Here is a 144,179-nt window from a genome sequence, read left to right as displayed (position 1 = left end):
GTTTCAGCCATAGACCTGGGCAGCTTTTCATGGAGGACAATGGTAATCATACCTCTGACACCGAGGGAATGCCTATCCCAGGCTAAATATTAATATTACTGCAAAAAGGTCCTAAGATTGATTTCATATAATTGAAAGAACATATTTTCCCTACCCTTATTTTCAGAAATACCTGAAGAGTTTTAGCTGAAACTTCTGTACTCTGCTGAAGCTAGCTATGTGGGATGAAAAACTGATGGTCCACATATGTTGCTAAAGCCATAGAAAGCTGACTTCATGTTCTTGAAATGGAAAGTCTGAGTTGACTTTAGTTGCAAGTTGCAGGTACCCGGACCACGTTCAAAATCATCTGAGTATAATACTCAAATGTATTTGGGCACTAAATTAGGAATGGGAACATCATTGAACTGATGTATTGATTAAAGGTTAAACCAAATATTTTTAAAACAATCCTATACAGGGATATTCTAATTTATCCCATATTCAAAGGCCACACTGATCATTTTCTCAGTTAAGTGAAAGGTGGTTAACAGCTTCCATTATGTCCACTGGATACCAAGGTGGTTTGTGTGGCTGTCTGGCTCCTTGTTGGGTGGCTGGGACTTGCCTGTGCAGCGCCTGCTTCTACACTGGTGTCGAAGCGTGGGCGGTGCAGACTGAGGTGTTCCTCACTCTGATTCATTGTTTTCCTTGAGCTGCTCCATGAGGATTTTATGGGCTGATTAAGTGGTGTACATGTCAATCTCTGGTGTGTCTTGTCTATCCTAATCCACTCAGATTATCTGAGCATGTTTCTGGGACTTTAAAGGGACTGTGTTTTCTTCTGTCATAATAAATCAAGCGTCATCATACAGGCAAGGCCACCAGTCTGATAAGCTGGAAATCAGGGTGGGAACTCTTAAATATTTTGATCATACATATAAAATAACTTTATTAGATTTCATTATTTATTTTTTCAATTCCTTAGAGCTGTTCTGCAGAGACCACATTGCTTTGATTAGTTTCTATGTTAATATAGTGACAGCAATGATATTCCCTCTGCAGGTATTATTAAAGCTATTGATTTTCTTATTGAAAGTCTTTCTTAAATTAATATGGATTTACAAACAAGAGGGTTATATTAAGTATTTTAGCAACCAATATCTTTATGGCTGTGTATGCAGTGATTACTACATTAATACAAATTGATTTTAAATTCTGGTTGCAGATTGCAGTGTGAAATGCAGGAGGCTAAGATAGCTAGTGGAGCAGAAACAATTTAACTGTGGCAGTGTAGTCCTAAATAATGTCCAATTTATACTTTTTATCAAGTAAATTATGAATAAGCACTTCATTTACCCCAATGATTTAAAAATGTATTTAATTAAGTGGGCACATGGTCATGTGGAGACTGGGGATTTCTCACTGGGTGTCTTACTGTCCCAGTAATACATTGTAGAATACTCTTTTATATTTTGTACTTTTTTGAGATTAAATGTGGTTCTAAGGTGTCTGTCTTAGATTTAATTAAATCATGAATATAACTTATATGTATCTCTACGAATTGGAATTGTCACAGCTCTTAGAATATTAATGACATAAGTTTCCATCTTTTGAGGTAAAGAAACTGAAACACCCAAAGGTCATGACATATGTCCCCTCTCACAGATAAAACTGAAACACTAATATGATGTCATGAGTCCTCCAGAAAAAGAATCTCAAAATTAAGAGCTTGAGGAAAAATACAGAACATTTCTAAAGCATATGTAAAAATGCCGTTTGAGATACCGGTAAATATCTGAAACATAATGGAGTTTCCAGGAATTTCACAATTAAACAAATTACAAATTTGTTTCCAGCTGTTCTCATGCTTTCAGAAAGCTTGTTTTAGGGACGCTTTTCACCTGTAGTGGGACAGTAACAAGCGAAATACAAATGTTTGAGCTGCTGAGGCTCTTTTGTTATGGCTATGTCCTCTCATTACTAAATAATTAATCTTTATATCATAGCTGTATTGTGATACAAAGTAATCCCAGGTATCTGACACTGAAAAATGCTGAAGTAAGGCTTTAGAAACAAAGTTCTCCATCAATATACATTTTTGCCATGTAGTTGTTTAAAGTAGGATTCCAACATCTTCTGGATTTTGATAAAGAACTGTTCGGAGAAAATAAATTTTCCTCCTTTTCTTTATCAGACAGAAAACTCTACGGAATACTCCATGAAATGAGTTACCAGGGGAATATTGTTATTGTTCACATTGAGGGTGGCTGCTCCATTTACCCATAGAGAATATATTTAGGTACCAGCAAGTCTTGGGTTCTATCCAAGGCATTGTGGAATTACTTTACGGTGTCTAATTTACTTTAAAGCTTCTTGTTATTGCCATTTAGAAACAAAATTTATCCTGCACACATCCTGTTTAAAACAAAAATTTGTCCTCTGCTGAAGAAAGATAAAGAGTATTAGAATATGTTTTTGTGGCTAAAGGTTGTGTTCGAATTAACTGGAAAGGTGAACCACTATTTGTGAATTCATGGACCTGAATTGTTTGATACAATACAAATCCTGGTTTCAAATGCACAGATTAGTATCACTGGAGAACAGCTAAGGAAGAGTCAGGTTATGTAGTCTTGATTTTTGTTTTATGCTTTTATTAATTTAATGAAAAGTATCACTTCTAAAAGTTATTGTGAGCTAGACTACATGCATTTTCTTGATTACATGCATATTCTTTCTATATATAAATGTATGATAATTTTGCTTGTGCAAAATCAACAGTGAAGACAGTGAATCATTTCCATGAGCAAGGTGAAGCAGATTTGTCATCAGAAGAATGCAATGTGTATGAATTTTTCGTTAGTTTGAATTGGGTGTGATGATTGAAAGTGTAATATTGAAAAAATACTCACTACTATTGACATAAGAACCTTGAGTCACAGCATACTGGGCTTGCTCTAAAAAGAATGGACTTAATTTACCAATGATTTGGAATTACAGGTTAAACCTGTAGAGAGGTTTATGCATGGAAAACTTGCTAGAATTTGTCAAGATACAAATGCTGTTGCTTCTATTCTCAGACAGAATTATCAAAGTTATTTCACTACAAATATTATTAGAGAGTAGAATGAGAAGACCCTGTACAAACCTGAGGCAAAAAAAGATCTATTTGCTATTCCTGAAGAAATCAAAGTAATGTCTCTGGGAATAACCCACTGTTTTGTACCTACTCTTATATAGTCTGGAAATCCCCCAAGGAAATGTGAAAAATAACAAGGCTGTTATTTTGCCGCTGTAAATTTAAATGCCTGAAAAAGATCATCTCCTTCAACCATTTCTTAGCATCCTGCAAGGAGTCTCAGAGAGACAGGGGATGTTTCATCCATGAGAAGAGTCTGATTTCCAATTACAGCACCTAAAGCATGCTTTAGGTGCTAACTTCCCAGCAAGTGTAGCATCACCTGTACTATGAATCATTACTGTGGGGGAGAGCTACCTCAATCAAGATGAGTTTGTACTGAGTGGTTGGCATATTTAGGTAAGTAAGCTTAGGTAATCACTTGTCTGTTCAGTATAATCTTTTCTGTAGTCATTTACAGTCTGTTCTGGTTGGAAGAGGCAGAAAACTAGGCTTTGTCTTTCAAAACTTACAAAAAAAATTCAGTTGTATTTAATGCCAGGTCAGGCAATTTTCCAAAACAGCCTGTTACTCAGTGAAACACTTTCTTTAGAAACTTGAGAGCCTTGACAAGATGGCAAGTAAAAGATCTAAATAAAATTTGCTTCAAGGAGATCAAACTCAGAGCACCACTTCTAAGAAATGAAAACACTTGGTTTGAAAATCCTGTGTCCTGTCTTGACCCTGAGTGACAAATCTGAGGTTACTACTTCATCATTTTTCATGGTGACATACCCAGTAACACTGATCCAAGTTAAATTACTATTTTTTGGATTTATTCCAGTTTTGCTCTGACAGTAGTGTTCATGGGGCTGTAACTGGAGTAACTTGACCGCCTTGGGTTTGTATCAGTACTAGGAGCTTTTTGTGGCTCATGGTGGACATGCAAATGCCTAACACTTCAAGTGGTCTGAGGGGTAGCTTTCAGCCTATTGGTGTTTACTAAATTGCTAGAGGAGCAGCTAAGTGCTGTTGAGGATTTGGGTCTATGCAACACTTACCTCTGGTGATAGTACCAGTGTAGCTAGACGGCAGCATCTTATAACTTTTCTGGAGTGAAAACTGCTGTCACAAATTTGGCTTCATGCTTTGCTCATCTTAAATGTGTGGAGCAGAATTCGCAACTCATCTATTATATTTTTTCATAACAATAAAAAAATCAAATATACACAATGCAGTCTGAATGACTGCTTTCCCTCAGCAAGCTTCATGCTGAGAATGCAGTTAGGTTGATGTGAACAGCCATGCTGCCTGCCTTCAGGGGAAGTCTTGCCAGGGAACATGACCACTAGATGACCAAGAAAGTATAAATAACACTCTACAACAATTTGTAGCAGCATACTCTGAATTTCTATAAATGAAGATTATGATTTAGATTAGATTTTATGATTATGATTTATGACTAGATTTCTTTGAAAAAAAATTGTGATGGGTTGTGTGTAATCTATGTTTAGAAGCAGAGAGTATTTTTAGGTAATTCTCAAGTTTTAGCAGAATTTGAAAAATCTGATGTAACAGATATCTGAAACTTTTTTTAGGCCTAAATTGGCCATGAATATTCTTTCATTGCTAACAACCTTAAAATGCTTCTGCCAGTCAGGATGAGGTATCTAGATTGACTTGGAATACCTAAAGTAATTCAGAATGACTACTTAGAATAGTTCAGTCAGTATGGGCTAACTGCTGTAGAGAAGCCACCTGCAGCAGTAACAGAACTTAGCATGTTCGGGCTTGTTCTGTTGCCTGACAACCTTGACATAATTGTGCTATTTCCTCTATTTGTGTAACAGTCCCTGGCTACAACACACAAGATTGTTCACTTGGGTAAGATTTTTCATTTTATTGTTCCCAAATGGCCTTCATATAATTTGCTGTGCACACACGACTGGTGTATTGCAGAAATAACTACCCAAATCCTAAACTTCAGCAGGACAGTTATCTACCCCATGTTATCCAGAATCCATTTGTTTATTATATTTTATTTTGAATTCATGCTAATAATGTAGCTTTTGACTTTACACTGCTAAGAATTTATTTTACATGCGAGAACTATTGGCTGCTTTTAGTCTCCTTTGGTTGTGATCAGCCAAGGGCAAGCGTGGCTGGAAGTGCACATAAGATTAGAATTTTCCCTGAAATGAAATATTAGAAATTCACGGGATTCCTTCTGCAGTGTAATCTAAACTGTTTCCCACCTCCGCAACCTGGAAACCAAGCAGTCTCCTCTTCCTCAGGGAAAGATTTGTTTTCTTCATTGCTGTGTTTCCTGTATTACTCACTTTGCCATTCAATACCTTCAGAACATGTTGCCGGCTGCACTTGGTAGTGACAAATGCGTTCATTTTGCTTTTAAACAAGTTTAGTGCTCATCACTGTAACTGTGGTGCTGCCATTACGAACACTGCTTTTTGGGTTAAAGTCTGAAGCATGATGTGGATGATCTGTAAGAATAATATATATATTTCATAATGTTATTAGATAACATTTTTAGCATTCCAGTTTTTTTTCAGTCAATGCGAATGTTTTTGAATTTTACTGATGTTAAAGGTCTGAAAGAAAAGCCAACAGACTTTTCTTATGATCTCCTATCACACATAAAATTGTATTCCTGTTTCATAGAGAGAAGTTTAACAAATGGCCTTTGTAAGCAAATATGTGTTGTGTTATGTACTAGTCTTTTCAGATGCTTTTTCAGACTTTCTGTTGATTTTTATTCGTAATTTAGAGAATCTTTACTTTTGTAAAGATTATAACTGTACATCTCAAAACAGGAGCAGAATTTTTAAATATTTTAAATATTTTTTAAATAGCCAGGTGGCAGTAAGATTACCTTTAACTTTGAATTGACATTACCAATAAGGTCATAGCATATCCCTGTCTTTTGGAAGTTTGTAATCATTCTGGTGTGCTATGTTCTCATCTGCAGCCTGAGAAATATTCTCTCAAGGTTTACAATATATTTTAATTGATGGATTCTGTGACCCAAATACCTTCCAAATGATGTTATATGTCTCTAAACTTGAGGGTCTGACACCATTTGAGATGTCCTAGAGGTATTCAAGACAATAACACAAGGCTGGCAGATATCACACAGGACCTGTTGAAGACCTTCATCCTTGTGGAGCAGCATGTTGGCCGGAGTATGCAATTGGTCATGCAACATAATTTGTCATAGATATGAAGTGTTCCTCGGTTAAAACCTGGGAGTGAATGTCAGTGTCTGAGCTAGATAAAGCCCAGTTTCTCATGTTACCTCTTCCTTTGTCTCAAGTGTTATGTGTAATTACCCCAGTTTGTAGATTTCCTGGAAACACTCCAAGATTCCTTTTATGCCAAGTGATGAATAACAATAAGTGTTGTGATGTCCTGTATAAACAAACCATCTAAACTAGACTTTTCATGCTTCCTAAATTAGAACTAGAGTAATATCCAGGAATTACAGATATTTTCCAGTATCTGTAACCTCCATGAGTTCTCATGACTTACTTTAAAGCAAGAGAAACTAACTGATTTCCAAAGTTTGCCCCTGTTATCCTTGATAACAGGAAGACAAACAGTGTCAGTTTTAACCATGAGTATCTCAGCCTGGAAAGCTCCTTTGTCAAACAAGTTTTCCCTCCTCTTACAGCAGGAGCAAGGAGACCATCCTCTGAAACACTGCACTGTTATTATAGCATCTTAAATACAAAGCGCTGAGAAAACACAACTAATGGAAAAAAATAACAGTAGTCAAGAACTGAGGAGAGAAATGATCCAAGTGGGAAGGTAATTAGATATATCTGCATTAGGCCTTTAAATCAGTAGTTTTTTATTGCTAGGTTTAGTTAAAATTTTCAAAACTGTTGTTATGCAATCTCCAGTTTTCTAAAAATAATGGTTTTGGAACTGGTGGAAACCAATGGTGGAAAAATCTAAAATCTGAGGTAACTCAGTGAGAATAAACATGGCATTCTGTTTCGCAACCTGGGAACAAAAAAGGACAAGCCTAGTGGTTTTCTCAAAGGAAAGCCTGACCTGGAAGGTCAAATCATTTGACCTAATGTTGATAGTCAGAAAGATATTAAACCAAACAGTTATCATTACAAGCAGTGAGAGGATAGAGAAACTAAAAGAAAACAAACAGATTTTTCAAGAACAAATTTTGTCAATTCACCACAATTTCCTGTTTTAGCAGAGTAAGTGTTTGAGTGTTTAAGGGAGAGGAACTATATGTAGCTTGATGATAGTAAAACTTGTAATGCTGTTATATATTACTTTCTCCTAAACTGAGGAGATGTGGTCCAGGTTAAATCACAATTAAGAATAGTTATCAGTGTCTTCACCTATAAACGGAAAAGTTCTTTCAGATGGAATCCTTATACAGATCCATTTCTTTACTTTTTACTTTTAATAATGAGTCAGATGCATAGACTCTACTTATAAAAGTTTTGGATTTTGTTAACCTGGTAGGGCTGCAAACATTATAAATTATAAGATTAGAAGCTAAAATTATCCTGGTAATTTGGAGAAATAGCCTGATATCAACAAGAAGAAATTCAATTAAGGAAAGCACAAATATAAATAAAAGAATAACTGACTTTATGCATGCTGTTAAAAAAGAGAAGGGAGAGAATCTTAAGTGAACCAAGCCACTTATCCAACAGAATACTTTGGTTATGAATGATTCAGTCAGAACAGCTTGAATAGTTGCTGTTCCTCAGTGGGGAATTACTGCAGGTCAGCTGAGGCATAACAACTGACTGCAGTTACATTCCCAGTCCCCTGCAGTGTAAAATAAAATACATTACCTTAATCTCTTTCTTTTTTCATCACATTCCTAATGATCTGAGTCAACAAAGCAGCTGTGCAAAAAAGCAAAAGTCATCTTGGCAAGCATGAATAAGAACATGTGTCACATCCAAGAGTTAATTGTTTCACTATAAGAAGTAGCTATGAGATCTCTAAGTACTGCATCTATGTTTGTACATCACACTTGAAGAAAGGTAGAGATAAGCTAAGGGTGGGGACAGAGATTTGAAAACATGATGTGTGAGTAGAGAGTGATGGCTCAATTTCTGCTCACAAATGAAAGGATGGTGATCAACTGTTCTCTTTGGTCATAAGGCAAAATTATTTGTCTCAACTTATTTTCCCCCTAATATAAATAAAGTACCATTAGTGTTTTCAATGTAAATGGAATTGTTCTAGATGTAAGCAATTGCTTTCACAATATAAGGCATGGTAAATGTGATCAAATACTATTTCAGAGATTGTCGCGACATGCATTTTGGTATTTTTCTTTATCAACAAAATGGCATGTTCTCAAAATGTGTTAACAGGATACAGTATGATAGTAGGGCTGCTCCCTTGTTTCTTGACTTGGATCTCAACTTTTAGGGAATGATGGAACAGACCTCAGGAAAAGAACTGAACTAGGTACAACAATTAAATACCACAGGGAGTTCCTATCTGTTGGATCCTCAGAGCATTCCTCTCACCTAGCTGTACAGTAAACGACTCCAGCACCTCTCTTTTCACTTCCTCCTGTAGATTAATCACAGGTACTCAGCCCCCTTAGACATCTTCCCCATTTCATCCATCAGTAACCTTCAGTAACCTCACATACTCTTCCCCATCCTGAGAACATCTGTGCAGGAGCAGGCACCTACTCTTGGCAGTGGTAGAGAATGCACTGTGTCATTCATGAGATGATGTGGATTTTGTGGAAATTAGTTTATTAAATAGTTCACATAGTATTTCACAGGGAGCACCACATGCTGCTGAATAACCATTCATCAGTTCCAGCATACATGCTCTGTATGACTCCATGTTATAACTTGCAGGAATATTTTCATATTAATATTTTCATTAACATGAAGAGTCATGCATGCAGGGCCACATCTTGTCCTTAGAGTGTACCTGAACTCACTGATCTCTGTAATATGTGGTCAGAAAGTTAGTCATCTATTGCATGGTTGTTTCTGCAAATTTAAAGTGAAATTTTTCTAAAGCAAAAATCAGACTCTGAATTTATATTTGATGTCGTACAGCATGGGAAATTGTCAGAACAAAATTGTCTTGGATTTTGTATTTTTACTCATATGACATGACTAACTGTTTTAAGATTATCAGTCTCCTGTAGCGAGTTCCTTACTAGCAAAGTGCTAGCTGTTGAACAGAGAAGGGCATGTCCTTATAATCATAGAATCATTTAGCTGGAAAAGACCTTTTATATCGAGACCAACTATTAACCCAGCACTACCAGATCTGCCACTAAACCATGTCCCTGAGTGCCACATCTAAACATCTTTTAAATACCTCTACATATGGTGACTCAACCTGGGCAACCTGATCCAATGCTTGACAACCCCTTCTGTGAAGAATTTTTTCCTAATATCCAGTCCAAGCCTCCTCTGGCACAACTTGAGACTGTGTCCTCTTGTCTTGTCACTTGTCACCTGAGAGATCAACCCCTACCTGGCTACAACCTCCTTTCAGGTAGTTGTAGGGAGCAATAAGGTCTCCCCTGAGCCTCCTTTTATCCAGGCAAAACCACCTCAGCTCCCTCAGCCACTCCTCATAAGATTTGTGCTCCAGACCCTTCACCAGCTCCACTGCCCTTCTCTGGACATGCTTCAGCACCTCAGTGTCTTTCTTCTTGTGAAGGGCCCAAAACTGAACACAGGATTAGAGGTGCGGCCTCAGGAGTGCCAGATATAGGAGTACTGCAGTAGCAGTTCTTTTTCAAGAAAAATAATAAGTGAATTGCAGTGAAAAATATCATAGCCCTAGAACTCTTTTCTACTGCTGATAAAACCTGCTCATTGCGGATGCTTTTCTTGACTTTACCCCCATGCATCTGTGAATTTTTTCATAGTCATGCCTTCTGAATAGGTTGAGAAACAGAGATGACATGGTAAGTCATTCAAGTTAATATCTATTAGAGCCAGAGACACTGACCTTGTCTGATGCACTCTAGCCATGAATCATAATTATTGCTGCGTTGTTGAATGTTCAGGCAGCAATCAGGGGAAATGAAATGACTGTGTATTATTTTGTGACGTGAGAAATGAATTATGGAAAAGCTGGACTTGGACTGTGTAAACTCTTCTCAAGTCTTCAAGCTAATTGTATTGCCATGAACATGGTTAATCCTAAAAACACACACACACCTGATAACCTACATGCACCTCAGACTAGGAAAGAGGATCTCACTTATTTGGTGAGAAAATAGAAGAAAATGTTATTGGCTTGCCTAAAGGTTTACTGGTTGTTTTCACAACTGAAAGCTTTGTAATTGTTGATTTTAAGCTTTCAGATGGCCAGGTTATCATGTTATGCTCCTAGTTGCCAATTTTAACTTACACACATTGCAGTAGGGAGCAAATCTCTAAATCAAACACAGTAGCTGAATCATATTAGAAAAAACCCAACAATATAAACAAGGAATTGACATAGACAATCACAATGGAATATTTAAGTCTTCAGGCAATGTAAGTTAGGAGTTTCTTAAGAGTAACACAAACATTTCAGATTGGATTAATTTAGTTGTTCTCATCATAAATACATTTGCAAAAAAACTAATATTATAATGTAAAGTTTTACTTAATGCAGATTTCTTTAGCTGGAAACTGGACTTTATAATACTTGACCACTTCTTTCATTTACAAAATAAAAATATTTTCTGATTTTTTTCTTAATTGTTTTATTAAAAAAAACCCCCAGCATTAAACTTTTCTGAAAATTACATTTTGAATTTTTTTTCATAATTCATGAATAACAGACTTCTTGATATTTCCTGTTGCAAAGATTCAACCTTCAGGTTAAAGCTTATTAATAAGAAACCTGAAAATAAAGTTCCTATTAATTTTAAAATACTCTAAGCTGCATTTATGGCATATATATGTAGAAATGATTTTGTTTGATTTGTGTTTCTCAAAAAATGAGAAACACATACTTGGACTCTTCAAAGTAAGACATTAAATTGACACAAATAGGCTAACAACTGCCAGTCAGTTTTGAAAACTTTGGTTTTTGTGTAACTGTTCTCACATGGACATACACATCACTACAACAGCTTATCTTTAAAGACCTTTATAATGCTTATGGAAGTGAGATGCTGAATTTAACAAAATCAGTGTTGTATTGTTTGAAATAGAGTAAATGCAAATGCTCGTCTTGTAGTATACCTTCATTTATTTTCTTTTATCTCTACAGCCAACTTTCTGTAATGTTTTTCACTTGGAGAGTGGCCACCTATGGTGGCTGTTTATCCCAATGTGTATGCCCATGGGTAGGCAGCTTCGTCTGTAATCCAAACAGAAATTTTCATTTAAACAAACCCAAGTCTGCTGATCCTATCTCAGCAGGTGTAAATTAAGAAACTTGTGAAATTGATGGTAGCTTAGGGGCTTGCAAACTCCAGAGCTAAAATACTTGGCAAAATTGCATTAGGAGACTATTCTAATTAACAAAGGACAAGCTAATCCAGAATAAGAGTGCAATTGCTGACAAATATATTTAACTGGTTTAAAAACATGTTCCAAGGTAACATATAAAATAGCATGCCCCAAATACAGCAAATAGAAAATCTATAATCACTGTAGGACCTTAGTAGAACTGTTACTTTTACCTTAAGGGATGAGGAAGTTTGTGCAGAAAATGAGCAGGGCCAGTGGGAGGGGGGACAATCAAAAAGCCTATTAGTTTGGCATGTATGGATCAAATATCATGGTTCTCAGGTTTCTAAAGTTTGTCTTCCATCTCTGCCATAGTATTCTTGTATTCATAGACCTCCCAGGTTAAAATCAGAAGTTAAGTTAGTGTTGAACAACTCTTAAGAAGATACATTTTCACAATGCCGCAGCATTTTTTAAATAGATATATAAATTAAATTGGTGTTACTAGCAAAGGTCCAAAATAGAAAGTTAAATAAAGTAATCCTTCTACAAATAAAATACACTTCTGTGAGAAGTTAACAAGTGGGATAGTGCAGAAAAATGCAGAAGGGAAAACCATTTTCTTTTTGTTTCATTCTTGATATCTTGTCTCTGTACATGCAAATTTTGGCAGATTTTGGGACTGAGGGCTATAAACCATAAAATGCTGAAGTCAGACTAGGTATGTTTATCTTACATGTCTGGGAAGACAGAAAAATTGCCAGGGACAGAAAGCCAGGAATTTTCTCAAAATGTACATCCTATCTTGCTTTTCTGTGCTTTGTCTGCAGTGTGTATCCTTTTTGGTAAAATAGTTTATATGTTGTAGATAATAAATGGAAATGCTGTAATGCAGATGAACAGTTATTTTGTGTAGTGGCAATTATTTTTACTGACACACATACTTCCATCCCATTTGCAGACATACATATAAACATAGACATTTATATTTTCTTTCTGTGTTTTGCAAGCCCCTTCCCCAAATACTAGACTGGCATCTGTCTTTAATAAGATAACAGTATAAAACAGTGTTATTGTGTTCAAAATGGGATTTTTTTCAGTAAGTTAACTACTCTGGGTTGTATCTTTAGTGGGATCTTTTCCTTTGTCTTTGCATTCAGCACAGTTGTTAAGCAAGTTTGACCCTTCTGCTTTACTGCAAAGCGCTGTATACAGCAGGAATTTTTCTGGAGACTTGCTAACTGAGGCCTTCAAAGTCAAATTGTGTGCCCAAATAAAGACCTTCAATACAATGGAAGGCTGATGTGAAAGAGAAGGAGCAAATGTGCTATTGGAGCATATTTGGGTCCTCCATACTGTTCTGATGGGTTGTGGGGAAACCCCATCTCCCAGTTGAGCTGGTGTTTGAGGCTATGGGTGATGTAGATTTGCAAGTATTGAGCTGGGTAGCTCATGTGTCATTTTAGGTCCAAAGTAGGACTTGCTGCTGCCCCACATCTTTTTGTTGGGAGCAAGAGAAGGTTTCCACTGCATAATTTGCGTGATACTTACATTGGACTTTGTGGGCCTCAGTGGAAACCCTGTTCCTGATTACTATCTAAATGATGTAGCTCATGGAGTTAAGTAAAATCTTGGCACAGTAGCTCCATGTGGTCTAATGTCACCCATTTCTCTCTGCTGCTGTTCTTGACTCAAGATCATTCCTTCAGACTTAGGTCCCACATCAACAAGCTATTTTGTATGCACAAGGAGAAACAGTTCTTTATCTTCGGAATCACCCGGTCTTATCAGGATATAAGTGTGGTACTACATACCCTGTGCCTCTTGCCTCCTGGAGCCTGCTGATGTGCTATGGAAAGGGAGGAGCTGAAGACCTTCAGTTTATGGCTGCTTTGGTGACAATTCTACCATGCCATGCATTTGCATTGAGTTAGATGGAAAATAAAAAATGAGTAGTTTTTAATGATGAAAAAGTGGTACTGAATAGAATAATAATTTCATTCAATTACATTATTAATAATAATAAAATGAGGTGGGATTGACATCACTTGCTGACTAGGTAAATATGGTTTTTAAAAGCATGTTGTAAACATGGAAACACATGTGGGTGTTTGCAGGGCTGGGGTGGAAGGGGGAAGCTTGAACAAACCCAGATTCTTCATTTCCTGGCATAACTTCTTGTGAAAAGATCTGTGGGAAACAAGGAATTTGCTACCCATCTTTACCCAGGTGGAAGAACTGTTTCTGAAGAAAGTTTTTCCACTCAATGTTGACCTATTCTGCTACAGAGCTAGGGTGTTTTTAGCACTAATAAAACATGGTACACATTCAGATTCCCTTCAATTTAATTTAGCACAAAATGCTGAAAAAGTTTAGTTTTCAGGCTGCTGCTGGGCCACCTGTCTTAGTTTCCTAGCCTTCTGGCCTCTGTCTGCCCTGTAGATGACAGATTAGCTGTGAACATCCTCTATAAAAGGAAATAGTGTTCTATAAAATTCACACCAGGGTTTCCAATTTAGTATCAGAGTCAGGACATCCTAAAATAAAATTTGTTTCAAAAATAGGTTGGGGGGGGTTGTCAGGGTTAAAAGCAAACAATCTACTGATGTCAGTTTATTCTGTGAGAAAACTTGCATGGAAAAGGGGTTTAGTGTCTTGTTCAGGTGCAGTAGCTTTTTGCTGATGGGGAGTAAAGCAAAGCAAAACAATAATAGCATGTTCCGTGAATCGAGTGTGATAAAGAAGAGTTCCTATATAGCAAAACAGGAAGTTTAAAAAAGGCCAAACAATTGATCTTTGAGGACAGGAACGATATTTATATTTTAACCTTTTTGTTTTGGCTTTAATTTAGAATTTACAAAGTGATGCAAATGATTACAAATAAATAGTGTTTTAGTGCATTCGATGCACAGATGTTCATATACATGTGAATGAACATGATATGAAAATATTTTAGATATTTAATTTTCTTTCTGCAAATGAAATGCTGAGAGTTTTAGCTGCTTGAGGTGTGTGAATCAGGATGTTTGTTTGCTTACACTGCTCGTTATCTTCCTAATATTTTTTTTTCTCTGAGTCATACTGTAAAACTTTTATCTAAGCTTTCCCAAGAATTTTATTCTAAGGACATTTTTCCCTTCCATTATTAAAATTTATTGCTTGAAAGTATTATTTTCCAGATATCAGCTATAGTTGAGAATGGTTTTTTTCGGAAGTCTATGCAAAAACAATTAACTGTCTGACATTGTTAGTAGTCTTTGGTCAAAGTTGAACTGTACCTTGACAGGCAGCTAATCCAGGCATTTGCATCCTGAATCCATTTATTTTTACATTATTATTACCATTTGTCTATTTTAATAAAGTAGGACAGCTTTATGTAATTCATAATTAGATGAATCTGATGCTGTTAATATAATTATAATTTTAAAACTGTGTCTGGTAGTGAAAATTACAGTAACATTTTATTGAATAATATATGATGTAATATATTAGTACATCAATTAAAAAATATATATTGCTTCAATATTCAACATTCAAAATAAACCTAGAGTCTTAGATATTTACTCTTCGATATTGGAAAAAATGAGTTTAACCAACAGGTAAGTACTGACACTTTTAAAATTTATCTTTTCTCTTCTGAATATTTGGCTTAAGCTTTCTGCCATTGGATCTTGTTATATCTTTTCTGCTAGCTTGAAGAATGTTGTAGTGCCACTGTTCTCCATCTGGATACTTAAAGAACGTGATCAAATCATTGCTTCAGCTTTTCTCTGTTAAGCTGAAAAGATTGAGTCTCTGTCCTGCACCATCAAACCTCTGAGTCACTCCAGTACACATTCTTGATATCTTTTTAGTTGATCAATGTTCTTTATAATATATTGGCTTGAAAACAGGTTATGCTTTGTTTAAAAAGAAGATGCAGCGCTGCCAAACACAGAAATAATGGAACTACTGTGATCTTATTTTGTACTCCTGCTTCAAATTTTAAACATCTCAGAATCACAGAATTCTCAAAGACTCCATGTTAATTTGATGATTCTTTTCAGTGTTTCCAGTTAGTAGAGCACAAGTAGAGCTCTTGTCTTTGTTCCTATGCATGAGTTTCATTTGCTTATCTTAAAATGGGTTGGGATTGCTTATGTCCATGTTACCATGTGATCTTGATGGCTCTGCATCAGTGAAAACTACACTTTCTGTCATTTGCTTTTTTCCTAGCCTTCACATCTCCTCTAATGATGTTGTTTTCTTCCAGAAGTGTAAAGTTGGAGGAGATAAGAACCAATCCTATGAATTCCCATTAAAAATACAGTTTATGTCCAGATACTGTGTAGTTATGTTAGTCTAGTGCTGAGCATATCCTGCTTATAAGCACATGCCAATGCTTTTGGATGGAAATTATACAACCAGCCTGGCTTTTGGCTGGCCATCACAGTATGAATGATGAGAGTAGGGGTGGAGTAAGTATGAAAGTGCTTTAATTTGATGACCTGAATATGCTGGACTGACACTATTTGTTACTATCAGCTGTACTTGTAATGACATAAAAAAAAATCTATCAAACTAGTTCCCATGATCTAATGTAAACACATAAGTTACCATATAATTACCATTTTTTATTGATTGAGTGCTGCTGCAGGCACTATTTTATTTTATCCAGGATTTTTAAGAGTTAACAGGCCCTATAATATTGAAGATATCTCAATTACATTTGCTATTAATGACACAGACTAACTTTTTTTCAGTGTCCTGAATATTTCATGGCATTCTGTGACCTGAAAATTATGAAGCATTCTTCAGAGTTCCTCTGCCGTTTGTTTTTCTCACTCATGGTCCCAATCTGTTGACCAAATAATATCCAACTTGTAAGCTTTGTACAGAAGCCTCCTTCAATACCACTGAAATAAAATAGAATTTCATCATCCTTATGGTATGACTGTGTCTGATTAGTCATGCATAAAACAGGTTAGTGAACTAATCATTGTACATTCCTGCTGTACCCACATTGTCACTGAGAATTTATAATAATACCATTACATTGTCTTTATTCTTAGTTTACTTAAAAACAATTCTCAATCTTTTATCGTCACATTTCTTTTATGATACTGTTATGATTTTTTATGATGGTTTTTATAACTAGTTTTCTTCTATGTAATTTTATTTACTTTTTGGAATATTTGTCTCTCAGATTGTGGCTTCCTGAGGAAGCCACATTTCCAAATTATTATGCCTTTTAAAAAGTATTTTCTTGCAGCTAGTGTCATGAAACTATGTTTAGCTTTGTGAAACTGGCCCTTTAAAATAGTTGATACAGATATAAACCTCTATACGCATATGCATGCACATGTGTACATATATATATGGAGGAGTCTTCTGCGGGGCCTTTGGCAACACAAAATATGAGGTTTCCAACAGGCTTTATCTAAGCCTTTGGTTTGGTCTTTAATTTCTGAACATAAATTTTAAAACACTGAGCCCTGTTTATGCTTGTTATCACTAGAGACAGTGTAATAAGTATAATTTTTTTTATGCAAAAAAAAGGTCAAACTTTTGTTATCAAGATCTAGGAACCATAAAGCTCACATTATGGCTCAGTTCTCATTATTGGTCCTGCTAATACATTTAAGATTTCTGGATGCTCCCACAAGACTTTGAAACCCATCTTTTTTTTAACTTCGGTTAGCAATTTCACAACCCTCTTGATGATGTGTAGGTTTTAGAGGAGGGTAAATAACATCACAGGAAACCTGCAGCCTCTCCGTTTGCACCTTGATTTGCTCCAAAGCTCAGGCAATACCTCAGTGAAAAATATGATCCCCCTCTCTGCTGGGGGTCTCAGAGAAAGCTACATAATAAAAAGAGTAGTTTAGCCTTGAAAGAACTAAATGAACTTCAGTAAATAACATTTCCTCTTTCTTTGGATGAGTAGATAACACCCTGTAGTTTGATACAGAGCTGTACGCTGCTAAAAGCCTTTTCCATGTCTTATTGAGATGCAGATTCAGCAGCAAGCAGTATCGCCGCCCTTCCCGTGCCCCAGGCACAGCACCGTCGCTCATCTATCCCGGGAGCGAAGGAAAACAGCCCTCCCTCCAGCCGGATCTGGGACTGAAAAGCCTTCAGCGCTTAGCCTGGCATCCAGTCTGAATCTGCTTGAGGGCATGGGCATCTGGCAATTGCCCAGGTGGTTTAGGATCACAGAATACATGATATTCTGATTTAGCCAGCCACCTGAGCTAGGCAAAAAACACAAAGAGGGAAATTTCTCTACTTGCTTGATTAGGATTGAAAGGCAGTAGACCCGTAGTATTTCCATTTCAAGTAACGCAAATTTTTTGTAAAAGCACAAATAAAGAGACCTTATAGAAACAGGGGAATATTGCGAAAGTAGAACAGCTCCTCCTTGGCCACAAGTGCTTGACCTCTTTGTGTCCCTTTAATCAGATGGCTGCGTTTTCACCTTTATTTACTTACTGCTCTTAGACAAGAACAAGGGCACCTTGATGCTGCGGGTTTTTTTGGGCCATTGTGTCCTTCTCAGACATTTGTTGCATCTGTTTCCTGTTAAGGAAACTTAGTGCTGCCTTTTGTCCAGCAGGTGGAAGACTTGCTGCAGTATGTCTAGCTCAGCAGCCAGGCTAAATATAAACATTTTTAAAAGAATACAGAGGGTTTAAGCCATCATGGAAAGAAAATGTTATTAAATAGACAGCTGTCAATTAATATGGGTTTTTTTGCTATTACTTTGTTACTCAAGGAAATTTAGTGATAGAGTAAAAACAAATGCAATATCTGCACCAAAGTTTAAAAACCTGAATTCAGTAATGAAACCCAGGATATGTCACTAGGGTAAATCCCAGCACTATAAATAGCTATGCAAGGTCTGCTGGGCTTTGTTCTATATTCATACTGTCATCACAGCTGTAGAATGTAACTCTTCTTGAGTTCAAGAAATACGCTTTCCCAAAGCACTTGCATTTGGTGGAATTTAGAAAGAGTTGCTTGAAGTTCAGTGGGACGGTACTATCAACATTTGTCTTTTTTTGATCAGGGGAAACACATTTGAAAAATATTGGAGGTATGTCTGTCCAGGGCACGTAGAGAAGGCTGCAGGACTTACTTAAGACACCTACTCCGACTTATGAGAAACTGAGCAGACAAGATACTGCTTCTGAACCTGTGAATATTACCCAACCTGTTGTGTCATGTTGATCATCTTAGAAATACTCTAGAATGTGTCTAGAGATGTCTGATACAAGCAGAAAGAGATGTTTACAGTTGCTTTTAAGAAATAATTGATCTGTGTGAAGAAATTTGTTTGTACGAAGTGGCAAAGAGTTACTTTAAATAATTTGTAATATCTGTTAGACATATTAAAATGAAGGAATGTATGAAGAGATGAAATAAGGTCTGTAGTGATATTTTTGGCTATGAACCTGTTAAATGTCTTATGTGATTGGTATGAACTAAAGGAAAAGATTGTAAAGGGATGTTTAATGGATATAATGATGTTAAAATTCTCTGTTTTAGCTATATGGTTATTTTGACAAATTAAACCTTAGCAGTTATACAAACAAGACTAACAAAACAGGTTAGTCTTCACAATGTACAACCAGTGAAAAAAAGAAACTTAGTACATTTCTGAATTGAGGAAAGAATCATTTGTTAGTAGGATTGTCCTGTGCCTTCAAAGAGCTTGAACAAGTTGATGAATGTAGTTCTGGGACAGTCACAGAGTATTCTTTTCAACCTTCCCTTTTCATTGAAGGACTCAAGAGTTCCTTGTTCTTCTACCTCCATCAGACTACTATTTCTAAACATGGTTATTTTTTCAGTTTTTAATCCCACAACCCTAAATACCAGCTGTCTTCATGCCTCTGGCTATTGAAAAGCAGATCTTCCTTGCTATCTTTCATTTGCCTTTGGAGTGGTCAAGCACCAAGTGGTCTCTTCATCCCAGAGAAGCCCTTGGTGTTGTGCAGAGTACTGGAATGAGAAATAAGAAAGAATGGAGTCAACAGACTTAATAATGTACATATACCTTGAGTACCAGTAATATGCTAAAAGTTGTGATCTTTGATTTCAGAGCTCAATGACTTTCAATATTTCAATGACCCAGTGACTTAGAATTAATAATTAGAGACAGCAACATCTTTTTCATACAACAGAGTGAAGTTATTTGGGAGATGAGGATGGTTGCACTGATTTCAAGTTGATTAACAAATAGTACAGTAAAACAGGATTTGAGGTAACAACAACATGTTGAGCGTCTTGAAAGGCCCTTTTTGAGAAAGGGAATGACAAAGATGATTTATATCTGTTAGACTGATGAGCTTGGCTGAAATTGTAGAATTAGGTTTGGCAAAGGGTAGGGTGTGAAGTTCTGTCGTGGCTCAAGCAAATATACTTGTTTGCCAAACCTGACTGTTTTTATCAAAGGTCTGCAGATATTACTCCTGAGGAAATTCAATGTAAGATGAAAGAGTTTCCCTTGCAGCCATGCTGAATGTCATGGCTGCAAGCTAGGTACTTTTTAATCTTCTTCTAGTTGTACAGAAGTGTGAACTAACTTTTCAGTGGTTTTGTGCATAAGACTATGATTACTCTTATGCTACTGTTTGCTTACCAAAAAATTAATATTTTGATCCTTTAGAATTTGTTGTCCTGGGGTAACAAAAATGCTGAAACTGTATGTGTAATAGGAAGGGAAACACATTAAGAATAGACTACTAAAAAGATATTCGCAGCACTTGCTGCAGTTCGTGACGTAAATTTTGGGTCTGTGGTAAATACGTAATGTTCTTCATTCAGGTGAATTATTGCTCATTTTACACGTAGTTTCTCTTTGACCTGAAAAACTACTTCTTTGTTAGTCACTCCTTGTAATGTGATGATATTCTATGGCTGAGCAGGCTGTTGTGCTTGAGCAGTCCCACTGCTACCTGGGTCTTGAGCGCACAAGACGGCTCACTCAGGATTAGAGTGGTGCCTCTGCGTCTTTTGGAATTAAAAATGCCTAATGAAAGGCATTAATGGATGAAACCTTCTGCTTGCTACATCTGATGGAAGTAATTCAAATGTGAGTTGCATGATTTGTAATGTTTGTATACAGACAGAAGCGTGCAACCATTGCAGATAACTGTGCTGAAGTGATAGGTATGCTTTTCTTCTTTTAAGAACAAAATATTGCGAAACACTTAGCAATTTCATTTAACTTATTACAGATGAACTGTTCTGTGAGGTGGAAAACACTGTACAGGCAAAACCCAAAACCTTTGTGGTACTTGCTTGTGGGAGTACTGTGGACTTATCTACAGTCATGGAAGATGATGTTTGTTTCAGAGAAAATGTTTCTCTTCAGTGGCAATGAGCTAGGAGCCCAGCTCTGCCCTTTCTAAGATGAACAAGCCTGGTCTTGTGCTGTACTCATGAAAATCATTTAGTAGGATTCTAGAGCAGGAACATATTTTTTTCCTTTGCTTGCCATGGCATGAAGCTTTAAGGATGTGAGATTGATATCTGTGATACGGATTTCTTCTGGAGAGGAAGAAGAAAGCATTCAGATCAGCATTTTTGTCCAGATACATATATTCTCTGAAGCAAAGAATGATTTATGAAGGAGAAGCACTTATGACACCATGGATGTCCTTTCTTAAACATTGGTAATATAGTTGTGTCTTGTTCCCCCAACAGTTAAGTCAGATGCTTTCTCTGTGCCTGCTCTATTCTTCTGCTGTTGGTTGGATTGAGGGATGGCATCAACAGAGTTATAAGGAATTCTGTGTTGTTTTAAGCACTGTGTTCCATTGTGGCACCAAGTCAAGCATCCTGATGGAGTTTAGTGTCTTCCAGACTATTTGACCTGTTTTAAAAATTGATGTAGGTGGATACAAAAGCCCTAATTTAGGGAGGAGTGGAGTGTTTGGCAGCAGATTCATCTGAGTTCAGTGTTCTGCCTTCTCTCTTAGCTGTTCTTCAACTACTCCAGTACACTCTGCTGCTTATATCATCAATATATCACCAATAAGGAGACAGAATTGGAACATTTGAGATTCACTGTTTCAAAATGTGTTGCTTATGTTTGTTTTGTTGCTGGCTGTGTACCTGTAAATGGAAGTTCATGCAGCATCTTATTGATCTGACTACTTGCTCAAAAAAAAGGTGGTATGTAGGATCTTTATTATTTAGAGCACAGAAAACTCGGCATATCATAAGGACAATGCTGATATTAATTTTAAAGTCTTTATAAATCTGCACATAACTTTTCAGTGACAAAGGAGCAACATTCTAACGTCGTATAAAATGTGTATGATTTAATGCAACTTGAAATCATGAATCTAAATATTTTTGGTTTGGATGTAATTCTCTTTTAGAAATTGATTTTCTTCACTGTTCTAGGAGTCTGTGCCGTATGGACCTGTCTTAATTTTTCTCTTCTTTATACTTTTATTGCGGTGTAGCAGAACCTTCAGAGCATAATTAACACATTTATTTTTGGTAGGGTACTTTTACAGGACTGTAGAAACAGTCTGTCCTGTATAGCTGCCTACACTACAGAGTGAACCAGAAAACTTCTTAAACAAACAAAAAACAACTGTACAGTTTAGCAGGGTGTATCTAAAGATTAACCATCATTGTTAACCATCAAATAGCCATCAAATAGCCTTCCTTCTCCTGTTACTTTGTTTTCATCTTTCTCACATTTGAAATACTTGCAGTGGCAGAGATTTGAGGTATAGCATCTGACAGGCAATAACGTCACTGTGCTTGTGTACTTCTATGTTGGCTTTTATGGGAATTACACAACTGAGACTATTATGCCATTCATTGATTTTACGTAGAGAAACTGTACCGTAGCTCTCTCTCTCAGTAGATTGAACAAATTGTCTGTTTAAATGCTTATGAATATCAGGGCGTGGCACAGGCGGGTGGCTCTCTGAGGCCCTGGCATCTGGAGCTGCTGGGGGACACCAGGGCAGCCCCAGGCATCAGGCGTCTCCCTGGGGATGGAGACCAGCCCTGCTACAGCTGCACTGGAGCAGAGTCTGACAACTGAGATCAGATTCTGAGACCTGCGCAGAGTGTGGGTCTTGGGTGAAGCTGGTCAGGGCCAATGAGCCCTGTTAGTGCCATAAAATCATGCCCCAGCGTTGAATAGCTCAGCAGGACTTGATTCTTCATGTTTTTGAGTTTTCTGCTCTTGCAGTTCTCAGGATAGACTCTGCTAAAAAGGCATGCGAAGAATTCAAAGCCATCTGTCAGTTTGGGAATATGGAAAAACACTATAATTTTGGTAAAAAGCACAGGTTTCTTCTGGAGGAAAACAGCTGCTATATGAGACTTATATCCTGGTTGCAAGAGATAATTTGAAAGGTGTTAAAAGTGCCACTGATTTTTTTATCTTCTGTCGCTTTGTAATTCACTCCTGCAAACAGGTATGACTTTATTTACTGGAGTGTGGGATGCTCTCTATATTAATTGCTAAATGGGAAGTGCTTGAGGGCCAAAGCCTAGCAGGGGAATGAGAAACTCCATTTATGTAAACCCTTGAATTTTTAGTGGTTAAACTGGTGCAGCTGTGCTTGAAAATATTTTCTTTTCTTGAAATTAAAAAATACAAACCCAGCATATTTGTTTCTAATATCAGTTGACTCTAATTGGAACCAGCAGACATCAATGCTTTCAGAATATACTTTTTGCACGGCCTCACTAGAAGTTCATAGAAAAATAACTGAAGGAATATTTTTGTTAATTTGGTTTATTGAAATAGAAACATTCTCTACGATAATGAAATTTCAGTGACAGTCTGGCAAAAGAGTATTTGCATCAGGTGTTTGCCCATATATACATTCACACTGAGCATAATCTGTTTACAGATTTTGAACCCAGTTTCTCATGCCTCCACAGTATTCAGGGTTTGAACACACTCTGCCCTCTGCTAAGTAGGAGTTGTCTCTTGGCAGAGTATATTAACTTGATGCATCAGACTTTCAAATAACTCCTCTTTTACCTTAACACCAAATTTTATATTTTCATTGTATTTTTTTTTACTTTCGTTCACATTTTTTCATTGCACTGTGTTGATAATGGGAAGGAACAATTTGTTTTCTGGCAACATGGATTATTTTTTTCCTTTTTTCCTTTCAGTTATTTTTATTTTATTTCATATTTTCTTATGACTTTTTCTATGTACTACTCTAAGATGTGCTTGCTACATGATAAGTCCATATATGGAGGCCACAAGGGATATTTTTTGAAATGAACATGCCACCACACTGTGCTATATGGCACAGGTGGCATGACAAAGATTGCTGCTGCTTTGAGTTTTTGTTGGAAACAGACTTTGATGAGGTGGTCAGTGCAGGTACTTTGTTATAGGTACTGAACACAGACTTTTCTTTGGTAATGCAGTCCCACACAGAGGTAGAACACTTCAGACTTCACTTTTGTTAGGGCATGTATAATTGCACTATGCATAGAATATGTTCTCAAGGGGTTCTGCATTTTCCTGAAAAGAATGCATGGTCACCCCTGGCAGAGTTTATCTGCTTGCAGATAGAGTACTATATCCATTTTTAGGACCCCAGTAAAATAAAGGCAGTGAACTGGGGTGTCTTCAGTGAAGGGCCGGTAAGGTAGCCAGGAAGGCAGTGACTTCGTTGGGACAGCATGCTTAAGGAGGAAAGGTCTGAATACTGATTTTGCTACAGCACAGAAGAAAAGCACAGCCCTCTGACAGACCAAAGAGATTTGTTTCCTGGTGCAACAGAATGAACCACGTGATTCTGCCCTTACTGCAGCGTTGGGACTCAAGGACGAGAAACTGCACTCTACATTTAGGATAGGACTTGGCTCAGTGAAGATTGCACTCCTCCCCTCACACGCTGGTGATCGCTCTGCAGGACCATTTCCATGACAGGTCTCTCAGACCATTACGAGATTTTTGCATTTATGGAATCATTATAGCTATTGTAAAAGCTAAATTATACAGCTGAGCCCTGATGCCATGGGAGATGCGAGAGTCTCTTTCACCTCCAGATGGCACTGTTTAAAAAAGCTTCTGTTTGCTTTAAGGCTCTTTGTAGAAACTGTCCATCACTCATTTCGCAACTACAGTACTTTGCATCATCATGCACAACAGATAAACTGGTTAGTAAGGAAAGCAGAGCCTTCTTGTGAAAACTGCTGATCACAAACCACAGATACAGAGAAAGCTCCAGGGTTTTGTCACTTTGTACCTATTTTCCATATTCTACAATTTCAGATTGCTGTTTTTCTGAACACATTAGTATTCTGATTGTTTTTCTGTATGCTACTTGACAAAGATTTTACTACAGGTTTTACATGCCCTGTTTATACGAAGTCATACTTACCTGGTGAGGGGGAATCAGAACAGAAATACGATTCTGATCATTTACCTATTCCAGACAGATACTGTGATATATGATCTTACATATATCAAATATTATACCCTTCCACTATCAGGGAAAGTCTAGAGCTGACATCTCTAAGCTTCTTAAAAGTCAAAATTCAGCATCTGAAAACCATGATATTAGAAAGAAGGATTTCTGGTTTTCAATTTGTTTGCATCCGGGTTGTCAGTTGTCAGGGCACTTCTGCATTAATCTCTTCAGAACTGTCCCTATGACGACAATGAGTGGAGTTGTAATTGTTTTTAATGAAAGCTGAAACTCTCACTTACCGTGGTATTTTTAAGGAAGACAACATGGGCTATGAAGGCCACAAGAAAACTGAGACAACTGGTTGTGTTGCCTAGACACAGGTTGTACACACAGTCACCTATTATACCTTTGCTTCTGTGATCCCATCTCAACAGCGGGTGCTCTATTTAAGTGGGAGAAAAATTTAGTTCAGATGCAGAGCTATGGTGTTACTTAGATTCTACTGTCATTTACTTAGTTTGGGGAGAGGCCACCTTATTTCTGCATTTGAAATAATCTGTTACTGGTCCACTGATGGAATACAGAGGTAGGATGTGGGAGGAGCTCTGAAGAGGATCAGACACTCAGTGGGGGAAGGAGGAATTCTTGCTCCATCTAAAAATAAAATCTTATGAGCTGAGCCTGCTAGCTATAATACTACTTATTTATTTTAATGGTAGATCACTGTTAATTTTGGAACTCTTAAAAAAAAATAGTTTTAATTTACTTCATGCTTCTCTGAAGTTTTCCTTGTCTTCTGGTGCTGGGAAGAAAACCTGTAAAGAATATTGAAAAGAGAAGAAAAAATACCTCTGGTTTTGGCCAGGATATATGCTTTGGTGTTTTGCTCTTCAAAACCAGACTCTACTTCAGACAAAAAGTTATTAATCTACACACTGAAATATGAATATGTTGTGTGGTGTATTTTAGGCATTATATTATACCCCAATTCACCAGCATGTTCCTCCGTTTTCATGTAATTGCAGCAATTTAAATGAAACAATATTCTAAACTACAATGCTTCTTAGTAATACATTATCACATCTGTCATGTAATTCAAAATGAGTAATATAGCTTTTTTGTTACATAATTTGGTAATTTGCATGGGCTGTTTGGCCTAAGTGTAGGACTTGGAACTACTCCTAAGCTCTCCTAAATCTGATCTTGGATTTCCACAGTTACTGAACCTTCAACAAGTCATATATTCTTGAAACAGCTAAGCCCTTTAACTGATATCTAACTTAAGCAAATAAAATCTGTACCATTATGGACAGGGGAATATGACTTTTCTCTCAGTCTCTGTACCCTCAAATACTTTATTTCTCTGGTGCCTATATCTCTGATTTTTCCATATTTAATACATCTAATACAGTTTTGCACGAAAATGTTAATAAACTAAACATGTTTGTGCAATGTTTTGGATGCTGTCTTTGCTAGTGTAATTCATCTATCTCATTAATAGGTAAAGTCAGATTCTAAGAGATACCAAACTTTTTATGATACCCATAAGCTGTTATGAGTACTGGAGATGTAGAATAAGATCTTAAATAAACCATGTTTTTAAAAGCTTAAATTAGATATTTCTCTACAGTGTTGAACTATATTGTGAAAGAAAATGTTTGTAAAAGGCAAAGTTTACAGCACAGAAGATAAATGTTACAGAGTATCAGTCATTTGCACACCATTCAAAGATTAAAAACTGAAACTATGATAAGGGAATAATCAGTCTGTTGCTTAAGTATTCAATATGTGTTTGCTGTTGCTATAGGTAGTATAGAAAATGATACTAAACTAACATCAACATTTGTTTTCAGCTAGGGCAAAAGCATTTGGAACACACTGTGGCTGGAACATGTGTGAACAGAAAGAAGCAGTATCCGCTACTTAAATACTGTCTATGTGACTTTAATTTTTCTCTCACATGTTATAACACTTCGAACACCTTGGTGGCTAGCAACTTGCTTTCCAGAGCATCAGGTAGTACTTCTTCTTTTACTTTTTTCCTGATTGTTCTTTGCATAGAGTAGTAATATATCAGAATGAATTTATATTCTGATTACACTGCAGCATATTATATTTGTGGTTGTTTGGCATTTTTAAGAGATTGTACAAAATATTTGCTTTTAATATTTTGACAAATGTTAATTTTTTAATGTATTCATTGTTCTACCTGACATTTTTTCTGTCAACATTAGAAAATATGTGTACCAGTACTTTTAAACTGGGCTAGGAAAGTTAATCACATTACCTCGTGTATGGTTTTCTTACTGATTTATTCCATCTCCACACGATCAGAGGCCTAGCAGTTTTCTTTGACTTCAGTAACAGTCTCTTTTTTCTGAAAAAGAGATTATTTTTATTTAGATGCTTAACCTTAGGTGCCTATATTTGAAAGATTTTGTGTCAGTGATTATGAATACACCTTCAAAATAGATCAGACTAAGAGAAACCACTTAAAAAAGTTATAGGGCATGTTTCAGATCAGCACGTTCTGTTAGAGCATAAGGTTGAGGAAAATATATAAATGAGAAAGAACAGCTCATATTTTACTCTGTAATTGTCAACTGCAATCTTACCTACCCTTCCTTTGCATTTTTAGTCAAGATGAAATACTTTACCCCTTTGAAAACTATTTTTTCAGAGTTGTTACAACTTCACCACTTGTACAACTCAAATGAAATAAAAGGTTTAATTCACAAAAATTTTGGCAACATTTTTTAAGAATCCTATCATTTCAGATATAGGCAAACCAAAACCATTGACTTAGTATCTTATTTGGTAAATTTTCTCTCATGTTTAACTGAGTTCATGAAAAAGATAGATTCTTATAATTGTGGATGCCAGCAGTGAGCCTGAGCATACTAATTGTCTATTTTGTCCTCTTTTTTCCTGCCACATAGTGTTATTGCCTCTTGGCTGAATGTGGGATTTACATTACCAAGAAGTGGTAGCTATCTGTCAGTGCTGTTGTACGTTTATAGTATTATAAATTCAAGTTCATGGATTTTTCCAGCCTGGCAAAATATATTAAGAGTATTCTGTCCAAAATACATGAGAACAACATTGCTGAGTGGCCAGATACATCTTAAAAATATTGCTTGCAGCATCAGATAAAAAGAAGCACCAAAGCCTCTGCTTTCTTTCCAGAAAAAAACCCTGGCTGAAAGATTTGCAGCAAAATACTCCATCTTTGAGTGTCACAAGCTCGTATTCTGGGAGACTGCACCTATGGCTTTGTACCTCCTCTAGGAATAGGAGTGACAAAATACACAAGCTGTGGCTTTGTGTGATTATTGGAGGAAAAAAACTTGAAAAACCTCTTGAGATGCCAGATATTTGCTTTAGAAGCTTCTTAATTCAGATATTGTGATACACATGCTGTATTAGTTGGCCTTTACTACTGGTTTCCAGTGTTCTGCTTGAAGTGTTCTGTACTGGGCAGCAACAGTTATATTCTTTTCATTGGAATTTATTAATTATTTTTTTTTAAATTACACAATTCTTTCTTTACCAGCTGTTCACAGCTTTCACACAGCACATGCTGATGCAGACCATTCTTGTCTATACATGAAAATGTAGTGTTATAACAGTATAAACAGTAACATGCAACATGCAGTTGTACAGCAAAGCCTACCTACTATTATGAAATTCGGGTCTTACCGTGTATGAACAACTTGTTTAACAAGGATTTTGTCTCAGCACCCACAGTCTGAATATAGAGAGGCAAAGTGTGATGAGGGGATAGAAGCTTTTTACCTGCCATACCCTCTAGATCCTATTTTTCAGTACAAGTGACATGGTTTAGGAATGTTAAAACATGAAGAACCATAAGGATTAAGGCTGTAAAGCAGACTAGGAGATCATCTAACTGGTGGAACCTCTTTGGCCAGGTTCTTTATTTTTGTTTTGTAGTGCATGAAGTCTGTTTACCATAAATCAATGCAGTATCAATTTATGGCTAACATATATAGTGGTTTAATAAGATGAAAGATGTTTGATTGAAGGAACTGCTCTGTGTAAAGAGGGAAATGTGTTGATTTTAGTATGACTGAATTGTTGTAATAAGTTCTTGTATACAAGCCTACAAAGTGCTAGGCTGGGAAAACTGTGCCTTTCCTTACATTAGGATTTTTGTCCTGATAATTCTTATGTAGAGATATTTGTATTTTGTTGTCCCCATTGCCACAGAACAAAGATGAAAGAGCATATTTGGATGACACTGTCGCTGAACTAACTTTTGGAGCCAGTAAATAAAAATGGAAACAATTCCATGAAAGATCTTAACTTTTTATATTGCTTTTGAGTGACAGAGACCTGACTTGGGGTTTGATTGAAAGTCAAACTGAAATTTTGTTTTTAGAAAATATGAAATTTGTACCAAGTAGTACAAAATCCAATAAGAAAAGCCATTAATCACTCCAGACTAGGCAGTAGAGAATGCATTTTGCAGGGATGTGAGCTGGTATGGACCTGCCTTATTGCAGAATTGAATTCAGCGGTACAATTTTATTTTGATTTTGCTCCAGCTATGTTATGCAGAGATTGATTTGGAGCTGACATACCTCTCAAAACTGAGTGTACAAATACAGCAAGTTTGTGTTTGCCTTTAAAGACAAACAGTTCTGGAGACTCCAAATGAAGTTCCTAGATACCTACTGTGAGACTGCAGACACAGTGGCTAGGAGGATTTAACTCCTATTGATACGCTTAAGAGGAAAATATATTCTACTTCTGTTGATTGTGCCTGAAGATGATTGCTAATACTAAGGGGAATGACATAGACCTGTTCATGCTTAAAGTGCTGAAGTTATCTTAACTAACCTAATGGTAGAAAAACACACAGTCTCAGCTTTTATTACCTTCTTTTCTGTGATACAAGCAATTTTATTTGCACATCAGAAAGCAAGTAGCTTATTTGTCCAGACATAATCCTTTAAAAATGTCCTAATGAGCCCCTCCTTTTTGAAGTGAATGTTCTGTTTGTGCCATGGCAACACAGGCTTTTGGTTTCTTTGTACGTATTCTACTGCCTTGGTATCACTTCTGTCAGCACCACATGCAAAATAAATAGTATCCTTAGAAACTGTAAACTAAACATGGGAACACCGTTGATGCCATATAGCTTGTGATTGCATTTTGTGTTCTGATATGTGATAAAGATCACCTGGGAATGACTTGTCGAGTCATAGTAGTACAATATTCAGTGACACAAATTGCCATCCATGAGATTTTACCTGAATCACAGCGCAGAAGACGTATTTGTTGCTGTGCAAGGAACAAATTATTTGTAATAGAACTATGACTAAAAATAGGTGATATCAAAACTGTAAGATTGCGCTCTGTTTTTCTTGTTTTCGTAATGAAATGCTTCAAATGAGTAAATAGTTGTAGAATTTCATCCTGTTTCTAACATGCACATGTTGTGTACACAGTTCAAACAGATAATGCAAAATAAACAGGACAAAATTTGAGGACATGTGAAAGAAGTATCTGCTGATGCTTTAAAAACAGTTGGTAAAATAGAATATGTTTCCCAAGAAACTGAAGGTGTGCACTGCAGCTTTATTGTAGTTGCTTAAATTATGGTATAACATTTTAAAAAAAAAATTAACTCTCATAATACTCTTTTCTGTGTCTGTCCTGCTCTCCTGAGTTATGATGGCCATAATCCTCTAGATTTCATGAAAGTCACTACATTCAGTTGCATATTTCAGGAATTCTTTTCTGGTCCATTTAATCTCTCACTGATCTTACTGAGTGAGCAGCTCACTTGGTTGCTGGCTGGGGTTAAAGCATGAAAGTGGTACATTCTTCACTATGCTGAAGAATAATAGGTGGTCTGTTCAGTTCTTAAAGCTAACTTGATCTGTGTTGTGCTGGTTCAGTAGACAAAAAGGAATAACCAAAAGGAATGAGCAAGAAAAGTAAAATAAAAAAAAGTAAACCAGGAATTATATTGAGAATTAATTACCACATCTCATAACTAGGCCAATGTAACTTTCAAGCAGCAAATTTGAAAGGAAAAGGTTGGGTTTTCTTCCCACAGAACTTGAAATTGTAAAAATCTTTGCCATAGCTGTCATGGATGCTCAAAAGTATAAACAGATAAAGGAAGAAATAAGGAAAAACTAATGGAGAATATGTTCATCAACAATTGTTGAACTTTATGGTCGACACCACTCAGTATTTGGAATTTGGCAAGTTAGATGGGCCAGAGAAAGTATCTGTAGGTGCTATTTTTATGGCCTTCCTCCCTAAGACTCTGCTGGCAATGGTCAGAGCTTCTCGCTAAGGGGTTTTTTGGTCTGGCTTAACCCCAGGGATCTTAAGTTCAAAAATTTTTTCTTCATAAAGATGAAAACCTTGGTTTTGCCATCCTGGTAAAGGAGGATAGTAGCACATAAACTGGGTATTGTTGCTGTGAATGCCCAGCTCAGTCATGGTGTTTTATTACAGTGACTTAAAGCCAACGCTCTTTCCTCCACCCCCAGGTTTTGTTGCTGACAGATGACCCAACAGGATCATTTTATTCGATCTGGATACCTAACATCTCTGCTGCTGAAGGACTTCTGAAGACTACACGTCAAGGTAGAGCTGTCTACAAGTTCCCTTCTACCACACATTATTGGAGTGAGTTCTTTGAAACGTAACACATTAGCACTAACCTTTCAGAGTAACATTCTGTTAAAGCAGCATATGCCATATAATTTCTGTTCTGTACATGCCTCTTCTGCCCCTTTGCCAAAGCACACTCTGCTGTGCTGTGTTTCATGTCATCATTGCTCATTATGATACATTCCTTTAGTAGACTGCAGGTAACTCAGTCCTTATATTTCAATGCCATAAAGATGTCATGAATATCATCTGTGCCTCAATAAGAACATAATCATCAGGAGTACAAAAAAATAATAGAAAAGAGTCAAACTGAAAAGACCAAAGAAAATGCAACAACATAAAAAAAATACATTCCTTCCACAGCTTCTATACCTACTACCTGCAGTTGAGAACAGCAAATCTGTGATACAGATTTTTTTCCAGTGATTTACATTTGCGAAGCAGTAAAAATGTTTTACTTTTCCTAACTGTTTGAATATACAGACCCACTAATCTTAAAAATAATTCAGCTTTGAGTTTGTCTTTTCGTACTTTTGACAACTCTCTTACAAAGCAGTGTTCTCAGTATGAGAATGCTTTGATCCTGTTCTAAATGAGTATTTACTCTGCATCTTTTTTAGTCTCTTCAGTCAGCAAAGGTCCTGTTGTTACGTACCGATCTAGGTCCCCAGATTCAGAGAGAAAATTTTGACAAATTCAGAACAAAATTATGTTTTGTTTTAGTACAAGAGTCAGTGTAATATATTCAATGTTATGTTTGCACTTCATTCTAAAATATATTTTGACCTCAGGTCTCTGCAGGAAAGTGCTGAGGGTTTTATTCAAAAAATATACTTCATTGTTCAAATCAGGAAGCTAAATTTCTATAAAATGCCAATATTTAGAGAAAGGAAAGGTAGAAGCAAGAACTAAGAGTTAAACCTTCATAATTTTACAAACCTTTAGAAATGGATTTCCTCATTCTGATCAGCGTAAATTGCAATTCTTTTCTAAAGAACAGTTCTATCAGCTTCTCAGAATCCCTCAAGGGATTCTCTTGTGCATTGTACAATTTTAGATAAAAGCATTTTATAATTTTTGAATAATTTAAGATTTTGTACTTTTAGAGCTACTATCCATGTGGTACTTTAGTAAACAGAATATGCAGTATGCTAACTGTGTAATTTTCTCCCACTTAACAACTTCATGTCTGGTTTAAGAAACTTGTTTAATCAGTTTGTTATATACAATTAATTAGATCAGAAATGTAGATATTTCTCCTTATTTTATCTTTCTGCATAATATTAACTGTTGTTTACCAGCTCTGGTTGTTTAACATTTACATAATTTTGTGTTTGAATTTTGAAAATGTTTATGAATTTGTATTTTGGCATTTTTATAAAAATAGTTAATGAAATAATAGAAATAATGAAATAATAGAAATAATAGAAATAATGTAGAGCTTAATTTATTATTTTTTCTGTGATTAGAAAACATTCAAACGCTGCTATGGATAAAAGATGAAGGCATGTTTTACAGGAAGCCTGAACAGCGTAACATCTCTAAAAGTTTGGGCAGGGGACAAAGAATGTTGTTGAGAGCTGCTACACTAGTCAGCTCATGCTAAGTTTGATAGTAGCTGAAGATGTTCAACATTGCATGTGATCTGCCTGACTTAAACTTAGGCTTTGATCTTGTTAATCACTTGAGAGTTTGCCTCCCTTTAATTTTGTCCTCAGGTAGGCCAGGCTACAAACATACAGCCATCAGATATTTAAGTCCTTTATTCCACTGGGTCTTTCTGTTAGATAAATTTGTTGACTATTATAATAGAAGTTGAACTATTTAGATAGTAGGAGCTCTTATATCATCACTGGGCGTAATTTTACATGTTTTGGTCATTTACAGCTCTACATTTATTATCATATTGCCTCAGAGGATTAAGTGGTATTAGTTTGTAGATAATATCCCAGGTAAGCAAAGCTGAAGCAGGGCAAGATGGATGTGATACTGGTGAACACGAGATACTGAGAAGCTCTTGCCCACGATGCAGTCGTCTTTGAGTGAAAGGTGCACATTCATCTTTAGCTTTGTATTTGAGGACTTCTGTATTCCTTGCTGATTCTATATTTCTTCTGTCTTGGTGAACTGTTGGTCTGTCTGTAGGTATGAGATAAACCTAGACATCATTGCTTGGGAAAGTTGCATGCTGCTGAGATCTCCTCAACAGCAGCATGTATTTTGAATGTGCCAGCTTGCCTTCTGTCAGCTTCCCATAGAGTTTTCAATCAAGTTATGTAAGAGACGCTTGATGGCCTGGTCACAGACCATCTTAAATACAGATTAAAGCAATAATGTCCTTCATATGGAAAAAGGATCTCTCTAACAAAATGGTTTAAATTGTGGGGGAAATCACAATTTTTTAGACTTAGTTCAAATATGTGAATAGAACAGCTTTTACCTTTCTCACTTTTCATCTTCTGAGGACTAGTTTCAGTAGAAAAGATACAGGTTTTCATGAGAAGAAAGCTTGTTTTTCCAATCTAGAATTTAGTAACAATTTGTAGTGTTGCATATAAAATAAAAACCTGTTTTAAAGCTTGTTATTAAGCAAGAGTCTGCATCATGCATACTTCTGCCTTTGGGAAATAAAAAACAACAGGTGACACAGGAAAATCAAAGTATTCATTGCAATATTGAGGGATGTACATACACTGTCATCACAAGTACATCTTCATAACTTTGATATGATGGACAAATATGCACATAGCAATTACATTTTGGACTGAAGGAAATTTAAGGCATTTGGTCAGTCTTGATTATCTTACTCAGACACAGCAAATTCCAGTTTTTGTAATAACTGAGTGGAAACTTAATGGAAGATGTTTGTCTGCATAATTTTTTTGCACATAACATGACTGTCAGTGTTGTACTTCTGTAGAAATCCCAGAACATTAGATTTACTTTATCACATCCTACTCTTGATGAATGAGAAATGCAAAGTATATTTCCAGCCTCACTTTTAGATAGACATGAGGTTTTGCTTGAAGTATGTCTTATCAACTAATAGGCAAACTTTAGACAAATCAAAATATATTTTGTGGTTTGGGTTGTGACGTTAAACTAGTGGCCTCTTTACCATGGCAAAACGTAAACAAATACAACTGTGGCCATTTCATAACAAGGGAGACCCGGATGGCTTGCTTGTGTTCCAATAAAAATTTTTTTCAAAGAAGTACACTCATAACAGTTTAGATGGTGCATACTCTTCACTTTCCAATTAGTCTTTCCAAAACTAACAGATCCAAGATTTGAATGGTCATTAACCCTGTTACTCGAGCTGCTCAGACACCAGCCTTTAAGGGCTGGGACTGCAGTTATGTCAGTGAGAAATGAGAATCAAAGTGTTGTGAGAATTGCCTGCAGACTGTTTAATAGTGGTTTCCAAATAACAAGAATAGAGGAAAAATAATTAACTAATTTATTCAGATTCTGACACAGCTTCTGTGGTCACAGGCTTGTTGCTGTTCTCAGACTAAGCTCTGTGGTCCTTAAATTCCAACAACTGTTCTACAAACCTATATCCCATGACAAATACAGAAAATTCCACTGGAACATAAGAAAAAATTTTCTTATTCTGAGGGGGGTGAAACAATGGCACAAGTTGCTCAGAGACAGCGGTTTCTCATCCTTGGAAATATTCAAAAGCCATCTGGACATGGTTCCAGGCAACCTGTTCTGCCTGACCATGCTCAGATGTGGGTTGGATTAGGTGATCTCTAGAGGCACTTTCTAACATCAACTACTCTATGATTCCAAGTCAAACCCCTTATGTCTTAGTAGTCTGTTTATAATGATCCGAATGGACCCTAATATTTCCTTGTTTATATGTCTCAAGTGGCACTTGTAATAAATGAATTTTTGATGGACAAGTAATTTAGTCTAGACATTAAATTATTATTAAGGTACTTTCTTTATTGTAAAAGGAAACAATATTCTTTATTCCATATTCATAATTCAGTGCATTTAACTTCATGTTCTAACTTAATTTTACATCTGTTTTGGAGTAATGTAAGACTATAACTGCCTTTTTAAAGCAAGAATTTGCACAGCATTCATAATAGTTGAGAAAGGCGTCTGCACTGGAATCTTGGGTCCTAGAGAGCTGGAATATTTCCAGAAGCATGTGAGATCCATATTTGTGTTATGATGTTCAGAAGCAGAGTCTTAAATATATTTACTGCTTTACAACAGGAGTTTCTAAGGTTGTCATCTAAAGTTTAGCTATCAATAATTAATTTGAACACATGGAAAAAGTTTATTTTTTTTTTCGTTATTGCCTGGTTTAAAAAACACTATGATCATTCATGTGAAATAAGTAAATGAATGTTTGTATTTATATGTAGTTAAAGAATATTGCTACCAATCACTTCTGAAAATTGAGCTGAAGTTCTATGTTTGTGTCACAGTAGTATTAATTGTCTTGAAGCTAACAGCTTCCTTTACAGACTGAGTCAGAGTAAAAACCTTATGAAAAATGTTGAAGTTTGCAAGTGAATACATAGGGAAGTGATTTATCTCAGCAGGGAGGGAGCTAATCTTTTTCCAGTTTTTGTCTGAAAATTGATGGGTTTGTTTCATAGATAAGGCTCTGGCATCAAAGGCAAACTGAAAAGAGGCGCTGCAAAAGGCTTATGGGTGGGGACAGTATTAGTCAGTTCTAGCACAGGAGCAAATTTTGTCATCAGTTATAAATATTTTGATGAAGTTAAGTGATATGAATAATTTTATATGAAATTTCAAAAGTATCCCTTTTTAGTGTTCTGTCAGTTTGATAGCAAAAATATGACTAAATACAGAACCAAAAATGACTGTGAAATAACACTTATTAGATTTATATGTTTTGAGATGTGTCTTTACCAGAGGTGGGGGCTGAGAGAGAAAATATGTCTGAGTATTGTACAACCCAGAGCATTTTGCAACAGAATGCATTCCAGAAATATTGCAAACTTTATGCTTTAACAAGTCAGCCTCATTCTTAGATATTAACAGAGAACTCTTGAAAGCACTAGGTCAAATTCATTGTTGGTATAATTTATTTCACTCAAATCTCTCCTTTTAGAAAGAAACAGCAGAGGATTGGAGGAGAAGCCAAATGAGATTCTTTTCCTTATATGGATTTTGCATCAGCATTTCTGTTTGCTGAAAATAACTTACTTTAGCTTTGCCTCCCTAGAATGGACAGGATTGCTCCCTCATGTTGCAGATCTCTTAGGGTTTTTTTCTGTCCCTATGAGGCAGCTTGTTTAGATACAACCCTTTCTTTTGTGAATATTTAGTTATGCTATAGGAGTTTCTACTTTAGGACATTAATAACAAAACAAAAGCCCAGCTAATGCAATGCTACTACTTCATCATAAACTCTAGGACAAAAATTTTTTTTCTCTGTATTTGTCCATTGACTTCACATTAGGATTCTGAACTGAACAGAATGTTGTGGCTAAATTTGATCCTTAGATGGATAAATATTTGCTCTGCAGTGACTTCATGGGAACTTACACTTGATTTTCTTTAAATAGAAAAAATTGCCTTTTTAAATTGAAGTATATTGGCTACCTACTGATGTTGTGAAGAGGAAAAGATTGAGGCAGTGATTTGACATGTTCTTTGTTTGTATAAAAGAGGCATTACTGTTTATCAGCATAAAAATATTAACCCTTCTTTTGACAATGTGCGGTAATCATTTTGAAGAAGTACTTTTAATCCTGATTTTTTGTTAGCTTTCTTTTAAACATTTCTGTTACTACACGTACACAATTCTAAAGTAATGTTTTAATTTTTCATGCATCAGTAATACTGAGTTACTTGTAGACATTAATTGAATGGCATGGTTGTCACAGAAAGATCCACTTAATCTTCCATTGTAATTTGCTCCAAGTCCCTGGGAATTAGGATGGTAGTGCCAGCTTATGTCAGCTGCCATGTGGCAGGCTCCCAGTTGTGCAATTTTTATTTTCTAATTTTAAATGTTAGGAAAAACAGCTAATCATGGCCTTTTCCCATCATACAAGCATTTTTGAGATTTCAATTTTTTTTTCTCATTTTAAGTGAAACCAGGGTTAAAATCTCAAAAAAGGAAAAAAAAGGGAAACTGGACACCAAAAAGCCCTGATAATTTCAAAATATTCCATTTAAATGATTTGATATGTTATTTTGATTATGATCTTTTCTTATTTTACCATTTTACCCATATGGTAAGTTTCTAAAATAAAAGTGCCTTCAAACAAAAGGACTGAAATTTCACTTAGAAAATAACAGAATATGGTATTTGACAGCTTCAATTTTTTTTTCTTTTGAGAAATTTTTTCTTTTCTTTCAAGTCTTGAAATGCATTGAACTGAACTTCCTCTGAACTGTTTCACCTTAGACAACTTTGAGTCCAAACCCCTTGGTTACAGTATTAGTTTCATTTACTTGAGTGAGATTACTTGGCCAAAGGACAGTCTGTGTTAGTGTGTGGACTTGTTGTCTGAAATCCTCCAGTACCAAATGAAATATTGCTGTGACTAGAGATTTACTATTATAAAAGTGAGGGTTTTAGCTCTGAATCCTTTGAAGATAACTAAAGCAAAAAGTATTTTCAGCCTCATTTGTCTCTTATCTGCATCTGCTGCCACCAGGCATTGTGTTTAAAAAAGGAATATTTATGAGACAGTAATTCTCACGAACACAGCTAGATGACTTGCACAAGTGAGGAGATGCAGTTTCTGAATTCAGGGATCTGTGTTTCTCCTGGGGAGTGGCAGCAGGTTAGCCACTGCTAAGAGCCAAACACCTACTCGGCTGCTCACCGACTCCCCCTGAAGGGACAGGGGAAAAAATAGAATGAGAAAACTGATCGGTTGAGATAAAGTCAGAGAAATTGCTTAAGAGTTACTGTTCTGAGTAAAACAGCTCTGACTTGAGGAAAAATTAATTTAGTGTATTGCCAATGAAAATAGATTCAGGCAGCGAGAAATAAAGACAAACAATGAAACATCTTTCCTCTCCCTCTTTCAGGATCAACTTCACTCCAGATCCTGACAACCACCTCCAAAGCAGTGCAGGGATGGTGGGGGGTATAGTCAGTCCCCAGCAGGTCCTCTCAGTCTCTCCTTCCATTTGATACTTTTCCTCTGCTCCAATGTGGGTCCTACCATGAGCTGCAGTCCTACAGGAAAAACCTGCTCTGGCACGAGGTCTTCCCAGGCCCCCTTTCAGGTCTCTGCTCCAGTCTGTGCTGTTCTAGGGATTGCAGGGGAGTTTCTGCTGCAGCACCTTCTCTCCTGCTTCTTCTCTCACATGGATATTTACACTGCTGTTTCTCACTCCCTTTTTTTTGTTTCCTCCCCTGTCTGTCCATCATTTTTGACCGTTCTTAAATATGTTATTACAGATGTGCCACACGATGGGTTCAGCTACGACCTGTCTTAGGTCTGTTGGAGATGATTGGAAACAGCTGTGTCCAGCACAGGGCAGCCTCAGCCTCCTCCCATTCCTCCCTGTATCCCCCCCTGCTACCAAAACCTTGACATGGACAACCAATGCATGACCTTGTTTGTTTGCAACCGTGACAATACTTTTAAAAAATAAGTCAAGGGATATACCTTTGTTATACAACATAAAAGGTAACATGGTCTAAGACTGTCGAGGAAGTAACAAACTTTGAACTTGACAGCATAAAAAAGCCTTCCATTATCTAATAACAGTTATCTGTCTATCTATCTATCTATCTATCTATCTATCTATTTATCTATCTGTCTGTCTGTCTGTCTGTCTGTCTATTCTATTTGGTCCCTTTAAAAGTTATTGTTACTAGCTGTTAAACATGCTTTTTGAAAGCAGATCAATTATGAGTCATTATTACTACACTTTCCCTGATCCTGTTCTCCAAATTTGAGATTTGTACTTCTGTTCTCGCTTGGACTGATCACAGAAACATTTGTATCATAATATGTCTTGCATATTCATATAGTACCTGTAATGTGATTGGGAGCATATGCAATACAGAATAAAATTGAATTATTGATAATAGATAAAAGATAAATAAAAATGTATCTGAACTGATACAAAACTCTGATGTATTTCAAATTAAGAAAATGCACAACTGCATTGGGGAAGGGTAAATAAAAGTGGTAAAATTCAAGCAAAACTAAGGGAATTAAGGGCCTAAACGCACAGATGAAGAATAAGACTAGGAGAGTTTTAAAGTTAAACCATATCTCTTTTTGAAAAAGTGTGTGGGGGAAAATCTTCCTTTCTTCCTTCCAAAGAAATATTTTGAATTTCTCACTTGATCTTCAAAGTTTACAAACATTGATCCAAAAATAGGGTGACCTTACAGACCCTCAATTTTCAACTAGCATACAAATACACCATTGCCACAGGTATTTCTGACCACTGTAGGTAGCATAGAGATCTATATTTGTGCAGCATTTGTGCTAGACCTATGTGTAATGGTTCTTCTGAACAATGAAGGATTTACTTATTTGATGAATCTCCTAAGTTAATAGTATACAGGTAATATTTGGAAAGGCAACAAAGACAAATTTCCAATGACTGTGAGAAGAACTTTGTAACTGAGCTGCATTCACATTAACTCGGTCTCTCAGAGAAATACATCACGAGGATCACTTGAACACAGTCTAAAGAAAATTATCTGGATTCTGCTGTAAGAAATATTTGTGATGTGACTAAGAGATGCATCAGTCTCAAGAATAATGCTTTTTACTTCTACCTTGCAGGAATATACTTCCAACTGTACTTTTTTCATGCAAGGATTTGTCCATTTGTTGAGGGGACTCAGTTATGGTTCTTGTTTAACACATTAATTTGCAAGCAGATAGAAATGGTTCTCACAAAAAAAAAAAAAAAAAGAGCCTATTTTGAATCAACTCCTTTTGTAGTATACAAATATAATGTTTTTAATTAGCACTCTTGTCTTACCTTCTTGCAGCAGCTATTTTAGATTACATCTTCAAAGGGAGCTTTTTTCAGTAAATAACAAGTTTATTATTTATTGCAAGATAAACAATTCCAAGTATGTTAGGAATTATCTCTCAATTTATATTTTTACTCTGAGAAAATTCTAGGAAAATTTTGTAATTTAAGGAATAGCAATAGCAATAAAAAGAAAGTATCTAAATGAAAATTTGTATTTTAGCCTTTAAATGGGGGGTCACACAAAAATTACTTTTCACCTCCATTCCTTTCAGTGTTTCTGAAAGGAGATAAAAGTTAAGGATTAGTATCCAGAAAACTCTCTGAACAAAGCCTACTACATTTTCTTTTTCTCCATAGTTCAAAAAGGTAAAAGAGTAGCTCAGTTCAGGTTGAGGTTATAGATTTCACAAAAATGATGCAATGACTACAGTAGCCTCTGATACCATCATAAGTGCACGGATGATGTGGCGTAACATGTACTGTGTTTTCCAAGGAGGAAGTCTTATTTCCATAAGCAAAATAAGCCTGAAATAGCATTAAAGCAATAAGACAGTCTAATTGCTTAGAGTCAGTTCGCGTGACCAGATTATAGTATGTCACTTCTTTTTAGATCAGTCTCTTCTAAGTAAACAGACATCCTTCAGCATCTGAGTATTTCCCTGTGGCAGTCTTCTAAGAAAAACACGAGAAGAGACCTATCTGACATCGCTCTTTCCGCTAGCTGTTCCCCGTGATTTATTTGAAGTCACAAGAATTGCTTATCTGCCGAGATAGAGCTGCAGAGCCCGCGCCTGCCCGCTTTGCTCCGTGTGGAGGGTCTATTGTTCTGTCACAGCACCCGGAGAGATTGCCGTAGGTTGACCTTGGCTAGTGACCTTATCAGAGGTGATTTTGCAAATACTGGGGTTTTTTTCAGTAACATTCAAATAACTTTTTGCAAGTTGCTTTTTTCTTTACGTGTTCCAAGCCAAAGCCATGAGGATTGTGATTCCAAGTAGAGGTTGCTCTGGAGAGGGGTTTTGTATTTCTGCAAATTTTTTTTCATTCTCCAAGGCCTTGTGCTGTCTTCTGACGCTCTGAAGACAGAGATGGCTGTGCCTGCAAAAAGAGAATGTCAGCTGCTGCTTTTCTGAAGAAAAGTATAACTGCATAATTTGCCTTTAGAATCTTATAGAGGCATGGCCAATATTTGATTATAAATCATACCTTCTTTGTCACTATAATAAAAACCTTTATGTCATCATTACCAAAAGATTTCAAGAGTTCACCTGAATATATCTCTTCAATTTAGCATCCCTTTAGACAGTACTAGATCTCTATAAGAATATTATTTTCCTTCAGTATGGTCTGGAATTCTAAACATTTTTTCTTGATCAGTGTTTGAAATTGTCAAGAAATAAAGGTACAATAACACAAAAATTAAATAATTAAAACTTGTAATTTTTTAACTTAGAAAATAAATTGAAAATAGATACTGTTCAATATTCAGTATAGCGAAGATAAGTGAAGATAAGAGCATGAATGCACTTCACAGAATAACACAATATAATGCAGCTGTATCCTGAAGGGGAGTGGAGCATCTGAACATACCTCCTTTTGAGATGCAGTCACATTCACAGAATCACAGAATCACAGAATGGTTCAGGGTGGAAGGGACCACAGTGGGTCATCTGGTCCAACCTCCCTGCTCAGGCAGGTTTATCCTAGAGCACACTGCACAGGATTGTGTCTAGACACTTCTTGAATATCTCCAGTGAGAGCGACTCCACACCCTTTCTGGGCAATCTGTTCCAGTGCTTGGTCACCTGCACAGTAAATAAGTTCTTCCTCATATTCAGGCAGAAATTCCTGTGCCTCAGTTTCTGCCTGTTGCTTCTTGCCCTACTGCTTGGCACAACTGAGAAGAGCCTAACTCAAAAACTAGTAGCTGATGGGAGAAAAAGAATTTTTTGTTTGTCTTAAGGGAGGGATAATAGTAGTAAGAGGGTGGAAGTTTGAAAATGCATCAACTTTCTGCCGCAGTGGAGCAGCAGAAGCAGAAACATTATAAATTTTTATTGACAGTCAGGCCTTTTCATCACTGACCTCTCCTTAGTTTTTAATAGTAGATGATATGTTGTCTTGTAAGTTGACTCGTCTGCTCTTTCTTGGCTTTGTATTGTTATTTCCCCGGAGAAAGACCACAAGGATCAGTGTGTGGGGTTCAGTCTGAATAAGTGAGGAAATGAACAGATCTTTTCCATTACAAGTTATGTGTATTGGATTTTATCTGTCTTAAGCACAAAGTAAATAATTTGATTTAATGTGCTTAAGAGATAGAAAAAAATACTAGGGGGTCTCTTATTCTTTAGCCTTGCCGATGTATGCTTTTAATTTTTTTTTAATTTAAATTTTAATATTTTATCTAGTCTAATTTCAGTATCTCACATAATGAAACTTTGAATTACTTTCTCTTATTTTACTGAGAGGACTTCTTGAAAACAGCAGCAATACTTTTTACCATTCTGTTTGATCATGTATTCATCTCACAGACTTCCTACTTACAAATATTTTTATGGCTTTTGCTAATTTAATTATAACTTAATTAAAAATTAATAACATAAATATGAAAAGTATTTTATTAAATTAACACCTCCCCCCCAAATCTTACTATTGAACATTTAATTAAAAGGAAGTAGTAAGTACCATTTTGTTCATACATAGTTTTTAGTCAGTATTACTGTGTGTAGAAAAATCTGTGTTGGCAATATCTGAGTCTTCATTTAGATAGAGAAAAAGACTGACATATGGAAATTTGCTGGTGATAACAGCTAATACAGTTTGATTATTTTTGAAGGAGGTGGACATTGCCTTTCTATTTTTTATTGATCATATGTCAAAAAATCTTTATTCATCTAATGATACCTTTTAGCACTAATTGAGATTAGAAACTGGCACTATGACAAAAGTACAGTACAGAAATACAGGCTGAATGTCTTCATAAAAAAAAATAATTCGTGCATCTAATTGGTTCAAAATTCAATATAAGTGTAAAATACCAGTTCTGCGTGTGAGGGAGTTTAGAGGAATGTACTTCCAAACAAAAATAAAATGAAAGGGAAACAACAGGCCTGGGAATATACAAGCAAGACACTGGAAAATGACAATTTAATCCAAAGGATATAAAAGTAGCTACAGATATTTGAGTAGAGTTCCTCTGTGTGTGTGTGTGTGTGTTTGTGTATGTACATATACTTAAATATAAACATACATATGCAGAAATAGCTACTTTTAATGTTTGTATATAAGTGTAAGTGAGAGTAAATGCAGAAAGGGCAAAACCAAGTATCCTGGAGAACTACAATAACAGAAGTGGTGACTGTCTTCAGGTTTAAAACTCATTGTGGGAACCCTGGGTTGATTGTAGGAACACACATTCAGCTCAGTTTTTCACATGTAGTTTTCCAAGCATGACAGTCAAATATAATTCAGTAGTATATATGTTTTCCCAGATCTTCTTGCTTCTCCCTACATTTAACATAACTGAGTGAGCTAGACTTTTCCTGGGGATTCAGGCACAGTGATAGAGCACTGGAGGTGGTCAGGTTGTTTCCTCTGGGCACCCTCAGGTCTGAGTTAGGTATTTTGTCCCCTGAATCCCGGGCAGATAAAAAGCCTTTAGGTCAGGTCTGTATTTGATACTATTTTCATGTCTGTCAAAGCAATGGGTATCTAAACCCAGGCTTAAAACTAGGAGTGTCTTGCCACTGGGCATTTTGAAATCTGTTGTGGAATTTAGATGTTCTACACTAGTCAGTCTTTCCTTATACAGAACCTAGACAGGAGGAGGAGTATTGAGCTAGTTCACCATTGAAGGTTAAGATATATGGACTCAAATCCTTGCTCTAAATCAGGCAGCGAACTGGATCTCTGGAGCAGTAAGAGAGCTCTTTAACTACTAGACAGTTATGAAGGACAGCAGCAGCTGGCTGCCTGGGCTGTAAAAGGGGTTGGTCAGGTTTCTTCAGGCAAGATCTGCAAAGCAGTGATGAGCTGTGCATTGCACCAAAGCTAAGACATTAAGCAGCTTAGTGTTGTCAGAGCTGGAGTAGTTGTACACGTGCCCAACAGCAAAGCTGTGCTATTAGCAATTTGGGAGCCTCAGGAGCCTGGGCTGCACAGGAGTGGGCAGCAGATCAGAACAGGGGTTTGAAGATGTAAATTTTTACTTTAAATTGTTTGTAGGAGGCAGAAGTGTACAATACATTTAAGCCTAGCTTTTTTATCTTTTTGGCCTCACTTTATGAACTCACTCACTCTAAGAATAACCTCTGAACTCCATCAAGGAAATAAGCAAAAGATTTCATTATGTCCTCCAGAAGGAATCAAAAGATATGTCCCTCATAGTCACTTAAGCTGCTGGAGCTTCAGGAGGCTTCTTCAGCTTATGCTTCACAATGTCTCTATGAAATAGGAAATTGCACGCGAGGCCATTGCGTGCAATTCCAGCTAGACAAACTGAGGCACATGTGGTAAAATTTCAAGGTAAGCTGATAACATCTTGACCAGGAAACTCATGTGCTGCCTTCTTAAGCCTTTTCTTTGACCATGCTCTTTGGGAAATGTAAAGAATAATAGTTATAAATTAACAGATTGGTAAGAAATACAAGGAAGTTAAAAGATCATAAAAAAACCCCCGAGAATGTGTGACAACCCTAGATGTCTTAATGAGTGAAATTTTCAGTAAAACATTAAGGTTCACATAGGAGTTTTCTAACCAATACAGGAAGAAGTCAATCTTAAGTATGCTGACAGAACCAATTAGATGTGCAGTTACTTGTAGCAATGTTTTTAAAAATCGTGATGTGTTAAGGTCAGTACACAGGTGACTGCATTTGATGAAAGGACTGGGAGGGTCAGGAAGGCAAATTCAAGGGAGAAAATGAATTTTTGAAATGTTGTAGAAGAAGAAAACTAGGGATATGGAAAAATTTCTAGTCACTCTTTTGCTAGTTTAAAGAATTTGAGGTGCTCTGTAAGCATCCACATATCACTGCAGGAGATTATGTAGATATAATACAAACAAATAAAAATGTACTCTAGGATGGCTCTTTTTTCAGATGCCCATACTCAGAAAAAATGAGAACGTGGTTGACCATTCTCTTTAGTTAGTATATATTACAGAACAGAAGGTAAGTGTAGATGGTTAAATACATCTGAGGCAAGAAAACAAGAAAAACTAATCTGAAAATGGTTATACCTTTAAATTTGAGATAGGCTGTACACTCCAGAATTAAATTCTAACCCACTTAAAGGTGATGGGTCAATTCATACTTCTGCAAGGCCAGAGAATTTTCATAGGAATCTGTCTTCTGAAGATAGTTTAGTGTTTAGATTTGAGTTAAATTTAGCGGTGGTCAAAAACCAGATCAGCTCAATGAGGAGTCTTGCAGTTCAGTTAACCATCCAGGCAGAGCTCTCTTGAAAGCAGAGCCCTGGTTTGGTTTGGTTTTGTTTCCCTCCTGAGAGGCATCCTTTTTTTTTTTCTCATTCTGCATCCTCAGCTATTGGTTATCAAATCTCTGTCAGAGAATTTAATGAATAAAAGTCTATGGGGATTAACTTGATAAGAAGTTCACGTATATCAAACAGTAAAATGCTGTTGTAATGCAATGGTCCAAAACCTTATCAGTGGTAACATATTAACAGTGGCACATTTTTTGGAAGGCTTTGCTGGAAAGGATGTAAACAGGCTGGGCACACTGAAGGGAACTTGACCCAGCCCCCTGCTTCTAATGTGATAATTTCCTTTTTAGCTTGATAGCAATTTCCTAGTTCTGTACCTTACTGAGCAAGTTCATTAAAAAATAAAACCCTTCCAAAATATAAGAGGTTGAAGGGACCTGGAAATATAAAGCACGTTATCAGCATTTTCTCGGGCCATAAGATAAACAGTAGTAGTTTAACTGGTGTAGCAACTGCCCTTTCTAAAAGAGTGACTCACACTTGAATGATAAAAATACTCAAGTGTTAACTGCTGCTCCATATGGCTCTGACTTAAACAAAGGATGTCATTCAAGGGCCATAGGATCGCTAGGCAGGGAAGGCCACATCACACAGAGCTCTGGCCCTGCTCAGACTTAGGATAATGCTGCAGAAAAGGTTTTTTATGTTTCTCAACCTGAGATGGTGGTTATCTACTAAGGAAAAAAGGATTTGTCAACAAACAAGCTAATGTAATTGCTAACAATTTTTTTCAGTTTCCTTGATATGATGGTCTTGAAAAACACTGAAGACTTGTAGATGGAGGTGGAAAGCGTTAGGTTATATTTAGGTACTTGTAGCATTTAATCAGTTCAGTTACTAAAGCGAAGTCCATAGAAAAGGAAGAATAATTAATCAAAATCAGAAAGAGTTGTGATTAAAATATTTTTTACAATTATTTTGATGCTGTACTTTTCTGGTCTTATACAATGAATTTTGGAGTCAGTTAGAAAATTTTAACTTTGAAAAGTTCCACTTGAGCTTTGGTTCAGCCCGGGGTCTGCAGGCCAGGTGTGCTCAGGGTGCTGGACTTAGACCTTTTGCCTCATAGAATTGAATTGCAGGTTAACTTCAGGCACTGGACCTTCAGCTGTCCATCACTGTGCCACTCTCTTCTAGAGGAATCGAAAGGAAAAGTTCCAGTGATGCCTGTGGTCATTAGAGTAGATCCTTTGTACTTATCTGATGCTGTGTTCACAAAGATCCAAATGTGAGCTTTCCTATTTCTTTTTTTCACTGAGAGGTAAGAACCAAAGTTAGTGACAGTCTCACAGTGATATGGTCATAATTTCAGTCATTGACCAGTCAATAACCCTTACAAAAAAAACAAGACTAAGAAGGATACTGAGTACAGATCAAGTGCTATATTTAGTATCAGAACTTAGAATTGAAGATGTGAGAGATAGACAGGCTTGTAATTTAAATATGAGAGTGACAGCAAATCAGAAAAATTGTAAATTTGTTTACAGTTACAATTTTAATTACTACTATGTTTCTCATGTGGCCTGTTTTTTCTTGCTTAAATTTTCTGAACTAGTTTTATATTACTCAATCTGTATTTGTGAATGGTTTATATATAAATAAAACTGCTCTCTAAATATTGGAGCTAAATTCTTATCACATCATTTACATAATTCCACAGGCATCAGTCAAACTGGCCACATGAATGGGTGAAAAGTGTTTTTGTGTCGGTAATGATTGTTATGGGACAATTAAAATTTTTTGTGGCTTAATTCAGGACTGAATTAAGCCTGAATTAAGCATAATTCTATTGAGGCTATTTTTACTATAAAGTTGATTTCTCCTATCTTTTCAGAATATGTGGAGTGTTTGCAGTACAAGAATGAGTGTAGTGGAGCTTTAAAGTTACATATGTCTGGACAGAACTTTGTAAGCCTTTTGAAGTCTTAGAGAAAGAAGGAGCATTCACATTATCAAATGGTGACACTTGATTATAATCTTCACCAGGTTCCAGAAGTATTATCTTTTGGGTCTCAAATTCTAGTGATACACAGAAGCTACTGATGGATTAGCTGGTTATTGAAAGTGGCTTTGCATGCCCTGGAAAGCTAATGAGGGTAGCAATGATATTTTAAATCCTGCAATATAAATTCATATTACTAATGGTTAAGTTATAAGACACCAGAATATAATTAGCACTTGTTCATCTTCTGAACAAGTGTAAACAACAAAATACTGACTGTAGTACATTAGCTAAGATAACTTAAGAGCCTAAATAATAATATTAATATATTATTAAAAAATCATATTTTTAACAAAATATCTGTGCAAGATTATCATTTAATGTTTTTATCTATGCATCTTATGAAAGTGGAACTGAAGTGGTATTTTAAAACTTCTATAAATTTTGCATTCTCCTCCAAGGAAACTCGTTACTGCATGCAATGGTGGCGTCTGCTGAGCAGTGTTTTTGTTACTCTTCTACACAGCTAGTTTTGAGAGCTTGATGTAATCCTGATTAAGCAAAGAAGCTCCAAATCAGATTATACATCTGGTAGCAATTAGATGGAACAGTTACCATCTGGGAACATAGTATTTCCACTGGAAAAAAGAAAAAATACCCCACAAAACCCCCACAGTCAGTGGTATAGTTAAAATATAGTTAAATGTAATCCTCCTGTCTCTTCATAAACTGTATTCACATGCATTTACAATCTTTGCCCTTTTTCCAACATGTTGAAATAAAGAGTGCCTCATGGATGACGAAACTCCTTCAGACTGTCATGTTTTACTGAATGTTGGGAAAGAAACTGTGGAACTATTTTCATTTTGACATCTGATTATAGACAATATATGAGAATCTTTTAGCACAAGGAGGATCAGTTTGATGAAATGAACGAACAAAAGCAAGAATTAATGCTAGCTAATAAGTAGAGAAAATTAATAAATAGTCTCAGAAGGTGAGTTATATTGTGTTATATCTTAACATATTAAAAATTCATATCACTAAAGGATTTAGTTTTGGAGGATAACCCTACTCTGACAAGAAGATGGATTAGGTGACCTACATTCCCCCCCCATTTTTATTTTATGTGTTTCTATGCATCTCTTGAGCAATTTAAGTAAACAGAAAATTATATAAATGAGATATTTAGAAGGTAAATAGAGTTTCAAAACCATATGAGAGGACTTGCTGAATGAGAAGTTGGACATTCTGCTCTGAACAATGGCTGCCTGAGATGAACCTGATCTGGTGATTCACATTAGCTGAGATTAAGCAAATGGATTATGATGTTTTTTCTAGCTGAGCATACTTAGAATAAGACTAAGGATGTTGTTTCATATGGTATAGACAACTACATGTACAATTCATAAATCTCTGAAAACAAGCTATACTCTCTTTTATTTACGTACGACTGTGGGTGAGTATGATAAAATTATATGCAATGCTTACCAGCTCTATGGCATTAGGCGTATTCTTATGTATTTAGAACAAAGTGCTCCACTTTATGTCTTTATAAAATTTGGCATCTTTATGCATAAGCTTTGAATGAGTGGTTTCGTTTATGAGAACACAGGGACAGGGATTAAATTCTGATTTCTGTTTTGTTTTTTTTGAGAATAAATTTCTTAGCAATATAGTTGTCAAAATATCTTAATAGACATTCTGTATTATGTAATATCAGCTATTTTTAATTTTATAATAATATCATTTAAGTATGAAAATCATTAGTATGTTTAAGATGAAATGAAGCTATTACAGTGTGATGACCTGTAGTACGAAAAAGTAACTTCTACACTACCTTAAAGAACAGTTGTTCATTGTCCATAGGTTGAACAATTGTTCATTGTTGAAATGTTTTCTATTTGTAGGATGCAATTATAAGGTATCTGAAAGATGTATAAGCAATTTCCACTATTGATATGTGTATTCTCTCTTTGTTTGTTTTGGATTTCAGTACTTTCACAGTGTCAAGACTAAGTTTAACAATTATCTTTATGTAAAATATATTTATTTCTCTTCCAAATGTTGATGCTTATGTAGCTGAATGTTTTACACAATTACAAATATCCAGATCAGCTTCTGAGAAGCTAATTCAAAAGTGATTAATATCAGTAGTCTCATGACAAAATCCACCTATTTTATCTCTGGTAAGAGTGAGTAATCAAATCATACAGTTAGATGAAATTCCACTCCATTTTCATAAAGGGTGAGAAATACAGTATAGAGTAGCTGAGAAACTATATTTATTTCTGTCTCTGGCCATTGTTGATGATAACACTTTTGTCCTCAGAGATCCTGAACTGCACTCTAAAGCTCAAGTCTCCTTGGCCAGTTAAAATGGAGCAACATTATGTTCAGTTCACTCAAGAACTTTACCACATTGCTGCTTTCATTGTAGAAGAACATCTGCTCTTCAAAGAGAGTAGGAAAGTTTGTGTTGCAGCAAGCAACAAAAATGCAAAAATGACCCTATATATTTCCTCTAGGAATATCAGTCTAAATGGAATGACGCATGAAGCATAAAATGACTGCTTCAAATTGGGTCCCTAGTCTTAACTCACCTGTCAATCTCTCAGTTTAGAAGTGCAGTGAAAATTTAGGCAGCTAATGAATAGATGTGTCAAAAAAGATGAACAGCTATAGCTCTCAGTGATTTCAGTTGGAGTGGAGTTCCTCCCTACTACACTAAAAGTAAACCATTTCACTAGATATGATGGACTGGGTTGTATAAGTTGCTGTAGCCAAACTTCAAAATTTCTTCTTGCATATTCCTTAAGTAAATAATTACTTTTTAAAAAATTTTTTAAAAAAATTATTTATTTTAAGTGGAATTGTGATTACCTAAATCAATCTTGGAGAACACAGTTCTAGTGGAGACCTGTTTGGTTATTTTTTCATTTTAGCACTTAGAATGAGTACAATTTACAGCATAAATAATGTCTTAAAAGGAGACATTTCTTCCTATGTTCTGATCATTGTTCAAAATAAAAATAATTTTAAAAGTTATTGACTCCTAGTAAAGGTAATGCACCTGTTCTGAAGCAGTGCATTATTGGAAAAGCTGTAAGAACAGAGTAAGGTAAAATCTTATCAAATCTGACTGTTTGAACCTTGACTATCTTGAAAAATAACAACTTTTTCTTATCAGTTTCAGAACTGATGTATGTAGTAGTAAAATAGTCAAAATACTGTTTTCCATAGCTTGATTAAGAAAAATATATAGTAGCCAGAGGAGATTGTTCCATTGGTCGATATGTCCACTATATCAAGGTAACATCATCAAATAATTTAATTTATATCATTTTGCTGACAAACATGTTTCCTGAGACTGCTATGTAGCTTTTCAGTAAAACTCCACTAAAACTCTTTCCTTGACACTGATTAGTTGACTAGCCATTTCTACCCTGTGTTAAGTTAGCCATTTAAAGAGTTGTCATTACAGAATCTATATATAGATTGGACTTTTCTTGTACTTAAGATGTCTTATTTGGTCAGTGTTTTTTTTCCTCAGTATAAATGCAAATATTGTAGTGGATATGTCTGGATATGATCTGTCAATTTATGATGCAATTTCACTCTACAGCGTGTTTTTTTGTGACAAGTGTAAGTAAATCAAGAGACTTTTCTCTGAATCCAGTGGATTTGCTTTGGTATGAAACTAGCACGTAAGATCAGAATGAATTGCATTGTCTTTCATTTTTGTTGTTTTGGACTGAAAAAGGCTCATGCCAATGCATGAGCAAATTGCTCCCTCCTAATAAGGAATTTTCTGATATCTGAAATATGAAAAGTTGTCATTAGTTGTCTTCATCCTCAAGAAAGGATGGACTGTCAAAGCACCTTCTTCTAAGGACAGGTCTCTTGTTACAAAATGATAAGAGATTTGAAATTACACTGGAGAGTTTTGGGAATATTTGCAAGCAGGGCTATGCTAACTTAATCTGATAGTATTGGAGTCTTTGTGGAATTTAAAGATAACAGCTTGGATTCATTTAAATGCAATGATTTTTGGCACAACTTTCTGCTGTTGGTTTCTTATAAATCTTCTTTCTACACCTTTCAAAATAAAGACTGTATTATTACTAGTTATAGGAAAGGTTTTACACCCATCCCCTCTTTCTTGCAGATTGCTGTCAAAATGAGCGAAACACCTTCAACTAGTTACTCAGTGAATCAGCCAAACTCCTCTGATAGTGAACAGAGTTTATCCACGCGCCATTTCAATGTTACTGAACCTGTTGTGGCAAAACGGATTTGCTTCTATAAGAGTGGAGATCCCCAGTTTAATGGGATCAAAATGGTCGTTAATAGCCGGTCTTACAAAACGTTTGATTCCTTGCTGGATAGTTTATCCAAACGGGTCCCATTACCTTTTGGAGTGAGGAACATTAGTACACCAAGAGGGAGACACAGCATCACCAATTTGGAGGATCTCGAAGATGGAAAATCTTATATTTGTTCCCATCAGAGAAAAATGAAGCCCATCAACTTGGAACAGGCCAGCAAAAAGCCACTGCCCTGGCAGATCAGCAGGCCTGTCAGTGCTCGTCGTCGAGCTGTGCAATTAGCAAGGGGGAATGAAGATGGATTTGGCCATCGAGAAAGAAAAATAATAACTCCCAAAAAGATGCTTGTTTTCAAAAATGGAGACGTAAGACTTAGGCGCACCATAGTTTTGGGAAAGAAAAATACCCAAACGTTTGAGGCCTTTCTGGATCATATGAGTGAGTTAATGCAATATCCAGTTGCAAAACTATATACTACTGATGGCAAAAAGGTAAGAATAAAGATGAGTACTGACAATTTTTTTATGATTGCTTCTAGATTATTTTAAATTAAAGAGATGATTTTATCCATTATAAGCTTTGAACATAGGCCTGGTGTAAAATCTGATGTGCTGAATTTCATGTTTCCTTTCTGTACCTTTTCCCCCTTCAGAAGACCTACTAGCTTGAAGGAAATATACTGGAATCTTGCAGTCAGAGAGGGTATTTTATTTTAAGCAAAAAGAAAAAACATTGTTTTTCTCTTATTTAGGCCTCTTTCAGGCATGGTCTTGATTTTATACTTTTACCCGTTCACACAGAAACTTCCTTTAGGCTTAGTGCTGTTTATCTGTGGTTTTTAATCTTTTAGAAATGTGAACAGTAGCATCTAATAGCCAGGTATATTTTTATCATTGCACAAACGCAGAGCGGTTTGCCATTAATGACTTGGAACTCTGACACCTGATTGCCTATCATAGTTTTCAAAACATGGACCAGGTTTTATACCACTAAACTCAGACAATGCAGCACTAATAATGCAGATTTTAATCTCACATAGTACTTTATATAATTTTATCTCATTTAGTGTTTTTTCTGAGTGTTGTTAAATCACAGAATAACATTTATGATTACACTTAGCCAACATTTAGCAAGAGAATTCCATGCAGAGCTCCAAGAGTTCAAGGGCAATCTCCTGTTTATCCTCCATTTGGTGAAATTGTGTATTAGGTTGGAAAACTGTTCATATTACCTACAAGTTAGTGAAGTGCAGTTTGTAAGGATTATCTTGCAATATATTTTGGAACATAAATTCAAACCAATTAGACAATGCTCTGAGCACCTTGATCCAGTCAGACCTGCTTTGAGTAAAGAGTTAGACTATATGACCTTCAGAAGTCTTTTCCAATGTATATTGTTCTGTGTCCTATCCAATGGTGGAAGTATGTGTTGACTGCTTGCGGTGTATTCTGAATTTTTTCCTCCAAATATGTCTTCATATGTTTACCTACCTCCAAATACATATTTGTATTTCATGGCTATGAACAGTCACTGTGCAACAATGAAACAAAATTACACGTACAAATACTTAAATTATAAGAAAATTCTGATCTGGATTCAAGTTACTTCTTGAAGTCATTTTCCAATATATTTATATAACAAGATATGCCCCCACAGATATAGGAATTGCTTTATAGGAATTGAAAAATCAATTCCGTGCAATGATATATATTTAATAGTCTGCTGCAAATGAATGTAGAGACTAAGAAGTGAAGATATTAAAGTTTGAAATGGATAAATCTCTTACATTATTTTTTTGTTACTACCCAGGCAGAAAATTTAATGTTACTTTTTTTTCCCCAGGTTCCTAATCTTCAGGCCCTGATATTGTGCTCTGGAGCTGTAGTCGCAGCAGGAAGAGAACCTTTTAAGCCAAGCAATTATGAAACTCTTGGGTATTTACGGCCTGCTAAATTACTTGGAATTGGAAATCGTGTGTACCCAAAAGCCAATGCCAAGTCAGAAAGTGAAAAGAGTAAGTACTTTGAAACTAATTTGCATTTTATTAATTTGTTTATCTCTCTTGGCATAAGACATAAACAGTGACAATCTTACTAGGATCAAGAATGTTCAAAAAGGCCAGTTGAAACTGCTTATATCTGGTATGACTCCTCTATAAGCTTAAGATCAAACTGTTAATTTTCTTTTGAAAATGTAAGTTTCTGCAAAGTACTTGACTAGTATGAATATTTTGTTTCTGACAGACTTACTTGGAACATGGATGCAAATCTATCTTTTATTTTAATTCACTTGACTGTTATTGTTATTAATTTTTTGGTATCACGGTTAATAATGACACTGGTAGGAGAGAAACCACAGGCTACTTCAGGCTCTTAACTGACTGAATTTCTTGACCAAGCATTTTTTCAGTTTTCAGAACTTACCTTAACAAATGGAGTTTTGGCTTGTCATGACTTACACTTCTTCTCTTGTTCCATGTTACACATAGACAGGAAAACCTGTCTCTTAAAGCATCCACTCATAAATTAATCATGTTTTTGAAGCTGCTTTTGTCTAAACAGTGTGTCATCTGTTTCTATATCCTCATGGCTACGATGTATGTTTTTTGGATAAGTTTGGGAAAAGATACACAAATATGTACTTTTCCTTTGATTAATCACAGAGTTGTGCCACTGATAAGGTCAGTATGCTAACACATATTCGGGCCATATTCAAAATTCACTGAAGTCTGGAAGTATTCTCATTGGCTTTGCTGAGTTTTGCACCATTGTCTGCAGTACTTATGCATAAATGTGTTTCAGAATGTCATAATTTAAGATCAGATTTTATAAGGAGTTCAAGAACTTCAATGTTTACTTCTTTGTAGAAGGTCAGGACAGGGGACTGGATCTGAACCCTTTATTCATGTGATAGTACACAGGGTAGTTAATCATATACTGTAGATTGTTGGGTTAAGCCAAGGAGAGATATATTCACCTTGACTGACATGTTTTAGTACAACCATAAGAACTAATAGGAAATGATATATTAATGGTCGCTAAAGCATGAAGAGGAAGCAAAGCCGGTAGCTCGAAGTCCAAAGAAGTGAGGGCCTGTGAATGCCTTAGGCTTTGGAGCTTCAAATAAGACTAGAGTTCTCTCATTAGAAAGAACCCACTGTAAAATAAAATTAAGTGAAGTATTTAAATGCTTAATTATTTATGAAAAATTTCTTATATTTCTCTCTCCAAACAATTTCTTAAATGAACAGCAAGATTAATCATGTTTTCCTCTGTACCTGCTAATGCAAAATAAATAAAAAAGTATCTAAAATAAACACATTTCATTAGCAACTTTGGTACTAATTTTTCTCCTTTCTTCTTTTCTCTTTCTTTGTTGCCTGTCTGCTGTCTCATCATCTGGATCCTTATCCATGATATTTGTCTGCTCTGCTTTCCAACTACTGAATGAATTTGTGTTCTTTCAATATAATTATTGGTAGTGAGAGGTGAAATGGACTCTAGCTCAAGATCTCAGATATTCTCGGTTTCTTCCGATAAAGGATCCAGCAACAATAACAATTCCAATGATAACAACTCAGATTCTTCATTTGTTCTTGACAGTCATAATGGGATAGAAGGAAATCAGTCAGTTACTGGTGAAGACTTATCTGTGGCACAGTATCAAGATGACATTGAGAAGTCCGTTCACCTTAATCAAGATGGCAGTGTCACAGTGGAAATGAAAGTTCGATTCAAAATTAAAGAGCAAGAAACCATTAAATGGACAACCACTGTAAGTCGTGCTGGCCTTTCTGATGACAAAAATATCTCAATTTGCAATTCTGCAATGAATGCGGAAGACTGTTTATCCAATGTAAATGCATCAGAATGTACAAATCCACAAGACACTCCGTTTTTGAACAGCTACAATAAAGAAGAGGAAGACTCATTGCAGCAATCCAATGCAGAAGTGTCAGACAAAGAATCAGACTCTGATTTAAAAACTGCTGATTGTAACGTCTCTGATCAGAACAATTCCGCAGATCTAGACACAAGCAATGTATCTGAGGAAAATATCAGGCCTCGCTTTTACAGGCCTCCCACCCCTGGACCAAGGCGTGTTAGACAAAAGAAAGCAGTAGTTGAAAGTGTCACCTTGGTATCTGAGAAAGAGGTTCAAGAGAAGACAATAGGACAGTTTTCCTACAGTGAAGAAATAGAGAATGGAGAAAAAACATCTGAGTATTGCATGGTAGCTCATTCAAGCAGAAAAAAATCAAGTGTCAGTAACCCAAAGTTTAGTGACATGAATGGCAATGGTTTATTAAAGCTTTCTTCAGAGAATATAAAAGAAGAAATGCTTTTTAAAATAAGCCATAAAAGCAGTGATTTAATAGAAACCACAAATAGGAAGACATTAGAAGTGCCTGACGAGGAGGAATTGGTACAGAATATATTGGAGAAATCAGTTGTGGGACAAGGTGCATATAGTAGCTTAGTATCAACCTCCAAAGCTAACATCAGTGGTTTCATACCAGCATCAAAAATTTGCCAGACAGCTAGACCAGGTTCAGCAGATCACATCCATAAGTCATGTGATATTAAACAAATAAAAAGATCACTGAGTTCTTTCATTACATATTCAGAGTTACGTCAGTCAAAAGAAGAAATAAACTGCAAAACTGCTGATTTTATACCTATTTCTCAAGATTCAGTGCATTCATCCTGTCCTGGACATAGCCAGATGAAGGTGACAGTACCTCCATGTAATAAGGGTCCTACTGAGAAAATAAATCCTACAACTGAATTCTTTCCTACTGTTACTGAAAGTGAGAATCAAATCAGTGTCCGGACTGAATCTGTGATGACAACACAGCTCGTTGATAACAGCCAATCTGCATCATCCCTCACTAAAAAGAAGAAGAAGAGAAAATCATCTGGTTTTTTAGAGCAAGGTGCATATGAAAATCAAAAAGATCAAGAAATTTCAGGGATAACTAGAAGTGAGGGAATGCATATCACAAGAAAAACCACACGGGATTCTGCAACAGAGGCTATGGATAATTATTCTGAAGTACCTCAGAAAAAAGAATCTGAATTTTTACTGAAAACCAATGATGGATCTGTCAATTCAGACAAAAACATATGTCCTGAAGATGAGTTGTATCATCAGCATCCAGTGGAACAAAATGGATCATCATCAAATAAAAAAAAAAGAAGTAATAACAAGAAGTTGACCAAGGTAAAATCGAAGTCAGGCAAAAAAAGTAGTATCATTTCGTCTGAAAAGAGTGAAGATGGTCTAATGACAGTTAATTCAAACAATGAATCTGAGCACAGTCAGGACACATTGAATACTGAGAAAGAAGGAACATATCTTATAACCAAATCTTTCAAACAGACACCTAACACATTAGTGACTTTAAAGCCATTGTCAGAAGTGCCAAAGAATCTTAGCTTTGAAAAAGAAAAGAATAATTTGGAAAATTCGCCATCAAAGAAAGAGAAAAAGCAAAAGGCAACCAAGAAAAATCTAAGTAAAAGTGCAAAGAAGTTATATATGTCAGAGAGTGCCATTACACTAGAGGACAGTTTTCAAGAGGAGACTGGTGAACATTCACTAGAAAACTATGTCCAATCTTGGCTGAAAAAATCATTATCAAATTCTGTCTTACCCCCTATAAAGAAAAAAGAAGGGATCGTTGAGAATAGCAATGCGTGTTTTTTTCCTGAAGAAAATATCAATACTTCTATAGATAAAGAAACAAGATTTATCACAAATGAAGTGCATATGACTGGAAAAAACCATCTGATTGAACATAACCTAACCAAAAAAACTTTAAAGCCTATTGGTGAATTGAGAACTTCAGAAGAATCAGCAAAAAATTCAGGTGAAACACAAACTGCACCTTTAATTCATGCTAATACAACTATAGTAGAAGCAGCCGAGTACTCACTAAAGTCAGAATTTCATCAGGACAGTAAGCTACACTTGTTTCGTGAAACACACGACAATGATGAAAAGATGGCAGAAGCTGATATTCAAGATACCAACCTATGTCAAAGAAAAAAATCTGAAGTTGCTGTTCAAGTTAATAGCACAATTGTTAATGAGAAAATTGGAACTGATGTTCAGAATAATTGCATGTCTAGCATGCTGCTGAATGAACTACAGTCAACTTTACTTGGTGTCCAGAAAGAGCATAGTGGATGTATAGGAAAAGCTTGCAGCCTTTCAAGTCTTTCTCCTTCAGGTTTTGGTTCTTCCTCCAACATGCTCCTAGCTTGGCTACTGGTACTGAATCTGAGAGAGAGTTTGATTGGGACAATCACAGATGATATGCAAAAAACTGCCTGTAGCTGTTCTGAAATATTTACACAGTTACAACATCTGAAACAAACTACAGTTACAGAAAAAGCTGATGAGCTGAAGGCTGTCTTCTCGCATTTTCAACAATCAACAGAAAATAAGTTATTACACTTCAAGAGGGAACTTGACAAGGAGGACTCCCCACATTACCATGAGAATATACCCATATCTGAAATTCATAGTTGTATACATCTGCATGAACATGAAGAATCAGATGAGCCTTGTGTTCCAATGGACAGTGTCAATTCTGGAGAAGCTCTAAAATTATCTGGGGAATTAGAAAACTGTTTTGATATACAGAATGATCTTTGCAGAGAAACAGAAATCTTAGACTTGACTGCTCCCAAAACACAGCTAGATGGTCAATATCCCAATCCTGATTCAAATACCTGTAGCCTTGCATCAGCTTTAGAGACTCATGAAAGAAATGAAGAAATACTGTATAGCCTATATGAAAAACCACAAGTTAAACCCACTGATGCATCATTTACTAATGAAGAGTCAGAAACTTCAGTAGAACCTAACTCGACAGTTCATAGTGTAACTTCTAATGATAAAAATTGTATTTTAGATCAGGATATTTCTGAATTAGAAGGTGAAAAAGATATTCTACATGTTTCTACTGATAAAAGTGAAGATGAGGATGTTGATCTGAAGTCATCAGGTGATGACAAAACCTCCAAAAAACAACCTCAACTTGCAGCCGACACCTCTGTAGAATATAATAATGAGGATTATTCTGTACAGGATGAAAAGGAAGATGCAGAAACTTCTGAGGAAAGCTCAGAGAGATTATCTACAGTCTCTCCGTTATCATTTCGTTATGAATCAAAGCAAATTACAGAATGTGACACGAGCGAAGGAGAACAGAAATTGCAAGTAGAAGAACTGGGGAACAAAATGTGTTCAGACACTTCTCAATTAAAAAAATGCTTTAAAAGTCCTGCTACGTCAGACTGGTCAGATTACAGACCAGATACTGAAGAGAGTGAATATAACTGTCAAGCATCCAGTGACTTGACCAATGAAAGTGGGGAGGAAGCAGCACTTGAAAAACAATATAATACTGGCTATGTGAAAAGAACTATTGAACGGCTTTACGGCAAAACAGAAGCTTCATTTAAGCCTGACTATCACAAAGGATTTCCTTATATGTCAAAAGTATTTAAAACAGATACGGAAGGATTCCACTCTGCAGTGGGAGAAAAAATAGTTTATTTTTCTCAAGAATCTATGTCTTGTTCTGCAGAGAAATCATCACATTCTTCGCTACCATTACAAGAATATCCAGCAAACACAAACAAAGATGACAGTATATCGAGAAGAGAAAATACTTTACCAACATCACAATCTACTTTTAACAGAGAAGAGATAAATTATGCTAATGACTGTGTAAGGGAATCTCCAAAGCAACACTGTCAACCTGGCATACAAGCTAGTGAAGATGAAGGAATATTGATAGATAAAGGCAAATGGCTTCTCAAAGAAAATCACTTGATAAGAAGATCACCACCTGAGCGGATTGGAATGTATGGTAATTTGGATACAACCTCAAATGACACTAACAGTGATGAAGTTCCATACTCTCACTTTGGAAATCTGAATCACTACCCAGCCCTTGATGAAATCTCTTCTTCAGAACTTGAAGACATGGTTAAACCCCCTGAAAATCTTTGCAACTACTTCAATATGCCTCATAATAGTGATTCAGACCCATTACAGGATGAGTTAAATACAAAAAGCAAGCCTAGCCGGAATGGTAAGATCCTTCCTGCAGAAAACAAAGAAAAGGTCAAATCGTCAGTCATGGCAGCTTCTACTTCCACACAGCTTGATACCAATTTTCCAGCTTTTTCATCTGTAGAATTTAGAATGCCTGATAACAAAGTGCATCCATTGGAAAAGCCTTTAAATGCTGAACCTGTACAGTCTCAGCCAACTGATGTTAGTAATGCTAATAGAAGTGCTCTTCAGGAAGAAGACTCTCTGGATAGACTCCATGCTATATGTGGCCAACATTGTCCAATACTGATGGTAACAGTAATACCAATTAATGAGGAACAGAGAGGATATGCCTACCAAAAGGCATCTGATATTGAAAACCAGCTGGGTCCAAATTTGCTGGCCAAAAAGAGCAAACATTTAGAATGGTCAGGTGAAGATTTAACAGACAAAATTAATCTTGTGACTTTGAAGAATAACTCTATCAATAAGATTGCCAATAACATTTTTAATAGGTTTTACGCTGATAACACCTTAGATTTTATTAGTAACTTCGGAATACTTACATCTGCAACTCTGAAAGACACAAGTAATTTAGGGAAGTTACATACTACAGAGGATATCAATGTAAAATCCATGGAATTCAGAAATTGTCAAAATTATGTATCCAAACACATACCCAGTGATCTTGTAATAAGCACAGCTGAGCTACCCAATGGAAAGAAAACAATGCATCAAACCTTAAGAATAAGTCTAATTCCTATTGTTGGAGAAAAAGTTTCTCCCGTGTTGGCAGATCCAGCAGCAGCCTGTCATTCTGAAACATTTCTGAAGTGTGATGCTTCCTTAAATAGCATTGAACATAAAGCCTCTGAAGATAAGAAAAATGAAAATGCCTTTCCTACAAAAGAAAAAGAAGAAGAAGAGGAAGAAGACAAAGAAGAAGTTTGCTTTTGTACGATAAACAATGGAAACAGTAAAGATGAGAAAGACTTGTAATGAAGATCTTGGAATTTCTATAACATTAGATTAGTGAAAGCATCTTCAGAAAAAAAATCACATAATAAACTGCTGAATGCCACACCCAATAAGACTCCCAATATGAATCCCTAGATAAATATAAATCACAATTGTATATCATTGCTGAAATACAAATATTACTTAAAATTTTATGGGAACCAACATAAGAAGAAAAGCTGTTCTAAGACAATGATTTCTTGGTTAATAGACAGTTTTCCTCTGAAATATTACATGTTAAGAGATAGTTACATACTAATAATCTAATTTTAGAGAAATAACTACTGCTTGTTAGAACAGAGGACTGTGATTTGAAATACCTACCTACCTGACTTTTAAGATAAGATTTCTATATTTCATGATATTTGAGAAGGAGTTTGAAAATTGTCTTTCAGTAGAAATGCTTTCCCTGGAAGAAATCAACTGATATGTTTAATTTCAAATGAAAAGTAGGAAATACTATTCAAATGCTGTAATACAATAGCAAGTAGGAAACAGAAGTCATGTTAATTTTACATAGATGTACATTATTAAATTGCTATTTGAGTTTTTAAGGGCCAACTGCAGAATAATTATGGGAGTAAAGAAATTTTTCAGTCTGTGTCTAGGATCATCCAGACACCAAATGAAATTTGCCTCTTTTACCCAGAGGGCACTAGAAAAGGGGCGTATTTAGGAACTGAGAAGAGAGACTGTTTGTCAATGGACTTCCTGGCTCCTCTTGCCATATTTCCTTCTGAGGCAGCACCACTTACTTAAAATTGTTCTAAATACATTACAAGTTTTAGTTGTGCATTCGTCTGTAACCTCTGTACTTTAAACACAGTCCATGTGTTTTTAGCTTTTGTTTTGTTTTGTTTTGTTTGTAAATATGTTGTATTGTGAGAATCAGGGTATATGCAATATGTTCCAGGATCTTTCCATCTGTTATTAGAATTATTTTGGATACCTGTTTACAGAATTTTTTTAACATTACATGTGCATCGTAAGCACTCATATATGGTTTACAATTTTCAGTAAATGACTTTAAATATAAAATTGGAAAATATTAAATGTATATTGTGATTAGGCAGAATGTTTCAGTTTTTCAGTTAGATTTTAATTCCTAATACTGCATGGTACCTTGCTTCAATGTCAATGAAGTCAGAGATGTACCTGAAGAAAAGTGTTACTTTTCAGCTAGACGATGAGAATTTGGCCATTCTGTACTCTTGGAGGCTGTGTCTAGAATAACTGGCACATACATGCTGTGATAAGCCGTGGGTCATGATCCTTTGATTATCCAGATTGGGGACCTAATAAAAGGCTGATGCAAATTCCTTTGGCCCAGAGGCTTTGGACTGTCTCCATGTGGGACAGAAAGCACGTGGAGGAAAGAAGTTGGAATTGAAGCAAAAGGTGTTTGCAGTACAGGTAGGAAACCTAGAAGCATTCTTTTTAGGAGTTCTTTTTAGGAGTCCAATGGCCCATATACTTCCCCATAAAAAACTGTTATGTTTCTGCTGTTTGAAGCAGTGTATTCCATGTAATAAACTGATGTTGCAACCCTAAAGCAAGATACATTGTCTAATACATTTCATACCAAATAGCTGTGTGTTATTCTGTATGCTGGCCTTGGTTCTGATGTTCTTCTGTTCATCTCCAATTTTTTTGGCATCCTCCTGCTCCAAGTGAAGAATCTCAATGCTATTTTTTATCCTTTTACATGTTGATACAGAAATAAAATATATGTTTGGAAAATGAATCTCAAAATTACTAGAATCCAACTGAATGTCATATAGCATTCTGAGTACCAAGTTTCTATGCTGTAAATAATATCTAAATGTGTAGACAGACAAATTAACAGGTATGTCTCCATCACTCACAGTCTTTCTGATTCACAGTACCCTGTACTGCATTCACGGCACCTTAACTTTATCAGATCAAGATTTAAGAACCTTTAATCAGATGCTTATTACTGAGTTACTGAGAGTTACTGAGCAAACTAAGCACTCAAAAGGTGAGATGTGAGGTACTCCCTGAGGTTACAATTACCAGACCACAGCAAGCAGTGAAAAGATTGTTATACTGACTGAGGGACTTATATAGAGTATGCCATTCTTTGAGAAGAAATTCAGTTTTTGTCTTGCCATTGTTAAAAAAAACCCAGCCAACATAACATAGATCACAGTCCCAGGAAGTTTCAGTTATAGTTTAGCGCCTTGCTAGGAAGAAATCACACAATTAGGTAAGTAAATACATATAATTACAAAGTCTCATTTTAAAACTTTTTCTCTATAGTCACTACAGGTTCCACTAGAGGGATGTTCTAGAGCTTGAATCCTTTTTTTGATATCTGTCTTAACTGTTTTCTAGTTTCCATCCTGTAGGGTAAAAGACACGCAGGTATTCTTGCCAAGAATTGCAAGGCAGTGGAATTAATAAAAAAAGGTTTATTTCAGATGCAAGGACTCCAGCCGAAAAAGGCAATACCTCTCCTTCTCCAAGGCTTTTTGTATCTTCTCTCTCTCCTTCCCCACCCTCTCTGGCCCGAGGAGGCCTTGTACATGTCTGCAAACATGTTATCTCTGTGCATACCAGGGACAGAGAGAGCTTGCTCACAGCTTCTCCGTGCAACTTTCTCTGAAATGCAGAAGGAAGAAAAAAAATATCTAACCCATTTGAGAAGGCATTTTACAGTCTTTCTGAGTGAAATCGAGTTCTAGTTTTCCACCACAAATTCTTCTGAAATTATACCTATCCCTATACATCCTCAGCCTAGTTAATTTATGTATACATATCCCAAAGTCATTATTGAAAGCCATACTTAGATATGCCTTTTCCTCCTTGATATCTGTCAACAAAATCAGACATTCTCTTAGCTTTTTGTCCTACATAAATATTTTATCCATTTCCTCTAATCATCATGGTTGTAATTTCTGAAATGCATAAGACATATTTTTCTTACTTGGAAGGATGTCAGAGGAAAGGAAGACTGTTTAATTGTTTAATGTATCTCTATTAAACAAGGAACTTGTCTTTTATAGCCCTAGTGATATCAAATATCATTAGTCTAATCACCATGTTAATCCACAGTAAGAATTATGAGGAATATTTAACGCAATTTTCTTACCTTATGTCATGGATTGAACCCCAGCTGGCAACTAAGACCCACTCAGCCACTTGCTTACTTCCCCCCACCAGTGGGATGGGGGAGAGAACTGGAAGAGTAAAACTGAGAAAATTCATGGGTTGAGATAAAGACAATTTAATAGGGAAAGCAAAAGTCACACACACAGGCAAAGCAAAACAAGGAATTAAATCATGACTTCCCATGGGCAGGCAGGTGTTCAGCGATCACCAGGAAAGTCAGGCTTCATCAGGCATAGCAGTGACTTGGGAAGACAAACGCCACCACTCCAAACATCCCCCCTTCCTCTTTCTTCTTCTTCCAGCTCTATATGCTGAGTGTGATGCCATATGGTATGGAATATCCATTTAGTCAATTGGGGGGGGCTGTCCCAGCTGTGTCCCCTTGAAGCTCCTAGCCTCCTTGCTGGCAGGGCAGTACGAGAACAACAAAAAGCCTTGATGCTGTGCAAGTGCTGCTCAGCAATACCAAAACCATCCTGTATTATTAACCCTTTTTTTCAGAATAACCCTGGTTTTCAGAATAAATCCAAAACCTAGCCCCATACTAGCTACTATAAAGACATTTAAGTGTACCCCACCAAAAACCAGCATACCTTAATGAACTAAATTAAGACAAGAGGTTAGGTACACCCACCTAGAGTAACTTAAATGTTTTATACTTATGTTTACCTATACGTATGCTTACTTATATTTTATACTTATGCTTATACTTATTTTTTCAGTTTAATGTGTTCAAGCTACAACAATTCCTGTAATGACCAAGTTTAACTTGTTGATAAAAGTGTCCCTCAGTGATACCATTTGCCTTAATTCCATCCAATTAATACGCAGCTTCCACAGGGTGAATGGTTTGGGTTGGAAGGGGCCTTAAAGACCAGCTAGTTCCAACCCCCAGGCCATAGGCAGGAATGTCTTTCACTAGAACAGGTTATTCAGAACTCCATCCAACCTGGTCTTAAACTCTTCCAGGGACAGAGCATCCACAGCTTCTCTGGGCAACCTGTTCTGGTGCCTCACTACCCTCATAGTGAACAATTTTTCCCTAATATATTTTCTAAACATGCCCTCTTTCAGTATGAAACCATTACCCCTTGTCCTGTCACTACATGCTCTTGTAAATATTCTTTCTCCATCTTGCTCGTAGGCTCCCTGCAGGTACTAAAGAGCCACAATTAGGTCACCTTGAAGCCTTCACTTTTCCAGGCTGAACAAACTTGATTCTATAAGCCTTTCCTCATAGGAGAGGTGCTCCATCCCTCTAATCAGCTTGCTGGCCCCCCTCTGGACTTGCTCCAACAGATCAACGTCCTTCGTGTGCTGGTAAACTTCAGTGGATTCCAAACAAGTTGTTACATCTACGCAGCCAATCACACCTTTGCAGAGATACAGACCCTTTCTTGGAGGTCTTTTTTAGCAGAGCTAATTTGCTTTGAGACCCTAATGTTTGATGTGAGTAGTGTCAAGGCTGTCATTACACAGCACTGCACTGAGAAGAGGTGATAGATCCTAAGTAAACAGAAAGCCATATTTAATACAATTTAATAAAAAATTTCAAAACTGCGTTTGAAAAGTGATCTACAATCATGCAAATCTGACATAGTCATATAGGACACATGGAGTAAAAGATGTGAATGCAACCTGACATTTCTTGACGTGCCCAGCACAGCAAACAATATTTGCCTGGTGTAATTTTGTGAAACACATATTTCTGTATTCATTGGCATGATATTATTTAGAATTTTGATTACTGAAATGCATTTTGTTTGAGAATCTTGAGTTTAAGTAATTCAGCGAATCTTTTTTATCTTTTGGTAGCTAGGAAATGGAATGTGTCAGTCCTCACCAGTGATATGCCATCTGCAGGAACAAGTTCAAAGGTTTATATTACATTGTATGGGGATCAAGGCAGTTCAGGTCCTATTTTTCTTGATGGAGACAAGGGAAAATTATTTCAGAGAGGCAATGAAGACATCTTCACAGTAAGTAATATATATTCGTTGTATTGCCCTCTTGCATTCTGCCAGATCATATGACATTTCAAAATCTATGTGATGAAAAGACAGCTTTTTGCATGGTACACATATCTAGAAAAGGTAAATGGGACTTAAATGTAGAGCTAAATTTAGTATCCTTTCTCACTCACTCATCCAAATCTGATTTGATCCAACATATTTATTATCTGTTTAAGAAGAACTACTGTTTAATTTACATAGTGCCCCAAAAAAATACCAAGAAATATAACACAACAGATAATTGTTTAGTTTAGAAATTTGAAACAGGGCTACAATATTAAAAATTAAATAAGGAATTGAAGAATTAGGATTTGGAGCAAATTTTTAATTTTGTTAAATACCTGCTGCTTTATTGAAGTAATACCAAATTTTATACCTGTAATAAATCTACTATCTGCAGCTGCTTCTGCCCCCAGTGCCACAAACAAATTCCTTCCTCATCAGTCTTGTGGCATAGTGATTTAAGTGATCCAGAATAGGTCCCTCATCACAATCTGCATAGCTTGAGTGTATATATGGAATCGTCAGGGATTGTCTCTGGCAGGTGTCCACTATGGGGCCATATGACAAACAATTGCTTCCATTATTAGTATCCAGCATAGCAAATCCCCTCTCTGAGAAAAGGTGTTTAATGGCAGCATTGATTAAGAGCTCACCTTTTCCACAATAGCCTCATGGATGTTTGGGATGCAGAAAATGCAATTCTTTACCCTCTTCAGCCTGATGGAGTTCCTCAGAAGAAGCACTCCTGATAAAGTATGTCATTGTCCATCTGTGATATCAAAAAATCCCAGGTTGAAAGAAGTAGACAAAACAAGTAACCAGTTCTCTGACAGATAAAAAGACCCTCTTCACAACAGATATCGTTGGCTCTTTACTGTTGTAATTATTGCAATTAATTTTACCTCCAATGACTTTTAAATGCAAAATATGTAGGCAGTCATATTGTTTGGGATTTAGGATTCCCCTCTCAGGCAAGTATGCATAGCACTGAACACAGTTAAAGAGAGCCTACTCTGAAATGTATAGAAAGAGAAAAGTCTCTCCGAGTGCGCTGTATACTAGATCTCAGCTGTGGTCTGTCCTCCCTGCTCTGTCTCTTTACTGTTTATAACACTGAGTTCAGGGAAGTACATGATACAGGGAACTCAGTTCACACCCATCTATACACTGTCAATGAAAACATGAAAATGAGTTGTACAGAAAACAACAGAAGGACAGAAAATCAAGCCTACATTATAATGAAATAAATTATACAGTGAGGAGGGAAGACACTCATGGCGTGCTTCCAGTTCCTTGAAGATAAGCTTTCTATTTCTACACTTAGGTTTATACTAGTAGTTTAATAACCTTCACACAAAATTATTCCCTCAGCACCCTGCTATCTGCACTGGACACACTCATCCTGCCTGCCCTAGAGCTAGTCTTTCAAATACAGCTTTTAAAGTTGGTTTGATTGAAATGATTTGTAAAAGGAAATATCAAAGCTGAACACAATTGTTTCCAAATTGTAAGGTATACACTCCTGGAGGGGTAGGGAAAAATTCAGAGATAGGTGGGTGGCAAAAATTATTTTGTAGAAGGTCAGTGGTATAAATGCTAAACTGAGCCAGGTTTTAGGGTCAAGACAGTTCTGCTTTTTAGTCATACATACAGAGTATATTCATCTCCCACTGAGGCTAATATTCAGTGGGGAACAGCTACAGTAGCATTCATTTAAATGGAATTGTCAGGCCAATGGGTTTTTTGAGGGTTGTCCTTTAGAAGGCTCAAGGTTCTAATGATTTTTTGAAGCAAAATAGTTTGGAAGCACTTGTTTAAATATCAGAATATTTAATTCCTCCAAACAAAAGTCTCAGTTACTAAGTGAATTTCTGTTGCATGTCTTTTCTGTTTGAAAAATGTTTTGTGTTTCATTAGTTGTATTTCTTTTACAGATTAATACTAGAAATATAGGAGATCTCTACAAAATACGCATAGGACATACAAATGCAGGAAATTCCCCTGCCTGGCACTGTGAAGAGGTAAAAGCAGTGAGAAAGAAGTTTATCTTTCCAAAGGCAGTCACTAGGACAGTGGAGTCAAAACATGAGTAAGAAAAAATCCCTGGGATAAGTATATTAGCATCATCAAATGCTTGCACCTTCATTTAAGGGATTATTTATGAAGGAGTGTTTTTGTGTGGAACTAAAGGCAGCTTATGATGATATGTATTGGGTGGCTGTTTACAATTTAGTGACAGCTGTACATTACGTTTCTTTAAAAATGTGTGGCTGGGCAGCAAGGAATACTGCTTAAGTTAGCTGCAGTTTCTACAGTCTTTCTGTGCTACAGAGTGCCTAGAGTTTGTTGAAACCCAGAAAGTCATTGAATCCAGTCTGGCTAAGTCATCTCCAAACCCATGGCTGATGCTGTGTCCTTATGCACAGCATAAATACCTCAGAGCTACATTGCAAATGTTTCTAATTCTGCGTCTCTGAGGACAAAAAGACAATAACAGGTTCTTCTCTTTCCTTATGCAGAAATTATACCTTGATGCAGGTATAGCAAATATAATAAAGCAAAGAGAATCAGCTAGTTCTGTTTCAAGCCTCAGTAGTGAAGCATAATATATGTTTTCGGACTGGAAATTAAAGTAGGTGACTTTTATCCTTAGAGTCCATGATGTACTATGTATGCCAATTCTATGCCAAGAGTTTCTTATCTTTCAGTTAAGAGGCAGCAGTTTATGAAGAGCTTTAGAAACAGCTGGTAAACTCAATGTTAAAATTATATTTCAAGTTATATGTATATCTATGTAATGTAAAGTGTCCACTGGAGTAAAATATTCATTGATCGGTGCTCAAACTCTCTGGCTATTTGATGCTTGTTTTTATCTGAGACTGCATCTCAGAAAGAAGACTAAGATCTGGACGATGTTAACTGAAGGTAACATCAGGCTGTGAGTTCATACCTCTAGCCAGTGGCTGTCTATTCTGAAATATCGTGTCACTGGTAGTATCCCTCTAAGAGCTTTCATGATAGAATTCTGGGGATTATATCTCTTTCAATTCAGGTGAGGATTGCCTGATTAGAAAACATAGGTATTTGTTTTTCTTGGAAAAGCAGAATGATGTAGCCAGAATATCATTTAAGATACTTTTTTCTTCTGTTTCAAGCTATTTTTTTTTCATAAATATGTGTGTGGAAGCAGTAAAAGGGTGAAAAATACCTCATAGCTTTGTTCCATGAGACAATGGGAGAGGTTACCTGCAATTTCTACAGTCCATCTGAGTTAAGAAACTAGAAAAGAACAGTGGGTTTTCTCTTATGGAAAAGGTTCATTTGTATACATAATCTTTGTATTAGAAGTTTTCGTTATTGTAAAATCTGACTCAACAAATAAACCTTTGCAGGTTTGTTGTATGTCACCATCTGTTAATAGAGGCTGCGCTGCCTGCTTTGTATAAGACGGACATTTAAACTGGGAAACTGAGGAAGTCTGAAAAAACAAAAGGAAAATGAAAAATGAGAACTTATTATTCTCCTTCTTTCCACCTGGGGTATATTAAATGAAATGAACAATAAAATTAAAAATAAAAAAATCAACACTTCAGTGTGTTCCATTAGTTATTAGCTTATAAATTTTAGTTGTCTCCTTATGGAAACTCAGTCAATCAGGCACAGTTTTTAGGACATGATTCATCAGCCAGATCATTCCCTCTTTGCAACTTTGGGCAGAAGGTCAAGGAAAAGAAGTGCATTCAGCTGAGCAGACCATACAAGTAACCTGTAGCAGGTTACTTTGTGTAGCAGAGAGCCAAAGGAGTACAGCCATTGATTTCTACACTTCTTAGAATAGAAACAACCTACAGACATTTAACATCATTGTTTCTTGGGAAATCTACTTTTTTTTTTTTCTTTTCAAGAAGAACTGCAATTAAAAGAGAGTGATCTGCAACTGCAGAGCTTTTCTGGTAGTTAGGTGCACTAGACCTCCCTCAATGTTCTGTGGTTCCTGTGTCTGTTACTGTACTGAGGTGATCTCAGGCCAGAAAATGTCCACGAAGGTGCTGCTTTGCTAATCTGAAATCCCTTTTCAAGTTTCATCAGTAGATGCTGGCAGGCCAAGATGTGTCAAGTTTTCCAGACAAGATGAATCTCTGTCTTAAAATTTTAATATTCAAGAAGCAAAAGAGAGAAAAATGTTTCCAGTAATTCTGGGTTTCTTCAGTGTTCAAATTAAGGAGATTAGATTCTGCAAAGCACAGAGTGAAACTACAAGTAGGGACTATTATAATATACAGCAGCCTCCGAAGTGTTTACTTTGATGTACAAAATAACCTCCTTCCCTCCTTCAGCTGGTATGCATATGGTCCTTTTGCTGCTGCATGCTAGAAGTTGGACATGAAAGAAAATTTTGTAGGGCACTGTGCAGGCCTCGACTGGTGTTGGGGCTAGCACTTTCATGGTTTGTTTATGTCACAAGCAGTGCTGAAGAATCAAAACCTGTTCCCTTAATTCCTGTTCTGATAAGAAAATAAGAAATAGAGCTGCAAGCATTGCCAAACTTTGAGAAGTTCCGTCTTTGGTAAGCCATGCCACCTAGTGCCAGCCCACGTGGATGTACCAGCTGGAACAACAGCTGTATTTTGTGGGAGTGAACCTGAGCTGATAAACCCTGTTTCTTAATTGCACAGAGTAACTTGAGTTACTCTGCCCTGTGCTTTCAAATCTTACTGAGTGAAAAGTCAGACTGATTTTTTTATCATACACAGAGCTCTACCTGCACAGATTTCAACAGCATCCCACTCGTTTCTGTTCTGTACCATCTGGTGTCAGATCAGCAAGTTAAATTGGAATTTTTTTGTGCTACTTAGGTGCAGTTGCTGAACCTTTCCTCAGGGGAGCAGTTTTCTTTCCCTGCACATCGATGGCTGGCCCAGGACCAGTCTGATGGGAAGATACCTGTGGAGCTTCCTGTTTTACAGCAGGGTCAACCCATCCTTCCAGGTAAGCATAGTACCACATCAACTAAGTCAGACTACAGACAGCTGTTGATAGAGGTGAGTTAATTGTTTTTCATCAGGCCTACTTTCTGGCTGCTACAACACTTTTTCTGTGCTGTTTTCCTGTGGTTACTGGGCATACTCAGATAAAAAGTTAAGAAGCACTGGAAAGAAGATGGGAGAGTCTTTAATGCTTTGAATTTCACAGATTCCTCAAGAGGGCTAATTGTTTGGTAAGATTTTCAGCATGTGTGTTTGGTTTAATACAAAGGCAATGGTAAAGACACCTCACATATATGTAACTACCATGAAGCCAGCACATATGAGTCAAATCACAAACTCTATTTTCAATAATTGAGGATTATAGCTCCAGTATGACTATTGTAGCTGCTGTTTTAGTTTCTTTCTGGTAAGAAATTAAAAGTGTAAGTGTGCCGTTGTGCTTTTTAATTTCTGGATGTGTAACAAAACTTTAAAAATATTTTGGAAGGCTATAAGTATTAAAATTTCCATTACTCACATGAAGACTGTAAAAGTGAATTGGCATCATTCTAAAAGTGAATGATGCCAAATGGTACAAAAATTATTGGGTGTTGCTGCTGTTACCCTCTTTTAATGTCTTTCTCCATTACACCAATCTCTGTCACCATGCTGGATGTTATTGCTATAGGATCTCTATGCTTGAGCAATGGGAAGGGGGTGGAAAGTCTGTGCTTTCTCTTCCCTTCTCTCCAAATGGCATTGATCCTCTCTGACCTAAGAAAATTACAAGGGCATAGCAAGATCAGTGTGTCCTAGGAGAGATATGGGTGAGGAAATAAGAATGCTGGGTCAGATTCCATCCTATAGGGTGTGATGCTAGAGGGGGAAGAGCCGTAATACCACTGGTATTATTTGTGCTGGGATTATCACCAGAATAAGATCCACCTGGAACATGCCTTCTTCTCTTCCCCCAAAAAATCATATCAACTGCAGTGGACAAAATTCATGGGATGTGAGAAACTTCCATTCCAAGTTCTCTAGAAATTCCAGAACCCCTTTTCCAGAATGTTTAATGTTATAGCAATGATTGGTGGTATGCATATGGCCCTTTGTGTTTAACTTGTGAAACAGAAATTGTAACAGGTATTTCAGTGGTAGCAGCTGTTGTGGGTGCACCTAGAGGAAGAGGATGTAAATAAATTCGAGGGGCAGAAGTCCAGAAAATGGCCCATGAATGTGGAGAAGCTTACCATGGTACAGTTACTCTTATAATAAAAAGGTGGGTGGCCTGGAGTTGAATTTATGCCTCTCTGTGATGAATGAACTCTCAGATTAAGAACCCAACAAGAAGAGCAGAAAACACAGGTTTGTGTTTCATTAGTATGTTTTAAGAGAAACAAAATTGCAGGAGAGATTTCCTCCAGTGATGTACTTAACATCTGCAAATGGCTCACGATGCGCTGTAGAGAGAGGCCCACCCACATTAACCACAATGACTTTTGATCTTGAATGGTCATGATCTTCATACCCTTGAGGGCATGAAAAGCCTCAGCCAGCCTGCTTCCTCACAGGTTTGGTCTCTCGGGTTAGGAGATTTTGGTATTATTATTGCAGGGGGACATACAAGCACACTGGTGTAAAGGTCAAGCACCTCCTAACCCATCCCTTTAAATAAACGTTCATTAATTATAATTAACATATTATATTGAAAACGCTCAGTTTCCCTATTTGCAGTATCTCTTCTTCCCCAAATGTTCTCTTGTTTAGATATTCTGGGACACTGACCTCAACAACATCCTAATTTTCAGGCTCTTTCTGAGTAACTAGTTTCCTTGTTTCTGAGATAGAGATACAATGGAAGATTTTTACTATGCAGTAATCTTTGTGCATAACAAGCTCAAAGGCACACTTACAACCATCCTCTCAATCTGCATTTTGTAGTTAACAATTTCTCCCTCACACAAGAGAAGAAGAAAAGAACTTCTCTGCATTTCTATCAGCTTCAGTGTAAGAGGAGTCATGCTGAAGCCTTTGGAGAAGACAGTTTCATCTCTGGCTTAGTAATTGAAAGGCAGCCTCTGTGTCTTTTTACCAATATTATATTTCTGCATGAGTCAGTGAAGAGGGAACGTAGGTTTTAACTTCAGAGAAGATAGTTTGATAACAGAACAGTAAAGAGGTCTGGATTCAATGTGAAAGAGAGATGATAAGAGGCACTTTAAAACCAATTTCTGAATAAAAAGAGGCTGAAACACTCTCTGATTTAACATTCTCTTTTTATTCAAAGGAAAAACATGGGAGTTAAACTGTTAAGAAGTATTACATAGAGACTTTGTTGCTGTAATGCTGGAGGACTGAGCACCGTTCATTTGACATTTTATCTTCTACCATTCTGCTTTTGTCCCCTTCTGCTCTGGTTTATAACACAAGTTTTAATTATATGCTGGGAATAAATCAGAGTTACACAGTGTTGGTAGCTGGCAGACCTTTGCTTTTCTTCTTGCAGAAACTGGAAAGTAGGTAGTTATTGAAGGAGGCTATTGTAGCAATAGAGAGGATTGTTGTGGTCCTAGACATGGGATTGTTGGTGTGGAGAAATGAATTCTCTCCCTCTGTCATGGTCTGTTCATGGGGAATCTGTTCATGTGAGTGCTGCAAAGAAAAATTTGGGCAAGTAAATAGATCATGTGGTGACCCGTTAAATGATATGGGTAAAATGCGGTATAAATTAATGGTTCCTAAATGAAAACTATTTTGAATATTGAGACAGGCATACTCTGGGAAAAATAGTACCTGATTATGCTGACAACTAAAGACTGCCAAAAGCTTCTGTATCTTAAATGTGGCTGTCTTTTACCCAAATAACAATAGCTGATCTGAAAATAATATTTGTTTTACCTTCTTCTTCTATCTTTCATAATTCATAGGTGTGGGTGAAAGAACTGAATAATCTTAACTGTAAACAATCTTAACCCTTACACTTTCTAATTTCAGAAATTATATGTTTGCAAATGTAATGTTCTACAGTTACAGAGAAAATTAGATGTAAAAAACACAGTTCCTTCTCTTAATCTCTATTCTGCACACTTTTCCATGAAATACCTAAAGGAAAGAATCATAGAATCATAGAATATTTCAAGTTGGAAGGGACCCATGAGGATCATCTAATCCAACTCCCTGCTCATCTCAGTAGTACCTAAGGCTAAACCACATGTCTAAAACATCCAGACATTCCTTGAACTCTGACAGGCTCAATGCAATGACCATTTCCCCGGGGAGTCTGTTCCAGTGATCAACCATCCTGTAGTGAAGAACTTTTGTCCTAAGGTTCAGTCTGAAATTCCCCTGACGCGGCTTCATTCTGTTAAGAGAACCACAATTTCCTAGGATGAAAACTGTAAGCATTGTAAATACTTATTATAAAGCTGGGATGATCCCTAGGCTTATGAGAGGTGAAGAGAAATGTAAAAAAAATGTGAACGTTGCTTGAAATTTTAAGTTAGCAATTTTAAGCCTCTATGCTGGATTTAGTAATAGCATATGTCTATGGCACAATACTTCAGAGGAGCTACAGAGCTCATCTCAAAATAAGCTATCTCTCATGCCAGAAGCAAAGTACCACTAGTGTTCTGTGTGGGCACATTAAAATAACCTGTGCAGACTGTTTACCCTTTTAGCCAGATTGCTACCATTATCCAAACCAAATTCTTCAAAGATGGCTTGTATAGTAACATGCACAAAAAACACCATGTAAGTAAATGAGAGATAATCATAAGAAAAATAAGGATAAAAGGAGAATTTGTAAACACTGACCAGCTGCTTAGCATAATTGCAGATATGGACTGATTGTGAATGAATTTTCACTACTTATTAAAAAGAAGACATCTGTCCATCAGAAGACTGAAATGTGGAAGCAACCTCCTTCAGAGAATTACAGTCAAGCTTTATAACATGTTTCAAACGGAAACTGACAATTGAGTGATAATAATGTTGATGTTGTTTCGGACCCAGTGGTTCAGAAATTCTTTTCTACTTGCAAGACAGAGAAGCACAAGGACATCTACACCTGGAAGAAGAGCTTGTGTGGCAGAAAATGAGGTTTTTCTCTCACCCTTTCATTCTCTTTGTCTAACAAATCATTCTTACCGTATGTGGGCATAAATTTTACCTTTCCCATATTTATACTGAGGATTATGATTGCAAGTTTTTATCTTAATTCTGAGTTTTTTTGAGTTCCTACATTTGCATTTTAGTGAACACAGTTTTATATTGATATATATTTTTATGTATCATAGTCTTTACTTCAGTTTCATTAGATTTTGACTCAAATTTAGTTTTATTTGCATTATCCATTTCCATTAAATAAATGATTTATGGAATTTAAGTCCTAGTTTTTTCCCTCTGAATTTATGTCCTTTAAAAAATTTACATCCTTTAAAGAATTTACACTTGGAATGTAGAGAGATGGTAGTTACCTCATCCCTGGACACATTCAAGGTCAGGGCTCTGGACAAGCTGCTCTGCACCTGCTCTGGACAGGGCTCTGCACAACCTGCAGTAATTGAAGATGTCCATGGTCATGGCAGGGGACATGGACTAGACAGTCTTGAACAGTCTCTTCCAACCAAACAATTCTATGATTCTATCCTGTTGCATGAATTACTAAAATAATAAAACAATGAAACTTTCTGAGTTCCAAGGCCCTAGAAAACTAAAATTATGGTGCTACATTTTTGTCTGTTTGGTTAACTAGTGCATTGAAAATGTTAATGGTTCTGTTGCTTATTATAGTTTTGATCTCACCGCTTATGATGAAGCTAATCTTGGATTTATATTATTTACTTTTCAGCTTTATGATGATTTCAAAGGATGCTGCAGGACAAAGACATACTATTGTGAAGTTTAATTCTGTTTGTGTTCCCCACAGTGACATCCTGGGACAAAAACCATAAATGTAACACCAAAGCAAGTTGTATATTATTTTACTGAATAGGATTTTTAAGGTTTTGTAGCCTGTCTTTGACACAGATGTATTTGGACTCTACAGACACATTCCCAGCTAGATGTTATTGTAACTGTAATAGTGTTTGTGATAAGAAAAGTTGTCATCTTTTATTGTCAGTGACTGTCTATGAAGTGCATGTGACAACAGGAGACCTGTGGAATGCTGGAACTGAGGCTGATGTCTATATTTCTGTCTATGGAGAAAGAGGTGATACAGGATCAAGACAGCTGCTCAGGTCACAGAAATCCAAGAAATTTTTAAAAGGACAAGTAAGCGAAAGACAGGGAATTTTTTGATATCTTTGGCTAGCTTTTATCTCTCAGGTGGGTGGTTATTCCAAAAAAGGTGCAATTAGAAAGGAGATAATTACTTCATTTGGGAAGCATTCCAATGGCTTCCCAAAATTCCATAATTAAGCCCAAAATACTTTCTCAAGTTATGCCAGTGCTTTTGGAAGTCAGAATTTTCATTTATAACATAAGTAAGCTGTGTACTTTTGTTTTTCATTCTTCTAAAAATTTGATTTAATATCGAATAATAAATGAAATTGCATTTTATATCTGAATTTCTAATGTTGAAATCTGCTGTAATTTGTAATGGTTTAGACTGTGAAGCTTTCAGCAGGTTTCTCTTTCCTGACTGATCACATTCATTTGAATGGAACTACTGCCATTAGCAAGTGATCAGGCTTACTTACTACTTCTATTTCAGGTAATCTGACCTTCATGGTTTGTTCTCACTTTATCATTAGCTGATATTTTAAATGACCTTGACAAAAGAGTTATAAGGGTCTATGGGTCTTCAGAATTTCATGGCTGAGGAATTCTCTGCTTTTTTAGATTTTACTGAAATTTCATTGATTGATTACAGACTGACATCTTTGCTGTTGAAGCTGTGCACCTTGGACATTTGTACAAGATTGTTATAGGACACAATGGTCTTGGATCAGGTCAGAAATCTCTCTCTCTAGTCACTGAATACTGCCTGCAAATTTATTAATCTTTTATTGGAAATACAATATGTATTTCTAAAACTGAATATGTGATAGCATTTTTGAAGTGAAAGACAAAGGCTTCTAAGATAACTGTTCAAATGACATAGTTACCTTATTGTATTATCATAGATTTCAAATATTTTGCGTTCATTTTCAAAATACTCTCGACCAATATGTTAAGGACATCACCTGCTAGTAATTTTTTTACTAATCCTTATGAAAAAACTATGAAGAGGGAGAATGTCTGCCTGTTAAGACATTGATTGTGTCTTGTATTAAAGTTAAAATGGGCTATTAAAATTTTAAATTGATTGGCATTATCAGTTGCATTGTAAAGATGCAGTTGAAGATTTTTGCTACACTAAAGTCATTAGACTTCCAATTAATGGTGAAACTTAAATTGCTTGCAGCCACAAGTTGTATTTTTCAAACTCTTGAGCCTAAATATTGTAAATCATAGCAATTCATTTTGAGCCATGATAACCTGCTATCTAATTTTGTTGATATTTTTATTGGCAAAACAAGCACAAGTCATACAATGACTTGTTAAGGAGGGAGGGATGTAGCCAGGGAGAGACCTAGCAGCCTGCAGGCCCATAACCAAGCCCTACAGTACCTAGAGCAGGTACTGTCTTCTCTCCAGACATCAGGGTAGCTGTGACTCTAGCAACCTGTCAGTAAAGCTACCGATTTTGCAGTTCCAGTAGAAGACAGCAAGCTATAGGAAGTCTAACATCATTAAATCCATCAATCTGTTTCTCACAAACAAACGTTTTCTTTTTTTACTTTATTTGTTCTAAGGAAATGGATGGTTTCTGGACAAAGTTGTAATCAAGGATCCCATAACAGATTTGGATTATACTTTTCTATGTCACAGGTTGGTGGTGTTTAATTTCGGTTAGATTCTTAATAAATTTGTAACTACTCTCAGTTTTTCTCCTGAAATGTCCTGTGAAGGTAAATATGTGTTTCGTAAAAAGTAAGCTGAAATGGTCTGATTCTTATTACGGCTCTCTGAGTTGTACCTGCCCCAAACCTCTGGTGAATTTGAACTAATGAAAAAGCAATAAAATATTCTGCCTGGAAACTTTCCATTCTTGCACCTTTTGAACTATTTAAGGCATGTTTTTTTCACATATTCCTCATATCCAACACCTTGTATCTGACACCAGCAGGTCCATCTGTTCTTCCATGTCATGCTATGCAAGGCAGAAGAGTGGGTTGCTGTCCCTCTAGCAAACTGTTCCTGGTTTACTGAAGTTATATGGAGATTAACATGGGGTTCAGTGAGCTCAGGATCAGACTTTAAGATCCTGTGAAATGGTAATCACAAATGCAGCCACCTGACCACATCTCTTTTGCTCATTTGCTTTGCAGCCTTTCACTGAGCTGCCACTTAATTTGAAGCAGTATTAACTTCCCTTCCTTTCCCCCTGGAGATGCTTCTGCTCTGAATCTTCTGTTCTATAACTCATTTCCAATTTTATCTATGCCTGATTAATTCTCAACACCTTGCAGAAAAATTTTAATCGATAAAGATCAGTGCAAATATTAGGAATGGTACAGTCCAGTCACGTAAGATTCTAGCTGCAGCTTGCCAGTGGCACCCCAATTCTATTTCCTCCTCTCACTTCTCTGAGTGAATAAATAACTGCCTGAGACAGCTCGGAGTGAGCGATGTGCACACTGAATCTGATTTATGTGTGAGTAAGGACTTTCTGCCTATCAGATACAGCACCTCATCCTTGCCTGACCTAATTTTGATTCTGTATTCTAGATGAGATGAACTGCTATGAAGAGATCTATAATGCTAGCTTCATACATAATTTAGGGAGAGTTCAAATCCATTTCAGGCAGAAAAATAGAGGGTATGTGCTATTTATTGTTAGAGCCTGATGCCGTGCTTGCTACTATACTCAAGTGTGTGAATGCTTTTGACTCAAATGGAGTTAGACTTAACTGACGTAAGTAGATGTGTACGATGGCATTGTAAAAATATCTTTCAGACATGGTAAAAGTGATGCCAGTGTTGGATTTGCCTCCTTATATCAGGATTTTCAGGGCACGGAACAATTTGCATCCTGCTGTAGCCTTCTTGCAGACGGGAAGAGCAAACATAGTGACCACTGCACATTATGTTATTGATCTGGTTTTATTGATATGAGTTCTCTGATTTGTATTAAATGGGTTAGGCCCTTGTACCTCAGTCCAGGAAAGCATTTACTTATATTTCATCAAGAGCAAGTAAGCAAAATAATTTTTTTGTCGATGGTAATCTCTTTTCAATAAACTGGATTTTTGTATTGCTGTTTGTCAGCCTTGAGACTTTAATACATTGAACAGTGAGTATCAGCATCCAAGTGCCATGTATACATTACTGTGGAATTAGGCAATCAAGCTTACTGCTGAAACAGGTTCTGGTTTTTAGGTGGCTGGATCAGGGGCAGGATGATGGCAATATTGCTAGAGAACTGGCTGTGACAGACGCCAGCACATTTCCAGGAAGTAAGTGAAAACTGGTGAGGAGGGGAACTCAGCCTCACTGTGACTGTGTCAAATGGAATGAAGAAACTCTGTAAATTAATTACACTGTTTTTGTCTGCACAGGACAAGAGCTGGAACTCAAGAGAGAAGAAACTGTAAGAATGTACTTTTTTATTTTGATTTAAAACATTCAAATTATGCTTTGAGTGAATCAGGTCAGTTGAATGCTTTGTATGATAAATTCCTGTGTATCATCTTCTCATAAGTCTTTTCTGTTTGTTGTTTACAAAACTAGTGGGCTGCTGAGAAGTGGAAATTTCAGAAAGGAAATACACTTCAATTTTACAACAGGCTCACCCATGGCTTCATTTGCCTCAACCCAGATAGCAGAGTGGATGCTCTTGGTGACAAGAAAAACAAATATGGTAAAGTATTTTTCATGTGGATTTGTACATAAAAGAAACAAGAAAGGAGGACTTTAATATAGATATTACTATAATGAATAGGAGTAGATAATTATAAAACTCAAAATTTTCCTTACTCAAAATATTAATACTTGTATTAATCTGTGTATTAATGGCTGTAAGAACTCAGAAATTACATGTCTATTTTACATAAAGATGACACACACATAAAAATTCTCATATAGTGTCTTGTCACTGGCTTTCTCTTACTAAAGAGAAACTTTTTGTCGTCTGCAGTTTAATGCTCCCACAGAACTCACATGGCAAGAACAGTTACTGTCTTTTGCACTTAGATCTATCTAAGCTAACAAATTCGAAATTCTAGGTATGGTTCATTAACAAGGAGTATATATATATATTTGTGTGTGTGTTTACATATAAATGTAAATTCATTTTATTCTATTCTTGTAACTGATTTTAATGGTAGTCTACCAGTTCCTCCCCTTTATCAGCTTTCATCCTACTGCGTTACTAACTTGTAAAACATATCATATTAGGCACACACATTTTACTACCTTTTTAGTGATGGAGCTGCTCAGCCTTTCTGACATCTTCCCAGGGTCCTTACACAGATCTTTTGGGAAAGAATAGAATCTTTCAGGACATGCCAAAGAGTGCATCAGGACACCACAGGAGTCCTCTAGAGACAGCTGCATCCAACAAATAGGCAACATAATGTACTGGTAGTTACTTAAAAGATCATCTGTTGTTGCTGGGAACAATAAAAATGGCACTGCTTCACCTTTCATCAGTATTTTGTAGCTATAAGAGGTAATTGTTTGGAAAATTGGCCAGATTTAAAATTTTAGAAGCCTTGAGCTACACAGCAGGATTTGCTTTACAAATTATAATATGGATATTGAGAAAATGAATTCTCTTTTCTTACTTGAGAACTTTATGTTCCCTACATCATCTGTTATTTATCAGCTAAATTCATTGCTATAGCCCAGTTCACTATGCTGGAGTTCTCAGCTCCTTTTTATGGATTTTTTTTTAAACATATACAATGATAAAAAGAAATTTGTTCCTTATCATTAGCCGTCAGGGTTTTCCTCCTCAAGGCAGCAAAATAGACAGCAGTCCCTAGATGCCCTTTCCTGAATGAATGAGAGAATTTATTGATCAGAGAGGTCAAACTGTGGAGTTAAACACTTAATTAATTCTTTTCCCTTGAAAATGATAAACCATTGATTGTAATTAAATGCAAGTATGAATTAATATACTTTCATGCTTCTAACCTTTTTTTTTTTTCATTTAACTCTTAGGTTTTTTTGATGTAAATGTCAAAAGGAGAAATATCTATATGTTCAGCAGTCATCAGATGCCACGTCTTGCTCTCGCTCTTGTCAATGGCCATGTAACTGGAAAGGTAGGAAATGCTGCTACTGATTTCTGTTTCATAGTTACATGTCATTGTCTGATTAAAAATAAAGTTTTTTTAAATCTGTCTAGTAAATAATTGTACTTCCAATCAGATAAGGAGTGAAAGATTGCAGAATTAAATCCAGGAAATTGCCAATGAATAGGTGAATTTAGACATAAGGCTTTGTTTTCTTATAGTTTACTTTTTACTCTTTTGTAGGGTATGTTAACTAAATGATTTGCTGCAGGAATACCAGACCATTCCAAGCTGTCATTTTTATTGGCTTGCCACATACTGACAAGCTCCTTGGAATGCCCTAATATATCCTATTATTTGGATAAGCATAAATCTACAGCTTGATTTAAAATGTTCGTTTTTCCTTTGTGTCTTTTCTAAGTAACATGCCAGTCATAAAGCAATTGATACAGTCCAGGGTTTGTTTTGATCCATTTTGATTTGTTTCATCCCATCTTCCAAGCCTTTTTTCTCATCACTTGCAGTATACAAGTAGGTAAATGGAGTTGTAGGATTTAGTTCCTTCCTTATGATCACAGAATCATAGAATATCCTGAGTTGGAAGAGACCCACAAGGATCATCAAAGTCCAGCTCCTGACCATACACAGGACAGCCCCAAGAGTCACACCATGTGCCTGAGAATATTGTCCAAATGCTTCTTGAACTCTATCAGGCTTGGTGCTGTGACCACTTCCCTGGGGAGCCTGTCCCAGTGCTCAACCACCCTCTGGGTAAAGAACCTTTCCCTAATATCCAACCTAAACCTTCCCTGACACAACTTCATGCCATTGCCCTGGGTCCTGTCACTGGTCACCAGAGAGAGGCAATCAGTGCCTACCCCTATGCTTCCTCTCATGACCATGAAGTCTCCCCTCAGTCTCTTCTCTAGGCTGAAAAAAACAAGTTACATCAGCTGCTCCTTGTATGGCTTCCTCTCTAGACCCTTCACCATCTGGACACTTTTTAATAGCAAACAAAACTCTCCTACTGATGAGGGAAGAAGCTGTTTTCCTTTCTCTTTTTCAATTTCTTCCCTTTATCTATGCAGTGAATAATTTCATAGTGGAAGCTGGTCCCATTCCTCTTTTACATGATGTACATGAAACTTTTTCTTCGGAAGGTAGTGCCTTGGAAATTAAAAATTTTCCTAGGAATATTTATTCTTTGAAGTCTTAAAAATGCTGAAAAATTATTAGATGATGTTAGTCAGAAGTACTTTCAGTTATTGGAGTTATTATTAGCATTTTACACAGATTAAAATCCTAGTTTTATTTAAATATGAGAATGATGTTGGAGTTGATAAAATATTTAAATATGTATTTTTTCTATTATGTATTTTATACAATGGGATCATAGAGTCTTCAAACCTGAACAGACAGGCATGGAGACTGTGTTGCTTTACTTTTTCATGTGAAACTTCTGACTCTCTAAGGGTTTTCTGTGAGAACAATACAGATGAATGAGGACTCAGAGGCAAGAGAAGGTGGGCTGGTGGCCAAGAGTTCCTGTGGTTCATTTCCTGTCTATGTCAGTTTTATACTTTTTTGCCATGTTTATCAACTGTGACTCTCACTCTCTCTAATTGAGGCACCCAGGTATCTTTCGTGTTATCATCAGATCTGTGTCCTCTCACAATGAGCTGTTTCACAGAGTCCACAATTTAGGCCTTAAGCATTAGGACTGCAAATCTGAGAAATATAAAAATTTTTGTACTAGACTGGTAGTATGGTTGGAACTCAACATAAAAACTACATTGCGATACTCTCTATTTTGGATTAGTTCATCTAATTTATTATTCCTCCTTTGACTATGCTAGAGCAAAGACAAGGCATGCTGTAACCTCCATGTTCACCTTCAACCAAATGGTTGTGCCATTCTTGAGTCAGCCAGCTACCCAGGTCACATTGTGACTTTCAATCTTCAAGGCGAAGTAGCTGATGAAACAACAGGATATGCTGGGATTTCCAAAGAGTTTGTTGTGCATGTCAAGGTAAGGTGGGCAGAGGGAAATTAAGAAGACGCTTCTTAAATTTGCTATTATAAAGCAGACTGTATCTAGCCAAGTGTCAGAGGTTTGCAAGCTAAAAGAGTGATCCTCTTCCACGAGGTGGAGCTCAACTACAGCTTAACAGGTAGGCAAGCATTTGACAAGTTCTCCTTCACTGCTCTCCTGGGAGGAGTGATGCCGATACTGCAGCTGGTACATGCAAATAGAGTGGGCTGTAACACAGGAAAGATGATATTATAAACTTCCTAGTAGAGCTTCGAAAAATAGGAATGTAGGTACACGCAGGAGAGCTGCTGTTGAGAAGAGACAAGTTCCTTAATTTGCTGCACTCCTTGTGCTCTGGGTGTTGTGCTGCGCTGCTGAGCAAGAAAAAGCAGGGAAGCTGCCGAGTAGGAAAGGATTTCCACTATTCTGGTTAGTGCCTGCACAGAAAGCAGCAAATGTTCAAAGACTGGAGGTATACTTGAGTTACTTGAGACTAACTCTTTTATGTTTTATACAAGAACATGCATGAGTAAGTGCTTAAAATAAAACAGTAGGAGCAATATCAGTATCACAGTTTAGTATGGAGAAAGGCTGTGCTATTCACAAAGGACTTCTTGCCTCTGATCTAAAGGGTGTGTTTCATCATGGTGCCATCATTCTGCTCAACACAAGTCTCTGCCAGGCTCTGTCCCTTAGACCTGATGGGAGCTGCAGTGGAGCAGGTCAGAAGCAGCAGGAATCCTACTGGAAGGTGCATAAAATTGGCTCTGGACTCTGTATGTTTGAAAGTGTGAGAAAACCAAGAATGTATCTGAAGATCAAAGATGACCAGTGTGATGGAACAGTAAGCAGTTCTTGTTTGTATTTCCCCCTGCAGATAGTTTTAGTAAATTGTTAGTGATAGGAGAGAATCTTTTTTTACTTGGTTGGATAAAAATGGGATAAAACTTTTTTCAGATTTAAAATGTTTCAGATATTTTCCTTCATTTGCCCAAGAAAAGATAGAAAAATATAGCAAGAGAAGCTGTTGGTGTCAATATGGCAGTCGATTGTAAAGATGTGATTATATTTTTAAACTATTGAGAATGTGGATGTAGTTAAAACTTATGTGCTGCAAGATAGATGATGAAGATAAAACCTATTAAAGAATAATTAAGATGTAAGTAAATGCATACTGCACTGACTTTTAAAGTCTGATTCTGTTAATCTAAGTTAAAATTCTCATATTTATGTGAGAAGTATTCTCGTATCATTTTTTTGGGGAGTTTAAGATAAGTGAGTATGAAACAGAGCTGTGTAAGTACTCAAATGTGAGGTCCATGAGAGTTTTGTCATTGACTCCAGTACACTTTGTTCAGAGATTAAAATATTTGATCCATATTTTGAATGTAGGCTTTGCAAGTATCTTATTTTTCAGCAATGCTTTCACCAATGGATCAGGAGGTCTGCATAAAAAGAGGGTTTGTGTAAAGGTTTTGAAATTAAACTTGTAAGTGCTATGAACTTGAAAAAAAGTTACATCTATTTAATGGATGTTATATTATGTAGCATTACCAAATCTGTGCTATCTATAAAATCTGTATATAAATACCATATGTTTTCTGAAATAGATATTTTCACATTCCTTAATCCTCTGAAAGTTGTTGAGGTGGGAAACTCCTTTGAATATATCCTAGAATTTGCCTAAATTCTAACATAAATCAGAATGCTTTCACTTGGTCCTTCACTTACCTAACTTATGTGATTAGTCTTTCTGGTCACAAAGGAATAAACAAGAATAAGGTGCAGGTATGCATGTAATAATGTAGCATGTTGTGAGGAATGTAAAGTTAATCTGAAATGTTATTGGAAAGTAGTAATAATTAAGACTTAAGAAACATCCAGCTCCTGTAGCTACATGAATTCGACTGTTTTTTTTATGTTTTTGTTTTCAACTTCTTAGGGCACAGGTGATGAATACTGTCACTTTAAAATTGAGAAGAATTTGGAAACTGGATCTATAAGTCTAGAATCAGTGCAAAACAAAGGGATATATGTTGGTCTCCTGCCAGATGGCCAAACTAAACCAGTCGTTAACACTGGAGAGAGAAATATTTTTTTCTACCCACAGGTCATTAAATGTATGTGATTTCTCAATGGTTTGTAGTTTGATTTAGAGATTAGTCTTTCTAATTTTCTAAGAAAATTCAAAGCAAAACTGTAAAAGTTATGTGGGCACAATTTTCCTTGTTGTGTTTCAGTAATTTTAAAAGTTTACTGTATGTACACTTAATTTCTGCCATGTATTTAGTTATCTTTACTTTCTTTTTATAATAATAAATTATGCAGAAGATATCAATAGTTTTACTAATAGATTTTTGAAAACGAGAATCAAAATAAGTGAAAAGATAGAGATGGAGTTGATTTCTTACGTGTATTCCCCATTCTGCCCACAGATTATGGAAGCCTGGGGGATGTTGTCTTGCTGCCAGGTGTACCATAGTCTTTCCTGATTTTATAGGGGAATTAGTAGTCTTTCAAGAGGACCTACTTGGCAATGTTCAGTTTCTTTTTTAATGATGTGAAATATATTGTAGTCCCCCACACTAGTATATTCATTATGCCATTCTTCTGTCCCATAATCAGATTTGAGAGCTATTGTGGTCAAAATGCTTCCTCACTGGGGAGCTCACCTTTTCTAGTCAACTAGCTAAGACTCAGAAATTATTTCTCAGCACAGTCTGGGTCACTGTCCCTGGATTGCCTGCTTGTCTTTTCTCCTGCAAGAGAATGATGTTTCTAATTTGGTGAAAAATTGGTTACCAAAGATAACCAGCTGAGATTATAACTGCAGGGAGTGCTATTCTACATAAACCATATTCTTATCTGGTGGACATGACTACAGAGATCAAGAAATGAAACATCTCATGGAAAGGCTAAACTGGACATCAGTTTGAAACTGAGAAGCTGGTCAGATTTTTTCCAAACACAAGTGGAACAAGCTTATCCTGAATGCAAAGAGAAAGTATCAAAACATACAACTAGTCTTACTAATTGCTCTATGTGTATTGTGATCAAGACACAGAGAAGCCTTATGAAAGTCACTGCAATGGCATTCCTACTGTTCAGTCCCTATTTGCTTCAAGGTGAAAAAAATATTTTGATCACTGTGTCCTCATAGAAATGAGGAAATTATTTTCCCTTGTTAGATTTTGGAAGAGCAGTGTTTTTGATAGAAATGTCACAAAATAAAGCTAAATGTTACTTTGTTACAGGCTTCAACTCTTCTGAATCCTTGTTGTTCAGTAAAAGGAATATAAAAAGGAGCTAATATTTTCTATGCCAGCAATAAATATTTTCTGTTTGCTTCATCTTAACAATATCAATTTGCTTCATATTATTCAAATGGCCTCTAGCAGTTTTCATTTCAGCATTCCCACTCTTAAGAAAGGAAACATCGTGGAGGTGGAGAAGTTTATTTTGAGGAAAGCTACATTTTAACAAGTCATTTTATTCATACATCATTGTTAAATTTTTACTTAGATTTTCAAAGCATGGAATGGACTTTAATTGGCATGCCTGATTTTTTTTCCACTTCTTGTGGCATTCTGCTAACAATAAAATCCTATTGCTTCTAGCTGTGCAATATATAGAGAAAAGATTTTGATATCTACTCTGTTGAATAATAATGAGATCTTTTAGTAGTTTCTGAGCAAGAAAAAGCAAAAGGCTTGTAGCTAGTGACAGAATTTATATTTCATTGTTTTAGTTGGCCGGGAAGAACCTATGGGAACCTCTGCAGCACCCAATCAAGAGAAGAAAGACTTCAGAGAATCTCAACTCCAACCAGGAAAAGCCCAGAAGCTGGTATCTCAAAGCCCTTCAACTCCCCCATCCTCCAGTAAGTGACAGGTTACAAACTAGTCGTGATACAGGTGTTAAGCCTGCTTTCTGTACATGCTTGCAGACACTTATCTCAAGAAGGACAATGAATGACTTTTCTAGATTGTTGAATCATGCAGGCATACATGCAACATAAAACACATTGCCAGTCATTGTTTTTTTAAGAGGAGGTTTATTGAAAAGGTAGCAATCAGTAAACTGAATAACTTTGCATTACTTTTTTTTCAAGGAACTAGTAATCTATCTGAGGACTATTTCCGTGGAAATTAAGGGGTTGTTATGGTGCAGAGGCCAATTTAAAGCTTGCTGAAAGTAATGGAATATTTCTTATTTATACTGTCTCGCACACTCATGTTTTCAGCTTTTTGGTTCACTGGAGAAAAGAAGACTTTGGTTCTTTGGTTCATTGCATTCTAGCTTTATACCTATGTTTTGGCAGGTAGGAACAGATAAACAAAGTTCTGGTCATCCTTCTGGAGTGATGTGTTTTTCTAGAATAAACTGCTTTCTTCTTTAGCTACATATTGTGGTTTAGAAGTAGCATAAAAGGTCTAAGACAACAGTTTTAGAAATATTCATCATCCTAGTAACAAAACAAAATGTGATTAAGGAACTACACAACTAAACAAAACAGGGAATGATTAATCTCTTAAAGAGTGAGGATGGTTAAATTCCAGACATAGGTGTGAATCATTATCAATTACTGTTATTTATTTCTGGCAATGTTGTTTCCGTTTTTAGCTCAAAACCACCCACTTTCTAATCTGTCAGACTTCATATTGTATCACTGTGTCACTAAGCCTTCCCAAAGTGTTGTGGGTTGTCAGCAAGTGATGAGATATGCTGTGTTGGAAACACATGGCAATAATACACAAGCCATTTAACCTGTTTTCAAAGCAGCTGGATGTTTTTAGGGTTGGATACAAAGGATCCTTTTATAAAAGCAATATCTGCAGTGAAATTGGTTACATAGAGTCTATAGCACTTTGTAAGTAGTTTTTCTGGCATTCATAAATGTGGACTCTGCTTGTGCTAAATAAATAGAAATATCAAAGGTACTCTGCCCTTCCATGAAAATGGTCATTTTTAGTAAGATATTTTCACTCAAAATTTCACTCAAAATACTTTAAAGGTAACTATCTTTTGATATGTACAGCTGAACCTTGATTTTTAAACTCATATTCATTAAATTCTCATTTGCTTTTTTTACTCCCAGTTAGCATTTGAAAAAGGGTGATGTTTGTACTGAGTATACAGTCCAGCAGTAGGCTTAGCAGTCAAACTCAGGGCAAATTAAATCCATCATTTTTATGTCTGTGTCTGCTAACCTGTGTTTTGGTTTCTGTTTTCACAAATAATAATTGATTTAGGATTAATTGAACTGGAAACTGTGCTACAGCAGTTGGGGCTTCTCCTGTTGCAGTATGAGTGCAATGTTCCTCAAGAAACTTCTTTCACTGTATAGAGAGGATGTCAGGTCACAGCTTCTACTTAACAGCTCAGGTGTCATTAGCTTCCATGACACAAAAGCAGTCTGTGACCTCGAGAACATCTCTGTGGTTTGGTATTAACAAAATGTACCTCTGAGAAATGCTCTCTGTATCCTCTGTGTTCCTTTCCTGTATGCCTGGTGTACTATTAGGTGCTGTTAATTTTTTAATATATTTTACTTACAAAAGCAAATAAGAATCAAATAAAATCTGATCTCATTTCCACTCAGTTAACTTTGGAAAGAATGATACACACAGGTATAATAAAAATACATCAACTTTATTGCCCAAACTTTTGCTCTAGAGATTAATTTTTCTGATGGTTCATTTTAAAAGTGTCACTCAATCAAACGGTATTCTGAGACAAAATAATTTTCTTTTTATGTTAGATTTAGGATAAGTAAATTTAAAAAAAGGTTATTTTTATGAAATAATGTGTGAAGGGTTGTGACTTCATCATTCTCATGCAGGCCTGTCAGAATGAATTTTTATTGCAATAGATTTACAGCATGGTGTCATGAAGTGTGTAAACTCTCATGACTAATGCAGGGTAACCATCAAATCCTCTTTTCAGACAGCAATATTTTTAGCCTGTAGCAAATCAATGCAACCAATTTCCATTTGTAAGAAGAGCCAGTAAATTATGAGGCAAAAAGCATTCTAAGTCTGTGAATTGTTTATGCATTAAAATTATTCCAAGTGGTAGTAGTTTGAGGTTGCAGTAACTGCTTTGGGTAGCAGTCACCAGAGTATGGAATTCTTGTCCTAAGTACATGGAGTAGCCTGGGATTCCTTATGTTTCTTGAATATCTGTGCATTTTATGAACATTTTAATCTCTTTGCTGTAAGAAAGAGATGGTTTTAGATAGCTGGAAGGAACTCTAGATTTCTGAGTTACAAGTAAGAAGTTAGGTAACTAAAGTTACAGAAACTTGTATAGTCAAATTCTCAAAAATATTTGTTATACCAGAGCAATTATTTTGTTGTAGTTCCGTTATTTCAATTTTTAAGAAGAAAGAAAAAAGCATTTGCTTAATATCATAAAAGTGCATTTGAGGAAATTTAAAGGGAACATGAAGTATTGAATCAACGCTTCTTCACTTACCCAATTTGCTTCAGCAGTGATTCATCAAGATGTGGGATTTATTGCTCATAAAAGTTTATTAAGAAGCAAGTCTCAAGGATTCAAACTTATTTTTTAATGCTAGCAACAAAGCAGAATCAGATAAATTTTGCAAATTTCCATCATAGGTATTGCTTTATTTTTTTAATATTTGTACTGGGCTTGGCTGGGATGAACCTTATATTCTTCCTAGCAGTCTGTCTGATGCTGTGTTTTAGACTGGTAACCAAAGCAGTGTTGATAACACACCAGAGTTTCAGCTGCTGCTGAGCATCACTTGCAGAGCAGAGTCCATCCATCTCTGCTCACTCTGCGCTAACCCCAACTGACCAAAGAGATATTGTCCCTTATATTGCCATGCTCACAAATAGAACTGGAGCAGAGTTTTTTCAAAATAGTCATTCCTCTGGGACTAGTTGGGTATCATTCTACTGTTAGTGAGGGATAGCTTTTGCATAGTTTGGGAGTTTTTTTGGTTTTGTTTTGTTGTGTGTTTTTTTTTGTGTTTTTTGTTTGTTTGTTTGTTTGTTTGTTTTTGTTTTTTTGGGGGGGTTTTGTTTTTTCAGGTTTTTTGATTGTAGGTTTGTTTATTTGTTTGTTTTTTCCTTTGATGTAAGGGCAGTTTAATAAGCCAAGGGAAAAACTCCATCCCAGAGAAACCTAGTGCAGTATTTTAATCAAGGAAATAAAAAAAAAAGACTCTAATAGCAGTACATAACTTATGTAGTGCAGCAGAAACATGCACAGTGATGTTTTGGGAATTCTTCAACAAATTTATATTGGTGGCATATTAAAAAGTCTCTTTACAGTCACATGAAAAGGAGTTCTCAAATTGAACAGTTTGGGAATCCCTGGAGGACACAGTACATAGACAATGTGTAAGTTCATTTTTTCAAATTTAGGATTTATATCTGCCTCCCGTGTCAGAATAGACTATAAATTCTTGTCAGCAAGTACTCCCTTTTTTGGGGAGCATTCCATGGTCAGTGGTTTAGTTATTCAAAAGTACTGTTCCAGCCATCTGATCTTTGTAAACTCCACTTTGACTAGAATACTCAAACCCAATTCCTTTAGCCTAACAGAATCTGTTTTTTCATATCACATATGCAGAGGTATAATTTGACATCTCTGCATATATATATATATTTCTCTTAAAGGTAGATAGAAAACCACTAGGTGCTATTCTAAAGTGAAGCCTATGTTTTCCAAAATTATATTTGCTCAGCCGTTAAAGCTGTGAAATTTATTCATAAAGTGGTTCTGTGCTGTTATTGTCTCATTCATGTACAGCCTGCCTTAGACCAAATGTTGGCACTGTATGCATACGTATGGTTAGGCAAGGATATATTGAGCTCCTTTTTGATTTATTTTACAGTATTTAGTTAATATTTAACTTGAAGAAAGATAATTTCCTGATTTTTTTTTTTTAAATTCGAAATGCAAATTGTCTCTATTCCCAGATATGTGACTCTGCTAATCATGTCCCAACACAAGGCATTAGAGGAGTAATTCTATTAATTTCTAAATGCCAGACTAAGGAATCAAAAATGTCAATTTAATGGTCATAGTTCTGCATCATAGCATCCTTACTCTACTCCAGAATATGTATAAAGACTATGATGATAATGCATGCGAGAGATAACTTGTTATTTTTCCAGTTGATTCTTGTTGCTCAGCTAATCAGCACATTTTGGTCTAGACAAGAAACATAAAACAATCTTTTCAGACTGTCTCACTTGCCATGAAAAAATACAATCCCCCTGCTGTTATGGCCTCTTTATGTACTGAAGTTACAACAGCAACTGGAAGTTTCATGTCAATTGTCGTCTCCCACAAATATTCTGTATTTCACAGAGGAAATGAGAAATCCCCAAGGTGGTGAGCATCCCCTTCCTTCAGATGATGAATGGAAAGTGTCAATACTGACAGGAAATGCAGGAACTGAAGCGAATGTTGCTCTCTGGATATATGGAGACAGAGGAGTAGCTGGACCAATAACTCTTGGCGAGGACAACAGGAAGCAGCTGTTTCTTCCCAGGCAGGAAGACGAATTTCAGGTAGCTAATGAAGGCTAAGAACATTATTTTAATGTAGACCTTTCCAAGGATTATTCTGTCATGTGAAAAGAAAAAATGTTTTTCTCCTATATATATACGCTATAAAATAAATCTGTATCTAATCTCCATGAATTGTGTATTAAATCAGCTTGTTATATATCGTAAGCAACAGAAGAAATACGCTTTCTTTTAAAGCCCCTCTCTCATATAGTTGACCAAAGGAAATAACTGCAGAAGTACATTGATTTCTTTAAGGCAATTAATTTGAAACTAGCTTTAAAAACTATTCATTTCTAGATGAACCGTGCCTGATGTAAGACTAGCATATCATTTAGTAATTAAATCTTCAGGTATACAGTTTTCAAAGCATACTATAAAATGTATGCTGTGGAACTGGTTCAATTAAGGAAGAAAACCCTTTTTAGTGCTGCCATATTATAAATGACCAAAGGGCCAGATTTACCCATGGAACAAGTAAGAGTCCAATGAAAACTACATTTGATCATGTCATGAAAACTCAGGGTTTATGCTATAATTTAAGGATGACCCCACCTCTATTGTAATGAGGAAATTGTGTCTAGGTAGGCTGAGAGGAAATTACCAAAGGCATTAAAATTTATGTTTTGCTTAGATCTTTCTGTCTGAGATGCATGTAACATTGCTGTCCTCAGCTAACTAAAGCAGAAGTTACATTCTTCACATTTTTTTTTTCTGCACTCCTCAACTCCTCTAATAAAAACTTGGCACAACCCAAGATTGTTAATGTCAATAATATTAATAATAATGCTCTCTATGAATAGGGCATAGGCAGGAAGATAACCTATCATAAAGTTCATTTTCTGAGCATATAGGCTATATATTATGATCCACAGTCAATCTTGTTCTCCTAATTAGTAAATAATTTATAAGCAATTTTGGGTAATGGCATGTTTGCAAAGTTAATCCATACATTCTGAAGAGATGGACCAATTTCTCTTCTCTAAAATAGATATGGTCCATTATGGCTGTGTGCTGCAGATATTGATCTTGTGAGAGAGCAGAATTTTTCTCTCAGCACCTGGAGCTACTACTATGATTCTTTACATCACCCTGACACTGTTGCTTTCAGGCAGGAAATGGCAAATGTCACTGAAATGCTTTTCACTCTTTAGTCTGAAGTAGATAAAGAAAGAAAGAAAAGGCCCATGAGTAACAGCTCTTTCTTCTATTTTTTCTCTTTAAGCTTTGTCCTGTACTTGTTTAACAGAGTAGGTCTTGAAATGAGGATAGGAATGTAAGACAAAAAAAAAAATTTCATCTTCTTCTTCTTACCATTTCCATAAACTTGATATGTTTTCACTGATATATTCTAGAGCAGAGGATACCAAATTTTATTTTTCAACATAGTCAACTTAATTGTAGCTCTGGCCAGGAGTTATAGTAAGAAAGCAGTTTCTGAAAGGCTGTAATAAGACAATTTGGAATCAGTGTAAAAATCTTTAACATTTCACTTTATCAGTAATATGCTCAACTATGAAAAACTTGAGTAGAACTATCCTGAGAAATGAAAACCATTCATATATGACCTTCCCTTTCTTATCTTACCCATGTAAGTAGTCATTGCCTGTCTAATCCTTCTTAGGATTGTGCATGAGAAAAATCAAGCTTACCAGAGTGTTTCTTCCGGAAGACCTCTACTTGTTTGAGGCAGAAATCACTCTTTTCATTCTGTGAAAGTCTGCTACATTTTGTTTTGTGTTGATACATGAAATTATCATGTAACTCTAAATTGTCATGTAAGTCTAAAGAGGGATTCATTAGAATAAACAGACAATATGATAACATTGTATATTCAGTGAATACCTGCTCTATGAATGAGAAGACCACATCCCATATTATTGAGAACTGGGTTAGTTTTTTTGTGAAATGGGGAAAAGGACAATAGCTGTTTTTTCAGTCAAGCTGAATATATACCCTTACTTTACTACTGCTTTAATCCCAAAGTCTCCGGGTCACCTCTAATAAGACTACTTTTAGAGAGAAATATTATGCAGCATAAGCAAGGCTATCAGAATCTGACTTAACAGAGCAAAGCAAAGTTAATTTTTTAATCCACCGGTAAAGAGAGGGAATATATTGTCACATCAGTGTTGCATTTATTTTGTTAATGAAATTTTGTTCATGAAATTCAAGTTGATGTAACAACTATACCAATACAAATAGCAGGTGTTAAACCCACAGATTCTTTCTCAAACAACCACCGAGAGATTTCAATATGCATTTCAATGTTCAGGAAATCGAAGTTAAAAGTTGTTTGATTTCAGAACTCTTTGACTAAAGCATGGCAATGCTGTGACTATAATGCGAAAATTTATTCTACAGAAGCGCAAAAAGCCAAAAGCTGATATAGGAAATGAGGTAATTCTGACCTCCAAAAAGAGAAGAGCACTTTTTATTAGTGAAGATAAAGACTGGGTTGATAATGTGCTAGCATGTGTTTCTAAAAGAATGAAAACAATTTTTGTACAATGTAAATAGGATGTAAATGATGGAGAGGAATAGGCTGTTACCAACTTTTTATGAATAGAATTATTATTTGAGAAATAGCACGATAACACACTTTTCCTTTCGTAGCAGTGCCTTACAAAAGATTTAAAATTTTTTATGTTTGCTTTAAATAATGGTTAAATTCAAAGTGGGCATTCATTTGAAGTTTTGAAGATAGAGTTGTTTGAAGATGTTAGTTTTCATAAGAGCACATATAATGCTTGAAAGTGCAAAGAAAATGTGAATGAATACAAATCATAGTCAGAAGGAAAAGGTAGTATTGGTGACGTCCAAAGTTCTGCAGATGTTCTGCCAGCTTTTGGGAGCTTACTCTTTTTATATCCTTCATTTTGACATACTAAGGTTTATGGTGATATTACCGTGTTGCATTATGAAAGATTTGTGACCTGTAGTTTAGAGGATATAATTTTGTATTCCTTGTTGCTCTCATGAATGACCCTGACCAACTTTTTGTACTCTTCAAACTTTGAAGAGTTCAAATATCTGCCAAATCATTTTCCTGGCAAGCATTGTGGTTCCACTAGGCTATGTCTGGTCAAACTGGGGCTCAGACAGAAATCTGCTCAGACAAAACATAAGCAGTCTCTTTTCTGGATTCTGTACCCCAAAATCTGCCAATCAAATATTATGTGCTGTTCCTGTACACTCAGATGCTACCATGGTTCAAGGAAATCTCAAACCAATGCAAAGAAATGTATGTAATTTTATGTAGTTATACATTGTATTGTTCTGACTTTATTCAGGTTGAAATAAAAAGCATTGGGAAAATCTACAAGATAAGAATTGAATTTGATGGATTACCAAATGAACAATCAGAGTGGAACTTACAAAGGGTAAGATTTTTTTAATGTTGATTTTTTTCCCATTTTATTAATTTTTATGTGAATTAAAGGCCCATCTTTCCATAAAGCCATAGCTTCATGAATCAATAAATGCTGATTGGGATAAGTTATTATTGCTTTGTGTTCTTAGGTTGCTTTAGAGATGACAAAAACACTGACACAGTCCATCTCCTAAGAGATGGAAATATGTAAGATTATTTTGCAATTATTCCTAATTCATGAAGACACCAATTTTATTGTGTCTTTTATTGCTGGGCTCAACCAAGTTTTACTTTCTCAAAGCTTGTTTGTACTGTTCAGTGTCTGTTTTAGCTATAAATTCCAGTTCTGAAAGATTGAAAATGATGCAGGAATTATTACATGACAACTACATGCAAGGAATGAACAAGGTTTGCTTAAGAGTAGGCTAAGTAACTTCTAATGGGCCCCACCACAGCTCACAATTATGATCATTTTCAAGGGAAAAAAAACCCTGCTAATTTTTTTCAATTGGGTGAATTAAGTCTTCTTCTTTGTTTTGTTTTAGCTCTATTTTTCTCGTGTTGTTTAGGGATGCTCACCAGATTTAATTTATGAGAAATTCTTGTTAACACTGACACCCATATAAAATTTATTTCAGAACTGGGATAAATATTTGTCTTCTGTTTCTTTGAATCTGTAAAGGAAACAAGTTTATTCTTTGTCATTTGAGTAATCTTAAAAAGCCTGATTTAGACAACCAGAATTAGACAGTAATAACAGATTTTTTACATTAACATAAAGCTCTCATCTGTAACTGTACCAAAATTGAATGTAAGTATAAATATTTCAGTTGCTCAAATGATTACAGGAGTCCTACTTTCCAGCCTGGTGATTACAAAATATTTCTTTAATATTTTGTTCCAAATTTCATGGGGTAAGTCTGGGATTTCAAATATTTCTTTTCACAGAGAAAAAGTAATCATGTTGAGAGCTGTGTTTTTCTGACAAAGCAGTTAATATTTGCAATTGTTATGAATCAGCAGGGGGAGCTCTGCCAATAAATATTGGAGATTAGGAATCAGTGCTGCCAAAGTATTTCATATTAGAATAAATACATGCTTTGGTGTTAAAAGCAGTGTTCATTTTACTTGACATAATATTTTATTGGGAAACTGAGAAAAAGGTATCTTTTGCTCCGATTTCCTAAGTCTTAGAATTTGGATATAAATACTTGTTTTCATAATTTTGTTTGCAAGGCTTATGCATATTATATGCACACTCGAAGTACAACTGCAGAAAGATAATTTTTGGCACTGCTTTCCTTTTGGTAGTCAAGGCCTATGGAAAAAACCTTTAGTAAACATTCTTGTAATTCAAGACTAATAAAAACTGTTTTCATAGAAGATAGTAATGACTTTTAGTTATAGGAAACAAGTAAGACAGCTATCAAAATGTACATAGGCAAATAGCTTGAGAATTTGAATTCTAATCGTCTTCAGAGGAATATATAGAGGGTGGTGGTACACAGGTTGTCTTTTTTTCTGCTGTAAAAGAGCCAAATATAATACAAATTGATTTAAGATTTCAACATATCCTCTACTTGCCAAATTTCAGAAGGATGTAGATGATGAGTTTCATCCTGTTTTCATTTTAAAATAAAAAATGTGTCAATCTTTCCACATCTTCCAAAAGCTCAGTCTGACCTAACATCACCTATCAGAAGATTTTCAGTCTTCAGTACTCCAGGCAGTGTTACATAGAGATGATTCATGGACAGAAATCAGACTTGGTAATATTTCTAATGGCAAACCCACAAATTTCAGTTACAGATTTGTTTGTTGCAAAGTAGCGGCCAAAATAAATATATTTTGATACTGCAATTTGTGTTATTGTTTTCTGAGATAGAAAAAAAAAAGTACAAAACCATGTTTTGCTGTTGAGAAGCATGGCACTGAAAAGAGTGTACTGAGTCATAGTTGGAATTGCTTCTTCTCCAGGTGACACTGCAACATCTAAAGAGCAAGAAAACACTGAATTTTCCAGCAAACACACGGTTATCAAAGAATTGTGATGGCAGAGGATTTCTCTGTGAACTTCCAGTAGTGGAAGCTGGAAAACCTATCTATCCAAGTATGTGTGTACAGTTATGTATATACTAATCATCTGGTTTTCAACATTAATGGCATCTGAATTGTGGTCTTAGCAGTCTTAAAAGCAGATAGTTGGACTCATTTCTGGAGTATATTCCAGAAAATTAAGTACAAATCAGACTTGCTGGCGTTGTTATCACTAAGCTATAATAGTGAGTAAAACTAATTGTGATTACATGTAACTTGCATTTTCTTCTTTTGGTTATTTTTGGAAGTTGTTTTATACCATGTTTATGTCTACACCGGTGACTTGGAGCATGCTGATACAGATACTGCAGTTTATTTGTGCATCTATGGAAAAAGAGGAGATTCTGGTCTAAGACTTCTGCATAAAACTGGTATGCCAGTGACATTTCAGAGAAGAATGGTAAGTCTGAAATACAATTTGCTTAGCCATAAAAGCATAATTAATAACTTATACAGGTCTTAACAGGTTCCTAATTAAAAAAAAAAAATCACAGAGGTTTATCAAAATAAAGAACTAAGGAAAATAGTCTTCTACTGATCCAGGAATTACTAGAGTGAATAAAAACACAGGCAGAAAAAAGGAAAGAAAAATTATTTGAGGCCCCCATCTCAGGATGATGAGAAGAACTGCCTATGAATTTAAAACATATCCTTTCAAGGTATGATGAGTTACAGCTGGCTCCAAATCTGTGTACAGAAATTGTTCCATGATGTCAGATCTTAGTAGATCTGTTTGTTATTTATTTCTTTTAATGTCTAATAATGTAGCTTTAATACAGGAGGGATCTGAAGTCATTTTTCTTTCAATTAATTATGTCTTAGCTCCTCCATAAATAAAGTATTTTTATCAGCCTGATTTTCTGCAGTATGGTTGAATTTCAGGAGCTACTAAATTTAGTGTTAACTCTGCCAGTAGCCTTCTTGTGACCTTCTATCAAGCCTGTTTCTTCCTTCGTGAGCTATTGAGGATTAACATTTGTATGTATAACCAAGAGTATCAAGCTGTTATTGGAACACTTACTTACAAAACAAAAAGCAATCTCTAAAATTCTAAGAATAGTGATAACCCACTGGGAAACTTCAAATGTATCTATACTATTTTAAAATCTATATTTTATGCCATTACTAATGTATGAGAGATAAAGTTCTATTCAAATTAAAATTCAGAATTTAAGTGGAATTTTCTGGGGGGCATTATTCTAGCCAGATTGATAGTAAATTCAGCTTATTATTTATACAGCGGCTAAGAGGAATGGTTCAAAGTGCACTTTGTTATGGAAATGGGTGAATGAGACAGTGGATTGTTTAGAGCAGCAGAACAGGGACTGGGATACCTCATTTTATGGCAGAGGCAGTTGAGTGCTGACTTGAACAACTTGATTTCATCCCTGCCACAGATATTCTACATTATATTGGACAGATCACTTAAAGCTTTGCTGGACGACCACTTTTTTCACGCTTATCTTTTGCTGAATAACCTGTTTAATTTTTTCTGAAGAGCCATAGCTGTAACTGAGATTTGTTCAAATAGAATTCTGCTCTGTACCTAGGAAGCTTTTTGAAATGTCAATAAATTCACCCCTCCGTTTCTCAGTTGAGCACCCAAAGCACTTTGCATCTTTGGCAGCTTTTGGCAATAAACTCCGTGATTTAACTATATAGGTAAATTGAATTAATATGAAGATGGCCTTTCAAAAAAAAAACCACCACAGATTTAACATTTATAGAAAACTGGGGTGCTTTGGAAGAAGTTCAAAGGTGAAGTCATTGGGGAAATCAGTTCTGTTTCACTGAGCTCTTTGGGTGAATTGCTGTAAATAATGCATAGAGTCATAAAGATAATGAGGATAAACAGAAATACTGAAAAACTGCAGTCCTCCCGTGCACACGTTGAGGCAGGAATCTTTCAGAGAGAATAGCTTGTGATCATATATTACCTATACACAAGGGATAACTAGTGTTGCACAGGCAGTCTCAATTCTGCCATTTGCCAAGGACTGAGAACTTTATAGATATGAATTTTCCAGTGTATTTCTTTCCTTCATTTTCTTTTTACTGAGAAGAGTGATCTGGACCATTACATTCAGAGAGAGAAATCTGTACACTTTTTACTGTGGCAGAAAATCATCAACCTGAACCTGATCAGCTTCATGCTCCTATGAAAACAATCTTTTCCAACTGTAAGCACAAACCTAAATGGATAACAAGGGGAGAGTGGCATGTCAAATTTCAGTTTCCTTCAGCAGAATAAAATGTAAATAGAGGAGGTGAGATAAAAAAAGAGAAAAGGATGAGAAAGTGTGTTTCAAATAAATATCAGCAAGGGAAATAACAGCTTCAACTCATTCTTATCTAGAGAAGAGTAATGGAAATGGCAAGGTATTGAAACAATATTGAAGGGTGTGTGCAGTGTTTTGGATGATGGCTGAAAAAAACAATTTATTTGGGATTATTACTACAGCTTGACTTCAGTTGTGATTTCTCATTTACTCTGATATGTCACTAAACGACATTTAACTTTTCAGATCCAAAATGTTTGGATACAGTCCAGCTGTCATTAAAATCAATGGGAATCTGTACATTGTGAGAGTTAATCAGGCTTTTAAAGCATGTCGGTTTTCAGCCTGCCTTAGTAGTGGCAAATTGCACAGTGCTGTCTCCTCTGTCCTCCAGGTCAATGTTTTTGAAGTGGAAGCTGTATCTCTTGGGAAGCTGCAGAAGGTGCTGTTGCGCTGTGAGGCCAATACCAAGCCCCAGTACTGGTACTGTGATAAAATCGTTGTCAGAGAAGCCTCCAGCAACTCAGAATATGTTTTCAATTGTGAAAGGTAGTGTTTACAATAACAATCTTAAATACTCCTCAGCATATATTACTAAAAGTGTTATGTCAGTCACTGTATTAAATGTGAGTTTTTTGGGGAAAGACAAATTTGGATTATTTTGCAGTTTCATTAAACCCATAACATGTGTTGTTCCAGAACAGATTGCTTCAGTTAATGTGCTGTATGGTCCATAGCAAAGGTTAAATGCTTATATAGCGTTTATGTCACTAGATTGCAGAGTACAGCCTTATCAGGATCAGTGCTGTAAGTGTGACTTACCGCTCAGGAAGGAAAGATAAAGCACACAAAAAGGTTCTAAATTAAGTGTGTTTCTAAATGGGAAAGAAAACAGATTTGCCGTGCAGAAGTAGCATTCACTCTCTTTATGAACAACAGCATAGCTAGAGAGAGAAATGTGATACCCAGAATTATTTTGTGGTTGTTCCATTTAGATTATTAAATGAGCATCTTAAAAGTCAATTGAGAAATACTGAATTTTGCATGTTTGGAGAAATATGGTAATCCCACATTTAGAGTTTCCACTTTGCAGTCTATTTCATGGCTATGTGCATCATTCAAGAGAAATGAAGGAAGCGTAGAGAAACAATATGACTATGTGACAAGGCACTAGAATAAATAATATTTAATTAATAATATTTAATAAATGCAGGTTGCCTAGTTATTTTGTCTGGATTTTAATGAATTTGTTATATAACCTTGAACAGCTTCTTGCAGCTCTTGGTGTCACATCCTCAAAAACAGGAATAAAAATGCTGTGTCACCTTGGTAAAACTCTAAAACTGAGATTTTTCTTCGATCAGTAACATATTTTTTAAATAGTAGTGTGAGACTGAGGATTTCTCTGGACTAGATTTGGATGCAGACCAGCTGTTGTTGCTAGCTGTAGTTACTACCTTTCCAAAAAAATATAGGTAAAATTTCCTAATGGAAGTTCTACAGAGAAGTTAGGCCAGCTTCCTACCTCAAACACAAAAAATGAACTCTGTGTCATAGCTGTCCTCCAGTGGGTAACATGGCTTAGAACCATGAATGGCAGACATTTTGCTGTATAATTCTGTGGTAATTAACACCAGATGTTGATCAGCAAAAATTATTCTGTGATAGACACTGCCAAAAAGAAACAAAAGTTGTGGCTTTTTTTCTAACTTTTCTACAAGGAAACACTGCCACTGAAAAAGGGTTAAAATAGGTCAGTGGTGGGGTGAGGCGTAGCTTCCATGTTGGCAAAATGTGAAGCTGAAAGACTGTGCTCTATTCAAGAGGGAGGAAAGCTTTGGCTCTTCAGAAAGCTCTTTAGTTTATTAATGTTCAGCCTCACAGTTTTATTTTACATAGGTGTTTTATGATCCAGGATACGAACGAAGTGCTGTCTTTGTTCTCATTTATCCAAGGAAACATAAGCATTTATCTGTCTTGAAAATCTGATATTAGTTTCTGAACATCCAACAGCTCTTACTTGACTTCAGTTATATAGTATTTACTAGTTACTGACACCTTTTAGCATTTAGGATTGCAGAAAATGCCTGTGTGATCAGGTTATAGCAGAAGTGATAGAAATAAGTAGTTGTCTAGTAAAACAAAATTTATTTCTTAGGGACTGGTGCTTCTATGGATTGGCCAGCTAATATTTTCAAGACTAAAAATAAGGAACCTTCAAAAGTTGTTCTGGACTTAACTTGTCCAGCTTATACTGGAATCCCAACAGGCTTCATAGGAGACTGAATGCTTTAGGTCATTCCTGGAGAGTCCATGGAAGTGTACCGAGGAAATAAAAAACAGCAGCCCAGAAGCTTGCTGCATTTTTTTTCTGTAAAAACCAGCTGATCTTATACCAAACAAGAGGAAGCTAAAACTGTTGATGATCCATATTCTGAATAACAAGGTTTCAAAATTATCCATAGCCTTGAGTAACATGACTAAGAAACCTAACAAATGTTTGCCTTGATTTGTCTTTTTTCAGACTCATCTACATGTCCCCAATTTGTAGGAGGAATAAGGAAGAGCAATATGTGGTTCCATCTTTGTTTTTAACACTGAACAGTGATTTTAAGAAATAGTGTGATAGATACATACAAATTATACTTACTACTAAATCCATAGTACTGAAGATATGTTCTGTGCCATATTCTTCTATTTAGCTATAGGATCAAGTACAGTAGTGCCACATGAGTCTCCTAATCTGATAGAGGTGAATTTTAAAGTTACAAAGCTCTTATGTTTGCACAAATGAAATTCTTTGTTGAGTCAAATAATTTCTATTTTAACATCTATCAAATCTAATACTAAAATTTTAGCAGTAGAGACCCTTTGCTGTTATATGTATTCAGTAGGAAAATCAGACGTGGATCATTCAGTTATATGGTAATATAGTGGAGAAAAATTTGATTCCTACCTACTTTCTTATTTTCTTTCTTATTCTTAGGTGGATTCCATTTATGTCCCAAGGTATAATCCAATCAGAAATTGAGCTGTACCCTCAAGGTAAGATTTATTGTAACTTTATGGAAATAAGGACAGTAATTTGTAATTTTTTTGCCTCTGAAGAAATTTGGGCTGAATTTACACTGTAAATATCAAAGTTAACCATTTTGCTGCTTCCTTTACTATATTTCTGAGAGAACACAATTTGTGTTAAATAGTATAGTTGCTAGAAGTGATAGTGAGAAAGTAAGGAGGGAATGAATGAGAAAGGGTTTTCTTGTATCGGGTAAAACACAGAATGTCTTTTTCATCTCTTCTTTCAAACCTTTTCTTTAGTGTTAAAGGATAGATCCTCTATTAACAGATTATTTTTTTTGCAGAGTTTAAAAAAAATCAGCATCTGAAAATTCAAGAGGCAAATGGTAAGTGCTGCTCTAGTTTTCTTCTTTTAATGAAGATTTTCTGTTTCAGAACTAATTGCTTTACATATTTGTTGCCATTTGTATTTATTTTAAAACATTAATTACAGCACACTATTCATACATTTTAGTAAACTCTGAGGTTCACATTTTAATTTAAACAATAAATAACTTTGTTTATGCTTTCTTTTTATTCTGTCATTTTTCTTTCCATAGTATTAATTTTCTCTGCTTGTTTGAAAAATTTTTATTCTTCTAATACTTACTGGTGATCTATCTTAATTTCATTTTTTTATAGTTAATATGTTAATACATGATTAGCTCTCCTGGGCTATATATAGTTTTGTTCTCAACATTAACTTTTTGTTTTCTGTTCTACTTGTGATTTCAGATTTGTTCAGGTTGCCTCTTCTGTCCCTGCAACCAGAGCAGAGTAAATTAAATTTCTTAATAACACATTAGAATTCCTCAGCTGTGAGAAGTGCTTCATGCTGTAGGTTGAACAATGATTTAGAAGGTGTTGGGAGAAAGTTTGAAAATGTTTATTCAAAATTTATTGTATCAATCAAGATATCCACAAAGACATAAATACCTTGTCCTAAACAGAGTTCCTATGGCAGGCGTTTAACAGTAAAATGTGTGCCCAGTTATTTTATAAATTACACTAGAATCCCACTATTATAAGCTTTATTTTGAACCAAAAGTATCTTTTCTTCCTGCCTATGCTTTTTTCCGAAGGCATTCATTTGCGGTCTGTTCATCACTCTTTGTGCTTCAGCTGTTCTGCACACCTTGTTTTCTCATGGCCTGCACCTGGAGATCCTCCTTTTAAATTGGTCTGGTTAGTCATTTCTGCACCTATAGCTGGGTCTCTATGCTATGTTGTTTAAGCTGTGCAAATGTCTCAATCAGAGTTAGGCAGCCAAAAGCATATGCAACAAATAACGTCTTGTTTGGGACAGTCGGTAAAATGTGGAACAGCGGGAGACTTGAAATTGCGTATCCTACACCTAGAGGGAGTGCATCAATTCCTGCTTTAGTGGTTCATCTGAGATTTTGTTCACCTACTTTTTTTCCCATAAGCTTTTAATTATATCTCATCTTCATTCTATATAATTTTTTTAAAACAGAATTATTTTTCTGAGAATTAGAACTTTCTAGTGTGTTGTATTGTTCTATAAAAGAAAAAAAATAAATCTAGAAAGTCATCTGTGGCAAGGTACCACTTTCTGATGTCCCCAGGGAGGTACCTGGTGTTAGATTGCAGCTTTTCTCCATGTATGCTAAAGGAATGTCATGTCATTACATATTTTTCTGTATTCTTTTCCCCTTAATGTGTATTCCTCTTCAGCCATTAAGGAACTCTTGGTATTCTACCTCATCAGAACAACCCCAGCTTTTTATGCCAACAAGAATTACATTTTTGTAATACTGTTTCCAGCTTCCATTTGGAAGCATGCAATGCAATGGGAATTTTGGGCATCAGATTAGAAATTTTAGGATTCTTTTCCTATACCCACATTGTCTTTCAAACACAAGTCCTTTCCAGAAAAAAGAAAAAGACTCAAAATCAATATAGAGGAGTTCAAGTCAAAACTCTTTTTAATCATGTTTTTGGTGAAATTTGATTCCCTTTTCTACCTTCAGAGTGGTAATTGTGTGCACAACAGTTTAGTGATACTAAACTTATCCATAGGAGGTAGAAGATGAGCTAGGTAGAATATACAGTATCAAGAGTAGCAACTGCATCATTTTGAAGCTCCATTGCTTAATAAAAGATAGACTTTGAGGGGATAATACAAGAGAAATGGCCATCAAAAACACTCAAGGCACAATTAATCAATGAACATGTCCAAAAGAAAATAAATTTTGCCTGCTTTGAAATGAGTATCTGTTTTTGACTGATTTTTGAATTTTTAGGCAGAGTAGTGGGTCATATTTTACCCTTTGTCTGCACCACCCTTCATAAGCCTTTGTAAATGGAATTGTCCTTATTTTCCAACCAAATGGTCCAAAGGAACTTTGCCTTTAGGAGGTTGTCTTTTTTATAAACAAGCTCTTCTTCTATGGGGCAGGAAGCCCTTGCCTTATGCTCTGTGTTTCCAATTTCAGCGTATAGAGGCTTTTCACTCTTCTAATTGATGTTTATCCTTTTGTTGTCTGGCACTATGGTTCTTTTTTCAAGAAAGTGGGTCTACAGAGAAGGCTGTGAGGATTCAGATTTTCAAAGGCAGAAAAGAATTTCTTACAAGTTGGAGTTTAACAACTTTTGGCAGAAATTGCATGGTTCACTTCCTTTATAGAATTGTAGAACAATTTGAGTTGGAAGAGATCTTTAAAGATATCTAGTACACGCCTCTGACATGGAAAAGGACATCTTGCACCAGACCAGGTTGCTCAAAGCCCCATCCAACCTGTCCCTGAACACTTCCAGAGACAGGGAACCCACAGCTTCTTTGGGCAACTTGTTCCAGTATCTTATCATCCTTGTAGTAAGAATGTTTCTTCTTTATGTCTTGTCTAAACCTACCCTCTTTCAGTTTAAAACCACTTTCCCTTGTCGTATCACTACACGTCCTTGTAAAAACTCTTTGCTTTTTTTATTAAAAGTCCTTTTAATAAAGGCTGCAATAAGCTCTACCTGGAACCAAGCTGAACAACCTTCACAGGAGAGGTGCTCCAGCCTCCTGATCATTTTCATGGCCCTTCTCTGGATCTGTTTCAACAGGTCCCATCCTTCTTATGTAAAGGTCCCCAGAGTTGGCTGCAGTACTCAAATGGGGTCTCATCACAGCAGAGTACAGGGGGAGAATTCCTTCCCTCAACCAGCTGGCCAGGTTTGATTGGTCGGACCAAATAAGCTTCAGCTGCTTTCTGAATTTCCAGATGTGTATTTGTGTGTGCTTAAAAATCTACCACCTTCCAAAACCAGGCATTGGTCAGACATCAAAAAACTTGGAAAACAGGAGATCAAACTTCCTGGTCCAGTTCAATATTTGCAGGGCAAATTACTGAGTGATAATGGGGCTGGCCCAAGATAAATGTTTCTGTCAGACAACAGATTTAAATCAGGAAGGCATTACCAGACAGCTTTCTATTAATAAAACTGCAGTGTATGCTATGGCATTTATTTATAAGATGACTGTGGGCTGGTATTTCATTTGTTGTTTGTCTTGCACAGAATGAATTTAAGTTGCTAAGTGGAACTTGTTTCACACAGACAAAGCTGCAATCAATGAGGGGCAGAGAAGCGTGCAATCCCAGCTTTTCAGATGCAGAAATGCATTTTACAATTATGAATTGTTCTTTTCTAAAATAAGATTTATATTAAGCTGCTTTTGAATATTTAAATAATTTGTGTACATTGCATGCGAGCAAAGATGACATTTTAGTGTCAGGGAGCTTTATATAAAATGATTTTCTAATGAGTCCTCGTCTCGTTCAGAATTTTCTACAAAATCTCTTTTTTTTCCATGCTGATTTCAATGTCATGCTTCCAGCCATGCAATCAGAGCTCTGTTGATGTGCCACATCAACATAAAATGAGAGGAAATTTTACTTTAATTGGGATGTTTTGATATTTGTCCTGATGCATTTCTTGGTCATACGTATCGTCATAATCCAAATTCTGGATGTTGGTCTTCTTCCGTGTTAAGCAACAGGGTTATCACTAGAAATTTCACTGAGCTCTGTGTTCATATTTCCAGCTTTAGAACACTGCAATCCTAGATCCTTGATCCACAGCTTACTTGAGATGAGTTTGAATGATGTAGTATTTAGCCTATCTTCTGTTGCCTCTTCCTCATCACCTTTTAGGCACATTGTAGTCATGGTCCTTGAGCCAAACTGTGCTTTTGTTTATATCTTTCAAGTAAATTGCAACATTTAAGTACCAGTTATACAAGCATTTTGACTTTATTTTTTACTTTACAGAAGGAGACTGGAAGATTACTGTAGTCACAGGGGATTTTGAAACAGCTGGCACAACAGCAACAGTATCCCTTTACGCTTATGGAGAAAACAAAGCTTCTGGTCCTATTATTTTGGGATCTGGGAAACACCAGCTGTTTAATCCCAGCAGTGAAGATACATTTAAGGTGTAGTATGGTTGTTATGTAAACTCCAGAGAATTGAAAACATATGCAATATAGCTTTTCTCACAACAAGATAATAGAGGTAATAAAAAGGACTCAAAGCAATATGTAAGGATCATAAGTATTTCTGAGGGAGTGGCTGATTTTTTATGATAGTGAGTTTTAAATCAGCCAATGTGTTCACAACTGCATCAAGCAGACATGTCTCTCAGAATCTGCTTCATACTTGCATCTGCTTAATGTGTTAGTTTACACTAGATGTTGTTCATTTGATGAGGTAAAAAGAACTTTCTTTATCTGGTCTTTGCATTCATGAAATAAGATAGTCTTGGTTATGGCTTGTGTTGCAAGTTCATCTTTGAAAGTGTCCACTGTAAATTCTTCCATGAACTTCCTTGGACTTCCACTGAAGCACACTATTGTGTGAACCTTTTCTTGGAGAAAGTAAGAAGGAAAGGGGGGATGGATAGGGACTAGAATAAAATCACACAGAGTATGTTAACTCATGTGATTCAGACTGGTGGTGTCCTGCTTCTCCAAGCAAATGGAGAGATTTCTCTCTATTTATGAAAAAATCTCTGAGATGTCCTTCAGAAACATAACATTTCTCAGGACTTCTGCAAGATCGTATAATTCCTGCAATTTCCTCTAGTTCATGCAGTTCCTCAGTCAGGATCGTATCTGTTACGGTAGTTAAAACTGTGATATGTCTTTTAGGTTGAAATAATTTATGCATAATAAACAGATGATAGAGAATCAGTGACAGATGGGACAGGAAGTATCTGTGATTTTTTAATTTTTTTTTGCTGTTTGAAGTATAAGTAAGTCCTTGCAGAAGAAAGGCAGTGGTGATCTTCCCCTTACATTTTTTAAGTAGAAAGCAACTTGGCTAAATTTGCAGATAATGGTGTTTTAAGATTATCTCATATCAAAACAGGAAGGTGAAATCAGTGTTTACCTGAAAACTAGATTTAAATATTCCTTTTCAAATCATTCTGGCTGTATGACCTTCTTGGATATTTATTGAGCTGGTTAATGCTGTCTGACACCAGTTCTTAATCATTTATTCTGTTCCTTGAGGGAAGAACCAAGAACATTTGTTTGCTTGCTTTCTCTTTGGAAGGAGCAGTATTATCCCAAAGCATAATTTTTATCCTCCCAGCAACAAAGCAAGATTGACACCTGCTCCGGGAGTTCTGATGATTTCTATCCACATCAACATTTATGTTTAGGTGTGATATACTGCACCTTGGTTTTGTGCTTGATGTTTTTCTTTGGTGATATGCCATTGTACTGAGGAATACAACTTAAACCTTTTATAAAACCTAACAGTGTAATCAAACCTGTAAATTCATCTGCAACCATACCATCAGAGCTTCAAAGTTGACCAGATGTCTGTCCATCCATTGTTTCTCAAAAGCACTTAACTTTCAGTCAGTGCTGATCAATGGGGAGAGAAAGAAAAGAACAGATAAAGCGTTTTGGTTTCTTTTTCCCACACTTTCCCTCTTAAATGTCTCAATTTAATAAGGTAGCTGAGTTTTTTGTTAATCCAAAAGAAAACTGTGTTCTCCAACTATTTCAGCACTTCATATTGCCACAGTTTTCTGTTGCAGCCCAAGGGAATGAGTCCAGCCACTTCGGAGATGGAGGGTAAAATGGCACTTTATTGGAGGGAGAACTCTGCTTAAATAGGGTAGGGAACCGAAGGTACTGGAAAAGTAGGCGGAACTAGGGAGGAGTTGGGGTGGAGTATGCTAATATGAACCAATGAAGAGGGAAAATGGGAGGAGATAACCATAAGGGTTACTAATTAATTAGGTACTGCAGTGCAGCAAATCCTAACCAATCAGGGGAAAGGGACTAAACTGGGGTACAGAACACTGAGGGATTTTATAAAACACTGAGGAGTAAGGGTACAATGAAGGATGAAATACAACAAACATTAAACATGAACATGAATATGAAGTGTACTAACGTTCCTTAGACGAATGTAAAGAAGGTGTTTTCCACAGGAGTTCCATAGATTTCTTCACATAGTTCTATGTCCTTTTTCCACTGCTCGTAGTCAAACCTCTCCTGTACTCCCACAGTTCTTCCAACATTAAGAGCATCATATAATAACATCAGTAATTCTAAAACCTGTGGAGTTGCAGAAAAATTGGATAGCACCTCTTACTTTTGATTACGCTAGTTTAATCTATTAAGTTTGGGAACCATCTTGACTAAATGGCCCTTGATTTGCAGTCTTTGTGTAGAAATGTGCTGCATATTTGAAGGCTATTTAAACTCTAGGTAACCTTTTTTTTTAAACAAAGTGTTAGCTGATGCAAGGAGCTGCGAGAGTTCAGCATAATATAATGGAAAAAAATAAAGTTCAATCGTGCCTCACAAAAACAATCAAAGTACCATATCATTTCAAAATCCCTCTGGTCAAAAATACAACCATAAGAAATGACGGAGAAATGGCCACACAAAGAGAATGAGACAAAACCATACTGGATTGTCTGAATAAAAATCAAGAGTAGTAGTCTGATAGAAAGTACAGTCAACTGCATAGTAACCTAAAAGTAAATAATGAATATTCAGTAAAGATAAAAATAATTACAAAAGAAAGAAAGTTATTAAAGCTCGAGTGAGTCAACTTGTGCTCCTTTATATCCACCTGAGATTTCACTGCTCATCTAGAACTTGATTTTGATGTTACTTGTATTGCTGTATAAAGCCAGTGTAACTTCATTAACCTTGGCTATCTCTGATGAAGGTTTGTGTAAGTTAAATTAAAAACTGGCCAGACTCCAGTGTAATGTAGGAAGAGTGTAAGAAGGCTATTACCCTTGGAGATCTCTATATGATGGTATTCATTGAAGGTAATTTACAGATATTGTGTGACGGAGAGAGTTCTTGTTTCTGACTGGAGGACTGGGTTCTAGGTTCTCACAAGAGTCATGTGTAAACTGCACAATATTTGCCCTTGAGGCCTAGCAATTTTTCCTACAGATGGGTATGTCAGGGATGAACAATATAGGAACATTAAAAAAACAGTGTTGAACTTTGGTGGGTTTCCCTTTCTGCTCTGCAATTGTTCCTGTGTATTCCAAGAAACTACTTCTAGGCTACAGTTTTCTGCTTCTCTTACTATTCAGGCATAGTTTTTAGGGTATAATTTTTCTGTTGAGAGTCATTCCTCCTCCAGCAAAGGGATATCAATCTACCATAAGTTACAGCTTTCATCACACGTGTGATCTTTTTCCTGCATTTTCCTCTGGTGTCATCACAGTCCCTGATTACTTCTCAGTATTTCAAAAATACTGATTTTGGCAGAATGTTGAGTTGCTCAAGACATTGAAGCTTTAATTATATTGTAAATTATATTCTCTGTAGCCCTGTATTCTGCATCATCATTCTTTGAAACATGGTGAATTATCTCTTATGAGTGTACACACTGTTTGATAAAGAAATTCTTTTTATAAGTATTCTTTTAATGTTTGGTCATGCCAAATATTCCCTTCTGTGTCAAAGAGAACTAAGCAAAAGTCTGTAAGCCTATTATCTTCAGTAAAAGCCAACTGCAATCTCTCAATTTTTATTACTTCAATACATAATAATTCCATACCTTCGGGTACAAGTTCTGCTGCTCCAGTAATAATGAAGTCAGTAAACGCACTGACTGGTTCTGCAGATCTGCTTTCAAAATACTACTTATCTTAGTTGATAGTGGCAGGACTTAGTACTTCCTTAACAAGAATTTTTTCATGCTTTGCTTTGTGAGTTTACTTCATTATCAGCTCTGCAATCTCTTTAGGGCAGTGTTGCTCTTACCAATCTCGACACATTGTCCAGTTTATCTTAAATAATACTATAATAAACTACTAGAAAGGCTGGAATTTTTTCCTAATAGATTTTCAAAATCTTTGCTTTAACCTTATTTTATATTTTGTAGTTGGTGGCTGTCTTTCTAAGGAAGGTAGTTGTTCCATGTTTGCAAGTACAGAACATGGAGTATGCATTATATTTTAGAAGCATTGGAAACTGGAATCTATCCCTGATGGGAATTTTGCTGCATGAACCCATTTCTCTAATTTGTAAAGATGATGCCACATCCAGTCACATGATTTAAAGTTTCCTCAGCTGTATAAATAATCCTTTAAACACTGCTATGCTCTATCAGGGCAAATACCAGAAAATAATATGGGTACATGAAAAGCAGGTCTCCTCCTAATACTTGCAGAGGTACTTGATCATAAAAATTAATAAACAGTGTTCCTGTGATAAGATTGTTAAAGCTCTAAAACCAGTCTTTTTCCTTCCAGTTAAATGTGCTTTGTTTGTAAAGAACTGTGTTCATCAGGTGCACCTTAGGCTGTACTGCATTACATGAAGGTGGTACACTTAGAAGTTTATCTGTCGTTTTTCATTTTGGTTTCCTCCTGTTTAAATACAATCATCAGTGATTTTAAATAACCTATACACGAATAATTAAAACTCCTTTCTTTAGAATCAACCCTACAGACTCTAAGAATCTGTTGTGTTTCACTGCATGTCTTTCATTCCTCTACCCTGGATTCGTAGTTATTCATTCATGAGTCAAAACTGAGATCTCTAAAGTAAAATGAGAAGCGGTGAGGAGAAAACTAAATGTTGTAAAAATAGGTTGAAACAAATCCATTTTCATGCTTTTCCTCCTATTGTTTGAATAAAAGAGCCTGAAATGAGCTCAGTGAGAATCCTTCCAAACTGGGAAGATTGCAGAAGTTAACACAAGCCTTGATGTAGCTATCCACTCTCTTAACCATGAGACTGACAATGCCTAAAAACTGGGCATAGCTTGTGTCCTGCTATTTTCCAGCTGTCCCTGTTTGCCATAACAGCCATTTAGGTCCAGAAACAGTGGAATAAAACCTAGGGAAACCCAGGCTTTAGTCAGAGATGCTTAAGGCAGCACAAAACAATCATACTCATAGCTTTAACTCGACTTGAAACTGTCTGTCTGTGAAATGCATATGATAAGAAGATGAACCTCATTCCTTACTGAGATAAAAAGGAGAAGTATGTAAAATTATCTCCATCAGCTACAGTCTGTGCATGAAGCAAAATTTAACTTGTTCCAATAAAAAAACATAGAATGATTGTAAAGAGCTCACAAACAATCTTGGAGAAAAACACAACTCATCTCATCTTCAAGAATTGGGAGTGGGGAATGTGGTGCTACTTGTTCAGTAATTATTCAGTATGTACTGCAGTATGGAGTGTATATAGATAGATATATAGAGAGATGCATAGATTTATGTATGTATTTACTGTATATATATATATATATACATATGTACTTGGTATTAGCATAATTTGATTAATCGCCCACTAAAAAAAAAAGTTCTTTCAGAGCTTGAGTGGACTGGAAAAGAAAGTGTTTAACTGTCACTGTGCAATGAGAAGTATTTGTTTATCCAGTTTATTTTTGTGACCAAAGCAACTATGAAGTGGGAAAAAATAATGCTCATTTTTGTGTGGCCTTTAGTCCTTCTCCTTGCATGTCTATATCCACCCTTTTTCATGAGACTGTTAAATTTCTGTGTGAACACCTGTGACATACTCTAATTCTTTAGTTAATATGTAACTGTGTCAAGTTTCTTGGGCATAATTAACAAGTGGGCTGAATTCAGACATCTGGAAAAAGCAAGCACCATGGGTAGATCATGGGTACTACACTGATATATTAGTTATGATATTTTTGGCAACAGTTATTGGCTGAATGCTCACAATTAAAAAATATCTTCTACTTTCAAAGATTTCTTCATTATATGCAGATGCTGTAGAAGTTAAACTAATGAAGTCAATGATTTTTCTTTCTTTTGGGAATCCAGTTGCTGTGCATGACTTTTCTAAAATTCTGTTAATGAAGTGGCCTTACATGAAATTAATAACTGTCTGTTGAACATGTTATGTAGTGGATGTGTTAGGCATTGGGACTTTGGTGCAACTGCCTCTGAAGTGTTGATTTATCCAAATGATTTTCATGCTAGCCTGAGTTTATCACAAAGAGATTGCAGGATACTTTATGTACAACATGAATGCAGTGACATTATTTTGCTTATTGCAGTATATACAAGAGAAATGGGGTCATTACATGTATTCTTTCCATCCTTTTATGGAGGTATCTTTCCACTGAACAGTTTTTTGGTCAGACAAGGAATTACTTCACTTTTCACTTAGCTAAACATCTTAAGTACATGAAAATAGGCCATACTGACTCCATTTAAAATATCACAGGTATGCTAGGGACCGAAAAGTGTATTTGCATAGCTCATTTAGAAGTGGAATTAAAATTTAGTCCTTGCATCCTCTTTAGGAAGAACTTCTTGCTGATAAACCTGGATTTCAATTTATGCTGAGAGACAAATTGTAAAATATGTGTTTCGTTAATCTTCAATTTCAAAAAATAAGGTAAAGTTGTCTAATGCATGATTTAATGAAAATGTTCCCATTGCCTTTGGTAAGAAGATAATTTAGTCCTATGCTTGTACAAAAATAAATAGTAGCAATGTGCAAAGTGTATAGGTGTATGGATTAGAAGGTCAATCTAGTTTAACTGCTTGCAAACTTTTTTGAATATGACTGTGACTGAAGTAAAGTGGTTGTATTTGAAAATGTGGCCCTTTTGAAAGTGGTGGACAGTTTTTTCAATAATATGTACTGGTATTGATACTATAAAATATGATGTGTTGGTATTATTTCCTATAACAGTGAAGAAAAATGCTACAAAGGTAATAGAATTGCCACTATCATTGTAGCCACAATGGTATTATTGAGGTTATTAAGTACTGGCAGTCTGTCACATAAGCAAGGTCTGTATGAGGTCCATCCCCTTTAGAACTTATCACAGAACTTGATAGAAATCGGTTGATGCATCAGAAGGAGTTTCACAATCAACCAACAAATGAACTGTAGATGATTATTCAAATGTTTTATAAAAACTTTTGCTATGAAGAGCATAAGGTTGGCATTTCTAGAAGATCTCTGTAACAGGCCATCCCTAAGAAAATCAATATACCTGTTTTTGTCGTATTTCTTGACCTCAGTGAGATATCTGTGTTTCCATGCCCTTGTTTGTTATCTCTGCAGCTTAGGTTTTATTTACGTTCTATATGTGGCTGACGTAAGCCACATCAGAATTGAACCCGACTTTGAATTTCCATCCATGTCCAAACTCTACTACATCAAGCTGAAGAATTTACAGGAAGACGCTTTGCAAGCCAATTTTTAATATGTTTAATCAACAGATGTTTGAAACTCTGCAATGGTTGGACCATGTGCTTTGGTTGAGGACTTGATGTCTGATGATTTTGACAATGCTCTGTTGCAGAGAACAGCAAAGATTAGTCTCAAGCTGCTACTTGTGCTGCAACACTGCTGGTCAGTGCTCACCAGCAGCAGGGTGCCATGAGAAGCAGGACACTGGTCAGTCTGAGTGACTAGTGTGCTAACTCAGGTGCACGGTGGCTAGGACTCTTAACAGGTTTGTTCAGGGCAGTGTAGAACTATCCCAAAATACATCAGCCGTCTATCTCCCTGTACCGCTGTCATTTAGGAGGTTTGAGTTCCTGCAATATCCACTCACAGTGCAGTGGAGGACTGTCTTTATTATATTCGCCACATTCTTCAGTAGATTTACAACATATTTGCTGAGAAGGTTGTTGCTATTCCTCTCTTATTCTGTCTGCACAAATTCTGCTAGTCACAACAGAAATTGCATGATTATATGAGAGACCAGGTGACTGTAAATGAGATCACATCATCCCTGAGCAAAAATACGAGCTTTACAAAGTTAGTCAAGAGAATTACAATTGATAATTTTTGATCTCTCAATTGAGTTATGGAAAAACAGCAACTAACCCAAAATGAACAGAAAATTTTAGAAAAAAAATACAGAATTTTCGACTTGTGTCTTTTCCTGAGGATCTCAACATTTATGAAGAGAGCTTTGCAATGTCCCTGTAGGAGACACGTACATGTTTTTGTTGTTGTGTAGTTGAGAAAGTGAAGCAAAGAGGGCTTGTGAACTATGTAATGTTTCTCAGAAAGCCTAAAGCAGATTCAGGAGTAGAATCTAGTTGCTTGATTTTCAGAACAATGCTTTAGTCCTGAGACCCATTCTTTCCTCTGACTTTTATTGAATTTTTATCAGAATGGCTACTTCCATATAAAATTGAATGTTACTTTTGCATCTGTGGTGCTGGAATACAGAGCAGCTAGACTAAGGTTTCTGTAAGCAGGTTGTTTATGAGGGCAACAAAGTCAACTTTGTTTTACAACTTTTTTCATAATGTTCTGGCTGTGAAAACAGTTTTCTAGATGCCAGGTTGCATTCAAGTCATGCAGAAGTTCAAGGCAATTTAGTCAACACTAGAAATGAAGAAACAACCTTAAGACACAGTGTTTATGTTGTCAAAAGAATATCATTAGCTCTACTGTGTTATAAGAGTGTTTTCCTCTGCGTTTCACTGCAAAAGCAAAATTTGACATACATTTGACAGGATTCCAATTGACAAAAACTAACATGTTAGCAAGTCAATACCACTGAGAGACCAATGTGATATCTGATCTGACAGCAAGATAAATTGTTCCAAAAATGAAACTGGTACTGAAACTAAATTTGTAATTGCATTATACATCTTCCAGAACATCATATACAGTTGATTTGCTCTCTGCCATTGACATTCTTGTCTTAATTTCCATGCAAGAATAAACACAATTTTCCCCCCCAAGAACACCCATAAACAATTAGTCAGAAACAGAATATTAAGCAAAAATATTAACTGTATTACTAAGCATGTTATCAGCTTGGCAGTGTTCTGTGTTTTTAATTATTTTTGAGATTTTTCAAAAACCTAATGGTCTGGACAGAGCTTTCTGTTCCCTTTTTTTTTGTTTGGTTTATTTTTTTTTTTGGTCTTTTTTTTTTTTTTTTTTTTGCTCAGGTCTCCTACATGTGGTTATTTTTGTGATCTCTTTTCTTCAGTTATACCAGTGGTCTGCCAAACATCCATTGCTATGCAGCTGACAGGACAAGGGAGGTGATTCTGCCCCTCTGTTCTGCTCTGGTGAGACCCCACCTGGAGTACTGTATCCAGCTCTGGGGTCCCTAGCACAAGAAGGAAATAGGTCTGCTGGGGAACAGCAGGAGGAAGAGGACCACAACAATGGTCATCTGGCTATAGCACCTCTCCTATGAAGAAAGTCTGAGAGAGTTAGGGCTGTTCAACCTGAAGAGGAGAAAGCTCTGGGGAGACTTTATTTCAGTATTTCAGTACTTAAGGGGCTTATTTCCTTATTTTAAAAGGGACTGGAAATTAGCAAATGTAACACCCATCTGCAAGAAGGGTTGGAAGGATGATCTTGGGAACTACAGGCCTGTCAGCATGACCTTGGTGCCAGGGAAGGTCATGGAGCAGATCACCCTGAGTGCCATTGCATGACGTATGCAGGACAATCAGGGGATCAGGCCCAATCAACATGTGTTGATTGAAAGGCAAGTCCTGCTTGACCAACCTGACTCAGTGTGAGGGAAAGGCTATGGATGTTGTCTGTCTAGACCAGCTTCATGAAAGAAGGTTGTAGTGAGATGGGGGTCAGTCACAAGTGAAAGGACAAGAGGAAAAGGCCATAAGTTGCAATAGAGGAGGTTCAGATTATATATTAGAAAAAATTTTTTTCACTGGCAGAGTGGTTAGACATTAGAATAATTTATCCAGGGGCATCGTGGAGTCACTGTCTCTGGAAGTGTTCTAGAAGTGTCTGGATGTGGCACTTGGGGATATGGTTTAGGGGTGATTATTGTGGTGCTAGATGATCTTGAAGGTCTCTTCCAACCTTGATGATTTTATGATTTTGTGATTATAAGAAAGATGGGGATGGACTTTTGGCAGGGTCTGTTGTGATAGGGTGACAGCTAATGGCTTTTAACTAAAAGAGAGTAGTTTTAGACTAGATATAAGGAAGAAGTTTTTTACAATGAGGGTGGTGAAACACTGGAACGGGTTGCCCAGAGAGGTGGTGGATGCCTCATCCCTGGAATCATTGATGATCAGTTTGGATGGGATTCTGAGAAACCTGGTCTAGTGGAAGATGTCCCTGGTCATTGCAGGGGAATTCACCTGGAAATATACCTACCACCTTAGACTTTCTTCTAAAAAAAAAAATTCACTTTAGCATAATATGATAAATAAATATAATTAAGAAAATTATTGCTTCACTTTTGAGCCATCTCATATGATGTGTACTATAGATATGTACAATTTACTTTATCAATAGTTTCAGTTTGCTTCATAGACAAAAGACTAATTAGATGCTTCAGAAGTTGAAAGAGGCTCTTTGACAGAGTTTCCTGGTCCTGACCAAGAATCATGGCAATGAATACTGTACAAAAAATGGCTGTGATGCTTCTCTTTCAACAGGGTTATACCAGAATTTAATCATGGAGATGAGGTCACAAGGTTTCAATCTTTTATTTACTAAATTGCCCTTTAACACTTCTACACCGCAAATAGCAGCCAGTGCCTAGATTTCAGGAGAGCATCACACTTTATTCAGTTTGCAATAAAGGGTGAGATAAAGGGTGAGAGTTCTAATATATTTTTCTATTTATTTGCAAGGCAACCTTAGCAGTCCCTTGCCCACTGCAGTGGTCTCTGTTTTGTAGATGGGTGACAGGGTTATTATGGCAACTTAGCCTATGTGCTGACTACATTTTTGGCTAGTTTCAGAGTGCTTTTTATCTGTTGCTGTAATTCTACTGTGAATATTAGCGACATATTTTTGATGTACATGATTTTATTGCATTAATGCTATAGTTATACCTTCAGTTAGCACATCTTACTTTAACATACTGTTTTAATATAGCAAAACCTACTACTATGGTCATAAGTGTGACTCTGTGCAGACTTTATACTACTAACATAGGTGTCATGATCTCACCCTATGAGACTGAATTGTGCCAGGCTCACCGCAAGGATTCAAGGAAATGGTGTTCAATTAGGGCTGCAAGACTCTCTTCTGTGATGGTCATTGTGACCAAGAAATGTCAGTGTTACACTAACCTGTGTCATTGCCTTGGAAAATGTTTTGACAAAAGAGTGAAAGTGATATGTCTCTAGTGTCTCTGACATTTCCTGGCTCCACAGAGACAAGGAACATTACCTTGTTGTCTTCCTTTGTAAAGAATATTGAAGGGGAAACTCTCACTCTGGGGCAGACATCAATATTACCAGCCAGAACAGACACAGCAGACCTTCAAACACAGACCTTAGTTAATCTTTTTTGTTGATTTGGACTACTGGGACAATGTTGGTGTTAACTGTTTGTCAAGCTTTTTTTTGTTTGTTTGTTTTTTGTTTTGATGAGAGAAAGTACAAAATTGGTAAAATGGTAAAAGAAACAACTATTTTTTCTGTTTTTTTTCTTACTGATTTTTTTTCCCAAATACCATGATCTTTCAAACACAGTACTGAAAATTGAAGTGGTCAACCCTGCTTTTGTGCGTAGGTTCTTGCCATCAACATTGCTGAAAAAACTTCTGCAACCTAAAACATAGTTGCTCTTATTTCAAGGCTGCAGTATTCAATGTGACATAGTCATGTTTTATTGTTTAAGTTTGCTGTAGTGTGGCATCAGCACTTACGGAAACAGTTAATCCTGACACCAGTGCACATGAAAATAGAAGTCAAAGAAAAACCTAGCAGACTGATAAGTGGTAGGAATAGTTAATAGCACTCTGCTGATGATAACTGTATGGATTCCAAACATATTATTTCATGCAGCAATGACTGAACTTATTTCTGCTTGTTAAAGTATTTGTCTAGAAATAGAGATTTACATTATAACACTAGAAACTGGATGCTGTGAAGAGGTCTAAAAACAGACTGGAATGTCTGAGCCCTTTAGTCATTTTAAATAATATGGTACTGAAGTCAATAAAATTACACTTGCAGACTACTCCATAGGCTTCTGCTTGACTGCTCTGGGATTCATTGTATATTAAGGCTTCATTTTCTAAAAAACCCCATTACTCTAGTCCACATTAGCTGTACATTTAGCTTGCATGCTCGGTATAAGGATGGCTAAAAGACAACACCGTAATTTGTTATTAAAATCTGTATTTTTTTTTCTTCATTACAGATTAATCTCGGAGATCTTGGGCAGCTATATAAAATCCGCATTGGCCATGACAACACTGGAAATGATCCCAGTTGGTACCTGAAGGAAGTCAAACTTGAAAGAGTAGTCCCTCGTTCTGATGAAGAGATTTGTCTCCCCATAGAGTGCTGGCTTGCAGAAGACAAGGATGAAGGTGATACGTGGAGAGAAGTGGCAATAAGAAACCCTGCAAAGGAGCTTTTGCCATGTACGTGCTTAGTATTTTAGATCATAGCCATATCCTGTGAGTTTATGACAGCTTTTCATGTTTCTACCAGGGCAGACTGCCCAAAAGCCAGCGTGACCACGAAGCAATCCCTTCCAGTTACTTTCTAGCTCCACAGAAGCAGGAAGTGATCACTTAACCTCAATTCTTTCCTTTCCAAAATCAGAATAATATCTGTGGCCAGTGCATGTAACCCCTATACAATTTTTGATCTCTCAGAGTGCCTGTGCATCATTGGCAAATTCTGCTCTTTAAAGAATGGAATCAGGCAGGAAATCAAGGCATATCAAGGTACATAGTGTTATGTGACATCCAGTTCCTTTTGGCAAGTTTGATATCATCGTTTCTTGTACTGCATAAAATATTCTTTACCAGAAATCCATTATCTGAATCATCACACATGTGTTTTTCAAATCAGGCTCGGGTCACAGCCATTCACACAGGAATTGTTAGCCGCAGGGTGACACTTTGGTACTTCAAAGTTTACGGTAGCTTCGACACACTTTGTTTTCTTCAAGTGAAGTAGGAAATAGCCCATCATATAAGATTATTGTTTAAAAAGTCCTGGGCCGGGATTTGGTATAATCGCTTAGCATGATTTCTTTTTTTTTTAAATAGAATTCTCTTTATGCACAGAATGACAACAATGCAGCTGATGGCCAATAATGTTTGACATTACATAGATATGTGCTACCATACAGTGAATTGCATTCAAACTGATGCAGTGAATTTTGCAAGGAATCAGTGTTTGAACATAAAAAAATATCATCATGCACTTAGTGACAAATCATTTCAGAAGAAAATACCAAAGAAGTGAAAACGTTCAAGTCAAAAGAATATAATTCTCTGAAAAAAAACATTAAGACTGTGATGTGTGAATGTATTATTAGAACGGCCAGAAGATGCTGAGGAACATGTATGAGCTAGCTCACATTTTCCCTCTGGTATTTTTTTTATTTTCTTCACTTTTTAAAAATTACTATGCAGAATATTTACTGACTTCAAAAAAAGATTTGAAAAAATAGGACTGACCTGGATGAATCAGGCCCTATGACCATTAACATGTATCACAGTACCATAATACACTCACAGTGGCATATATGTGGTATACTGGGGCAATAGGAAAATAGTGCAGAAACCAATTAAGTTATACAAACAATCAATTCAACATCAATAATGCAAATCTGCATTATGTAGTCTGAGATACCCATTCATAGAGAAGTACTAATATTCTGGTAGGTGCACTCCAATTAAGTATTTCTACATGAAAAATCAAGTCAGTTCTATCAAAGGCTGGGAATATATTTAAAACAGCACATTCATTTACTCTAATTATTGTATTACTGTATATTTTCTTATGCTTGCAGGAACATTATCTTAATTAAAATATATGTCTCAAGTATGTAAGAAAAGATACATTAGAAAAATTTGGAAATTTCCTGAAAATTTAAGATTTACTAATTAATTATTGATTTTAGGCATATTTAAATTGAACATCAATATAAACTCAGAAAGGAATCCAAAGGATTTCCTACTTATTTTCTCAAGAACAAGCAAATAAAACACTATCCATTTGCATTTTTCATTTAAAAGCTAATTGCTTACAAGTACTGTACAAATCGCATCAAGTCACTTTCTCCAGCAGAAGAAACGATGTACTGCTAATTACTCGGTGATGATCTGATATTATTTGGTAATTTGTATCCTGTACTTCCAATTCAATCTGTTATCCTCTGGTCATATTAGATTTGTTTAACTATAAAAGTGATGTCCTAGAAAATTTAAACAAAAAGAACAAATGTAAACTAAGGACAAAAGGCACTTTTTGTACTTTTTTTAAACTGCTGTTCTTTAACACTTATCCTATTGGTCAGCTTCCCTCTTAGAAGAAAGGGTAATTTTTATCTTATTCTTTTTCTCCCTTTCCCCAGCAAAAGTCTACTATGCAACCAATATGGACTCAAAGCCTTGGAGCTGATTTTTGATTCCTTGGCTTTCTCTTTTTCTAGCATCTCTTCTTAAGATCTGAATTTATTTCCTGAATCTTTTAGTTTTTCTTCACCTTCCTCTTTGAATATTTTTCTTTTCCATCCAAATTTCTCACCATGGTAACCCCTCTTAGTTTTTCTGACCGTCCCTCAGCCACTTAAAAAAATTAATACTAATCTGGTCTCCTACTCTCAGTGATGATTTCACTTCTTTCTCAATCTCTCCATCACACCAGTCTCAGATTCCTCTCCTAACTTAGGTTTCTTAACCCTCCAATATATGTCTGCATTTGTGTTCCCCTCTTTTCTTATTTTTTTCACATTGCCAAGGCTTATAAGTCTGTGGCTCCTTTTCCTCTTCCTATTACATCCTCTCTTTTGCTTTTCCAGCCCTGGAGATTTAAAAAGCTTCACCTGATCTATCTTTGAAGTTGTCCCTGAATTAAGCATGCTGTTGAACTGGATGATCCCTGGAGGTCTGCTCCAACCTGGTTTTCTCATGTGATTTTTCTATGCAGCCTCATTTTGTTTTGTTTTGTTTTTTCTGGTAGTCCTAGATATTTTTAGTTTACCAAACTTTACAAGTTTGTTTACTTGTTGCTGTTTTGATAGGGTTTTATCGCCTAGTTACATTGTGATGCACAAAATAGAAGAAAAATTGTTCAACTATTTTCTAAGTGATAGGTATTGGAAACTAGTAATCATGCCCTGAGCTGGTTAAATCTTAAGTATCACTTAATGAAAATGAGAGAGAAACCTTATTTTGAGTGCTTTTGACTTAGCTTTATAACACAGGAGTATTACGAGAATCAGACCAGATATGACAGCTCAGTGTAGGTGAAGGTGCCACAGCTGCATGGCCCCAGGTCCAACCAGCAGCAAGGCTCAGCATGTGCTTCTGGTCAGCACACAGAGAGAGAGCACATGTATACACCACATATAATGCCCAGCTGCACAGATGGTTGCACAGACACCGCACCAGCAGCCTCATCCGGCTCCCTTCTCTAGCTCACCAGGATGGGTATCCACTAGTGGGACTATATACGTGTATAGATGTGTACATGGTAGATGCTTCCAACAGTTGGGCTCACACACTCTCTCTGCTCAGCAGTTGCCCCTGAATCCCAGTCTCCCCATTTGCTGGCAAATGGACATATGAGACCCTGAAGCTGCAGCCCTGCTGCAGCTGCTGGTACAGACCCTCTCCCATATGCACACACGCATGCACACACAGAGCTGTCTGCCCCTTTGAGACACACATGCACCCTAGCAGGTCTCACCCCTAGAGATACCTGCACCTCACGGTGTGTCTGACAGCTGACTGGGACTCCTATGGTCCCTCTACCATTCAGCTGCTCATGTGGCCCTGCACTTAGAGACATGGGCTTTTGACCCCTGGTCCCATTTCACTCACTGACAATTTTGCTCCCTTCAGTATCTCCAGCTGCCGTCATCCATGACCCCAACTGGGTCTCAGTCCAGTCACTGGCACTTAGACCCCCTACCCACGTGTGCGCACAGATCTGATCCCTCTGTTTTCTAACACCTGTTCCTCCCCAAGTGAGAAGGAGATCCATGTCTTTCCCTGTCTTTAGTTCCTCCCCTAAACATCTCATAAATCCTATGTAATTACAAAATTCTCTTCCCCTCGGCCCTATATTGTGTTGGACACCCTTAGAGAGCAAACCCCAGAAGCATGGCAGATACTCCAAATTGACTCACTGCGCTGGGTTTCATGCCCAGACACTGGGACTGAGGCTCTCCTGGGACACCATTGAAGGGGTTGGAAGAGAGTGTCCCTTTCTCTAAGTTGTCCTGGTGCCCCTGTGATTGTAGAGATGACTCCACATCAGACTGTGGGCTGACAGCTCCTGTGATAGGCCTGGGAGAAGCCACAGCAGGGTGTTAGCTGGACTGCCCCCTGCCAATATCTACCTGTGTTCTTTCGTGAATGTGCAGAATATTTTCACACATTCTAACATGGATTGTCTTCAGATATGGCTGAAGTTTTGAACCGAAGGGGTACGTGATACAAGAAGTGTTGAATTTTCTCTACTGTTGTGTTTATATGAACATAAACTTCAAATGAGAATATAAATGGGTAAATGTATTCTGTTCTTATTCACATAATCGAAGGAATAATTGTACTGATACGAGATAAAAGACAAATATTGAGACTGAATTAGGAAAAATTCCAGCTCAAAATATTTAGAATTCTTTTTCACTTGGAGAAATGTGCAGGCAAATATAGAAAGTTTAGATATGCCTACTGACTGAAATAATGCAAAAGACGACCAAAGCAAATAGTAATGACACAAGTGTTAGCTCTACAAAATTTTTATCCCTGTTTTATCACTCAGGAGGCACCAACTACATAGGTAAATAGTCAAGCTTCTCTTTCCTATTGTAAAATTCATTAGTAAGTGTGTTTTTTCAAAGCTGATAATTTTCTTACATGTTATGAAGAATATATATATTTTTAGACTACTGCTCCAAAGAGTAATAGTGGACAATAGATACCATTTAGTGGAGATTACAGTGAGAACTGTAATTTTAATTTAAATGTCTACACCTGATATTGTTTTTATATTTGTGTCTTCTCAAATAATATATGCACCACTTCTGAGGAAGATAGTCCTTCTTAACCACAATCAGCCATTAAGACTTTGCTGCCTTTTAGCCTTAGCGCTCACCAACCTTTACCCTTCTGTCATGGCAAAATGCCAAACACTATTTGTGAAACCTGGGTAGTAAATACCAAGTAGTAAAACCACAGACATTCAGTCTTGCTGTTTGACAGATTGAGCCAAAATGACCATTTAATTGAAGTGGGCATGTCATATGGAAAAAAGGCCGAACCTGGAGCTGTTCTGTTATCTTGGAATGCCATCATTAAGGGAGGACTGAATAGAAAGAGTCTGACAATTTTAGTGTTGTGTATAATTTAACATCTCTCTAGCTTTTGTGCACTTTGGTCAATTTTTCTGTTTACACTAGCAACCTGGTGGGAGTGAATTTGCTTAGTGAAGCGCTTAGTGCTAAAAAAACCAGTTAGTTAAGTGTCCGTTGTCCTCTTTATAAGAGTTTAGAGGAAAGCTCCCACAGACTGACTGCCAATTCTTGGCAAGGTTTTCATCATTGTGTTCCTAGAATGTATTATCTGGTTTATTTTTATCTAAAAAGAATCTGTTTTTTTGCTCTAAAACCACTCCATGCTGCACACCAGAAAGAAGGAAAGAGGGGATTCAGTTCCTCGATTCAAACTAAGGTGCGGTTGCAGGCACACCCACGTCACTAGGCACAGATAGTTGTAACATGGAGGATGCTTATCTAATATACTTTGAGTAATAAATGATAAATATATTTGTCTTGAATTCATCTGCTTTTAACCAGAATTCTAAAATAATGACTTCTCTTTTAGTAGAATTACTTTGAAAAGAGCTGAAAATGGGACAGGAGTTTATACTAAGTCATCAGAAAAAGACCAGTATTTCTGCAATGAAAACTTTCATTTTCACATTCTCAAAAATAAATTGTTCTTTATTAGGTTTGTTTTCTTCTTCCAAAACATATCAAAATATTAAGTCAGTCTTTAATGCAAAGCAACCTGTGATGTTTGCTTACAGTTTATATTTTTCAAAAGAAAATGTCATAAGTCATTGAATTCTGTACATTACTTCTCCAGAAGGAATTGGTAGTTATATACTGTGCCTGTAAACTGGGACCAAACTCTTTCTTACCATCGGTAAATGATCAGGAATATATCACCTTTCTATATTGGAAACCCTGATTCAGGTGCCCAGAATAAGAAGTCTGGAAAAAAGGTTCTCTAACTTGCATTATGTTGCCTTTAGTATGCCCTTAGATTACTTTTCTTCATAACCAAGGAAACTTCCTTTCTCTCTCCTCTTTGTCCAAGGTAGTTCATGTTCTTATGTTATCAATAGATACCAGAATCTGGAGTTGGGATTTAAAAAACACCTGAAGCCTCATGATAGTATCTCAAGAGATAGTAGTGGTAGCATTTTTATAGATTGAGCAAGTAGAAATTTGGTACTTCTACACTTGACTGCTCAGTGACTCCTATTGTATTTTTAATATATTTTATTCTGTTATTTTTAACACAGTTATTATACTGCTTTAATGTCTGCCTTTTAGAAGCTCCCCACCTCTGCCTGAAAAAAATTTATTTCCCTTTTTTCAACTTTTGTCCATGCATTCATGTTGCAGAGTTTTCTGTTTGGTTATAGTGCTTATCTAAAGTTACCCTGTTGGCAATTTGAAGATTTCAGTCACTTATTTTCTGAAAGGTCATTTTCTTTTATACTGAGTGCTATCTGAGATTTTCCCCTACTATTCTGTATTAATTAATCCTCTTATATCCTTTATCAAAGTTACTGTGTTTCCCAAGATGTTTCTTCTGTTACTTTGATGTGCTCCAGATTGGACAGATGTATAGATGTGATGTGAGTATAACGGGTCCCTCATAATGCTGAAACACTGTTTCCTGACTTTTGTTGAGTGTTTGGTTTTATGATATAATTTTCAACTTTCTCCTTCCTTTGTTTTTTTTGGCTATGGGCCTCTCTTTTTTGTCACTCCAGTTTTCAGTTGGTGTAGTTTCACTGAATCAGCATAGAGTAAAATGAAATTACTACTATAGAATAGGGGATGGGCCATAGAGTTCTAATTCTGAGTTTTGGGATGGGTTTTTCTTCCTGCAGTGAAGCAGGTCTCCATTTCAGATGTGCCTGCAGCAGGGGGCTTGGAATAGGTCAGTTACTCAAAAGAAATTAAACCAGAGTCACAGAGTCTGAATGCATTTTCTAGGATCTTTTTATTTTACTCTCTACACAAAAAACTGTGTTTTGTGAGCAATATACAGAAAGGTACAAACAGAAGAATTGCACATATGGTGAGTCTTTCTGTCTCAGCAGTACATTCTGTAGGTAGGTTCGTTATCCAGATTTGGTTGTATTGTCCCCTGTGCTCATCAAACAATTGATGTACCTTGTCTTATCTGTTACAGAATGGCACCATCTTTCTTGTTCTTATGTTTAAGCAATCTGTAGCTCAGGAGCCATTAACCCTAGGACCTTTTGTAGCTGTTCTGCAATCTAGAGGAACTGCTTGACAAAATTTGAAAAAATTGCATCCTCTCAGTCTAGTCTGTGCCTAGGTTTTCATTTGTACAGAAAAGGCTTAACCTCCACAGCCTATTTAATGAATGTTTATATGAATGTGCAAGCATTTCACCATAGTGGTATGTTGTAAGTAGGCACGTGCAGTGTGTTTTGGAGAATATATTCCTTGGTTAAATTTCTGTGAGATTCCTGTGAAATGCTTTGCAGCACATACTCCAGTTAAGGGATATAAACATTCTTTTTATTGTTCTAATATAGTAGCATGTATTATTGATTTATAGAAAAATTTAAAGTGCAAACTGGTCTTTTTTGTTAAGAAGGTTCATATATAAACAATGTAGATTGTGTAGACTAAATAAATGTCAGACCTAACATTTTACAGATGGTGAGAGATGTATAGACACAAGGAGCTTTGAAAAATATTTTCCAGTTTTTTTAAAATTCAACATGTGCATATTTTATACGTCAGACTGATTTATTTAGGCTTGTAGAAATGGAAAGCAGTATTTGATTAGATCATTATCATCTCTCTAGTTGCCACAGAGATGCACAGTGCTATAAAATGAACTGTAATTTATTTATCTGTTAATATCTTCATGTTGTGTTATAATTACCTCTTGTTCTGTTCTTGTGTATCTTCCCTCCAGAAATGAAAGTATTTGTTGGTATTTTGGTTTTGTAAACATTTATTTTTAAAGGGCTTCTTAAAATAAAGCCTTGAATGTACTTTAAAATTCATCTTATAGTTACTTAAAAATTTTATTTTTGATCATGACAAAGATTTTGTAGGTGTAAGTAATACAAATACCAGGCTTTGTACATAAACAGTCATAACATAAAACAGTCTATACTCTTTCCTTTGCTCCCACAGATGTTTTGCAATTTCAAAACTAGGAATGTGAGTGTGTAAAAGTATGGAGGAGACTTCATATGAATATGGTCCTGCTTTTACTATCTATCTGCAGAATCTTGCTCCATGGGTAGTACAGACCTGTTATTAAAAAGGCTGTTTGCAGATTAATATAATTGTTAGCATTTTTTTTTGGAAACGTGACCTCTCCCCTTCCAAACTTCCAAACACCCCTTATCCTCTGCCCTTTGACCAGTTATGATTATACTAGGAGTTATGATATAAAATGCAATTTGGATATATAGCTCAGTTATGCTACTTATCAGGTCGATTTATCTTTGTTAATTGCCATTCATATATACTATTTGTTTTATCATGATTTTTTAACGTTGAAAACCTTGAAACTAATTTTTATTATGTTCTGTCAAATTTTTTAATTGATGTGTGTGTGTGTTATTGGGATCAATTGTATGTCATGGTTGGTGTTGGTACACTAAGGCATGGATGTGAGAGCTGCAATGAGTGCTTGAAGCTACAGAAAAAAACAAAACTGATCCAGGAACATCATTGATATTTTGAGTCACAGTTGCAACAGTGATAAAGAGTTTAAGACATTGTGTTTGCTACTTCAGGATGATTTAATACAGGTTAAAAGAAATACCTTAATTTGCTTAAGCATACAGTCTATCCATCAAAATCTATCTTTTGATAGATGTGGGGGTATTTTTTTTCCTAAAGTATTTGCAGTATTATTTTACTACTGTTTTAGCTTCTCCACTGGGAATCAGAAATATCTGCTCTTGAGTAACGGTGGATGATGTGATGTCTGAGTTTTATAAGCTGTCTTGGGATCCAGTGAATAAGAAATTTATGGCAATTCTACTAGCTATGTGGTGGTTTAAGAGTAATAGTATTTTAATTAGTTTTTGAATAATATTGTCCAGTTTCAAGCATTTTGTTTTAATATCTGTTTTCATCTTAGTTCCTCCTTAAATGTAGTGTTTAATTGTGTTTGTTAGGGCTTCAATTACCTTTCTTCACTCCCAAGAACTATTAAAATTATACACTAATGAAGCAGTAATCTCCTCTGTGATCTACTACATAGCAGCAGAAATGGCCAGCTGTGATTAGAATAAAAACACTGCATGGAAAAATTGCCATTAAGATTCAAACAGGATTGTTTTTTTTTCAAAGTCACAATAAGAAAAACTGTGATAAAATATAATATTATATGATCAGTACAAATAATTTTTTTAAATAAATTTTCATATCTGGATAATTATAAAGATAATATTAGTGTGGTAGAAAACATGTTAATACAGTAATTCTGAATTGTATTCCAGAATTCTTTGAAGACACATGTATATTTTTTGTGTGTAACACTAGACTAAGACTAGAAGGAGAGACGTTAAAAAGTTGTAAATATATTTTAGCTGAGAGCTGGTTTTGAAAGTGTTATCATTCACTAGTGACAAATGTTGAAATCTTCAAAAGCAAGATGACTGTTCATTTTTCATAGGTGAGGGAGCCTGTTCATCTGCTTGCCAACCTTTGTATATGAGGTGAAAATCTAAAATCACTAGGATTTGTGATTGTTACTCTTCTTTTAAGAGATGAAATGAAGGTTAACAACCCAGATAATTGTTTTGCACAAATCTGGAGGTTGAAAATGCCTTGGTACCAGTGAAAATTAGCTATTGTTTGAGATGACAACTAGGCACAATTAGGTGGTCTCCAGATAACTTGGAAAGAAAGACTTTGTGAATTAGGTCCTGAAATCACGAATAATCGACGACGACTGAGAGAAGGAAACGGAGTACGAGGGAACACTTATTTGATGAGTTGCTTTGCCAAGCAATACATAGCATTGCTCAACATCCTGTGGTTTCTGAAGCTTGGTGTTTTCATATTTTTGTGAAGAGAATAAAAGGATTTGAAGCTAGAAGTGAAAAATTCACAGATAGCTGTTGCTACTTGTAAACTTGAAAATCTGTGCCATCTTCAGGCTAAATTTTGATGAGAAAACTTTAGAATTGTGAAAACTACAAGGATAATCTCAAATTTTTTCTTCTTCTAGTGTTGGTGTACGAGGTCCATGTATACACAGGTGCTGAACTTGGTGCTGAAACAAATTCCAACGTTTATATCAACCTCATTGGGATAAGAGGAGATGCTGGCAAAAGGAAGCTCCACAGATCTAAGAATAATAATGTAAAATTTCAACGTGGACAGGTGAAGTAAAAACAATGCTACTTCTGGTCAATAAGAGTAAATTATGGCTAGCAAACAAGTGTAAATATCTTTTATTTATAAGATTTATTTAAGCATTTACCATTTTCTTTTTTCAAAATTACTTACATAATTACATCATATGGATGACTTTTATCTGCTCAATCAATCATTTACTGAGAGCATTAAATAGTAGAATTTGAGTATTCTTGCTTGTTTGTGTTGCTTCTATGGATAAAATGGTAACAATAGTTTTTATTCTCCTGAACAGATCACCATGAATTTTAGAATCAAGTTCTAAATCCATATCCCAGGTTTTCTAGTCTTGCTGAGGCAGATAGCACTAGAAAATATGATATAGAGATGACTAAATAATTATTTGCACCTGATCATTGTGTCTTGCCAAAGGAATTGAGGTGTTATTCAACTCAGAAAGATTTAAAGGATCCTCACTGTCTGACCAGGACCAGTATAAAACAACTATATTCATTTTGCAAAAGAAGAAAAAAAGAAAGAGAGAGGAAAAATGAGCTATTCTACTCTGTTATAGTCAAAGCAATAGCTGTGTTCAAGACCTTTATCATTTTCCTTGTATGGTTCCACAGATGGATATTTTCTGCATAAAGGCTGTCTCACTGGGAGACTTGGAGAAAGTTCTGATTAGCCATGATGGAGCTGGTCCAGGTAGGATTTAACTTCCTAGAGACCAATCTGTTTTCAAGCCCTTTTTAAAACCAATGCACTTTGTTTATATTGCATCCTTCATATAAAATGTGACAGAAGGTCTTGCAGTGATAAAAAGTTTTCCTGCAGGCTGATCACTGTGATGGGATGATGAAAAACAATAGTAATGGACAGAAGAATGGACATGAGTTTAATCTCAAATGCTGTCATTCCACTCTTTGTTTTCAAGATAATTTATAAGAAAGCATTATTTATTTGCATATAGAAAACTTTCAAAAGTGTGTCTCACACTGGTAAGACAATCCTTTATTAGACAAAGAGTGAAAACTGGCCAGAATGGAATTAAAGATATTCAGCAGCTGCTTTTCTACCAGACAAAATTTGAGTAGCTCTAGCATAATGTCCTTGCTGCTTTGGGGAACAGCAGATGATTAGATTATTTACTTAATCTGTGTGAGTCAATGTGGAGCTGCTCCAGCGAGTGACATTACATTTGGCTTGTAGGTTTTTCAGAAAAAAGAGAAAATTTGGTGATGAGATGAATTTTCAGTACAGGCCCTTGAAGTGTGCATGATGTAAATGAAGAGAAAACTAGCATTTAAAAGCACTGAAGATGTAAATACTCAAAATATGTTTACAGATTAATATCTAGGAATAAGCTAAGTGAAGAGAAGGATTTTTAAAGCAGTTCGGGGCCACACTGATAACAGATTAGAAAATACCTTTTACCCTATTCTGTTCTGAAATGGCCTTAAGCAACACCCATCTTGCTGACTGTACTGCCTAAGGCTCTGAGCAGACCTGTGACTACTACAGAAATAGCCTTAATAGTACAGCCTTAGGATGGGGCATTCTAGTTCTCTAGAGTTTTCTGCCTTCAGCAAAATGTGTGATTGTATACATGAGAGTTTCACATCCTGGTAGCCCAAGACATAACACAGAAAACAGTGCAGTGGAACCCACCTTCCCTCTATTCCCCAGAATCCCGTACCATGCTCTCTTCCCTCACCTCTCTGTTAATAGGCAGTTCAGCCTTATCACAGGATAAGAATTGTAAATCTGTAACTCAGTTCAGCTATCTTAAGCTGTTCTTTGACACCCGAGTTCAAATCCATGGGTTTGGAGGACTGTCTAAACAGGACAATGGATTGAATTCTTCCTGTAACGAAATTTATGCCTCGGTAATTCAGATGGTTGTTCATTGTATTTATCACAGACAGATCTCACAGACCTCTTTTGAACTGCATCCAAAACTAGCCCCTCATAAACCTGACCTGAGATTACTGGGGAGTTGAGAGTTGGAAAAGGATGGTGACTCAGGGGAGAGACCACCAAGAGGCTCATCCACTTGAGGGTTGAGAGAGAGGAAAGAGAGTACCTTTAGAGATGGGACTACCCCTTTTTCTAATCCTATCATTTGCTTGAGTGACAGGACAGGAAGGTCCTTAGTCTTGATTTAGAAGGATACTGTAACATATGTTTTCTTCAGAGTTCCTAGACTGCAGGGTACAGATCTTCTCCTACAGACACTGAATGAGGAAAGTAAAGGAATTTTGTCCTAGAAGCAGGGTTCGGGCATTGGCCTGGTGTGAGTCACTAGGTGATTTGTCTTACCTGCTGAAAGAAGCTTTTCCTCCATAGAAACCTTCCATATGTGCCTATATATTTACACAGGCAGTACCTTTCATCTTTTTTGGCCTTTTTCAAATTGACCTGTCTGATCGCTAGTTCATCTTGGCCAGCCTAATAGGCTTTTTCCGATGAAAGAGTAGTGAGGTGTAAGAGGGTGACAGAAGTAGCTTGCAAAGTGTCCTAATGTGCCCTGGACCTGAAATCCTAAAGGGAGATGCCATTTTGTTCCATGCATTGCCTGGGCATGCCCTTCCTGTGTGACAGAAACTGCTGCCTTATAGGGATTTCCAGACTCAGATGCAGCCAGAGAGGCAGAGCATGAGAATAAATAGGATGATTGTTTCTTCTGACCAAAACATCCCTCATGTTGTTTTTCTAAAATGTGTTGATAGGTAATGGTGTGAGTCACGCAAAACCTCGTAAGCAATATGACAAGTTGTGAGTTGGCAGGAGCAGTGAGAACAGGATATTTGAGAAGGGTGTCGCAAGGAGAATTATACTGGTCACTAAGATGGTTACTGGAAGTGATCTGAAAGATCAGCATGGATGTGCCAGTGGTTACTGCTGTTAGGCAGAGGATGAATTCAGTAGCCTGACAGAAGTGAGGCTGCACAGCTCCATGCCTGCCGGCTGCACTGGTAGCAAGGCTGAGCATGTGTTCCAAGTCGACATACATACAAACACAGACAGGAACTCAACCCATACACAAATAGTAACAATGGCCTTATCCTGTTACCCTCTCCAGCTGATCAGAATAACAGTCCATCAACGTCAAATATAAAAAATTTATACAGTATGGTCGTATAAGACCTCCAGTAACTGGCCTTAGGCACTCAGTCTATCTGGATGCTGTTCCTGGGTCCTTGGATCCTCAGTTTTGCCAGTTTCTGGCACCAGGACATACAAAGCCCCACCAAGGCTGCAGTCCTGCTCCATTTCCATGGCAGCACTAGTTTTAAAGATTTGTTAATTAATATAGTATTTTTATATATGCAATAAGGTGTTCACTCACAGAGGACCAAAATTTCCAGCATTCACACAAATCTTGATTTGTGTGAATAAATGGATTTGTTTCAACATCCTTGTGTCTGATTACAAGGAATCCAAAGATATGGGCTGAGGTGTGAACAGTGCGAACAATTCAGAGATGTATGCATGTATTTATCTTGAAGAGAAAAAATCCCCCCCACTTAAAATTAAAACAGGTAGAAAAGAATTGCATCTCTTACAAGAGATACAAAATAATAAAGTTTCATTCTGTTGATATATCTTATCTATTTAGCTGAGGTATGTCTTAATATGATCTGTGTTTTTGCTAAAAAAATATAATCTGGGCTTTTTTTCTTAAAATTTATTAAAAAGAAACAAAAAAGCATGATTTCACATGATAAACTTTTGTCATTTCAACACAGGCAATGGATGGTTCCTGGATAAGATTGTCATCAAACATAAAGAAGGAGAGGAAGCTCAGGAGGTTGTATTTCCTTGTAATAGGTATGCCATTCATGGAGAAAAATAATTTGTTACCTGCCAGCAACGTAATCAAAAAATAGCAGAATGGATATGTGCAAACAACGTAGGTGTATGAGCAATGTACCAGAGTTTTTCAACATACAAGGGATGCAAAATTTTGCGATCAAAGGCAAGAAACAAATTTGCTGTATTGACATAGGAGGGAGTCATAGCCTGAAGCAAAAAAGCCCCAAACCAGATGTTTCATAAGAGGAAAGGTGCATTGATCTTTTTGTTTAATCTAAATTATACAGAAACCATGTGAAATTACTTAAGCTTTTAGTTCTCAGTCTTTTAAGAAGTATTGTATATAAAGATCTGAAATTACACAGCTGCAGTCATGCAAACATGGCGGGATGACTCACACAGCTGAAGTGCTGTAATGGATGGCTATAAATCCTTCAGCAGGGATAGGCAAGAAAGGAGAGGTGATGGGGTAACCCTGTATGCTAAGAAGTGTTTTGATTGTTGATATAGTTTGAAGCTGGCTCCCTGCCAAGTCTCCAAACCTTACCACCAGAAGTCCCCCCCCCAAAAAAACCTCAGGGAGAAGAGGGAGAAAAAAAAACTAAGAAAACCTGAAATGAGAGAGAGACAACCAAAGTGAGATATATAAATATATTTACACTTATATACAATTAAAATATACAATTTCACAAGGGAAAGGGAAGGGGGAAGGGAAAGGGAACAAAACTAAATTAAAAAATATATATATCCCAATTAGTGACCCAATATCTAACAACTAAAAGAGTTAGCAAAGAAAATAGCTCACTACTCTCCTTGGGACAACCGAGAGTTGCTCCGGAACGATCGCCGGCAACCTCCGTCTCCCAAGGTCAGCAAGGCCTAACCAGGCCTCGCTCCCCAGCACGGCAACTCAACAGCAGGGAACCTGCACCTCCAAGCTGCCGGAAGGAAAGAGAGCGAAGGCCACTCCTCCTTTCTTCTTATAGTCTGTTTTACGTAAAAATCGTAGGGAATACTGGGTAAATCTGAACCCTTCCTTGGTTACAAACTGGTCACCAAGGAAGGCCTAGCCCAAACCACCACAATTGTCTAGAACTTGCTGATGGTGATGATAAGGTAGAGTGTATATGGGCAAGAATCAGGGAGATGGCCAAGGCAGGTGTCATGGTAGAAGTCTGTTATAGACCACCCAACCAGGATGAAGAGGCAGATGACATACTATAAGCAGCTGGGAAAAGTCTCACAATCACTGGCCCTTGTTCTCCTGAGGGACTTGTGTCTGCTGCAAATACAACACAGCAGAGGGGAAGCAGTCTAGGAGATTCCCAGAGTTTATAGAAGTGAACCTTCTGACACAGCTGGTCAGGGAGCCAGCTAGGGAAGATGTCCACTGGATCTGCTGTTTGTGAACAGAGAGGGACTGGTGAGTGATGTGAAGGTTGGAGGCCATTTTGGACACAGAAATGGTGAAATTATAAGAGGTTTTGATCCTCAGAGAAGTAAGGGAGAGCAGAACTGCCACCTTGATATTCTGGAGAGCAGACTTGGGCCTGTTTAGGAGACTGGTTCACAGAATCCCCTGGGAGGCATACCAGGAAGATTGGACATTCTTCAGGAAGGAAATCTTACAGACACAGGAACAGGCCATTGCCATGTGCTGCAAGATGAGCTGGGGATGAAGAAGACCAGCCTGGCTGGACAGAGATTTTTGGCTGAAACTCAGGAATGAAACAAGGGTTTATGACCTTTGGAGAAGGGGCAGGCAACTCAGCACTACAGAGAGTCTTGTTGTGATGTTACGCAGGGAGAAAATTAGAAGGGCCAAAACCTAACTAAAAATTAATCTTGCTGTGCAAGGCAAAAAAACCAAACCAAACCAAATAAAGAAAAATAAACAAAAAAAACCCCAAACAAACCAACCAAACAAAAAACCCCCCAAAACAACAAAACTAACACAAAAAAAACCCACACAGCAGAAACACAAGGAGAGTTAAAGAGAATCTTCCTCCTTTATTGTATGTGAGGGTCAACATTAACAAAGGATGAGGGAAAGGCTGAGGCACTTAATGTATTCTTTGCCTTTGGCAGTAATACCAGTTGTTCTCTTGGTATCCAGTCTCCTGAGCTAGAAGAAAGGTAGAGGGAACAGAATGAATCCCCCACAATCCAATGGGAAATAGCAACCTGCTTCAGCACTTAGCCATGTACAAGGCTGTGAGGCTGGATGTGATTCACAGAAGGGTACTGAGGGAGATGCACTTGGGTCACAACAGCCCTCTGCAATGCTACAGACTTGGGGATGAGTGGCTGGAAAGCTGCCTGGTGGAAAAGGACTTGGGGTGCTGGTCATCTGTTGACTGAACATGAGCTAACAGTGTGACCATGTGACCAAGAAGGCCAATGGCATTCTGGCTTGTATCAGAAGTAGTATGGCCAGCAGGACTAGGGAATTGATCATCCCCCCTGTACTCAGCACTGGTGAGGTTGCATCTCAAACCCTGTATCCAGTTCTGGGCTCCTCACTACAAGAAGGACGTTGAGGAGCTGGAGCATGTCAGAGAAGTGTAATGAGACTGTTGAAGGGTCTAGAACACAAGCTCTGTGAGGAGAAGTTGAGGGTACTTGGGGTTGTTTAGTCTGGAGAAAAGGAGGCTCAGTGGGAACCTTATCTCTCTCTGCAACTACCTGAAAGGAGGTTGGTCTCTTCTCCTGAGAGTAACGAGTGATAGGATGAGAGAAAATGGCCCCAAGTTGTGCCTGGGATTGTTTAGAAAGAGTGTTAGGAAAACTTGTTTCACCAAAAGGCTTGTTAAGCATTGAAACAGGCTGCCCAGTGAAGTGGTGAAGACCATCCCTGAAGGTATTTAAAAGATGTGTTGATGTGGCACTTGGAGACATGGTTTAGTGGTGAACATGGTGGTGCTGGACTAATGATTGGACTTGATGATTTAAAGATTTTTTCCAACCTAAACGATGCTCTGATTCTATTCTAAGATCTAGCTGCACTGATTTTGGTCACTTTCTCTGTCACTGAAATCCTGGAAATCTTTGGAAAGATCTTTAACTTTTCCTCTTAAAGTAGAATAAATCTCTTCTATTTTAGTAGGTCTAAAATTTTGCTACCATCTACAAAATTAGAAAACATTCGACTCTCTCAATTCTAACAACTGCTAAACAGTCCATTCTTTCAAAGTTTCTTACTATCTGAGGCAACTGCAACATTTTGGCTGTCTTTGAGTTGAATAATACAGCTGTAGCAGAAAAAAACCCACATAAAATAAGCCAATAGAGGAAAGTAAGGATCTGTGTGTGTTATTTATGCATAAGTGTTTTTAATACAATAGAAATAAGTTGAAGAATTGTAATTTAGATCCAGATAATTATATTCTGTAGTATGTGGTTTCCAGAACTTAAAAGTTTGGGTTACATAGCTAAAATAGTTTTCATGTTATTTTGGGAACTGTGCTTTAAGTCTTGAAAATCTTCAGGGGTTTAGTAGATAGCTCTCCTGTTCTAGGAATCCTACCTGTTTACAAAAAAACACCACAGGGTTTCCTTTTGCAAAGTTCCTGGAAATGACTAGCTAAGAACCATTTACTCTTCTTAGGACTATCATTCTAATGATCAGGTTATTGGTTTAGCTTTTCTTTTTGGGTATTAAGCTTTTAAAATGGTTTGGTGTGCATTAAAGATGGTTATTGGAAGCAGAGATGAATGAGAAAATTGATTCTTTAGATTCAAGGAGAACTTATGAGACTTCTCTGAAGAGCGGAATTCTTAATAAAAACATTGGGCTGCCTTTTCAAGAGGAAATTGTAAAGATCTTAGAAAAAGATTAGGGACTTTACACATAGAACCAGAGGAATTTTGTCATTGTTTGCCTGCAGTGTAAGTGTGCTGCCAATGTGTCAAAGTTTGCTTTCTATTTTTAGAAACTACTACTGATCTTTTCTTTCTTAGGACAGAATTAGGAGATAGGTCCCAAAAGTTAATCAAGCTATTTATTACAACAGTAGTTGAAATACAGTGGAGTTCAGACTTCATGCATAAGATATTTATTCATAGAGTTTTGTTACACATAAGAGGTGAAATATATTGTGAATCCTTGGGTTTTAACAAATGCAACATTAATATGGAGTCAATAGAATAGAAACTGATAGTAAACATGTATCTATTTATTTTTAAATAAGTGATATTGTTGAAGGCCGTGAAGGGTTACTATTTGAGCATGGAGGATCAACTGAAGGAGTAAAACGATATTGCAGTAAAACGATATTGCAGGAAAGCTGCTAAAATTCATCAATTTAAAAGAAAAGTAAAAAGAGAAGTTCAGTTAATTGCTGCAGATCTGCAAAAGATTTAGAAACTTCCAGACTAGCAGGTTTTATATATCATTTTATATATCAGTCAGTACAATGAATATAACTAATCACTGCAGGTTATATACCCCTTCAAATATACAGCTGAATCTCTGAAGCAGTAAATAATTAGCATTTCATATAATATACTTCATATAATACTACAGTATTCGCACAGCTACGATGAGAATTCCTCTGCCTGGAGCAGGTTGAACCAAATTCTTCTAACATGAATAAGACTAACTGTGATGAATGTATAAAAGAAACTTTGATCTAGGTTTCAAGGCATAACTTGATAAACAAAGTATAAAAATACTGTTGGAGACAGAAGGTAATGGTCAGCTCACATATAATATACTAATAGTTTTTATTAATCTTATTATTTTTGTTTTTGCAATGAAAGATGGTTAGATGAATGCCAAGATGATGGGAAAACTGAAAGGGAGCTAACTGCCAATGGTAAGTATTTTGTTAAAGAAAAATTGTGTTATAGAACTATATTATAGGCTTAATATCCAGTTATTAAGAAGAACCCTTCCAGATAAGACCATAACTTAAGAAGAAAAGTGATAATAAAGCTCATTCCAATTAGTTTTCCTGTTCATATTTCAGAGGATGGCAGTTCAATGAAGGCGTTCCTCAAAGGTAAGAGTTTTTTTCTAGCCAGTGTTTTCTATATCATAGCTTTTGCTGTTTGAATTTAACCTGCAAATCAGTATTGAGACAAATATGTAAGCAAGTGACCTCATTTGTATATGTTTTATACTGCATATCAGCTGTGACACAAAAAGACAAATTGTCTGGCAACAGTCTACAGAAAGGACTAACCTCAATAACCACTTGAGAAAAATATAAACCATTTCTTGTTTTCTTCATATTTCTACTCTTCTGACCTGAAATCAACAAGGAATTCCTCTGAGAAGAGAGTCAAGTGTTGTTTTGTTTACCGCAATGTCACTGTCATTTAATACTTGGGGACAGGTCCCCTAGCAAACATCAGCAAGTTGAAAAATGTGTTGTGAAATGTCAGTAGAAGCATTTTCAGGTCAAAATCCCAAAGTAGCCAGAAATAATGCAGCTTACACTCCCAATCCTCTAGTGAAGGTAAATGTAGTATATGCATTCAGTTGACTAAATCTGTTTGAATTAATAAAAAAAAAAACAAAACCAAAAACTACCCACCTAGCTTTCTGGTTTTATACTTATAAAGACAATCTGATCACTGTAATACACTAGTTCCTCCCAGGTGTTTAAAATTTGAGATACCATCTCCTCATTTCTTCCTAACCAGAAAAGAGACACAGACTGACACACATATTTTTATGAACGCTTAACTGTAAATGGCTATTCTGTGCAACCATGCCTGGGCATTTTATGGGAGAAACTAAACTACAAAATGTAGTATTTACATTTGTCTCTTAAAACAGTGACTTACCTTCTGTAGAATGAGTCCTAGTCTCTCAATCTTATTTCAATTTCAGTGAAAATCAAATTATTTGCATTCAGTCAAACAGTTTTATTGTTCCATGGCAACATAACTTAGACAAGAGGAGACTGATGAACTCAGGTAAGTAAAGGCTTTCCCACATAGAAAATTAATTTCACAAGTGACTTGGATTTTGGATTCTGCATTCTGCTAAGTGCACAGTTCAGAGAGACAACCATGATATCTATTTCACCTTATGTTCAGATAAGAGACTATATTTTACTACCAATTCAAATTTTTTCCAGTGCAGCTTCATTCTTCATTATGTTATAATAAGCAGGCACAGATGCACAGGCTGCTCAGTGCCTCGAGTGTCAACAGTGGTTAGATTCAAAATATTGGGTATGACGAGAAAGGAGTGGCTTCTTCTTAATCAGCTTTTGATACGTCACACTGTCAAGATGTCTGGTAGCACCCAGAGAGTGTTGAGATCAGAGGTTCTGAAAAATGAAATTATAAAGAAGAACATTTTTAGGAAGTTATCTGTTTGAGTTATATGCAGCTTAGCTTGAGTTGCTCTTCAGCCATCTTTCTTTCACTCAGGGGCTCATTCCAGTGAGGAATTGAGATAGGTGAGAGATTGGACTTTTATACCTTATGTGAAAAAGATAATGAGTAGGACTGATCTCAGGATTTTCACCATTTAATTTGTTGTGGCAATGGATTTGCCATATGTAGGATGGAAGAAGTCCTGTCAGAGATGGACTAGTGAAGAAAAAGAAGAAAACCGCTCAAATGTTATAGAAACAGAAGTTTTCAATATGGTTTAAACAGGTTTTAAAATGGCTTTTGCTTTTTCTGCAAAGTCATTGCTCCGTGTTCCTGACACCCCCTGTGAAGGACTATTGTCTCCCATACGGGAGTGTCCTGAGAAGACGTCCTGTGGTGTTCTCATTGGTCTTTGTTAACCCCTTCCTACTGGCTGTTAACTTTTTACCTGATTGTTTTTTTCTGTGTCCCTGAACTTGTAATTGGTTCCCCTTTGACCCTCCTAAAAGCCTTATAAACCCCTACCCCACAATAAATTTCCTCTTTCGTCCGTCCCTCCCTGGTGGTCTGTGTGATCTCCTTACGGGGTTGCCAGGCCACGTGGCGGGGGCAGGGGGGAAGAGCATTCACCTTCCAGGTAATGGGCTGGCTCCCAGAGCCTGAAATATCTCCCCCTCCCACTAATCCGTCGATTTGTGTTGTCATACTGGTGATGCCATGGGCCTTGCATGACTGAGCTTTATAAGAGGGTAACAACCACCAGAGGCTTGGAAAGATGTCTTGTACTTAGGCACTGTGTCATGGTAGATTGACACAGAACTAAGTCAGAGCTGATAAGTGAAGATGAGAACTCCAGAGATGGAGAGTCTTGGAAGAAAAAAATAATTGCCTTAGATTCTCCCAGCATCTGTAGCAGTGAATATTTCACATGGTACAGTAGTGATAAGCAGAACCATTCAGAGTGAAAGCAAAAATTGTTGTTATAATATATTTTTACTGAATAAGAGGCAAGCAGCAGTCCTGATGTTAGGGAGCCAATATCTTAGGCATTCCTGTAGTCATACTCTATTTGAGCTGCACTCCACAAGTGGGCTTCACAGAAAGTCATAAAAAGTTGACTGGCGTAATTCAGTGTTGTTTGGTGATTTTCAGGATTAGATTGATGTCCTTAGGCCTGGTCTAAAGCAAATGTTATAGAACAAAATACTTTATAAGTCACTCTGAAGGTCAGAAATCTCATTCACTTTGTACGAGGCTGGTAACCTGTTCAACCACCTAGCCAAAGAGTAGACTTTGAAAGTCATCATTGCCGGATAGATTACTTGAGGGCTCTTTGTCCTTTGTCAGCCAGGCTGGCATTATACCAGCTTTAATGAAGCATAAATCTCAGATCCCTGTGACTGCTGCTGCTGGCTATGGATTCTGCCAAAATGCAGTATGCCCATATCAAGTTTCCTCAATAACCTTTATACATTTGTAGACTATGGAGAGGCTCTGGCAAATCAGGAATAGGCATAGATTTATTTGTATTCCTCTGATTCCTCCTTGTATATTTTATGCAAGGTAAAAAGAGAAAGTGTATTGCCCTGGAAGAGAAAGCAGATAGGTGCTCTCAGCTCTCAAATGATGAAGCTGATTCAAGGGAGAATGGAACTTTACAACACTCTCTAAAAGTTTTCCACATTGTAGGGATATTTTACTACTTTCTCCTCCTATTTTCTCTATTTATTTTCTTTTTCTGCCTCAAAGTAGGTGGATTTTCACACATAGGAAAGGATTTTCTCTCAAAGAGAGAAGTCAAGACACAACATATTCCAATACTGTCCCCACTGCAGTCAGTTTAAAGGAGCTGTGTTCTTGTAATGTGATTCCAGTAGGGTGTCCTGTGGTTTTTTGGGCTTTTGTGGGTGGTGAATGAAGTGTGGTTCAACATCCTTGAACAGAGTTCAGTTTATAAGTATGTCTAGATTGGTTCTTCTTGCGTTGTGCAAAGTTGTTGGTATTAAGGCATATAGAAAATTCATAAGAAAAGAGAAAATATTCAGTAAATACTGCCATGACTAATTCTGTTTTAAAATTATTCCCTACTTTGCAAGCACTCGCTAATAGACTAAGAATAATCACAAAATTCCCAAATTTCAAGTGGAATGGTTCTACTTCTAAAAAGCATAGACAACATGTATTGCTAGATGAAGGCAGAAATCCCTAAGAAAAAGAATTAAGCAGACTGACTGCTCTGCCTCAAGGCAATACAAATTTCTACAATCTCCAGGAAATAAGCAACTTACTCCTACATCCAGCAAAGTGTGAATGTCATCCTAGGTCTTAAGACCAAAAAACACCAGAGTCAAAAAACCAATAAACTGGAATAATGTATTTTAAGAAAATATTTGGCAATTCTCTAAAAATACATAAATTACTCAGATCTAAAAAACTAGAAAATAACCCATCCTTTTTCAGTTTTCTGAATTATATTATGAAATGTTGACTTTATGCTTTACCATGCTCAGATTTCTATGTGCAGAACAGTGGTGGGGGGAAACAGTTTTTCCCCCTGCAGTTATAAAATGGTAAAACCCCAGGGGGTGGTGACCCTTGAAGCATTGAAGTTTTACCCAATGAGCGCTTCTGCAAAATATAAACATATCACAAGCAGAACGGAAGAGAAGGTTAGTTGTAGTTTGGTGGTAGAAGTGGTAGCCATGTTCTGAGGCCACGAGGAAGGGGCTCGGAGCCCCTTGGGGCCTCTGGGGCCCCCCCAGCCCCTGGCTGGGGGGGGCTGCAGGGACTTGGAACAGCATAAGTCTGGGCTAAGTACCTGTAGCTGAAAGGTAAAGAAGTTTTCTCCACCGTGAGTGAGCAGAGACAGAGCAGCAGCAGTGTCCAGAGACTGTGGCTAAGAGCCAGCAGAAGATAAGCAGCAGAAACAGCATGCAGCTGAGCAAGGAAGACACAGAGTTGTCTGAGAGAGCAGAGAGAGAGAGCGAGCGAGAGAGAGAGAGAGCAGCAGAGAGGAAGCTGGGGTAAGAACTGAAATAAAAACCCCAAACTCCTTTTGTGACCTTCCCTAAGTGGAAAGGATGGACTCCTACTGAATGGAAGTCCTAAAACTGCAGCAGCACTGCAGAGAGGAGCTGAAAAGCTCAGAGAAAGAATGCGGAGAGGGTGACCTTGGCCCCCCCTGCTGCTTGAGACAGAGCACAGAGCTCTGTAGGGAACGTGAATCCCCTGAAGATAAGGACCGTCACGAAGACCCCTTCATGATATGACATGGTGATAGCGCCCTTTGTCCTGGGAAACGCAGCCCACGGAGGAAGACCCTCATTTGAAGACGAGTGGCTGAGGGGCTTGGATACCCCTCATGTGTGCTGGCAGAGATCCAGCTGCTGCATGAGAAGAACTAAACAGATAGACCTGCTGCCCTAGAGACATTGCTGCTCTGAGAGTGAAAAGGATCTTTCCTTCTTCCCTCCTGGACTTTTATTTGGAGGGGAGAAGAGATTTGATCCATTGTAAATGCTATTCTGTCATGGTAGAGATAGCTAAGATTGTATATAATGTATTGTAGTATTTATTTGTACAGTCATTGTAATATATATTCCCTTTCCCCCATTTTGAGTCTCGTGTGGTTGTCTGGAAAAAACCATCTCGCATTGGGTTGAGATGTGGCAGGGGGCTTAGACTAGGGAATTGGATTTTTTTGGGCTTTCAAACCATGACAAGAAGTCACTGCAGGTTTGATTTTCACACTTTTACTGAAGGAACTTTCAGGTTCCAG

The 144,179-nt window shown here is 36.5% G+C and overlaps 1 protein-coding gene across 1 annotated transcript; it reads left to right on the top strand.

The window, feature by feature from the left end:
* Positions 1 to 31,483: 31,483 nt before the first annotated feature.
* RP1 (RP1 axonemal microtubule associated) lies at positions 31,484 to 140,678 on the top strand. The gene is made up of 33 exons (XM_039390437.1): positions 31,484 to 31,562; positions 52,166 to 52,586; positions 52,623 to 52,816; positions 54,168 to 54,343; positions 66,367 to 66,526; positions 68,497 to 68,583; positions 71,419 to 71,551; positions 76,652 to 76,803; positions 77,405 to 77,483; positions 78,330 to 78,405; positions 79,957 to 80,033; positions 80,136 to 80,167; positions 80,308 to 80,437; positions 81,742 to 81,845; positions 83,672 to 83,845; positions 84,480 to 84,692; positions 85,791 to 85,968; positions 87,597 to 87,728; positions 92,198 to 92,400; positions 95,691 to 95,780; positions 97,748 to 97,880; positions 98,116 to 98,267; positions 100,541 to 100,695; positions 103,133 to 103,191; positions 103,512 to 103,553; positions 107,484 to 107,647; positions 119,819 to 120,044; positions 130,122 to 130,276; positions 130,879 to 130,957; positions 134,002 to 134,083; positions 138,830 to 138,885; positions 139,039 to 139,071; positions 139,908 to 140,678. Exons 2-33 carry the CDS (start codon positions 52,178 to 52,180, stop codon positions 139,967 to 139,969), a joined length of 4,197 nt encoding a protein of 1,398 aa, XP_039246371.1. The 5' UTR covers positions 31,484 to 31,562; positions 52,166 to 52,177; the 3' UTR covers positions 139,970 to 140,678.
* Positions 140,679 to 144,179: the final 3,501 nt, after the last annotated feature.

Source organism: Pipra filicauda, unplaced genomic scaffold, assembly GCF_003945595.2.
Source record: "Pipra filicauda isolate LSUMZ 115617 unplaced genomic scaffold, ASM394559v2 scaffold81_size6448238_pilon, whole genome shotgun sequence".
Lineage (NCBI taxonomy): Eukaryota > Metazoa > Chordata > Aves > Passeriformes > Pipridae > Pipra > Pipra filicauda.
This window is presented reverse-complemented; position numbering and strand designations above follow the sequence as displayed.

Excerpts from the sequence above, each read along its gene's own strand:
- RP1 (XM_039390437.1), top strand. The coding sequence starts at position 52,178 with ATGAGCGAAACACCTTCAACTAGTTACTCAGTGAATCAGCCAAACTCC. Across the intron at positions 87,729-92,197 it reads TTCAACTCCCCCATCCTCCA|AGGAAATGAGAAATCCCCAA; the intron begins GTAAGTGACAGG and ends TGTATTTCACAG. Across the intron at positions 130,958-134,001 it reads CCATGATGGAGCTGGTCCAG|GCAATGGATGGTTCCTGGAT; the intron begins GTAGGATTTAAC and ends ATTTCAACACAG.